Genomic DNA, 140804 nt, shown 5'->3' with positions numbered 1-140804 from the left:
AGAGATAGAGAGAGGCATGCAGAGAAAAACAGATGTGAGAACCAGGGAAGTACCAAGAGGCAGAGACAGAGAGAGCTAGAGAGTGAGAGCGAGCGTGAGTTAGCAAAAGAGAGAGGGAGAGGGACTGATTCAGAGTTGGACACAGAAAGTGGGATGGGGAGAAGGCGGGGAGGGGGAGAGAAGGAAAAATAGCAGAAGTTTGGGGCAAGAGAGAGCTGAGGCTGGAACAGGGCTCTGTAGTCTGGTGAATGCGGGATCTGACCCAGGGGGAGCGGAGATGGGAAGCCCACATCTGAGCCCCGATCTCCCCCAAGTCTGGCCCCTCACCCTGGCTCCCCAATGGTGAGCTCAGCCGAGCCGCCCCCGGGGTGAGGTCATGGCAGATTCGGCAGAATCTGGCTCCTGCCAAGAGGCTGGGTCAGGGGGTCAGTGGGACAGTCTGCTGAGGGGAGGGGGATCAGGCAGGGGCTTTGGGCCCAGGGGAGGACCCCGCCCACCCTTGCCCAGCCATGTGGTTCTACTTAGCACTGGCCAGGCTGCACCGGGTGGGGCTGGTAGGACAGCCTGGGTTAAGATCTGACTGGACCAGTCTCTTCCTTTGCTGGGATGAGAGGGAGAGGGTCAGAGGGAGGAAGTCAGGAGGTTATCAGGGAGAGGTGGTCAGAGGAGAAGGTCGGAGAGGGTGATGAAATGGGGAGGTCATGGGTTGAAAGAGACTGGGATAGGCAGAGGAAAGAGGTCGGGGGTAGTCAGAAGGAGACGGTCAGGGTCAGGCAGAGGAAGGTCAGAGGGCATGGCCAGAAATCAGTGGGGATCAGATAAAGTGTGGTCAGAGGGAAGAGATCCAAAATGGCAGTGGTCAAAGAGAGGAAGTCCTGGGCGATGGTGGTCAGAGGAAGAAGCCAGGAGAGGTGGTGGTCAGAGGGAGGAAGTCATGGGTGAAGGTTGTCAGAGGAAGTCATGGACGAGTGTGGTCAGAGGGAGGATGTCCGAGGGAGTGGAGCCAAGGGAAGAGGTGGGAAGGACATACAGAAGGAGCCCCTCCTCTCTAAGCGGGTTTCCCCTGGCAAGGGGGCTTCAGGCCTGGGAAGCAGCCCCAGGGAGCTGGTGCGGGGGAGTGTGGAGAGGGGGACCGCCTGGCTCTGGGGCTCAGGCCAGGAAGCTTTGATTCATCCCAGAACTAGGTCAGCTTTTTTTTCTTCTCACCAAAAACCAAGGGAAAAAAAACAGGAGTCAACAGGCTGATGAGGCCGGAACAGCTGTGGAGGGGTGAGGGGAGCACGGGTCCCAGGCCTGCTCCTTCCCCCAACCCATAAACACAGTTGGGGATGCTGAGTCCTCCAAACTGGAGCTGCTCACACAGAGTCCTGGGCTTGTTCTAACTGCCCTGCACCCCGCCTTCTTTCTCTAGTAGATCCTGTGGATGTGCTGAAGGCACTGGGCATGCGGGGGGGCCAGGCTGGGATCCCTGAGGGACCCGGCCTCTGCCCCCAGAGGGTCCCGGAGGGCGACCGAGCATTCCGGGTGGGCAAGACTGGCACACTTGGTGTCCCCACGCAGGAGCTCTTCCAAGGTGAGTCAGGGCCAGAGGGGCTGTGGGTCATCCTGGGAGCTGGGGTCACAGCATGAACTGCCCCCTTCCCTCTGCCCTCCCAGATGGGCACTTTCCTGAGAACTTCTCCATCCTGATCACCCTGCGGGGCCAGCCGGCCAACCGTTCTGTCCTTCTGTCCATCTATGATGAGGGCGGCGTCCGGCAGCTCGGCTTGGCCTTGGGGCCAGCTCTGGACCTCCTAGGTGACTCCTTCAGCCCCCTCCCCCAGCAGGTCAACCTCACGGATGGCAGGTGAATATGGGGAGGGTGGGGGATCCCGGGAGGGTGAGTGAGGAGCACCCCTCCACTGAGACTGTGTGCTTGCAGGTGGCACCGTGTGGCAGTCAGTGTGGACGGTGAGATGGTGACCCTGGTGGCTGATTGTGAACCTCAGCTCCCCATGTTGGCTCAGGGACCTCGATTCATCAGTACAGCGGGACTCACTGTGCTGGGGACCCAGGACCTTGGCGAGGAGACTTTTGAGGTAGCTTTTCAGGGATTGGGCTTCCCTGAAAGCTCAGTTGGTAAAGAATCCGCCTACAATGCAGGAGACCCCGGTTCGATTCCTGGGTCAGGAAGATCCACTGGAGAGGGGATAGGCTACCCACTCCACTATTCTTGGGCTTTCCTTGTGACTCAGCTGGTAAAGAATCCGCCTGCAATGTGGGAGACCTGGGTTTGATCCCTGGGTTAGGAAGATCCACTGGAGAAGGGAAAAGGCTGCCCACTCTAGTATTCTGGCCTGGAGAAGTCCATGGACTGTATAGTGCATGGGATTGCAAAGAGTCAGACATGACTGAGTGACTTTCACTTCACTTCACTTCACTTCAGTGATGGGGAAACTGAGGCAGAGGGCTGAAGGAAGGTTTGTCTGCAGCCTGAATCTGGAGAAGAAATGGAAGAAGAGAACTATCCAGCTTCAGTTCAGCACCAGGAAGCTGAGAGAAGGGAGCCCATGTGTTGTAGTGCATCTTTGGTGTCTGTCTGTGAGACTGTAAAACCACGATTCAATCATTTGTGATGGTGCATGCTAGGCTTAGGCTTCACAGGTGGCACTCGTAGTAAAGAACCTGCCCGGCAATGCAGGAGACAAAAGAAACGTGGGTTTGACCCCTGGGTCGAGAAGATCCCCTGGAGGAGGAAATGGCAACCCACTCCAGTATCTTTGCTTGGAGAATCCCATGGACAGAAGAACTTATCGGACTATAGCCCAAGGGGTCACAAAGAGATGGACACGACTGAAGCGACTTAGCATGCACACACGTACTTAGCTTAAGGTGGGAGGATAAGACTGTGATGCGTGACCACACTGGCTGTTGTGATGGTGTGTGTTGCCAGCAAGGCAAGGTGTCATGAGGCTCTGTGACAGACGTGTTTTCAATATGTCATAAAATTGTCATGTGTGTCATAAAAATCCAGGAAACTCATCATCCGGTTTCTTTTTCTAAAAGAAAAAAATGTCTATTGTTATGGCTGTGCTGGGTCTTCGTTGCTGCTGTGGCTACTCTCCAGTTGCAGTGCATGGGCTTTCCCTTGTGGTGGCTTTTCTTGTTGGGGAACATGGGCTCCAGGGCACGTGGGCTTTAGTAGTTGTGATGCATGGATTTAGTTTCACTGTAGCACGTGGCATCTTCCTGGACTAGGGATTGAACCCATGTCTGCATTGGCAGATTTTTAACCACTAGACTACTAGGAAAGTTTTTGTTTCCCTTCTCGTCCCTGGTACCTTGAAGGGCACCTGACTCACAGTAGGTGTCACCATGTGCCTAAGAGAAAAGGAACAAATGTGCCTCTGATGGGACAGACGTTTTGGGGTGTGGCTTGTGGTTTGGCATTACCCTGATAGAATCTTCCTGCTCTCAGTTTTGGGGTGCAGAGGGATTTCTGGGGCTGTGGTGGGGCTATCCCTTCCTTATACTTAGTAGTGGTGATTTGAGTGGAAAAATACGAGACCCTGCTGCTTGGAATGGGGATTGGGGTCAGGCTGTGGACCCCTTCGCCAACCCCCACTCTCTCCTCAGGGAGATGTTCAGGAGCTGGTGATAAGCCCAGATCCCCAGGCTGCCTTCCAGGCATGTGAGCGGTACCTTCCTGGCTGTGATGACCTGGATCCAACAGTCACCACGGTGAGTATGGGGCTTGTCCTGAGGTCACTGGCTCAGACATCCCTGGCTCCAGGTCTCAGGAATAAGTGAATTCTGAGCCCTGTCCATGGGGCTGAGTGACCCCCGCCCTCAAACCATTCCTAGGCATGAATGACTTTGACCTCCAGTCACATAACTGACCCTTGGCCCCAGATCATGTATTGACCTTGACCCCAATTCCCAGGGCTGAGTGAGCCCTGGCTTTAAAACACAGGACCAATGGACCATGTGCCAGCATGACCTCCCGTGATCTGAGTGATGGAGTCTCCACTCAGGGCCTCTGGATCTGATTGGAGTCCTCTCCCCAGGTCCCTCAGGGGGAGCCAGAAACCCCTCCCCCTAGGCGAAAGGGGAAAGGAAAAGGGAAGAAAAAAGGGCGAGGTCGTAAAGGGAAGGGCAGGAAGAAGAAGAACAAGGAAACTGTGGCTGTGAGTCCTCCTCCTGGCTCCCTGGACAACCAGGTAAGGGGTCTGCCCTTTGCCCGCCCTGCTTCTGGACTCTGATCCCCACTGATCCCTTGTGCCTCATCCAGGGTCTCCCCCTCTGGTCTCCAGTCCCTGACCTTTGACTTATCTCGGCTGACCAATCACTGTTGGGGGGGGGCTTATCCTGTCTTAGGAGTCCTCTCATATCTTCCTCCCAACCTCCAGTTCTAGGGGTGGGGGTGCTGGAGGGAGGGGACACACCAGATGAGTACATTATTATTAGTGGGGTTCTTGTGAGGGCTACTGTTTAAGAAGAGCCACTAGCTGGGTTCAATGATGGGTTTGTTGTTGCGTCATTGTTTGGCGTTGACTGGTTGGGGTTATTCAGTGAAGGGTCACTCACTGGGGGGACTCATTGGAAAAGACCCTAATGGTGGGAAAGACTGAAGGCAATAGGAGAAGGGGATGGCAGAGGATGACATGGTTAGATAGCATCACTGACTCAATGGATGTGAATTTGAGCAAACTCCAGGAGATAATGGAGGATGGAGTTGCCTGGTCTAATAACATCCATGGGGTTTCAAAGAGTTGGATGTGACTTGGTGAGTGAACAGCAACAACAGCAATTAGGGGCACACTATTTGGACTCCCTGATAGAGATTACTGGTTGACATGGGTTACTGTAAGGAGATATTTATTAAGGTTGATGTTTGGGGGTTTCTAATTGGAGGTCATTCTTGGAAGCCATTGATGGAGGCCATTGTTGGTGTTATTGGTGTCACTAGCTTAAGGCTCATGGTGGGGGAGTGTCATTGTTGAGGATCACTAATTGGGGAAGTCGCCAGTGGGGGACTATTGATGAGAAAGCACTAGTGGGGTCACCAGTTGGAATCACTCGTTGGGGAGTGATTTTGGGGGGATCATGGATGACATAGTTAATTTGGGAGTCCCTGATGGGTAATTAGTTGGGAAGTCATTGATGGATCATTGGTTAATGAAATTACTGTCTGGGGGGGTCATTGGTTGGAGAGCACTAGTTGAGTTCATTTGTGGGTATTCGTTGTTGGAAGATCACTGGTTAAGAGGATTCATTGGTTGGGGGGTCACTGGTTAGTACTTCTTGTGGGGGTCATTGGTTGGGGAGGTCACTGACTGAAAGAGTAACTTGTTGGGGTCATTGATGGAAGTCGTTAATTGGGGGGCCAGTGATGGGTGACTGGTTATAGGAATACCTGGTGGAAGATCAAGGATACAGATTATTAGGAGGTGTTTTGGTTAGTCATTGGTTAGGATTCTTAATGGGGGTCACTGATCACAGGTTATTAATTGGAGGGTCACTAAATTGGGCTTCCCAGGTGGAGCTAGTGGTAAAGAACCCACCTACAAATGCAGGAGATGCAGATTTGATCCCTGGGTTGGGAAGATCCCCTGGAGGAAGAAATGGCAACCCGTTCCAGTATTCTTGCTTGGAGGATCCCATGGACAGGGGAGCTTGGCAGGCTATAGTCCACGGGGTCAGAAAGAGTCGGATACGACTGAAGTGACTTAGCATGCATGCATGCAATGGTTCATGACTGTAGGAATAATTGGGGGCCATTGATGGTGGTCATCAGTTGGCAGGGCCACTGTTTAGGTGTCCCTGGTAGGTGCCCTTTGTTGGGATCCTTGTTTGGAGGGTCACCGGTTGCATTACATCTGTTCTCAGCATCATGGAGAAAGAGGTTAGCGCTTCAGCCTAGAACAGAGATGCCAGGACTATTCTACCCTTCCTCAGCCCCTTCCTCAGCCCCTTCCTCAGCGCCAACCCTTCACCTGGGCCCCCACCACCCGCTTTGCACCCTGACCCAGTTCCTTTGCAGCTGTCTGGGCCAGCAGGAGCTCAAACTCCCCCTCTGACTGCAGCCTGGCTGGCTGACCGCTGAGCTCTGCCTTGGGAGCGGACACATGAGCTAGGCTTCCGGGAGTCTGGCCCTGAGTGCTGGACATTGACCTTGACCACTGGGCTTTGGATCCAGTCCTGCTGTGACTCCCAGCCCTGGCCAGCCCCGACCATCCTCCATACAAGAGGGCTCCCCCTGCTGGCTGTCCTCATCCAGCCATCACACCTTCGCCTCCACAGGCCTGAGGGTGCCCTATATACCTCTGATGTTTTTTGAGAATCCTCCTCTGTCCCCCTCCCTGGACTGAGTGCTCTGGGAGACAGGGTCTGTCTCTTCCTTCACCTTCCTTTTGCCTTTTTTTTTTTTTAAAGTATCTTCCCTTTTGACCTTAAAAATTATTTATTTATTTATATAGCTGTGCCTTGTCTTAGGCTTCCCTGGTGGCTCAGATGGTAAAGAATATGCCCAGAATGTGGGAGACCCGGGTTTGATCCCTGGGTTGGGACGTTCCCCCTGGAGAAGGAAATGTCAAACCACTCCAGTATTCTTGCCTGGAGAATCCCATGGACAGGGGAGCCTGACAGGCTACAGTCCATGGGGTCGCGGAGAGTTGGACACAATTGAGTGACTAACACTTTCACTGTCTTAGCTGTGGCACGTGGGATCTTTCTTAGTTGCAGCGTGTGGGATCTAGTTCTCTGACCAGGGATTGAATCTGGGCCCCCTGCATTGTGAGCGCAGAATCTTAGCCACTGGACCACGAGGGAAGTTCCCTCTCTTCCGCCTTGATTGACCTGGTACTCTCTCTGTCCTTCCTCCAGACCTCCACTGACATCCCCAAGACAGAGACACCAGAACCAACTCTGTCTCCGACACCCACGCCTTTGGTCATCACCACAACTGTGACCTTTGGTAGCAATGTCACCATCCTAGAGGTTGGTGGGAAGTGGACGGGGCTGGAAGGGAAGGTCCTGGGGTGGTGGTGGCGGCAGACAATGAAGAGCTCGGGGCAAACTTTGGTCTGTTCCAATGTCCTCAGGAGGGCCTGGACCCTGACAATGGAACTGAACTGGAGACCCTGGAGACTGAGTTAGACAGAGAAGATGAAGAAGAAGGTGATCCCACCATGGGCCCCCACTTCCGGGCAGCAGAACAGTCATGGAATACTGAGTTCCAGATCTTTCCTGTGAGTTTGGGTGGCTTAGGTGCAGGGACTCCTTCCTGGAGCCACACATGGCCACATTCTTTTTTTTTTGCTTTCTTTGCTCTTGCCTAGAATGCCTTCCCACCACCCCAGTGCAGTTGACAAATATTTATCTACAGATACTGTGCTAATGTGACAGGCATTGTGCTAATCAATGGCTCTGTGGGTAGGGTGATTCATTTGGCTTTTAGTCTAGGCATGATGAGAAGCCCTCTGGAGAGGGAACATGACTTGGGAGTTTTCAAAGCTCTCTCTGGTGCTGAACAGCCTGTGGACTGTAGGGGGAGCCAGAAGGGCAGCAGGGAAACCAGCGGTCTATGCAAAAGGAGAATCCTGCGGACAGAAGAGCCTGGCCCGCTACAGTCCACGGGGTCGCAAAGAGTAGGACACGTCTGAGTGATTAATACACACATGCATGCAAAATAGAAAGTGGTAACCTGGATGAGAGTGGTGGTGGTTGGGGGAGGGCGGAGGGGGCGGATAGAGACGAGTGGACTGACTTGAACCGTGCCCCATTTTGCTCTTGCTGCTGAAGGTGAAGAAAGATGCTAAGATGACTGGGGAGATGCATGGTGGCACCACTGAGTAAGATGGGGAAGCCTGAAGGAGGAGCAGGTGGAAAGGGTCAATGATCTTATTTCGGATGTGCTAAATTGGCAACTGGGCTTGCCTGGTGGCTCAGTGGTAAAGAACCCGCCTGCCAGTGCAGGAGACGCTGATTCGATCACTGGGTTGGGAAGATCCCCTGGAGAAGAAAATGACAACCCTCTCCCATATTCTTGCCTGGAAAATCCCATGGACAGAGGAGCCTGGTGGGGGCTTCAGTCCATGTGGTCCCAGACTTGACTGAGTGACTGAACAACAGTGACAAATTGGCAACCCTTGTTCGGTTGTCAGTGCAAGTGATTGGTTAGAAAATTCTGGAGCTCAAGGGGTGGTCTAGACTGGAGATAAAGACTTAGAACTCATTAGCAGAGAGATTCTATCTTTAGTCCAGGGATTGGAGGAGCTTGTCTAGAAAAATACTGCAGATAGGGAAGGCATCTAGGTTCTAGCCTTGATGTTGGACAAGGAAGAAGGTGAATAATCCTACCATCTTACCCTGAGTGCTTGTGATGTGCTAAGCATTGTTTTAACTTCTTCATCCTCCCATGGGATATATAGAGCAGGCTTTGACCCATGAACTTTGCACGTGAGTCTGCAGGAGTTAAATAAGTCTGTAGGAGTTGAATAAGTTGAATAAGTGAGAGGCAGTTCCAGGATTAAGATCTCACAGCATGCCCCAGAATTCATGGTCTTCACCTTGCTGCAGCACAGCCAGCTCAAAACTGGAAGCTGAGCTGCTGGAAACATATTGGTTGAAGAAAGAACAACAGAGGCAGCTCAGAGAATGGACTCTGTGTATGCATGTGTGTGTGTGTGTGTGTGTTTAGTGTAAAGTCAGTTAGCTGAGAGTTCTGTGTCTGAGTTCCAGGCTCACATCTGTTTTCTTTCCACCCCCTGCTCCAGGGTGCTGGGGAGAAAGGAGAAAAAGGAGAACCAGCTGTGGTCGAACAGGTAAGGGGTCTGGGGCTGGCAGAGTTGAAGGGGTATGGGCAAGAATGGGGGTCACACTCCTTTCTCCCCCAGGGACAGCAGTTTGAAGGACCCCCAGGAGCCCCGGGACCCCAAGTGAGTCATGACTGCATTCCCCTCTTCTTGCCTTTTACTTCCAGTTGGGGTGTTTGATCTCCCCGGGTGCGGAGTTGGAGTGTAATGTTGCCAGATCATTCAATGACTGTTAGATACTTGAGGCTCAAAAGATGAATAAAAAACGGGATTGAGATGTAAAGTTGGAGGTTTATATGGATCAGCGTAGCATTGAGGGGCCAGGAGTGGCTCAAGGATGGGGTAGGAAGGTCAACACGGGGCCGAGGTCAGTGGTGGGCCACAAGTCCCCTTGGCTCAGACTTTGCACTTCTCATGACCTCTGTACCTCTGTCTGCAACAGGGGGTGGTTGGCCCCTCAGGCCCTCCTGGCCCCCCAGGATTCCCTGGAGACCGTGGTCTACCGGTAAGAGAGTCTCTCTGGCATGTAACCTTTGGGGAGAGGGAGATTTCAAGCTGTGGAGCTGAAGCTGGGAGCATGGCTGGGGCTGGGGACATCACCTTGGGGCTGGCACTGACCCCTCCTGCTCATCTTTCTCCCCATTCGTGAATTGCCATCTGGCTCCTCTTCCATCTTAGGGGTGGGGCTATCCCCTGCTTTTTTCCTTCTGTCTCTATCCTTGAGTGTTTTTTGTCTCTTTCTCTCTATGTCTGTCTCCTCATCTCTCTTTCATCTGTCTCCTTTCTGTTTCTGTCTCTTTCACTTTTCATCACTTTCTCCCTCCCTCCCTCAATTTCTCTGTGTTTGTCTTGTCTTCTGTATCTTCTCTCTCCCTGCCCCCCTCTTTCCATCTCTCTGCCTTCACCTGTCTCTCTCCCTCTCTCCCGCTCTGTTTCTCTCTGTCCCCTCCTTCCCCTATCTTTTGCTCCATCTCTCTATCTCCATCCCTCTGTGTCTCTCTTCCTCTCTCAGGGCCCTGCTGGCCTCCCAGGCATCCCTGGCATGGATGGGATCCGGGGTCTCCCAGGCACTGTGATCATGATGCCGGTAAGAGGGAGACAGGCTGGCCTGGCCTTGGGGAGTGGAGTCCTGACCCAGGAAGTGGGGACCTCTTGTAGAAGTTACCCTCACTACTAGTTGCCCTCTAGTTCCAGTTTGCAAGAGGCTCTCACAAAGGACCCCCAGTATCCTTCCAGCAGGCCCAGGCTCAGGCAGTCCTGCAACAAGCTCAGGTGAGGGGAGGATAATCCGGGGACTGTTGGAGGGTGGGGCTTCCCCATTGGCTCAGCGGTAAAGAATCTGCCTGCAATTCAGGAGATGTAGGTTTGATCCCTGGGTCGGGAAGATCCCCTGGAGAGGGGAATTGCAACCCACTCGGGTATTCTTGCCTGGAGAATTCCATGGACAGAGGAGCCTGGCAGGCTACTGTCTATGAGGTAGCATATAACTGAGCATGCGTGTCAGGAGCTAATGGGAGGACATTGAGAGAATGACAAAGATGGGAGACTCTGAATAGTCAGGAGACAGGTGGATATTTAACTCTTGATGATGATTTTGTGGGGGTGTGGAAGACTTGAGGCTTTGTTCCCCTCTGTCTCTTCAGCTCTCTATGAAAGGCCCTCCTGGCCCGGTGGGGCTCACTGGACGCCCGGGTCCCGTGGTGAGTAAGGAGGCTGCGTGGAAGAGGGAACACATCCGTGGAGATGACTCTAACTCAAACTCCCTCTAAGTGCATCACCCTATTTTTCTTCTCCAAGGGTCTCCCTGGGTATCCAGGTCTGAAAGGAGAGATGGGAGAAATGGGGCCGCAGGTGAGATTGGTGGGGTGAGGGGCAGGGTGGATGGGAAGGTGGATGTCTCCCATGGCCACAGGGTAAAGTGCGAGTTGGGGAAAATAGCAAAAGGGCTGATGATACACTTGCAATTACTGCCTTTTTGATGTTTGAAATTGTGGTGCTGGAGAGTCCCTTGGACAGCCAGGAGAGCAAACTAGTCAATCCTAAAGGAAGTCAACCCTGAATATTTGTTAGAAGGACTGATCCTGAAGCTGAAGCTCCAATAACTTGGCCACCTAATTCGAAGAGCCAGCTCATTAGAAAAGATGCCGATGCTGGGAAAGATTGAAGGCAGGAGGAGAAAGGGGCAACAGAGGATGAGATGGTTGGATAATATCACAAACTTGATGGACATGACTTTGAGTAAACTTCAGAAGATAATGAAGGACAAGGAAGCCTGTCATGCTGCAGTCCATGGGGTCGCAAAGAGTCAGACACGACTTAGTGACTGAACACAACAGGGAATGACCTAAATTAAGTCCTTACTCTTTGTTAGTCTTTTTCTGCCTCCTTTTCTTTCTCTTCTAGGGTCCCCGAGGGCTTCAGGGACCTCATGGGCCCCCTGGCCGAGAGGGAAAGATGGTGAGTGATTCGTATGTCTTCAGGTCATCCCTTAGCCATCTCTCAGCACCCAACACGAGCCTCGGCTCTGTGTTCTCAGGGTCTGCTGGTGTCATTGGTGGGATAAGAGCACTGAGGACAGGGAATGGCAGTCCACTGAGGGTTATGGACTGCCGTTCCCAGTCAAGGGTGACAAAGGAAGCTGGCCAGGTCATGGAATCAGGGAGGACCAGCTGAGGAATGATGCTTGAGTTGAGATTTGAGGTATAACCAGGGAAACAGGAGGGGAAGGGCATTCCAAGCAAAGGAACAGTACATGCAAAAGGAAAGACTGGCACATTGGGGAAAATGATAATTCCAGATAGTATTAATGTTCCATGGGGAACATACAGCAAGGAGATTAATGCAGACTGAAGATGGGGGCTTTTTTTTTTAAGTGTACTCTTCTCTTTTCAAAAAATTTATTTGTAAAAAATTTATTTATTTTTAATTTTTCTGACTGTCCTGGGTCTTCCTTGCTGTGAAGGGCTTTCTGTAGTTGCAGTGAGTGGGGCCACCCTCTCGTTGTGGAGCACAAGCTTCTCATCGTGGTGGCTTCTCTCATTGTGGAGCACAGGCTCTAGGGCCCACGGGCTTCAGTAGTTGTAGCTCATGGGCTCTAGAGCTCAGGCTCGGTAGTTGCGGTGTACAGGCTTAGTTGCAGTGTGGCATGTTGGATCTTCCTGGATCAATTCTCAACCACTGGACCAAAAAGGAAGTCCTCTTTTTATTTTATTTTATTTTTTGGCCATGCGGTATGTGGGAATCTTAGTTCCCCAACCAGAGATGGAACCCTTGCCCCCTTGCAGTGGAAGCATGGAGCCCCAACCACTGGACTGCCAGGGAATTCCCTGAAGACGAGGGTTCTTCATTTTTGTGATGCTGGTAACTCGGATTAGAGAAAGGGCACTAGGGATAAAGAGTAATGGATGGGTTTGAGATATACTTGAGAGGTTCAATTAGTACACAGCGAAACCACCAGCACAAGGGACTGCATGAGGAAGGTACTCCCCACATGGCAGTAGATGTCCTGACTATGTCACCCCTACCCCCCACAGGGCCGCGCTGGAGCAGATGGGGCTCGGGGCCTCCCCGGCGCCACGGGACCTAAGGTAGGTGATGTGGCCAGGACTGGGACTTGGAGGGACTGTCAGGGTAGAGGATTCAAGGCTCAGATGGTATCTTTTTGTGCAGGGTGATCGGGGCTTTGATGGCCTGCCAGGGCTGCCTGGTGAGAAGGGCCAAAGGGTGAGTGTGTGAGGCCCTTCCCCCACATCCACGCCCCTCCCGATATATTCATGACACTCTCCCCACCCCCAATATCAGAGCCTCCATCCCTGTGTCTGAGTGCTCGCCCCTCACACCCCATCTCCCTTTCTTGGGGGTTGATCTCTACCCTCACCTTTTGACTCTGAATGGCCCTCTGTGTTCCCCACTCCAGGGTGACTTTGGTTATGTGGGGAAACCTGGTCCCCCAGGAGAGGATGGACGGAAGGTAAGTTTGGAAGCAAGTTAGGGGGTGGTTTGGAAGCCAGAAAGCCAGAATGAGGGAAATAGAACATTCAGGAGACTGGGGGAGGGGTGAAGGTCTGCATTGGAGACTCAGGAGGCCCCATCAGGGGCTCAAAAAGACAGATGGAGAGTTGGGGGTTAGTACTAGAGTTACTGGGCTTTCCCTATGGCTCAGCGGTAAAGAATCCACCTGCCAATGCAGGAGACATGGGTCCCATCCCTGGGCGGGGAAGATCCCCTGGAGGAGGAAATGGCAACCCACTCCAGTGTTCTTGCCTAGAGAATCCCATGGACAGAGAAGCCTGGAGACCATGGGGTCGCAAAAGAGTCAGACCTGACTTAGAGACTAAACAACAACTAGAGTTCAGAGGTGAGGCCCGGGACTGCAGGTCCAGACTGGGGTCACGGGCCTGAATTTCAAGTCACGTACACCCAGCTGGCTGGATTCTGCCACAAGTTCTGACTCTGTGATGCCCTGGAAGGGGCTGCCCAGATGAGGGAAGGTGATTCTCTAAAGGTCATACCCTTGCCTCCCCAAGTGATGCCACTTTCCCACAGGGAGCAGAGGGACCTCCAGGGCCCACTGGCCAGGCAGGGGAGCCGGTGAGTATGAGGGACCCCTGGACTGCTTGTCTGACACAGAGGAGGGAGGCAGGCCTCCTTGGGCCTCAGAACAGGGATGCTGGAATAACATTAGCTCCCACTTCCTTGCAGGGCCCTCGAGGACTGATTGGCCCTAGAGGCTCCCCCGGACCCCTGGGACGCCCGGTGAGAACATCACTGTCTTTCTACATCCCTGTTTGTCCTTTCCTCACCATTATCTCCTCTGCATGTCCATTCCTTGCCGCCTGGCTTCTCTGCCCACTCACTGTTCCCCCTGTGCCTCTCAGCGTCTCAGACGCAGGCTCCTCCACGTGTGTCTGCCCTGGTCTCACAGCCTCTCCTCCCCCAGGGTGTGATTGGAAGTGATGGTGCTCCAGGTGCCAAAGGAAATGTGGTACGTGTTCCAATACCTGATGCTTTCTTTCTTTGTCTTTGGCTACACTCAGTCTTTGTTGCTGCACGGGCTTTTTTCTAGTTGCAAGTGGGGGTACTCTCTAGTTGCAGTGCACAGACTTCTCACTGTAGTGGCTTCTCTTGTTGCAGAGCACGGAGGGGCTCTAGGCGCATAGGCTCTAGGTCCATGGGCTGCAGTAGTTGCAGCATGGGGACTCCATAGTTGCGGCTCCCAGGCTCTAGAGCACAGGCTCTATAGTTGTGGCGCACGGGCTTAGTTGTTCCTTGCCATTTGGGATCTTCCCAAATCAGGGATCCAACCTGTGTCTCCTGCATTGGCAGGTGGATTCTTTACCACTGAGCCACCAGGGAAGCCCCACCTGATGCTTTCTTTTAAATTAATGAATGAATTAAAGTTTCGTTTGGGCTGGGTTTTCATTGCTGGGCACAGGCTTTCTCTAGATGTGGCAAGCCGGAGCTACTCCTCACTGTGGTGTGCGGGCTTCTCGTTGCGGTGGCTTCTCCTGTTGCAAAGCATGGGCTCTAGGCACACGGGCTTCAGTAGCTGGCAGCTCATGGGCTCTAGAGTTCGGGCTTAGTACTTGTGGTGCATGGACTCAGTTGCCCTGCGGCATGTGGAATCCTCCTGGACCAGGGGTTGAACCCATGCCCCCTGCATTGGTTGGTGGATTCCCATCCACAGTGCCACCGGGGAAGCCCCCCTGATGCTTTCAGACACTCTGACCCTATGACCACCCATATCCTTGTCCACTCCCATGACCCTTTCCCTCATTTCAACTTCACTGACACCTCAACACCACAACCTTTCCAGCTTCACAGAAACCTCACTTTCTCCCCAGGGTCCTCCAGGAGAACCAGGCCCCCCAGGACAGCAGGGAAATCCTGGGTCCCAGGTTTGAGCTATTTTTCCAATAAGGGGGGGAGGGGTGGTCCATGAAGGTCATAGACCATTCTTAGCTTCTCCAACTTCTGCACTCACTGTCCTTTTCTAATGCTTTTCTTGTCTTTTAAAATATCTCCAGGGAATTCCCGGCCCCCAGGGACCCATCGGCACTCCTGGGGAGAAGGTGAGTGACAGCTCTACGTTTCCCTCCTCCCCTATCGTCTTCTTCCTTCAACTCTGCCTGCAGGAAAAACTTCCCATTGGGCCCCTTTTGTAAGCCATGGATAATGATCAATTGCAGCAGTCCCTAAACAAGCCCAGAGTAACCAAGTGTCATTGTTGGAGAAGGGCTGATGGTGAGAAATAGACCTCGACCGAGTTTAGAGAACAAGGGGATATTATCAAGACATGGGGGAACCTCTCAGAAGCCAGAAAGTATTACCAAGATTCATGGGCCAAGAAATCCTTTTCTTTGGGGTCTTGCAGTGTCGTCTTTGTTCCTCTGCATGTCTGTTTCCATCTCCCCTGAAAGACAGGATTCTTTCTATATACATCTTGAAAAAGCAAAAATGTTAGTCTCTCAGTCACGTCTGATTCTTTCTGACCCCATGGACTGTAGCCCACTACGTGCCTCTGTCCACAAGATTCTTCAGGCAAGAATACTGGAGTGGGTTGCCATTCTCTTCTCCAGGGGACCTTCCCAACCCAGAGATCAAACCCATGTCTCGCGCGTTGCTGGTAGATTCTTTACCGTCTGAGTCTGTTCTTACTTCAACCCTGTTTCTACACAATCTTGTACTGCTCTGTCACTATTTCAGTTCCCAGCTCCTTAGGATCTTACAGTTTCTTTACCCAAACCCATCTGATCATAGTTTCAATGAGACAAGGTGTTGCTTCCCTCAAAATTTCAGGAGAGAGTCTGACTGGCTTAGCTGGGCCAGGATCTCCCCTCTGGACTCATCAACTGTGTGCAGGACATAGAGGGGTCACCACATGCCTGTGTAGACCCACCACTCTTCGGTGGAATTGTGGGTTGAAGGGGCTTCTAAAGGAAGGGGTCCCCCTTCCCAGCATGTCTGTCACACTATTTTTATATCCCTTGCCTGAATTCTCCCAGAAGCAGAGGCTTTCTGAGGCATAGAGAGGGGAGGCGGCTTGTCCAGGGTCATACAGCAAGTTCGGAATTGCTGAGAATAGATTGCTTGACCAGTAGGATCTGCTTTTTCTCTAACCTTGAGGTAGCTGCATGTCTGAGCAGGGATTTCCTGGTGGAATGCCAGGCCCTGAGACGCTGTATCTCTCCCTACTTTTCATCTTCTTTCAGGGTCCTCCTGGAAACCCAGGAATTCCAGGCCTCCCAGGATCTGAAGGCCCTCCGGTGAGAACTAGATTCTGGGAGAAAGAGGAAGGAGAAGGGAGAGGCTTGGGAGTTTGGATGGCAAATCAGGTCTTTGACAACTCAGAACGTCTTTCTCCCAGGGTCACCCAGGTCATGAGGGCCCAACAGGAGAGAAAGGGGCCCAGGTAAGGGACCTGAAGAGGGGCTGATTTGGGGATGGGGGTTGGCAGGCAGGGCCAGGAGTCTCATGAGAAGAGAGAGGAGGGCGCTGGGAACATGGAGGGGGAAGAACAGGTTGACGCTGATCTTATCTCCATCTCAGGGTCCAGCAGGGTCAGCAGGCCCTCCGGGCTATCCAGGACCTCGGGGTGTGAAGGTAAGTGATGCTTTGGGCCTGCAGTTAGGGCTGATTCATCAGCACTGACTTCGGGAAGCTGGCTCCATCAGACACTTCTACAAGAGTGTGAGAGAGGAATCAGCCCGCCAGGCAAGGTGCGGTGGAACTGGCCCTATGCAGTAGGGTGTGTTCTACTTTGAAGCTGAACAGCCAAAGGGTAACATTACAGCATAGTTGTCACCTTGCAGTTGGGAATAGTTTAACCCATTACAGGCTGAACCCCACTGTTAAGCACACACATCACATCCCTAGGTCAACACATTATAATCAAGCAGGGTTGTTTTAAAAGCTCAAATAGATAGCCAGTGGGAATGTGCTGTTTGATGCAGAGAGCTTAAATCAGTGCTCTGTGACAACCTAGAGGGGTGGCATGGGGTGGGAGGTGAGAGGGAAGTTTAAGAGGGAGGGGACATATGTATACCTATGGCTGATTCTTGTTGATGTATGGCAGAAACCAATACAACATTATAAAGCATGTATCCTTCAATTAAAAATAAATAAATTAAAACAAACAAAAGCAACAAAAACTCAAGCCAAGAGCCATACAATCTACAAGCCTAGAATTGCTAGGACCACTTGAGAGCTGTACTGAATAGAGACTTACTGTTGACCAGCTGTAGGGACATTGTAATTAAAATATGTGTGGTAGCTAAGTCCAGTTACCTTGTAGCTAAGTACAGGTATCCATCACCTGTAGTCTAAGAACAGAGTTTGGTTAGTCTAAGAACAGTCTAAAAGCCACATTTTCGCATTGTAGACAAGCTTCACCCTATAGCCAAGGAGGTGTAGTTATGTTGTAGCTGGCCATGAAGTCCTGTGGGTGTCCAAACTCAGAGTTCCATTGAAAGTCAGGCATGGTTTTCTATGTACAGTTGAAGGCTATGTTTTGGCTGAGTCTAGTTACACCATAGCCATGGTCAGAGAACAATTGTGGTCAAACTTGGTTACATCGTGGTCAATGAATTGCCCTGTGGCTAGAGACAGTCATGATAGTGTCAAAACACATAGTTACATCGTATCCAAGGGTAACTTCATTGTAGTCACTGAATTCCATTATAGTGTGTCTCCCTGTGGCTGGAAACAGTCATGCTATTGTCAAAACATAGTTATAGTGTATCCAAGTACAATTTCATTTAACTCACTGAGCTCAGTTACACTGTAGCCGAGTGCAGCTTTTCTTATGGCCCAAGCCAAGAATTTGGTGTGAGCAGCATCTGGGCTTGCACTGAGCAGTCTCACTGTAGCCAAGCACAGACTCCCCTTGTTGCCAGGCACAGAGTCGCACTGTATCCAGCACAATGGGAAACATTCCTTCGCCTTTAGAATGAAGCTGGGTTCTGGAATGTTCATCCTTTTCCTCCTGCCAGAAGGAACTGTGGACACAGTGTCCCTAGGAGATGGAAATCAATTACTTGGAAATTTGGCCTTCCCTTCACACCCCCACACAGATGATCTTGGGAGGCTGCCAGTGAGAAGGGGCGGGGGAAATGAACCTCTTGTACACCATACTAGCAGATGATGGGACAAGATAATTTTCTCTGGGGCTGCTGCCCACCCCCTCCCTCTAGTCCTGCATCCTCTTGGGACTGTCCTGGCTGTTTCAGGGCAGAGGACTGAGTTCAGGGCCCTTCTTAAGTGGGGGCAGCATGGGGACTGAGAGCTTCTTTCTTTTCAGGGTACCTCTGGCAACCGGGGCCTCCAGGGGGAGAAAGGAGAGAAGGTAAGAAAGAAGGGGATTCCTTGGGAGAGGGGAACCCTAATATTGGGGCTCTGACTCTGCCCCTTCATGAAAACCTTGACTTCTGATCTCTGTACTGTCTTCCACCCAGGGAGAGGATGGTTTCCCAGGCTTCAAGGGTGATGCGGGGCTTAAAGGAGATCGGGTAAGATGATCTCCAAGGGAGGAGTCTGGTGAATCTGGGGGACTTGGGAAAAACAGTGAGGAGGTGAACTGGGGCAAAGACAGCGGGCAGGGATGACAAAGAAGGACTATTATCAGGGTTTCTCCCTTCTGTTCCAGGGGCAACCCGGACCTCCAGGTCCTCGGGGAGAGGATGGTCCGGAGGGGCTAAAGGGGCAGGAGGGGCTGCTTGGCGAGGAGGGTCCCCCAGGCTCAGCTGGGGAGAAGGTGAGTGGACCTGGTCACCCGCCTCCAGTCTGTCCCCAGCTTCCTGCAGTCAAGGTGTTCCCTGGCCCTTTGCCCTCAGCCTTCTGTCTTTTTATCTCCAACTTTAGGAGGCTCTCCACTTCTTCACTTCTGCAGCTCAGCATGATAGAGCAATGCAATGCACTCTATCTTATTTATATCCCATAACCACTATAGGCAACAGACATTTTTATCCCCATTCTACAGACAAGTAAACTGAGATTTGGAACAGTTGAATGAGCTGTCCAAGGACATGCCCCTAGCAGACAGGGACCAGGAGTTGAACCCATGTTTCCCTGGATCCCACCCTCCTCCCTTTGCCACCGTGCCCCAGCCATCCTGCCCCTCCCCCACTGACCCCCAAATTGCAATCTCTGACTTTTTTCCTACAATCTCTCTGCAGGGCAAGCTTGGCGTGCCGGGTCTCCCAGGTTATCCAGGACGTCCAGGCCCTAAGGTCAGATGCTAGGAGGCAGGTGGTGGGCAAGGGTAGGGTTTAGAGACTGATTAACATCTGGGGTTCTAGGCTGTGGTCTGGGGGGTGTGAACTGGCCACCTCATGGGGCACTGAAAATGTAAGATGTGGGCTTTGGCATCAAACTTAGGCTCAAATACCCAAGCTTATCTGCTAAGTGGCCTTGGGTAAGTCACTCCTCACCTGCTAAGTGACCTTGAGTAAGTCACCCCCTAATACCTGCTAAATGAACTTGAACAAGTCTATTGAGCCATTTTTCTCAGTTGCAAAATGGAGATACCAGCAGTAGCTACCTCATCAATTTGATTATAATAATGTTGATGATTTTGGTGATAATAAATCTGTAGGACCCTCTTACTGGTATGATTGAGGTTGGCTCAAACAAAAAGTCAGTAAAGAGCAGAATCATAAAAAACATGCAGCTTACATATCTCGAATTAATTATAACTTAGAATGTATTTATGTAAAAATGTACATTGGCTGCCAGTGTGTTGATGGATGAGGCTATTGGTAAGACGTGTCTCTCTGCCTCAGCCACACCCGTGTTACATCACTGATGATTTGTAGTTTTTGTTTACATAAAGCGGAGCAGAAAAATCCAAGACATTTGGAAGAAATCTGAGCACAGAATCCTCGAGTTCCATACTTTTGGCGCCTTGTTCTGGCACAGTTATCTTGCGTTTGTGTGTCCTAAGTCTCTTCGGTTGTGTCTGACTCTTTTCAATCCCATGGACTGTGGCCCGCTAGTCTCTGTCCATGGGCTTCTCCAGGCCGAATGCTGGAGTGGGTTGCCACGCCCTCCTGCAAGGGATCTTCCCGCCTCTAACCCGCCCCTTACCCAACCGCCCCCACGTTCTTGACCCCGCCCCTGGCGCTGCCTCTGAGGCTGCCCTTTAACCAGGGCCCTGCATACCCTGGATGCCCTGCCTGCGTGCATGCTAAGTAGCTTCAGTCATGTCCGACTCTTTGCGACCCCATGGACTGTGGCCCGCTAGGCTCCTCTGTCCGTGGGATTCTCCAGGCCAAGAATACTGGAGTGGGTTGCCATGCCCTTCTCCAGGGGATCTCCCAGACCCAGGGATGGAACCCACCTCTCTTACTCCTGAGTTGGCAGATGAGTTCTTTACCACTAGCACCACCTGGGAAGCCCCATAGTTATCTTGCTCATGTCTATCTAATTTGACAGTGATTTTTTAAAAAATTGCTTTCCTTTATGTTAAATCTTTTCCATTTCTCTCTCTCTCTCTCTTTTTTTGGGGTTGAACTCTGCTGTTTGCAGCATCTTAGATCCCAAGACCAGGAATTGAACCCAGGCCCTCAGCAGTGAAAGCGCTGAGTCTTAACCACTGAACTGCCAGGGAATTCTTGTCTTTTCCATGTAACTTTGATCTTAGAGATATCTTTCTTTTCCCTTTCTGCATTTCATCAGTTTTCATAAGCTTTCATTAAATCACATGAGTCCATTGGCAAGGGTAACTGCTATAAACAGGTTTGGGAATTAACTCAAGGCACCAAAATTCAGAGCAGAACTCAGCCTGTTGGAGCAGGAATTCCTGGGAGTTCAAAGAAATTCAAAGGCTCGAAGCCAAGGCTGAGCAGCGTGCCTTGAGCATCAAGCAATGAACACATTACAGGAGGCCTGATGTATCAGTTAAGTTGAAGTCAGTTTTGGGTTGCTAGAATAAAAATGCCTTGGACTGGATGTTTTAAACATAGAAATTTGTTTTGGAGGCCAAAAGTCTGAGATCAGAGCGCCAGCATGGTTGGATTCTATGAGGGCTTTCTTCCTGGTTTGTAGATGAACATTTTCTGTCTTTGTCCTCACATAGTGGAGGAAAAGGCCCTGATGCTGGAAAATATTGAAGGCAAAAGGAGAAGGGGGCAGCAGAGGATGAGATGGTTGGATGGCATCACAGACTCAATGGACATAAATCAGCAAATTTTGGGAGATAGTGAAGGACAGGGAAACCTGGCATGCTACAGTCCATGGGGTCACAAAAAGTCGAACATGATTTAACGACTGAACAACAACAAAGGAGAGAGGGAGGAGCCAGAGAGAGAGACAGACCGAGAGAGAGATAGTCTCCTTTCTTTAAAAAAAAACCTTTTTATTTTGTATTGGGGTATAGCCAATTAACAATGTTGTGATAGTTTCAGGTAAACCAAGAAGGGACTCAGTCATACATATGCATGTATCCATTCTCCCCCAAACTCCCCTCCCATCCAGGCTGCCACATAACATTGAGCAGAGTTCCCTGTGCTCTACAGTAGGTCCTTGTTGGTTACCCATTTTAAATATAGCAGTGTGTACATGTCCATCCCAAACTCCCTAACTATCCCTTCCCCCATCCTTCCCCCTGGCAACCATAGGTTGGTTCTCTAATTCTGTGAGTCTCTTTCTGTTCTGCAAGTAAGTTTGTTTGTATCATTTCTTTTCAGATTCCATATATAAGGGATGTCATACGATATTTCTCCTTCTTTGTCTGATGCTTACTTCACTCAGTATGTCTAGTCTCCTCTTCTTATAAGGACACTAATCCTATTTACGAGGCCCCTACCCTCATGACTTACTTAGTTCCCAAAGGTTCCACCTCCAAATATTATCACACTAGGGATTGAGGACTCAACATGAATTTTTGGAAGACACAAACATTCAGCCCATAGCAGTTACTAATTGCGTGAGTAACAATGACAGTTAACATTCGTTGAATTCATACTATGTACCAAGTACTTTGTAACAAAAATAAAACTAAACAAGACACTTTCTACACATATCCCATCTATCCTAACCAGAACCTTGTTCATATCATCCCAGGCTACAAACAGGGAGTCTGGTGCTCAGAGAGTTTCAGCCATTTGTCTAGGGCCACACAGCTAGTCCAGAGATGGATCTAGGATTCAAAACACAGTGAGGGGTGGGAGGGGATATTGGAGCCTATGATGTCTTCTCCCCAGGTCAAGGGAGGATGCCTCCAAGATGGGCAGGAAAGCAACTACTGGAGTCAGTTAATAAGTATTGAGTAAGTGCCCACCATATGCCAGGCAGTGGGGATTAGGACTAGAGTGTTATGTCCTAGTCATTGAATAACTAAGCAGACAAGCAGGTCATTTCAAGACAAATATTATGGGGGAAACAAAATAGGAAAATGTGTTAGTGCATGATTTGAGGATGAGGTGGTCAGGATGGTGGTGGGAGGCTTCTTGAAGGAGGTGACATCTGAATGAGATCTAGATGAGGAGGGGATCTAAGAAGAGAATTTTAGGCAAAGGCAGACAGTGCAAAGGCCCTGAGGCAGGAATGTACTGGTATGTGAGTAGCATTAAAGGGGCTAGTGTGGCTGGAAAGGAGTGAGCAAGAGGAGAGAGGTGAGGATGCCTGAGGGCTGTCTTGGAGGAGGCAGGGGCTGGAGGGACCAAAGAAGCCTCTGGAATCAGTCACCTGGAAATGCCTGAAAAGATGGGATGACCAAATGGAGGGCTAACATTGCCCACCACCCATTCCTCATCTCCATTTCTTCTCTCTCATTCTCTTGATTCAGGGATCTATTGGCTTTCCGGGACCTCTGGGACCATTAGGAGAAAAAGGGAAGCGGGTGAGTCATGATCTAGGGGTCAGTGGGGAGGGGAAGGGCTCGCATGAGAGGAGGAGTATGTGTGGCTATGCGTGACAGCAGGTGGGACCATAGGCAGGTGTGTCTGTGCCTGGAAGCACTGTGTGCACACACATTGCCACATGCAATGCAGGGCACATGTAGGTGATCCCACCTGGCCCTACAGCACGTGTGCCCATGTGCCATGTGCATCCTACATGCCCTTCAGTGCAAATCAGATGGGACCTGGATGCTGCAGCCTCGGGGCTTGTGACTGGGTGAACAAGGGCACCAGCTGCATGTCTGTTGTGTGACTGTGGGCATAAATGCATGAAAGGGCATGTTGATGTGTGTTAAAGAATAGGGAAACACACATAGGAATATGTATTTCTATGCACCTGAGGGATTGTGTACACATGCGTGCATTGTTTGGCTATGTGTGCACTGCAGCTATGTAAATGGATATTGTGTATATGCACTCATCATGTACACCACTGTGTTTATCAAGACCGTGTCCTCACATGAGCCCATGTACATATGTGTTTACTACATTGGGTAGACACATGGGCAAAGAACATATTACCTGACAAGCTCCATGTGTCATCTCGAAGCTGTGGTCACCCCTTGCATGCCATGGTGGCACACAATCCTGTATGCATACCATGCAGCTGTGATAATTAAACAGGTGTCTGTGTGAGTGAACATGCTTCTAGGGGTGGACCCTCTAGGTACAATCCTAATATAACTGGGTGTCTGTCATCTTTTCATAGTTGGGTGTGTAAGTTGTCTTTATGTATCTGAGTGAGTGAAAGGCTTGCAAATGAATGTGAGACAGACATCTTCCAGGTCTCTGACTGGGTGTATTTGTGTGTTTCTGTCCTGTCTTTGCACCATCACCACCTTCTCCTTCCCCCTCGCCCCAATTTATGTTCCAGGGGAAGGCTGGGCAGCCAGGCCTGGAAGGAGAGCGGGGACCACCAGTAAGAAAATGGGGACAGGGCCAGAAAGATGGGCTACGAGGGGAGAGGTGGGTGGGAAGAGAGTTTGGGGGATGTCGGTGGTCCTTGGGTGGTCACAGAGGGAAGGGACCCTAAGGACTCGGCCTCACTTCCTGGCTCCCGCCCCCCCACCCCTGCCTAATCTTTGCTTCTTTTCACTTCAGGGTGCCCGTGGAGAGAGAGGGCAACCAGGTGCCACAGGGCAGCCGGGCCCCAAGGTATGGAGAGGGTGGGTGGCCAGGTACCCCCATGCAAGCCTTCTGGTTCAGGCCCACCAAGTCCCTCCCAACACATCCCTGTTGAGTTTGTTCTGCAGCCTGAGTCTAATTCATTCTATCCTAGGGTGATGTGGGCCAGGACGGAGCCCCTGGGTTCCCTGGAGAAAAGGTAAGTGAGTGAGTGAGTGAGTTTGTGTGTGTCTGTGTGATTCTGGCGGGGAGACAAGCCCAGAAGGTAGGGAGACATTATAATGCAGAATGCAGAAAGAGCCTCTGATATCCGAGAGCTGTGAGTTCAAGTCTTAACTTTGCTGCTCACCTGCTCTGTGACCTTGGTTGAGTCACCTAACCTCTCTGCCTCGGTTTCTCCCTCCACCAAATGAGAATAACCACAGTCCCCCTCCCAAAGTGCTGCTGTGGCAAATGAAATGACTTCCTGCAGGTAGAATGCTTGACCCCATGCCTGGCCTGCAGGAAGCACCCAGAATGCTTGTTGTCATTAGGTGGGACTCAGAGGGAGGGGGAGGAAAGCAGAAAGGATGCTCTAATGATTCTGCTTCCGTTTCAGGGCCTCCCAGGTCTGCAAGGTCCTCCTGGGTTCTCTGGACCAAAGGGTCCCCCTGTAAGTCAGCATATCCTGCTGGGGAGAGGGGGAACCAGGCAGTGGGGAAACTCCTTATTGTGCTTCAGCTCTCTCATGCTTTGTCCATCAGGGTCCCCAGGGAAAAGATGGGGTACCTGGACACCCTGGACAGAGAGGAGAATTGGTGAGCAACCCTTTGACCTCTGACCCCTGACCCCATTGAGCTCTTCATTTCTTCCACTCCATGATACTTTTTTTCATTTATATTTTATTAAAAAAAAATTTTTTTTTTGGCCACATCTTGTGGCATGTGGGATCTTAGTTCCCTTACCAGGAATGGAGCCTGCACCCCTTGCAGCGGATGCTCAGTCTTAACCACTGGAGCACCAGGGAAGTCCCATGACACCTTCTTTCAATGTTTCTCCTCAGGGTTTCCAAGGTCAGACAGGCCCACCTGGACCAGCTGGTGTCGTGGGTCCTCAGGTCAGAGTGGTCCCCACAGTTCTCCCCAGTTTTGCACCAGTTTGGGGATACCTGGGGGGAGGGGAGATGGTGATCCCAGACAGAACCACTACCCCAGGCCACCTCCATTCAAGATGAGCCTTCTTCCTCTCCAGGGAAAGACAGGAGAAGCAGGGCCTCTGGGTGAGAGGGGGCCCCCAGGGCCCCCTGGACCTCCTGGTGAACAAGGTCTTCCGGGCCTGGAAGGCAGAGAGGGGGCCAAGGTGAGACCACCACCCCATGGGACATCTCGGTTGAGTGACCCCAAAGATCCTGGAATGGCCTTAGCATCAACCCTGTGGGGGAGGGGACCCAGACTCACAGATTGAGGGGAGACGCCCCTGCTCCACAGTCTGACTTCCCTCCCCTGGACTCCTGCAGGGGGACGTGGGACCACTGGGACCCCTTGGGAAGGAAGGGCCACCTGGACCCAGAGGTTTCCCTGGTCCTCATGGAGCCCCCGGGGACCCAGTAAGTATGGTTTACATGTGCCTGGCTGGGCTGTGAAGTGGAGAAAGAAAGGGGGGCTTAGGAGGGACATGGCCATAGCCTCCTGACCATGGAGGAGGAGGGATGGATCCCTGAACCTCAGTGCCAGGAAGGGGGTGGGAACTCTGAGCCCCCCAGAGTAAACACAGGACCTGGGAGCACTTTAGGGGGGTCTCTCTTTCTAGGGAAGCAAGTCATGGGGACTTGTGGATCTTAGTTTCCTGACCAGGGGTCGAGCCCAGACTCTCAGAAATGAGAGCACAGAGTCCCGACTACTGGACTACCAGTGAATTACCTTTGGGGGTCTCTTGACTATGAATCATCTCCTCCTCAGGGACCGACTGGTTTAAAGGGTGACAAGGGCCCCCCAGGTCCTGTCGGTGCCAACGTAAGTGTAAATCCATCTGCTATGGCGGGTGGGCAGGGTGGAGGGGTCTCGAGATATCTGGGAAGCTGGGTATGGTCATGATCATGTTCAGCTATTTTGGGAGCCAAACAGGCTTGAGTCACACTCCTCTCTGCTACTCACTGGCCAGGCAGTCTCTCATTCCATCAGCCTCAGTTGGTTTGTCTGTAAAATAGTCCCATCTCTAGGTTGTAAACCTCAATGAGATGATCTGTCTGACACATACTTACTTGCATACCAGATCTCACTGTTTAAATGTGGGCCCTAGTTCCCTGACCAGGAATCAAACCTGTGCCCTCTCAATTGGAAGGGCAAAGTCTTAACCACTGGACCTCAGGGAAGTTGGACATGAGCCCCTTTAAAAACCTCCTTTCTTCTGGAGCTTACTACTATCTAGTCAAGAAGATAATGGATCAGCGGCGGTGAATGCCACAAAGCCAAATAATGCAAACTAGTGGGGAGCAGGGGAGGGCCCTTAAATAGTCTGGCCACGGGACTTTCCTGGAGGTGCAGCGGTTAAGGCTCCGTGCCTCCAATGCAGGAGGTGCTGGTTCAATCCCTTGTGGGGGAACTAAGATCCCATATGCCACCCTGAGGCACCAAAAAATAAATAAAAAAGCTGACTAGGGAAAGTCTCCTGAGAAGACGACATTTGAGCTGAGACCTGAGGAAAGAGCCATGTGGTTGGCTAGGAGAAGGGAGGAAGAGCATGTGCAAAGTCCTGAGGCTGGAGGAAGCAGTGAGGGGGCCGTGTTGCTGGAGGGAAGTGAGTCGGAGGAGGTGAGGGCAGGGAGGAGATGGGGGCAGGTCGCGTAGGGCCTCCTGAGATGCCCGGAGAGCTTTTTTCCTCCAAATGAGGTGGGAGCCTTGGAGGGCTGCGAGGAGAGGAGTCACGTGCTCTGACTTGGATGTTGATAGCGCCCTCTGGCTGCTGTGTGGGGAACGGCCTGGATTGGTGGTAACCACCTAACTCAGGCTGCTTACAAACCCTCCAATAAATGAGATCTACTGTTATTGCTATCATTCCTGACCCTCCACCCCTGTTTTCAGGGATCCCCTGGGGAGCGTGGTCCTGTAGGCCCAGCAGGGAGCATTGGGCTTCCTGGTCAAAGCGGAGGCCAAGGCCCCGTGGGCCCCACAGGCGAGAAGGGTTCCCCGGTAAGTTCCTGCCCCCTCCATTCATCCCCAAGAACCAGCCCTCCACATACCAGGACTGCATTTCTGCCCTGACTCTTTCTACTTCCCCTAACAGGGTGAACGTGGCGCCCCTGGCCCCACTGGTAAAGATGGGATCCCCGGGCCCCTGGGGCTTCCTGGGCCCCCTGGAGCTGCGGGGCCTTCTGGCGAGGAAGGGGACAAGGTGAGAGAGAGCTGAGGCAGAGGGAGGGGCTGGAGGAGGACAGGGGAAGAGGGAGGCTGGGTCGTCCCTCATCCTGTTTGCTTGCTTTGCAGGGAGAAGTGGGTGCCCCCGGTCACAAAGGCAGCAAAGGTGACAAGGGAGATGCGGTGAGTGGGGGACCCCAGAGAGGGAGCTGGTCTTTGGAGAGGGGTAAAAGGGATATTGAGAGGGTGGCAGGGGGGCGGGTCACAGGGTTTCCTGCCTTCTTGAGCCCCATCTTGACACTCAAGTAACAGAAGTCACTTAAGCTACCCAGAATAAAGGGGCCAACTGCGTTCCCAACTTCCCTCCAGGAATTCAGTCTCAGCACCCATCACCTGGAAGCCAGCTCAGTCCTGGGAAACTGATGGGACTTTGAGGCCAACGTTCTGATGGGCCAAGCTTATGAGAGATGCTGTGTCTGGTCCCAGGAGTTGGTGGCTAGGAAGACAGGGTTGTGGGGAGAGAAATGCAATTTTCTAGTGGGGTGGGGAGTGGACAGGGGTGCAGTGATTGATGTTGCTAGTGTTCCCCCTTCATCTTTTTCCAGTTTTTTAAAAAAATATTTATTTATTTGGCTACACTGGGTCTTAGTTGCTGCTTATGGGATCTTTGATCTTCGTTGTGGCCTGTGGGATCCAGTTCCCTGACCAGGGGTCGAATCCTGACCCCCTTGGGAGTGCAGAGTCTCAGTCACTGGACGACCAGGGAAGTTCCCCACCTGCGACCTTAGTCTTAAACCTGAGGGTTTCTTGACTCTGTTCCCGCCTCCAGGGCCCGCCTGGACCAACAGGGATACGGGGTCTGGTGGGACACCCCGGCTCCCCGGTGAGTACTCCCAGCTTTGTGGTCCTCTGGATCCCTTATGGGAAGGGACAGTGTTCTCCACTGTGACTCAGGCCCCAGTTCAACCCTAACCCCTACCCTTTCGTGTCAATGCTCAATTCAAACTCACCCCAGAATCTGACTCAGTCTTGACCTTAACCCTCAAACTCTATCACAGCCCTAATTTTAATGCCCTAATTTTAATTGTGACCTTAACCTCAATCCCAACTCAGACCTTATCTTCACTATCCAACATTAGCTGAACCTGACCCAGTCCTACCCTTGACCCTAGTCCAGACCCACCCTCCAATACTGACCCCAGACCTGAGCTCCAATTCTGAATTTACCTCGGACCTGAGGTCAAGCTCAACCCTACCTCTCAACCCCACTTGGACCTTAATTGACCTCAGCTTGACCCTGACTCACTTGAGATGACCAAGGCTCATCTCGAAACTTTGCTCAGTCCTGGATTTCATTCCTAAACCCTGACCCTTAACCTGCACCTTTAGACCCAACCCTGACCCTCCCCAAACTTCATTCCAACCTTGAACTTCCATCCTGACTTTGACCTTGAACCTAACTCCAACCCTTGACACAGACCCTAACTGTGTCCTGCCCTGTCCGCCTTCTAGGGAGCAGACGGGGCTCAGGGACGCCGGGGACCCCCAGGCCTCTTTGGGCAGAAAGGAGATGATGGAGTGAGAGGCTTCCCTGGCATGATTGGTCCTCCTGGCCTACAGGTGGGTGTCTGAGTTTGAGGCTATGGCCTCTGATCCTCCCCACTTTGTGCCCCAATTTTGCTTCTTTGCTCCACAGGGAATGCCAGGCCCTGCTGGAGAAAAGGGAGAAGTTGGAGATGTAGGATCCATGGTATGAACTATGGGGGGAATGGGAGGGGTGGTAGGGCAGGGTTGGCCATCAGATCAATTTGGGGGGTCATGGGGCACATGTGGGTCACCAATATCAAGGGTGGTGTTTGTGGTTTGTTGTTCAGTCACTCAGTTGTGTTGGACTCTTTGTGACTCCATGGACTGCAGAACGCCAGGCTTCCCTGTCCTTCCCTGTCTCCCCGAGTTTGCTCAAACTCATGTCCATTGAGTCAGTGATGCCATCCAACCATCTCATCCTCTGTCGCTCCCTTCTCCTCTTGCTTGGAGCTTTTTGAGGGGCCATGAGGTCACTGGATGCTATTCTGACTGTCCCATAGGGTCCCCACGGAGCTCCAGGCCCTCGGGGCCCCCAGGGCCCCAGCGGATCAGAGGTAAGAACTGGGGGAGGGGGAGGGCCTCAGGACATCACTTTCCCAAGAAGGGGCTGTTGGAATCCCTCCATCCCACCTATACCCTTCGTTGTCTCTCCAGGGTCCTCCAGGGTTGCCTGGGGGAGTTGGTCAGCCTGGCGCTGTGGGTGAGAAGGTGAGAGAGAGAACAAGGGGCTGCCCAGGGTCCAGGAGGCTCAATCAGTCCTGCCTGGTTTGGGGGAGTGGTGGTGGCAGTTCTGGCTGCCAGGAGGGGACCCCTCCTCACTTTCACTTTGCCTCCCGCAGGGTGAGCCAGGAGAGCCTGGAGACCCAGGACCCCCCGGGACCCCAGGCACCCCGGTGAGTGACTTTGTTCTGGGCCCCTGCACCCATCTCAGGGAATCCCTGACCCTTGGGCATCTTGGGCCCCCATGACCTCTGGGCAGCCCTAGGTCACTCATGGACCCAGACCTATGGGCATCCCCAGTTATTTTGATGACAGAGACCTGAAAGGTATCAGGGTGGCTACATCAAGTTCTCTAGGTTGTGTACTGCACAAGGGTGCGTGGCTGAGGGGGCAGGTGGGGCTCAGATCTAAAGCACAAGCCTTGGCTTGAGGATGAGCTGCCCAGAGGGGATCCCAAAAATATTGATTCATTCACTTGTTTGTCTGTGTCCAGTGTTAGTTGGGACACATGGGAGCTTCGCTGGGCCATGTGGGATCTTTCCTTGGGGTGCACAGACTCTCTACTTGTGTCGCGAGAGTTCAATAGTTGTGGCATGTGGGCTTAGTTGCTCCACAGCGTGTGGGATCTTAGTTCCCCGACCAGGGATTGAACTTGTGTTCTCTGCATTGCAAGGCAGATTCTTAACTACTGGACCACTAGGGAGGTCCTGGGATCCCTTTTCTGATTCACCCCAGAGTGGCACATGGGCTAGCCCAAACTTGCCCATGACCTCTGGTCAACTGGATCACTGTGACCCCTGATTCCAGTAAATCCTAGATTCCTCTGACCCTTGGGCAGTCTAGGCTACTTTGACCCCTAACCCCAGGAAAGTCCCAAGCCACGCAGATTCCTGAGTTCAGGTATGCTAACCTTGACCCCTGGAGAGTCCAGGCTACTCTGACCTCTGACCTCTGTTTCTGCCAAGGGCCCCAGGGGAGAAGTTGGTGAAAAGGGGGATACAGGTCCATCTGGGGCTGCTGGACCCCCAGGCAAGAAAGGACCCCCTGGAGAGGATGGAGCAAAGGGGAATGTGGTGAGTCCTGGGGCACATGGAGGCCGCAACCCAGGGAGGGGCACATGTGTCAACTCGAACCTGCTCCTCAACTTCCAGCCAGGGGTCCTGTGTGCTGATTCCACAAGCAACCCAGAACGTGGCCAAATGATTGAATGAAAGAATGAATCAGTGTAAACATACAGTGGTAATCGGTCATGGCAGCAGGGGAAACTTGCTTCCACATAGAGTCATTCTAACAGTGCTGGAAAGGTCAAAGTTGAAACTGATGAGGGATCAGGGTTGGCTGATTGGGATTTGCCATCAAGGCAGAGGTTGAGCCCCTCCTGCCATGGTGATGGTCCTCTGGGTGGGGAGGGAGGGCGGTGAGGAGCTTCAGAGTCTGAGGGACCTTGATTTGAATTTCAGCACCCCACCCCTTACCGGGTCCCCTCTCTGATTTTTATCTGTGAGTCCCTAGCTGGGAGGATGCAGTGAAATGATTCATGGAACATTTTTAGCTCCCATTAAACACCAGAATGTTCCTTCTAGCAGGGCTGGGGTTTTGTGTTTTCTTCACCAATGTATCCCCAGCAACCAGAACTGTGTCTGAGGACAGCTGAATGAATGAATAAATGAATGGATGGATGAATGCTCCATCATTCAGAGATATGATTTTTCATCATTATGTGTTCCAGGGCCCCACAGGCCTCCCAGGAGACCTAGGCCCCCCCGGAGACCCTGGAGTTTCGGTGAGTGTGACCCCCTCTTCCTCAAAAGCCCAGCATATTCCCTATTCTGTCCCCAATCTCATCACAAACCTGAGCAAGGTCGATGAAGCAAAAAACCTCCACTTGCCTCCAAGCATCACCCCAACATTCTGCTGTGTCTTCACGACCCCTCCCAACTTCATTTCCCCTACCACAGGGTCAAGATGGCCCCCCAGGGGAGAAGGGAAACCCTGGAGATGTGGGGGGACCGGTGAGTAGGGGAACAGAGGAGGTGGTGCCTAAAGAGGGGTGTTGGGGCAGGTGAGTGGGTGAATTGAGGGCCAGGAGAATGGGTTAATGAGGTCCCCAGGGCCCCCAGGGATGCATCTGCTTTGTACCATGAATGTGAGCAGCTTGAAGGAGGAGGCAGGGGGAGGGAGGGCTGGCTGGTGCTGGGGTGATGTTTGGGGAAGGCTGTTTTCCCATCAAAGGCATCCTGAAACTGTCATCCTTGACTCCCGTGCTGCTTACAATCTCTATAGGGTCCACCTGGCGCTTCTGGGGAGCCTGGCGCCCCTGGGCCTCCTGGTAAAAGGGTGAGTGATGCACACCACCCCCGGCTCTAACTTGGTTCCACTCACTCTCATAGGCCCCCCCTTACCTCCACAAGCCCCCCTCATACCTAGAGGCCCCCACTCATCCCTACAAGCCCTCCACTCACCATCACAAACCCCTACTCAGCTCACAGCCCTCTACTCAGCTCACAGGCCCCTACTCAGCTCACAGCCCTCTACTCAGCTCACAGCCCTCTAGTCACACTTTCTACTCACCCCTCAGGGTCCTTCTGGTCGCATGGGTCAAGAAGGTAGAGAAGGAGAGAAAGGTGCCAAGGTGAGTTCCCCCTGGCCAAGAGAGGGGTTCTTTTATTTTTGGCTGCGTTGGGTCTTCATTGTTGTGTGTGGGCTTTCTCTAAATTGCAGCAAGTGGGGGCTACTCTCTAGCCGTGGTGCTCGGGCTTAGCTGCCCTGCGGCATGTGGGATCTCCCCAGAGCAAGGATCAAACCCGTGTCCCCTGCACTGGTGGAGAAGGCAATGGCAACTCTCTCCAGCACTCTTGCCTGGAAAATCCCATGGACGGAGGAGCCTGGTAGGCTGCAGTCCATGGGGTCGCTAAGAGTCGGACATGACTGAGTGACTTCACTTTCACTTTTCACTTTCATGCATTGGAGAAGGAGGTGGCAACCCCTCCTATGTTCTTGCCTGGAGAATCCCAGGGACAGAGGAGCCTGGTGGGCTCCGTCTATGAGGTCGCACAGAGTCGGACACGACTGAAGCGACTTAGCAGCAGCAGCAGCCCCTGCATTGGCAGGTGGATTCTTAACCACTGGACCACCAGGGAAGTCCCAGGGAGCGGTCCTTGTCCTGACCCATTGGTCAATAGTTGGGCCAGCAGAATGGGGAGGGACCTGTGACCACCACAGTTGCCCCAATTTCTCCCCGCTCCCTGATGGTTCTTGGCTGGAGGGTCAGGAGGCAGGCTCCCCCTGATTCTCTCTGCCTCCTCCCTTCCACCTTGCTCCTTTTCAGGGGGAACCAGGTCCTGATGGACCCCCAGGGAGGACAGGCCCAGTAGGGGCTCAAGGGCCCCCTGGACGTGTTGGACCTGAGGGTCTTCGTGGGATCCCTGGACCTGTGGTGAGTGGACTGAGAATAGGGATGGGGTTGGGGGGTGGGATCAGGCCCTCCCTGTCTGCTCGCTTCTTGTAATTTGTCATCACAGTTGGGAGGAGCTGACCCTGGTTGGGGTGGGAGGGGGGCGCCACACATGAGTTCTGGCAGGGTGCAGCCCCTCATGTTCTATTTTGCCCTAGGGCGAGCCAGGCCTCCTGGGACCTCCTGGACTGTTAGGCCCTCCTGGTCCCCTGGTAAGAGACTTCTTCATCCCTGAGGTCCCCGCACTGAGACTCACACTGGACATCTATCCAGTGACCATCTAGTGACCTTGGGTTCTGATAGTGCGGACTGACCCCTCACTGACTATCCTTCTGATGGTCCACCCTGACCATCTATACTAACCATCTCTTCAGATCACTCATCTTGGCGGTCTACACTGACCAAACCGACCATCTATCTTAACAGTCTTCACTGACTACCCACACCGATGTTGACTACAGATCATTTATCTTGACCATCCTCCAAAAACCCCTCCGTTCATCTCTCATCAGCTCTCTTCTCTCCTGACCACCCCCATGACCACTTCCCTGGTAATTCGATTTGAAATCTAGGTAATTTCCCATTTGACCATCCTCCAGTCACTCACATGAGGCTTTCTGTTTGAGACTTACCAACTGACCCTAGGGCTTCCCGGGTAGCTGAAACAGTGAAGAATCTGCCTGCAATGCAGGAGACCTGGGTCCAGTCCCTGGGTTGGGAAGATCTCCTGGAGGAGGGCATGGCAATCCACTCCAGTATTCTTGCTTAGAGAATCCCATGGACAGAGGAGCCTGGTGGGCTACAGTCCATAGGGTTGCAAAGAGTCAGACACCACTGAGTGACTAACACTTTCTCTTTCAACTGATCCTAACTCTCCTTCCAGGGGCCCTCTGGCCTACCAGGGCTGAAGGGAGATGCTGGCCCCAAGGGAGAAAAGGTAAGGATGCCTCTTTTTATTCTTCTTCTTCCCCAGCTACCTCCCTCTCCTCCACCTTTACTTCTCTCCGTAGCCAGAGGGCTAGGAGATTGGGGTCTCCTCTGCTCCCAAACTCACTACCCCAAGGCTGGAAGGGAACAGTCTGTCAATTCCCCGCCCCCATTCTTCCCCCACATGTGTCTCTCATATCCTCCAGGGCCACATTGGATTAATTGGTCTTGTCGGCCCCCCTGGGGAGGTTGGTGAGAAAGGGGATCAGGGGTTGCCAGGAGTGCAAGGCTCCCCTGGCCTCCAGGGAGAACCGGTGAGTGTTCGTCATGCCCCAAGAGGGAAGATTGTGTTCGAGGGGGATGGGAAAGCAGAAGTGGGGCTTGTTTGGGTGTGGGGGATTAGGAAGCCTGGGTCTTGAACAATAGGGATTGTGTCTGAAGGAAATGGGGGGCTCTATCTGGGGGACTTGAAGGTTGTGACTGGGGTTGAGGGTCTTCTTTTGAGGAGACTTGTCTGGGGGATGTGTCTGGACCATAAGGATGAACCCCATCAGTGATGATTCTGATGCCCTTTCCCCAGGGTTCTCCTGGCCCCATTGGCTCTCTGGGCCACCCTGGGCCCCAAGGCGTGGTGGTGAGTATAAGGGGTTTGCAGGGGTGGGGGAGTCACCCTGTTGGGCCAGCCAGGAGTCCAAGCCCCCCTGTCTCTACCCCACAGGGTCCTCCAGGACAGAAAGGCTCAAAGGGGTCCCCGGTAAGTAGTCACCGCTCCCTTGGGCTCTCACCTCCCAACCCCTCAGCCCCCTTCACTGTACCAGAACCCTCAATGCCTTTGGGTTCATTCGTTTATTTATTCAGTCAGTCAGGCATTTGATTATGTCTTCAACACTTACCATTGTATTTTATAAAATCTAAGATTTCATCTGTTGTAAGATGCACCATTGTTTTATGAACTGCTACAGAAGAAGACAGTTCTGCCAAGTTAATGATGACTTGTCACAGATGTTAAGATGCTGATTTCAGAGATGTTCAAATATGGAAAGAAAATTTGCGTTTTATGCTTGGGGCTGAAAATTGCATGTCCTTCCTCCAGTTGTGTGTGTGTGTGTGTGTTGGCAGGCAGGGGTCTCCATAGACAGAGTTCACACCCAAGTACTTCTCCCTATAGGGATCCCAAGGTCCTCGTGGAGACACTGGCCCCCCAGGTCCTCCTGGTCCCCCGGTAAGTTCCCTATGGGGCTCTGTCCGAGTGTCTCCCCTGGTCCCTCAGTGACTAGAAGTGGGCGGAGCACACACCACGTGTTCGGGGATTGCAGGTGGGAAGGGAGGTGGCTCAAAAGCTGAAGGAGGATCTGGGCTGTGTGTAGAGGGGCTTGGGGGGACCTCCATGGGGGCTCTGATTGGATTTTGTCTGTCCATCTCTCTGGCCTTTCTCTGTCTCTACCTCAAAACGTTGTTTCACTATTTTATCTTTCTTTTTGTCTTCTGGGTCTCTCTCTGTCTCTCTCCTTTGCCTGACTGTGGTTCTGGCTCTTTTTTTTCCTCTCTCCACTTCCCATCTCTGAGCCTTTCTGTCCCTCTCCTTCCTGTGTCGCCCTCCGTCTCTGATTGTCCATGTCCCCGGTTCCTGTCTGTATCTCTCCTTACTCTCCACACCCCTGTGTCTTTCTGCCTCCCACATCTCTCATTTCTGCCTGTCTCTCTCCTTGTCTCTTCCTCTTGCCGTCCTCCTCTCCTCCATCCCCACCTCTGCCCAGGGTCCCTCTGCGGAGCTGCACGGGCTGCGCCGGCGCCGACGTTCCCTGCTAGGCTTGGGAACCCCGGAGGGCGGCCTGGAGGAGGTGCTGGCCTCGATGGCGTCGCTGAGCTTCGAGTTAGAGCAGCTGCGGCGCCCTCCCGGCACGGCTGAGCGCCCGGGCCTCGTGTGCAAAGAGTTGCACCGCAGCCATCCGCATCTGCCAGATGGTGAGGTCTCGTCCCTCCCCCCGGAGGGCGGGGAGACGTGGGATCCAGCCCCCGGTTTATCTTCTCCCACTGGCTCTGCGGCAGGGGAATACTGGATTGATCCCAATCAAGGCTGCGCGCGGGATGCGCTCAGGGTTTTCTGTAACTTCACGGCAGGAGGAGAAACCTGCCTCTACCCAGACAAGAAGTTTGAGACCGTGAGTACCTGAGTAGGGGGCTGGGAGGGGTTGGTGGAAGGAGGGACTCGAAAATATCTCATTCATACCTCACCGCTCCCCAACCCTCCCCGCTCCCCGCCCCACCAGGAGTTGATTGGGATTTTATTTTTCCTTCAACCGACGTCTATTGAGCACCTTCTGTATGCCAAAGTCCTTGAAATGCTGGGGCTACAGCAGATAATCTAAAACAAACAAACCAAACAAACTAAAAAAAACAAACCCTTCTTTGCTTCGTTTTGTTTTATGGAGCTTATTTTCTGTGGGGAAAGACAGATAAGAAAAAATAGTAAGGAAATCAATAATAGTGGTGAACCTTGAAACAATAGGATATATGTGCCAGCCCTAAGAACTCAGCTGCATTAACTTACTGAGTCCCAGCCACCGATGCGGTCATTTTATTATTATCCCTAAAATAGATAACCAACAAGAACCTATTGTAAAGCTCATGGAACTATACTCAATATCTTGTAATAATTTATAAGGGGAGAAAGGGTTTCCCTGGTGGTTCAGTGGCAAAGAATCCACCTGCTAAGCAGGAGATCTGAGTCAGATCCTTGGGTCAGGAAGATCCCCTAGAGAAAGAAATGACAACCCACTCTGGTATTCTTGCCTGGGAAGTCCCACGAACAGAGAAGCCTGGTGGGCTGCAGTCCATAGGGCTGCAAAAGAGTTGGACACAACTGAGAGACTAAACAACACCAACATCAGGGCAAAGAATCTGAAAGAAAAAAAAAGATATATATGTATAATTGAATCACTTTGCTGTACACCTCAACTAACACAACATTGGAAATCAGCTCTGTTTCAATTAAAAAAATAACAATTCTGTTATCATCCCCCAGATAGGGAAACTGAGGCATGGAGAAGGACAAGATTACCCATGACCACCTGGCCCTTGTCTCAGCCCTTAACCACCCATCTATACTGCCTCCTAACCTGCTCTCTTATAGGTCCCATGGGTTAACTGCCCTCCACCTGGTCCCCCAGAAATCCTGGGGTTCTCCATCAGGGAGTCTAACAGTCTCTGACACTAAGAACCAGGCTTAGCTGTAGAGAGCAGTGGGTGAGCAGTGAGCCTCTGGACCCTGGACTGCTTCGGTTGGAATCCAGATCTGTTATCTCAGTTTTTTCATCTGTAAAGTGGGGGCTCAAGAAAGTATCTACCTGATAGGGTAGTTGTGCAGTCATGTTACCAGTACACATATCAGATGACACTGATACACTGACTGTGTGCAGTGCTGGGGTGGCTCAGATGGTAAAGAATCTGCCTGGAATACAGGAGACCCAGGTCTGATCCCTGGTTTGGGAAGATCCCTGCAGAAGGAGATGGCTACCCACTCCAGTATTCTTGCCTGGAGAATTCCATGGACAGTCAGGAGCCTGGCGGGCTACTGTCCATGGAGTTGCAAAGAGTCGGACACAACTGAATCACTTGACTAACACTTTTTGTTAATGTCTCTACTGCCGGTAAACCACTTAGTGAGCACAGGGCCTGCAAAAGTGCACAGTGATGTTCTTCTTTTAATTAATTTATTTTTTGGCTGCACTGGGTCTTCGTTGCTGTGTGTGGGCTTTCTGTAGTTGTAGTGAGCAGGAGCTACTCTTTGCTGTGGTGCACAGGCTTCCCGTTGCAGTGGCTTCTCTTTTTGAGGAGCATGGGCTCTAGGCGCACAGACTCAGTAGTTGTGGCCCACAGGCCCATTAGTTTGGCGCACAGGCTTTGTTGCTCTGCGGCATGTGGCATCTTCCCAGACCAGGGACTGAACCCGTATCCCCTGCATTGGCAGGTGGATTCTTAACCACTAGACCACCAGGGAACTCCCAAGGGGTGTGTTGTTAAAACATCACCATTGGACACCCAAGGCTCCGATCCACAGGGCCTTCGGGGAGACAGTGTAGGGCAGACTCCTGGGAGTTACCTCACCTCAGGGGAGAGGTAGGAGCCGGAGCATTTATCCACCAGCTCTTGTCAATCATCAGTGGAGGCACCCTCAGAAGTCAGAAACCCCCAGCCTCTTGGATCTATCCTGGGTACCAGCCAAGCCCAGTCCCACAGCCAGAGAATAACCTAAGAGTTCCTGATATTTATAGTCAGCAGATTCTTTTTATTCATTTAGCTGCACTGGATCTTAGTTGCAGCATGTGAGATCTAGTTCTCTGACCAGGGATTGAACCCGAGCCTCCTGCATTGGGAGTATGGCCCCTTAGCCTCTGGACCACCGGGGAAGTCCCCTACAGTCCGTAGCTTTCAGTGTGGGGTGGTAAATGCAAAATTGACACGTTGCCAGCCCCCCCACCCCAGGGCACCTGTTACACCCTTCCCTCTGTCCCCCAGGTGAAACTGGCCTCTTGGTCCAAAGAAAAGCCAGGTGGCTGGTATAGCACATTCCGTCGAGGGAAAAAGGTGAGTTACCTGCAAAGCCAGGGTGGGGATGGTATAAAAATTGGTGTAAACCAGCATGGGAATTGGAGGAGGTGAGATGAACAGGATAGCCTCACCTCTGCCTTTATGCTGATCATAGGCTTGTGGGGGAGGGGGCAGCATCATATGTGTGATGTGGGGGGAAACACAGGACATGGTGGTGATCTACAGGCAGTGCTGGAAGGACCTGAAGGCTTCCTGAGGGAAGTCACAGCTCAGCTGAGGTCTAAGGAATTAACTGGTTTGCAAGTTTGGGAGGACATGGAAGGGTGTTCCGAAGAGATGGAACAGCATATACAAAGTCCCAGAGTCAAGAGAAAGCCTGGTAAATTAAAAGAAGAAAATGCGACTTGCTCTGCTGTAGAGAGAGTGAGGGGGAATGTGGTAGAGAAGAGGTTGGGCAGGTAGGTGAGAGCTAAGACCACCTCCTCAGAAAGACCTATGGGCAGTAGGGAGCCATGGAATGTGTTTAAGTGAGAGGGACTGAGATTCAATCTCTATGATAGGAAAATGCCTCTGGGCTGCTGGTGGTGGCTGTGGGGAAACTGGAGGCTGGGAGACCCAGGAGGAGATTGATGTGTTGGTTTAGAAAGGCAAGGAAGGGAAGTGGCTGGAGCTAGGGGAATGGGGGATGAAGAGGAAGGAATGGCTTAGAACGTTATCTAAGAGGGCAAGTCCATAGGACCTAGTTAATTGATGAGATGGCAAGTCAATAGGACCTATCAATAGTAATTGATGAGATGAGTAATTGATGAGATGGAGGGGAGGAAAAGAAAGAGAGATGATGCCCAGGTTCCTGGTTTGAAGAACAGTCTAGTGAGATTCTGAGATATATAAGTGGGAAGAGGATCAGGTTTATGCAGTGGTGGGAGATCTTGGGTCCATTTGGGATTTGTTTATGTAACATATTTATGTATGCTAAGCACTGGGAACATAGCAGCAAAGAAAACACAGTTCCTGACTTCCTGAAGTTAATATTCTATTGGGAATGGGACCAAGGAAGCAGACAGAGAGTAACCAAGGAAACAAAGCTACCATATAATGTCAAGTGGTATATGGGTTTGGGCCCCCCTAAAACAGACCTGAGACTCAATTGCAAGGGGTTTATCTGTGATGTGAGTCCAGAAAACATCAATCAGGAAATGTGAAATGATACAGGGAAGAGAAGGAAGCCAAAAAAGATGTGTTACCGGGCTAGTTATCTCAAGCCAGTGATAACTTAATAATATATTTTATGTAGCCCAATATATCCAAAATATTGTCGTATCAATATAAAGATTACTGAAGCATTTTCAACTTTTTCCCTGTGAGTTCTTCAGAGTCTGGTGCATATTTTATATTTATAGCACATCATAATTTTGATACTAAATTTCCTTGGAAAGAGTTAGACTGCATAAAACCTGCAGTTGAAAAAGCAGATTTGCATCTTCAAGTTGTTCCAAACCTCAGTTTTCTGATAAATGGATTGAGGCTCAGTTGTTCATTATAAATTAAATAAAGTTAGACATTTTTTAATTAAATAATTTAAATAGATGGACCCATAGAGGTTATCATACTATGTGTAGTAAGTCAGAAAAGGCAAATATCGGATGATATTACTTACATGTGGAAGCTAAAATATGACAGGAATGAACTTATTTACAAAACAGAAATAGACTCACAGACATAGAAAACCAACTTATGGTTACCAGAAAGGAAAGGGAGAAAGGGATCTATTAGAAGTTTGGAATTAACATATACACACTATACACTACTATGTATAAAATAAACAATGAGGACCTACTGTATAGCACAGGGAACTATATAGTCAGTATCTTGTAGTAAACTGTAATCGAAAAGAATATGAAAAAGAATATATATATGTAATATCTGTGTGTGTATATCTATATATATATATATACATATAACTAAATCACTTTGCTATAAGCCTGAAACTAACACAGCATTGTAAATCAACTATACTTCAATTTTTTAAGAAATGAGTGCCCAAAAAAATTTAAAATTTAACTGAAATTGTGAAAAGTTTCTCAATCTCACCAGCCACCATTCAAGTGCTCAATGGCCACACAGGCCTAGGGGCTTGCAGGAGAACCAGGGATGATCAGATGGCTGGTGGGGCCTCCAAAGAGGAAGTCATGGCAGCAGGGGCAGGCCGGCAGTGGATACAGATCCTGGGAGGTGGGTACCTCGGAAAGAGTCGAGGCAAGGACACATCCTCAGCTCCTCTTTGTCCCACCTCCAGTTCTCCTACGTGGATGCCGATGGGGCCCCAGTGAGCGTGGTACAGCTGACCTTCCTGAAGTTGCTGAGTGCCACGGCCCGCCAGAGCTTCACATTCACCTGCCAGAACTCGGCCGCCTGGCTGGACGAAGTTGCAGGTGACCACAGCCGCTCTGCCCGTTTCCTCGGGGCCAATGGGGAAGAGGTATCCTTCAACCAGATGGCAGCCGCCACCATCACAGTCCCCTACGATGGCTGCAGGGTAAGGAAGAGGGCAGGGACTGGCCAGATTGGGGAGGGGAGCCTGTGATTACTCCCCTCCCCCTGACTTACCCACCATCCGTGTCTTCCCGTGTCAGCTCCGGAAGGGACAGTCGAAGACCCTCTTTGAGTTCAGCTCCTCCCGAGTGGGATTTCTGCCCCTGTTGGATGTGGCAGCTGCTGACTTTGGCCAGACGAACCAGAAGTTTGGGTTTGAACTGGGCCCTGTCTGCTTTAGCAGCTGAGAGCTTCCGGGGCTGGGAGGGACAATGAGGGAGCCCCCAAGACGGGCCATATTTGGTGCTGAGGCTTTGAAGCCGTCATATTTATCGTCTCCTGTGACTGCGTGGAGCCAGGAAACGGTCTGCTCATCATGGTCAAACAATATTCCTTCTCCGTTCCAGGGGGTCTGGGGGCTGGACTACCCTGGTCCATGGGTCCTGTTTCTCTGCACTGCGCCCCGGCTGGCATAACTGTAGTCTGGCTCTTTCTCCCCTCGGTGCCCACCCATCACTCATCTCCCTCCCCTGAGCTCCCCCACCCCAGCAATGAACTTCTGACTCAGAGCTGATGAATGCCCCCACCCACACCTGCCTCCCACCCCCTCAGTCAGTGCTCTCAACACCCTTTGGTGCTACCTTCCCCATAGTTAAGCACTGGATGTCTCCTGAACCCAGACTGGGATCCCTTTGCTCATTTCTTCTTTTCAGGTGGGTTCGCAGTGAAGGGACTGATGTCAGACTACAGAGGGAAGTGGGACTTCCCTGGACTGAGCTGCGTACTCTTTCTGCTGCCTCAGCCCAGCTCTGAATACTGTCTCCCTCCATGCCTCCCCAAATACACCTTGCCATGCCAGGTGGCGTGGGGACCAAACTGGTGGGGTTGGGGGGAAACTAGGATTCTAATGGTGCTGCCCTATTTATACCTGGGTCTATATTAAAAGGGAGAATCCCCTCTGTTGTATATTTAATCTGCTTCCTCCTTAGGGAAGGCTGGGATATGATGAGAGAAACCCCCATCCCCCCACCCTAACTCCCCCATACCACCACCTGCCCCAGGCCATAGGGCATAATTGGCATCTCAAGTCTGAGAATAAATCAGTGAACTGTGTCCTGTCTGTGTCTTTCTTTCTTTTTACTTTTTTATTTGCTTATTTTTAGTTTTGGCTGCCCTGGGTCTTCATTGCTGTGCTCAGCCTTACTCTAGTTGTAGTGAGCAGGGGCTACTCTCTAGCCGTGGTCCCTGAGCTTCTCATCGCAGTGGCTTCTCTTATTTCAGAGCATGGACTTTAGCGCACACGGGTTCAGTAGTTTCGGCTTCTGGGCTCTAGAGTGTGAGAGCGTGGGCTCAGTGGTTGTGGTGCACGGGCTTAGTTGGCCTGAGTCATATGGAATTTTCCCAGACCAGAGACAGAACCCATGTTCCCTGTATTGCAAGGCAGATTCTTAACCACTGGACCACCAGGGAAGTTCCTTGTCTGTGTCTGTCAATTGATGTTCTCTTAGGGTCTGGCTCTTGTCTCACCCAAGGCATCTTGCCATCACTTGTCTTAATTAATTGTGCCTTTTGGTAGAGGTAGCTTTAGTGATTCACGTGCATGCTGAATTGTGTCTGATTCTTTGTGACCTCATGGACGGTAGCCCATCAGGCTCCTCTGTCTATGGAATTCTCCAGGCAAGAATATTGGAGTGGATTGCCATTTCCTCCTCCAGGGGATCTTCCCAACCCAGACTGAACCCGCACCTCCTGTGTCTCCTGCATTGCAGGTAGATTCTTTATCCCCTGAGCCATTGGGGAGGTGGGTTAAAGATGAATCGGGTTGGAGGGTAGTTTGGAGTGAGTTGAGTCGGTCTGGGGATCTGTTGAGTTGGAGGTTGAAATGATGAGAGGGTTAAGGGTTTGAAATTGGATACTGGATTGAGTTGAATTAGGGTTGACTTAAGAAGGAGATTGAGTTGAGTAGAGGTGAGTAGGGGTTATTATGAATTTGAGGTGGAGGATTACCTATTTGGTGAGTCAAAATGGGATCAGTTAAGATGAGTTGGATGTGGGATGACTTGTGTTGGGGATTAGATGTTGGGTTGAGGATTTTCACTCTGGTTTTGACATGTACACACTGCTTTATCTTATTTATTTTTGGCTGTACTGGGTGTTTGTTGCTGCACGCAGGTTTTCTGTCGTTTCGGAGAGCAGGGGCTACTCCAGTTGCAGCGTGCAGGCCCCTCCTTGCAGTGGCTTCTCTTGTGGAGCAAAGGCTCTGGGGCACACAGTCTTCAGTAGTTGTGGCATTAGTCCTGGCTGTCGGGCCCTAGGGCATTCAGGCTTTTGTATTTGCAGCACGTGGGCTCAGTATTTGGGCCTCACAGGCCTTAGAGAACGGGCTCAGCAGCTGTGGTCCGTGGGCTCGTGGCTCTGCGGCATGTGGAATCTTCCCAGACCAGGGATTGCATCTGTGTCCCCTGCATTAGCAGGCAGATTTTTATCCACTGCGCCACCAGGGAAGTCCCCGGGTTGAGGGTTTTAAAAGACAGACTGATTGGGAATTCCCTGGCGATCAAGTGGTTCGGACTTGGTGTTTTCACTGCTGTGGCCGAGGTTCAATCCCTGGTGGCGGAACTAAGATCCCACAAGCCACCGGCTCGAATTGAGATGTAATTCACGTACCATCTAATCCACCCACTTAAAGTACATAATTAAATGGTTTTTAGGGTATTCACAGACTTGTGCAACCGTCACCACAATAAATTTTGAAACATTTCATCACCTCAGAGAGAAATCCCATATCCATTAACACTCATCATCTCCTCCAAACCTCTGAGTGGCAGAAAAGCACTAATCTTCCTGTCCCTGTGGATTTGCCCATTCTTGACATTTCCCATAAATGGAATCATAAAACATGTGGTCCTTTGTGTCTGGCTTCTTTCATTTAGCATGATTTCACAGTTCAAGTTGCAGCATGTATCAGAACTTCATTCCTTTTTATTGTTGAATAATAATTTACTGCATTTTGTTTATCTATCCATCAGCTGATAGACATTATTGAGTTAGGAGTGATGGAGGGCTGGTGTGATTAAGTTGGATCAGGTGGGATTGGGTGGGCAGAAGTAACAGGTTGGAGTAAGTTGCCTCTTCCAAACTAGGGCTTGCATGCATGCATGCTCAGTCATGTCTGACTCTTTGCCCGTCATGGACTGTAGCCCCCAAGCCTCCTCTGTCCATGGAATTTCCCAGGCAAGAATACTGGAGTAGGTTGCCATTTCCTTCTCTGGGGGATCTTCCTGACCCAGGGATCAAACATGAGTCTTCTGCATCTCCTGTGTTGGCAGGTGGGTTATTTACCACTGAGCCACGTGGGAAGCTCAAACCAGGGCTCACTCTACTATTTCTGTCAGCAGGCTCTCTAAGGCCACCTGGATTTATTTATTCATTCAATAAATGTTACTAAGAGTTGAAATTCTATGAAGAAGATGCCCAGAGGTCATCCATTTAATGGTCACCATTATTATTCATTCATTTGTTTATCTCTGTGGCATGTGTTCTCAGCACTAAGGCATGTTTCCAGATACTGCGGATAAAAGAAAGATGTGTCTGCCCTTAAGATCTTAGTCCCGCGGAAAACAGATTATATACAAATAGCTGTGTAATACGATTTCAGGTGGTAGTGATCGTGGTGAGGGCTTCCCTGGTGGCTCAGATGGTAAAGAGTCCACTGGGAAGATCCCCTGGAGAAGGGCACAGCAGCCCACTCCTGTATTTTTGCCTGGAGAATCCCATGGACTGTAGCCCGCCAGGCTCCTCTGTCCATGGGATAGCAGAGTCGGACACGGCTGAGCCACTAACACTTTCACTTTCAATTGTTGTGAAGGAAAATCAAACAAGTTGCATGGATAAAGACTGATGGAATAATGTCTTGTTTGAAACTGGTTGGTCAGATGAGGCTTTGCTGAGGAGCTGGTGTTTTAGCAGAGATCTGAAAGAGAAGAGCCATAGGGAGGTTGTTTTGGCCACGTGGCTTTTGGGATTTCAGTTCCACAATCAGGGATTGAACCCAGGCCATGGCAGTGAAAGCCCCAAATTCTAACCATTAGGCCACCAGGGAACTCATCTTGTGAAGTCTTAAGGAAGTATCTGACACACAGTGTAAGAACCCGGAAATCATCAAATACCCATGAGGGCTCTTGAGAGGATGGTGTTTCTCCCAGTCACCTCTTTTCTGGATGTGTGGCTTTTGCTGACTTCTTCATCCTGACTTTTATCAATCCAAACGTTGACTTGGCCCTGCCTCCTTTTAGTTCCTCTCTCAAACATCTTTAACTCAAGAATGCATATGATGGGCTTCCCTGGTGGTCCAGTGGTTAAGAATCTGCCTTGCAATGTAGGGGACGCAGGTTCAATTCCTGGTGCAGGGAAATCCCACATGCTGCAGAGCAACTAAGCCCATGCACCACAATTACTGAGCCTGTGCTCTAGAACCCGAGAGCTGCAACTATTGAAGCCCACGAACCTAGGGCCTGTGCTCCACAACAAGGGAAGACACGGCGGAGAAGTGCGTGCCCTGCAACTAGAGAGAGCCTCCGCTTGCTGCGACTAGAGAAAGTCTGCGCGCAGCAACACAGACCCACCACAGCTAAATAAAATAAATAAACAAATGCATCTTTTAAGGGAAAAAAAAAAGCCTATAGTGGGAACTTCCCTGGTGGTCCAGTGGTTAAGACTCCAAGCTCCTAATGGAGGGGGCTCAGGTTCCATCCTTGGTCAGGGAACTAGATTCTACATGTAGCAACCAAAATCCTGCGTGCTGCAGTTAAGACCCATCACAGCCCCCCCCAGAAGAATGCATAATAGTATCACCAATGCTGTATGTTATTTTCCTCTTCCTGGGCACACATAATTGAGATCACATCTCGCAGCTCCCCTTGTAGTCAGGTTGGGGACAATTGGGTCTTGGCCAATAGGATGTGTGTAGCCATAAAATAGCCCACATAGCCCTCCTTGCTCTTTCTCTCCATTCCATGAAGATCTTGGAGATCATGTGTGTCAGATGAGAGTATCAGATGTGGAACTAGAAAGACTGCTTCCATTAGTTATTACAGCTGACCCTTGAACCAAGGCTGGGTTTAGGAAAACCAACCCCTGAATAGTCAAAAATCTGCACATAACTTTATAGTCAGACCTCTGCATCCATGATTACGAATCCATGGGTTCAACCAATCTCAGATCATTATAGTACTATGTGAGCATGCTAAGTCGCTTCAATCGTGTCCAACTCTTTGTGACCCCATGGACTGTAGTCCACCAGGCTCCTCTGTCTATGGGATTCTCCAGGCAAGAATACTCGAGTGGGTTGCCATCCCCTCCTCCAGGGGCGCTTCCTGACCCAGAGATTGAACCCACATCTCCTGTGGCTCCTGCTTTGCAGGTGGATTCTTTACCGCTGAGCCACCAGCGAAGCCCATGGTACTGTATATATTTATTGGAAAAAATCTACATATAAAAGAACCTGTGAGTTCAAATTCATGTTCAAGGGTCAACTGCACTTGGAAGAATGCTGTCAGGGAGAACTCCATTAGATGTGATCAAGAAATTACTTGTTTTAAGCCCTTGAGATTTTTAAGAGTTGCTTGTTTACAGCAGCTATCATTAATTATCCTAACACAGTGAATAAATCCAACTTTTACCGAAGGTCAGCATGTAAGCATGTGTGCAAACCAGGAGGTCTCACTGCAGGAAAATCAAGCTAAAATTTATTGTTGAATATCATTATCTTCAAATGTGTCCACCACTGTGAATCTGTCACTGGAGGTGTGCTTTCCCAAGCCCAGATTTCCTACCATTCTCCCGCCCCTACCATCTTTCCCTCCCTGATAGCTCTCCTTGCCTGCGTCTTCACTCCCTTCCTCTAAGTCTTTCTGCTCTTTTTTTTTTTTTTTTTAATTTTTGGCCACGCAGTGCGGCTTGTAAGATCTTAGTGCCCTGACCAGGGATCGAAACCACACCCCCTGCAGTAGAAGCAGAGAGCCCTAAACGACTGGAGCACCAGGGAATTCCCTGGATCAAACTTATCTTGCTAGATCGAATTTATCTCACTTTCTTATGAAGAGCAATCCCCTCAACCCTTCGTTCAGACCCTGTCTCCATGCCCACATGATCCATGATTAGTTCAACTCAGTATTAATAATGATAATAAAGACCATCGATTGGCTCCATGCCAGACACTGTTCATCAAATGTCTTTCCTGAATGCTTTTATTTATTTCTCATCACCACCTTTGAGGAAGGTTCTGTTGTGCTCAGTCACTCCAGTTGTGTCAGACTCTTTGCAATCCTATGGACTGTAGCCTGCCTGGCTCCTCCGTCCATGAAATTCTCTAGGCAAGAATACTGGAGTGGTTAGCCATTCCCTTCTCCAGAGGATGCCACTTGGTTCTCTTACTACCTCCTTTTTGCAGATAAGTGAGCTAAGAAACAGAGGTAGAGAGTAACTTGCCCAGAGTCTACAGCTAAAGATTTTGCTAAGCAAAAAGCCATCTTCTCCCTAAAAGGAATTATTTCCAACCTAATTTTAAAAATTATACCCAATAACACCCCAGAGTTTGAATGCGGGTCAGCCAGCATCTGCTTTGGCAACTCCAATCCCATGCTGGTACAGGTATTTTGGAGGGGAGGACCAATTAATAGTGTAATGAGGACTCTTTAATTAGGTAAAAGCTCATTAAAGAATTAGAAATCTGCCCTGCTAAATTAAAGGGTAATTGACAAAGATGTAAGGAGGGAATTCTAGGCCTGGCTCGCCTCTGCTCTGTGTATTTACTCAGCATCATCACCAGCACCCAGGCGGCTGCTAGGAAACCCCCAGCTGATTTGCATATTCAGCAGCCATAATTAATCACACCGCTAGTGCTTCTTGAGCAATTACTCTCGAGGTGGTGGTGGCGGGGGGTGGGGGTGGGGGCATGGGACGGCCAGCGGGGAGGCCTGCCTGTGGCTTTAGACAGGGCTGTAGAGGGTGGCTGGAGCAGGGTAATTTACACATACTCCCTGACAACATTGACAGAGATACAAACAATGACATACACAGACCAAGGGCAGGTGGAATCAGACCCGCATCTTGTCACCTCCTCCCCTCCCCCTCTGCCACCAACAGCTGCAAGTCTGGACCCACAAGCAGACTCAGAGAGGCAGACCTGCCTCACACACACCCCTACATCCTTGGCCAGAGGCAGATATGGTGACATGCATAACAGGCCACACACACAGTTGTGTCTGGATGCACACCCAGAACCCCCCAGACAACTGTGTTCACAAACCCACACTCAGAGACGGAGCCACCTCTGGAGGGAGATCCTCTTTGTCACACAGAGAAGTACCACATCCTGGGGCCTGGCAGACGCTAAATACACAGACGGACACACAACCCCACACACAGAGATGTGCCACCAACACAAAAGCCACAGATGTGGATCCAGGTAAACTCCGTCATGGTTGTTTCAGAGACAACCCTTGCTCTGCCTACACATTCATTCACTCAATCAATCCACCAATTTTTTAAAAAATATTTATTTATTTGGCTGCACTAGGTCCTAGCTGCAGCATGCAGGATCTTTCATTGCTGCTGCTGCTGCTAAGTTGCTTCAGTCGTGTCCGACTCTGTGCGACCCCATAGACAGAGCCCACCAGGCTCCTCTGTCCCTGGGATTCTCCAGGCAAGAACATAGGAGGGGTTGCCACCTCCTTCTCCAATGCATGAAAGTGAAAAGTGAAAGTGAAGTCACTCAGTCATGTCCGACTCTTAGCGACCCCATGGACTGCAGCCTACCAGGCTCCTCCGTCCATGGGATTTTCCAGGCAAGAGTACTGGAGTTGGGTGCCATTGCTTTCTCTGTCTTTCTTTGCAGGGACCCACAGTTTCTAGCTGTGGCATGGGCGACTCAGTAGTTGTGATGCACGGGCTTAGTTGCCCTGTGGCATGTGGGATCCTAGTTGCCTGACCAGGGACTGAATCCACGTTGTCCCCTGCCTTGCAAGATGGATTCTTAGCCACTGGACCACCAGGGAAGTCCCAACAAATCTGTATTTAGTACCTATCATGTACCAGGCCATGTTTTAGGCTCCAGGGACCCAGCAGTGAACAAAACAAAGATTCTCTGCCCTCGTGGAGTTAACACTCTAGTGGGGCTGACAGGCAGTAAGCAGATATATATGTATATGATATGTCAGGTGGCACTATGAAAATAAGGCAGGGAGGAGGACTAGAGGGGTGTTCTTTAAGACAGGGTAGTCAGGGAAGTCTTCCTGGAGAAGACATCTTTGAAGTGGAGGCTCATACAGAGAGACAGAGAGGGAGCCAAGCAACACCTCACACAGCCAGGCCCAGAGGCCGTGAACCGCTCAGAACCATGCCGATCCCCACCTGGTCACGCAAAGAGGTCCCGACCCTACAAGAGCAGACGTGTGGCCTCCCATGCTTAGTGTCCCAGACATATCAGAACTTCCTTTCGAGGAGACGGGCGTGGACCCTGAAGATGACTGTGTAGCACAGGAGAGATGGGAGGCTGAGCAGACAAAAGACCAGATTGACATCAAGAGATTATCTTGTCCCTCTGTGATGCTGGTCTCATCTCCCTTATATACGCTTTTCCTCCCTTGCTGTATTTATTTTACAGTATTTTTGTGTTGAAAAACTACATAACATAAAATTTACCATTTACCATTTTTAACTGTACAGATCAGTAGTGTTAAGTATGTTCACACTGCTGGGCAACAACTTTTTCATCTTGCAAAGCCAAAAACCTGTACTCATTAAACGACTCTTCATTCCTCCCCACCTCAAACCCTGGTGCTCCCCTTTAATTTTGTTTGTTTGTTTATGGCTGTGCTGGGTCTTGGTTGCTGTGCATAGGATTTCTCTAGTTGCAGCGATGAGGGGCTACTCTTGAGTTGTGGTGCGAGGGCTTCTTTTGTTGTGGAGCACAGGCCCTAGGATGCCTGGGCTCAGTGGTTGTGGCACACGGGCTGAGTCGCTCCATGGCATGTGGAATCTTCCTGGATTAGGGAACGAACCTGTGTCCTCTGCATTGGCAGGTGAATTCTTAAGCACTGCGTTACCTGGAAAGTCCTGTCCCTAGGAATTTGACTTCTCTAGGGACTTCGTATAAGTAGAATCATGCAATATCTGTCTTTTTGTGACTGGCTTATTTCACTTAGCATAATATCCTCAAGGTTCATCTGTGTCATAGCATGTGTCAGAATTTCCTTGCTTTTTTCAGGGTGAGTAATAAGCCATTGGATGGTTGGCCCACATTTTGTTTATCCATTCATCTGTTGATGGACACTTGCATTGCTTCCAGATCTTGGCTACTGTAAATAATGCTGCTATAAATACAAAAGTGCAAGTATCTCTTTGAGACCCTGCTTTTGATTCTTTTGGATCTATACCCAGAAGTGGAATTGCTGGATCGGGTATTATTTCTTTTTAGAAGTTGTTTTCATTCAGACACACATTATGTACAATAAAATGCATTGATCGTAAGTGTTCTTGTGGAGGAATTTTGACAATTGTCTACACACCCTAAACAACACGTAGACTGTTTCCAGCACCCAGAAAATTCCTCACGTCCTTTCCCATGCCCCTCCAGACACACCCTCTTCTCAGATCCATTCCATGTGTGACAAAACCTGTGAATGAAACATGGAAGTTGTACAGAGGCCGTGTGGCATAATGTTTAGAGCCAAGTCACGTGGTGCAAGTGTCAGATCCTTTGCTATAACAGATGTGACCTTCACCATACCGAGTCTCAGTGTCCAGAGCTGTAAAATGGGGTGAATAATAGCCCTACAGCATCAGATTTGTGCAAGGATTGAATTAGTTAATAGAGATCACACACTTAGAACAATGTCTGCCATGAGGTAAATGCTATACAAATGTTGTATTTAAGTGTTGCATATATAAAAATATGCATATATATGCAACACTTAAATGCAACATATATATCCACATATGGAGAGAGAAAAAGAGAGAAATTTTATAATGAACACTCATATGCCTACCACCCAACCTAAGAATAAAGCATCACAACCACAATTGAGATCCGTGGGTTGGGAAGGAGCAGGGCATGGCATCCCACTCCAATATTCTTGCCTGGAGAATCCTGTGGACAGAGGAGCCTGGAGGGATACAGTCCATAGGGTAGCAAAGAATTAGACATGACTTAGCACGCACGCACACAAGAGTATATTTCCACCATGGCATTTCTCTTCCTTCTCCACCAAGGGTAGATGAATTTCAGTGAAAAATATGGGTTTAATTGTGGTTGAAAGAACATACTATAAAATTTAAACCATTTATCCATTTTAAATGTCCGGTTCAGTGCCCCATCGTTGAGCCATCATCTCCACCATTCGCTTTCAGAACTTTTTCATCTTCCCCAGCTGAAACTCTGTCCCCATAAAACCCTAACTCCCTATTTTTTCCTTTCCCTAGGTTGTGGGAATTTTTGACCTCATTATTTCTCCATGTTTACCTCATACAGGAAGTTGTATCCAGGGGTGATGCACAACATGATTTGGCAAGTTCCTAAACTGTCTCACATGGGTACGATATTGAACACGCTCTTTTGCGACTCACTTTGTTAGCTCAGCCAGAGAATTTTTTTTCCGTCTTCTCCATGTAGACACAAGTATTTCTAATCTTGTCTTTTTAATTGCTTTGAAAAGGTTTACCTCAACAGAGTTAGCTGTTTTCTTACTCATAAACTTTTAGGTGTTTCCCATTTTGTTCCTCTGCAAACATCCGGGCATGTGTGCACATGGCTAAGTGTATCCAGGCCGTGCGTGCTAAGTCGCTTCAGTCGTGTCTGACTCTTTGCAACTCTATGGACCGTTGCCGGCCAGGCTCTTCCATCCATGGGATTCTCCAGGCAAGAATGAATACTGGAGTAGGGTTGCCATGCCCTCCTCCAGGGGATCTTCCTCTTCTAGGGTGTATACACACAGAAGTCGCTCAGTCGTGTCCGACTCTTTGTGACCCCATGGATTGTAGCCCACCAGGCTCCTCGGTCCATGGGACTTTCCAGGCATGAATACTGGAGTGGGTTGCTGTTTCCTATAAATATATAATAAAACAGGAAATTCTGGGTCAGGGAGAAAGTACATGTTCATCTATCCTGAGTATGATCTTCATGCTGGTTGTCCAAACTTCACTGTGTACCTTTCAGCTCACCACCCTCCAGAGGCTCCCTGTTGGCCCTGAGACAAAGTCCAAGTTCTTCTACCTGCCTCTCTGGTCTCATTTGTCACCGTACCTCACCAGAAGACATAGCCTCCTGCACCCCATGGCCTCACGTCCTTTGCACCTGCACTTCTTTCTGCCCAACACACCCTGTCAGCTCTTATTCAACCTTCCGGTTGCAACTCTGGTGTCACTCTCTGATGCTGACACCCCCAGTCAGCAAACCCTGCCCCACTCCTAACTCTCAATTATTTGAAAATGGGGTTGCCTCAAATCCAGTGCAGGCTGGGCCCAGACTGAGCACTCGGTCTCTGCTGCTGGCTAAATGGAGGAGTCCTTGCATCTGCCTTGGGGCTGGGGCGGCAGCTGCAGAGACACCTGGGCTCCAATCCCAGTTCCACTGCTTCCTGGCTGTGTGACCTCAGGCAAGTGTCTTAACTTGCCTGAGCCCCTCACTCTCCTCTTCTGTGAAACCCTTCCCAGGGCTGTTGCAGGGGTTCAAATGAGCCCCAGCCGGACCTGGCTCAGGATAGACCACTCTTGATAGGACCTGCTGTGGTTCAGAGCCAAGTTCCAGCCCCACAACCTTGGACTAGGGCTTCACTCCTTCCTGGCTTGGCAGGGCTGGAAAGCAGTGCTGGGTCTCCTTGTCCCGCCAACTCAACCCTCAATTCCCAAGCCTTTAATGGGAACCATATGCGCTGGACGCCTGCCCACCCACCCGCCTGCCCTTCTCCGCCTCCTCCCCCAGAGAGGCCTCCTGAGTCATCTGGTCCACCTCCCCTCTCCCAGCTTCTCACAGCCTCATTCCCACGCTGCCCTGGCCTGGGGTTCGCGTGTCCAGGATGTCTGTTGTCGTGTCATGGGTCCCTGTGGGTCTGTATGTGTGTCTGAGCTGTCTGTCTGAACTGTTTGTGCGTGTGACTGTGTCTGAATTATGGGTCTGTAGGTTGGCTTTAAACAAACAATGTGCCTCTTTTTGTGTGTCCTTGTCTTGCGTGTAGTCTATCTGTCATGTTTTGTGTGATTGTCTTGTGGGTTTGTGCATGTCACTGTATTTTTAAAAAATGTTTATTTATTTATTTGGCTTAGTTGTGGCATGCAAACTTATAGTTGCAGCATATGGGATCTAGTTCCCTGACTAGGGATCAAACCTAGGCCCCTTGTATTGGGAGTGCACTTAGCCACTGGACCACCAAGAAGTCCCGCATGTTAATGTAGTAACAATCTGTTTTACAAATCTCTATGTGTGTGAATCTGTGTTCTTGAGCTGTGTGCCGGAACTGTGAGGTTTGTGTATTTTTTGTGTTTGGGGTCTGTGTGTGCGTTGGGTCAACTGTGTGAGTGCTGGTTCCTGGGTAACTGGCTGGTTCACCTCTGATGTTCTTCCTCTCCTTGATGGATGTGTGTGTGTGTGTGTGTGTGTGTGTGTGTGTGTCGGCGGGGGTGGGGTGGTTTCTGGGGCCCTTGTGCCTGGAACACGTATCTGGCTGTATGTTGACTGTGGTTGTGTGTACTGGTTCTGGGTGACACTGTTCAGTCTGAGCATGGTGTTGTGCCTGGACCACTTATGGGGGTGTAGTGTCCCTGGGTGACCGTATGCTCATGTTGTGTGCTTCTGTGTCAGTTGACTTGAGGTCAGTCCTATGCAACTGGAGCACAAATTCCTATTTTCATGTGGTCATTCAGTGTGTATGTGTGTGTGTGTGTGTGTGTGATACCTGGAGAGGAGGGATTTCCTGGGGTGGCTACAGTCCCACTCTGAGAAAGGCCCACAAGAAGGAAAGAATGGGGCTGGACGGTGGGGACAGTCTGTGGGGAACCCCAAGGTCAAGGGCTCAACCTTGGAGCCTTTACCAGGACATGGAAAGAGAGCTGGGCTCCATTCTGGGTGAGCAATGGGAGGGGCGGGATTGGGAGCCCTGGACTGGAAGGACCCTGGAATGATCGCCATGGAGATGCAGAAGCTGGGGAAGGGAAGAGATGATGCTCAGCTCACCTGGGATAGATCAGGTCTTTTGGAAGCCACGTGACACCGGAGGAGCTGGCCCAGATATCCCCAGCAACCACAGCATTAAGAGCCTTGTGGATTTCTCTGGTGGTCTAGTGGTTAAGAATCCTTCTGCCAATGCAGGGCACACGGGTTCCATCCCTGGTCTGGGAAGATCCCCTATGCTGTGGGGCAACTCAACTCATGTGCCACAACTATTGAGCCCACACACCCTAGAGCCTGTGCTCTGCAACAAGAGAAGCCACTGCAATGAAGGGCAGCCCACGGTCTCCAAAATTAGAGAAAGACTGCACGCAGCAATGAAGACCCAGTGCAGCTAAAACTAAATAAATAAAATTTAAAAAATAAAGAATCTCGTGTATGGAATTGCACATGAATCAAATTATGGTCTTAAGCTCTGCTATACACCCTCTGTGGCCTTGCTCAAGTGTCTTAAGTTCTCTGAGCCTCAATTTCTCCATCTGAAAAATGGGACCAAGGCAGATGATGTCAGTCCCCTGCCTGTATACCCCTTGCCCTCATGGGTTCCTGTGCACATTTCAGCCTCAGGGATGTCTCAGCTCACATGCTGGCCAGACCATAAATGCTGAGGAGCTGACACTTCTGGGAGCAGCCCTTCCCCAGTGACACATGGGACTTGGAGAATAAAAACCCACCTCCCTCACCCTCCTGTGGGACAATTATGAAGGGCAGCCAGCATCTACATACTCTCCCAGGGGCCTCCAGGAGGACTGACCCTCAGTTGTCTAATCAGAATAACAGGAAAGGAAAGATGCAGAACAAATAACCCAATACAAAAGTACGGAGGTCAGTAGGTTGACTTTGCATCAGACAGAACTAGGTTTGAATCCTGTGTCTGCTATCTATAGCTGGGCAGCCTTGGCCAAGTTACCTAGCCTCTCTGAGCCTCAGACTTTTCAATCTTAAAATGGGGATAATAATTTCTACCTCAAGGGTTGTTGGAGGAATTCAAAGAAGCAATGGAAAAGACTTCACCTGGTGTTGAGTCCTAAGTGGGAGCTCGATGAGTGGGACGGTTGTTATTAAAGAGATGTAGGAAATTCCCTGGTGGTTCAGTGGTTAAAACTCCACACTTCCACAGCAGGGGGAATGGGGTTGTCCCCCTGTGAAGCATGGCCAAAAAAAATAAATAAATAAAAGAGATGTAGACCTGAGTGGATAGTCTCACATAGCCTGGGGTATTAGGGCTTTGTGAATGATGAGGTTTTCTCCATACAAATAAGAGGAATGCATGTTCCAAGCACATGTCAATCAGGGATTAGCTGTGGGAAATAAGGCCCCAAATCAGGGAACTTTGTGCTTCCAGGAGCTTCTGCCTCTATTATTCACAGGAAGGTGGAGAAAAACACACTGGGAACCACTGACTTCAAGAATGCACCATAATGCGTATATAAAATCTAGTCCAGCCATATATTGGAATATTGAGTGCTAAGTTGCTTTGGTTGTGTCCAACTGTTTGTGACCCTATGGACTGTAGCCCTCCAGGCTCCTCTGTCCATGGGGCTTCTCCAGGCAAGAATACTGGAGTGGGTTGCCATGCATTCCCCCAGGGGATCTTCCCCACCAAGGGATCGAACCCACATCTCTTTGTCTCCTGCATTGACAGGCAGGTTCTTTACCACTGTCGCCACCTGGGGAGCCCATGATGAAATATTATTCAGCCATAAAAAGGAATAAAGTTCTCACACTTGCTATACCGTGGATGAACCTCGAAAACATGCTCAGTGAAGAGGCCAGACAAAAAAGGACAAATAATGTATGATTCTACTTATATAGAATATCTAAAATTTTGGGAAGATGAAAAAGTTCTGAAAACAGTTTCATGGGGGAGTGATAAATTGGGAGATTGGGATTAATATATACACACTATTATATATAAAACAGATAACTAATAAGGACCTACTCTATAGCACAGGGAACTTACTCAGTACTCTGTAATGACCGATATGGGGATAGAATACAAAAAAGAGTGGATAAGTGTATATGTATAATTGATTCACTGTGCAGTACACCTGAAACTAATACAACATTGTGAATCAACTATACTCCAATAAAAATGAATTGAAAATAAATAAATAAAAACTAAAAATTGAAAAAAAAGTTGACAGTTTCACAACACTACAGAGGTAATTAATACCACTGAATTGTACCCTTAAAAATGGTTTAAATGGCAAATTCTATGATACATGTATTTTACTACAACTTAAAAAAATTAATACGGCAATATACCAAACCCCACTGAATTGTACATTTTAAAGAGCAAATTATATGGCATGTGAATTATATCTCAATAAAACTTAAATATATATATCTCTCTCTCCCTGGTTTTAACTTAGAGATTTGGAAGCTTCCATCATTGTCACTTGCAACTGCCTCTCAACAAAAGTGAGCAACACTGGTGACTGTAGACAGTAGCATTCCTGAAGGAAAACCTAGTGTCTCTACAACTGTGCTTGCTAGACATCACTGCAACACAATAGAAAGATGACCTCCACCCACCTTCACTCACTTCCCCCACCCACATCTCATGCTTCTAATTGATGGAATCTCATTGCCATACAGAAATCTAGCTGCAAGGGAGTCTGGCAAACATAGTTTTTAGCTTTGCAGCTTCTGTAGTATAGGAAGGGACACTAGGGGCTTGGGATGGTGCTGAGACAGTTCATTGTCTCTTGGTTTTGATACATAGAATTTTTTCCCTCTTTCAATGGTAAAAGTTTCATATCCTCCACCCCTACCCCCTTGTTTTCTATCCAATATAGTTTAAATGAGGCTAACTCCTCTTTCTGGCTCTGGAGGGGTGATCTATGAACCAGGTCTGGTCAAGCTACACAATCAAGTGTAATTGAAATTACACTTGAAATATGATTGGCTCAGAGATAGGCACATAACTTGAGATGGGTCAATGAGAGTCATTATTTTGCAAGCTCTCTTTTTGCTAAAGCTGCTGAGCTTGGAAGATGAAAGGTTCTGGGAAGTATCTATGTCATCTCCTGGCTAAAAGAGATCCCTTATAGAGAATAGGGATTAAAAAGCAGAGACATCACTTTGCTGACAAAGAGCTGTTTAGTTAAAGCCACTCTAGTGCTTTTGCCTGGAGAATCCCAGGGACAAGGGAGCCTGGTGGGCTGCCATCTATGGGGTCACACAGAGTCGGACCCGACTGAAGTGACTTAGCATGGTTCTTCTAGTAGTCATGTATGGATGTGAGAGTTGGACTATAAAGAAAGCTGAGTGCCAAAGAATTGATGCATTCAAACTGTGGTACTGGAGAAGGCTCTTGAGAGTCCCTTGGACAGTGAGGATATCCAACCAGTAAATCCTAAAGGAAATCAGTCCTGAATATTCATTGGAAGGACTGATGCTGAAGGTGAAGTTTCAATACTTTGGCCACCTGATGCAAAGAGCCAACTAATTGAAAAAGACCCTGATGGTGAGAAAGATTGAGGGCAGGAGGAGAAGGGAGCAACAGAGGATGAGATGGTTGGATGGCATCACTGACTCAGTGGACAGGAGTTTGAACAGACTCTGGGAGATAGTGAAGGACAGGGGTGCCTGATGTGCTGCAGTCCAGGGGATCACAAAGAGTCAGACATGACTGAGTGACTGAACAACAACAACAACATAGAGAATAGTAGATGATAAATGGGGAGAGACAGGATTCTGATGATATGACAGAATCCCTGGATCCAGCCATGCTTGCATTCCATTACCTCTGGATTTTTTTTTTTTTTTCAGTTTTGTGAGATAACAGATAGTCTTTACTGTTTAAGACAGTTCAAGTGGCTACTTGCTATCAAAGGAGCACTGAATAATATATGGTGGGATTAGCAAGAGCAAAGACATGGGTAGACATGCATGGCTTAGGTTCATTTACTCGTTAAATTATTCTTGATCATCTTCTTCATGTCAGGCCCTGTGCAGAGTAAAGGAAAACAAAGGCCTGGACTGTTTCTCCCTCTAGCTGGAGACATAGAGGGGTCAAAGATGAGTAAAGCCAATGGATACTCAAGCACCAATTAAGAAAACCCAGTGACACCTGATGAGAGTTGGCAGAGGGATCCACTGCTCTTCTACCCTACCTTTGCACACTGTGGAGAGCCAACTGCCAGTGCCAGACATCAAGCCACCTGGCCCAAGAGTTTTGTTGTACAAGGTCCTTGAGAAGCTGATCTCTTTTCAGTGCTGGTGCTCAGTTCTGACTACGACACTAACCACAGAGGAAGGCAGACACCATGCTCATCATAGCATTGACCATGATGCTGATCTCAAAGCTGACAACAGTACAACCAGGACACTGAGCATGACACTGACCACAGTAAAACCTGATCATGATTTTGATGGTAGCATGGCCAGGGCACTGTCCAAAGCTAGGTCAGAACCCTGACCACAGCATGACCAGGTCAGTGATTGTGACTCTGAGCACAACATGGCCAGGAAGCTGACCACCACACTGACCACAGCACAGTTAAGACCTGTAGAGACCACAGTACTGACTGCAGTGCTGACCCCAGTAGAACCAGGATGCTGATGGAAGCACAGATCACAGTTTAACAGGACACTGACTACAGCATGATCAGGACACTGAACTTAGCCACCGACCACAGCTGTTGAATGTATTGGTCAGGGTCCAGTCAGAAAAACAGAGCTCACACCAGATAGTTCAATAGCAAGAATTTAATATGGGGATTTAGTCATAGAGATGGCAGTTAAGCTTTAAAAGTAAATACGAGGAAGTGAATCTACTCAGGAGTAGCAAGCTACCACTTCCAAGGGCTGAAGCAGCAGAGGGGGGAGGGGGTTACCCTGGTAACGGCCACCTGGCAGGAGCTGAATGAACCATGGTGAGGACTCCCAACGGTGCTGATGTCCAAACTGACAACGTACTATCAGGACACTAAGTATGACCCTGACCGCAGTATGACCTGATCATAATTTTAATATAGCCTTCAATGTAGTAATACCCTCCGGGCATTGATTGCTGGCTAGGTACTCTCTTTATTCATGAGTCACAAAGTCCCCAACAACTCAAGAGGAAACAGTTCTCCCAAGAGAAGGAAAGCTCTTTGCCTGGCATTGCATGGCCGAGAAGGGACAGACCAGGGTGGAACCCAGGCCGTATCATATAACAAGCTCTTTCTCCTTGCTTTGACAAAAACACCCATAACTTGTTATCTGTCCCACACAGTAGGATCAGTAAAATTCCATGCTTCCCCATTCCCAATATTTATGATCGATTCCTCTATAACCTGACTGGCCTGCTTGGTCACTACCCCTCCCCCGCCAAAAAGCCACAGAGGGACTTTGGAGAAAGAAGATGATTGGGGAAGCCGAAGAGGGGGGAGGCAGAGAAAGGATGGAGGCAAGACAAGGACGCTCTTCATCTGCAAATAGCTTTGTGTGGAGGTGGCTGATTCTCTTAGGATTCTGGTCTCCAGTCTTGGGCCATTGAAATGAGAGGGAGAGACTGTCCCAGGTGTGGTGGAAAAAGGGAGACTGAGCCCGAGGACCCCTGGAGAAGGGGAGGAGGTGAAAACAAGGTGCCCACCAGCTGGTCACCCCTTTCGGCCTAGTCTAACGATCTCCCGCCCGCTGTATCTGTCTTCCTTTTTGTCTCCTTCTTCCACCCCACCCCTCGCCCCCCGTGTCATGGCCGTGACCCCTTCCTGCAAAGAAGAGTTTCACACACTCTGCCTCAGTTTCTCTGTTCACTCCTGACTTCCGTAAGCATGAGGCCTCTCAATGTCTCTTCTTTGCTGCCAGGCCTTCCTCCTACGACTCCGTCCCTGGATCCCCCTCCCACCCCTCACTGACAGCGTAGGAAATGTCCAGGGAGGGGAAACTGACAACCACGTGACGGAACCTCACTCCCTCCCCCCATCTCCATGACCACCCCCCCCATGGCCTTGGGGTTCTGGGTCGCGTCCCCAGCTACCCTCCCCTTCTTCCTTCCATCTTCCTTCCCCCTCTTCCCCATCCCCAGACCCAGCAAGATCCGCTCCCGAAAACGAGCTGGGGGTTGGGCGGGGGGGCGGAGCCCGCAACAAAGACTCTGAGCGAGCGCGGGGGGCGGGGGTGGGGCGGGATCCCAGCCGCCGGCGAGGCGGGGGAGGCGGCGGCGGAGGGTCGCCCTGGCCGGCGGGCGGGCGGGGTCGCGCCTGGTGGCGGTCCCCGGGCCGAGGCGCCGCTAGGGCGGGCGGGGGACGGGACGCCGGGCCGGGGGCACGTCATGTGGCCGCTCGCGGTCCCGCCGCCGCCGCCGCTGCTGCTGCTGCTACTGTGTTCAGGCCTCGCCGGACAGGTAGGGGCCCGGCGGGCAGGTGCGGGCGCGGAGGGCTCCAGGAGGGGAGGGGGCTCAGGAGGTCCCGCAGAAACGGGACTGGGGGCTCCATGGCTTCCCCCCCGGGGCGGTGAGGGAAGGGGGGTCGCAGAGGGGGAGGGGCTGGGCCGTCCACCCTGGCTTTGGGAATAAGAAGGGAAGCTTTAAATTCAGCTTCAAAGCATCCTAGGTTTGGGGGACCACCTGACTCCAGCTTCGGGGTTCTCAACCTCTCGGTGACCCGGAGCCCACACCCGCCATCTCGCTCGAGCTTAGTGGGGTTGTGGGAGGGGACTTCAGTGGGGTTTGGGCATTACTTGTCCTTCATGCCCCCCATCACAGCCCCCGACTCCTCGCCAGCATCCCCAGTGTGGGCAGGGGGTGGGACTCGCATGTGTGTGACTGATGGGGATGTGTGCGAGGTGCTGGAGGGGTGCTGGGTAAACGTGGGTGCCTTTGTGTCACGGTTGGGTGTGACTGAGAGTTTGTGTGTGTGGCTGTGCAGGTGTGGGGCCGGCTGTGCGTGAGTTGGGGCGGGATTGGGAGAGGGTGTGTGTACGTGAGGCAGATTCTGAGTGTCACAGCTGGAAGCTGTGACTTGAAGGGCTGTTGTGACAGTGGGAGGCTTGTGAGGCTGCGACCTGGAGTTGTGTATCTGTGTGTGATTGGCAGAGTGACAGCAAGTGAGGTCTGTGTTAATCCCAGTGGTATTTGGGCAGCTGTGACTGTGTGTAAAGGGCTGTGTGTGTCAGTGTCCCCATGACTCTGTCCATCTGCCTGGGTGTTGTACAAAATGTGTGTGACCAGGTGTGTGCCTGGTGTGGGAGCTTTAGGTAATTGTGTGTCATTCTGTGCCCAAGTCATTCTAAAAGGGGGTATGTGGGGCAAAGACTGTGTGTGCGAACGTGTATATCCATGTGTTTGTGTGTGTGCACTGCACACGCCATGCTTTCACAGAAGTGTGTCTCCCTCTCCATGCTACCTCACCTCTTGAGCAGGCTTTGCAAAAGGAGGGGTGGTCCCAGCTTTCTAATGCTATTGGGAAACCTCTTTCCTGCTCCATCTTCAGGGTGGGAGCCCCCTAAGATCTCATCTTTAGAAGCTCAGAAGGAAGCTGGAATCCAAAATAATAAAATAATAATTATGATAACAGCTAACACTTATTAAATGCTCATTATGTGCTGGGCACTGTTTCAAGCACACAGAATGAACTAAGGCATTTAATCAGTAATTAATGGGTGCTCATGTTACCTTCACTTTACAGATGGGGAAACCAAGGCACTGGAAAGTTAGGTCACTTGCTTAAGCTCAGACAGCTAGGGTGTGGCAGAGCTAGGACTGAACCAAGGCTCCTGAACCCACACATTTACTGTCTTGTTAAATAATCCACTCCATGGGTGTGGACAGTGCCTGTGTAGACACTAGAAGGGTTTCTAGGTAGAAACTCAGAGGAAGAACAATCCTGGTACCTTCTCTTTTGTGGTCAAGAGAAGAAAAAGGGACTTCCCTGACAGTCCAGTGGTTAAGACTCTGTACTGTCACTACTGAGGGCCCAGGTTCAATCCCTGGTCAGGGAACTAAGATCCCACAAGATGCGCGGTGTGGCAAAAAAAAAAAAAAGAGAGAGAAGAAAGAAATCAGACCCTTGTGCCCACTCTGGGGGTCTGGGGACATTGGGAGAGATGGAGATAAGACTGTAGGTAGGAGGATTTCCAGGCCACAGAAGACCTCAAGAGGTGCCCTCCCTCACTCTGTTTTCCCATCACAGTATCCAAGTACTGACTGGGGTGGGGAGTGTGCTTAGTGCCAGGCATCAGGCTGCACACTACAGGTGCTCGACTGATACATGAATCCCAAAGAAGTAAAGAAAGTCAGCTGAGTGAGAGACAAGAAACCAAAAGATGTGTACGCTCAAGAGAATGGTGGATAAAAATGCACCAGGAGGGAAGCTGAATTGGGTTTCCCAGAAGGATCCTTGGAACCACCATCTGGGGACTCTTCCCCCATCCCCTGCTAACCTTTAGGAAACTCTACATTTCCTGTCCCGTGCCAAGATTGTCTAGGGGTGCGGGAGAGTGCAGTGAGAGGTGCTGTTGGGTGACCCCAGAGGAGGGTGGGAGATGCTTGGGGGCGGGGCTCACATGAAGATTCATAGGGGAGGAGCTAAATGAGGCTGTTTGGGGGCGGGACTAAACTGAGTCCGTGGAGGCGGGGCCAAATGGTGGATGGGGCGGGACTTAGCTGGGGTGATCAGTTGGGGTTATGCTGGTCGGGTCCTTCCACTAGCTACAGTGGGCGCTACTGTGTTGTGTGTCCCAGCTTGCCCACCCAGCCTAGCGCCCCAGGGAAGAGAGAGGTCTGGAAAATGGACACTCTATCCCCTCTGAGTCTCCTCCATTGTTTCCCAGGACCTCCTTCCCCGTCATTGATGGGCCCTGGGCTCCACCAGGGGTCCTTTCTGGAAATTATGCATTTGTCCATTCAATCAACAGATATGATGAAACACTGGAGATTCAGCCTTGAACCAAGTCATCAAGTCCCTGCCCTCCTGGGGTTGACCTTGTAGTAGGAGAGACAGACAAAAACCGAATAAATATATAATACCGTGTGAACAACTAAATCAATATATAATACAGTGCAAGTGGCATGAAGAATAATTAAACAGGGTAAAGGAGGTTAAGGGCTTCCCTTGTGGCTTAGTGGTAAAGAATCCACCTGCCAAGCAGGAGATGCAGGTTCTATCCCTGGGTAGGGTAGATCCCCTGGAGAAGGAAATGGCAACCCACTCCAGTATTCTTGCCTGGAAAATCCCATGGACTGAGGAGCCTGATGGGCTACAGTCCATGGGGTCACAAAAGAGTCAGACACCACTTAGTGACTAAACAGCAAGGGAGGTTAAAGAATGATGGGTGGGGTGGGGAGCTGTTTTAGCAGGTTTGATAGAGACTGTGTCTCTAAGGAGGTGGTATTTGAGGCTCCCTGAGAGGTGAGAGAGATGCCTTCTGTGTCCAGGGGGAAAGCTTTCAAAGCAGGGACAGCAAATGCAAAGGCCCTGAGGTAGGAACAAGCTTGGAGTGTTTGAGGAGCAGCAAGAAGGCTGGTGTGGCTAGAGAGGAGTGAGGGAAGGAAAAGTCGAGGGGAAGATGAGGCCAGGGAAGCCAAGAAGGACCAGACCAAGTGGAAACTTGTGGGCTGTGGATAGGAGCTTGGATTTTACCCTGAGAACAGGAAAGTAGTACATGTCAGAGGAGTTGTCCATCCATCCAGGGTCTGGAGCTACCAGAGAGCTTGATAGCTTCAAGGCTCACCATCTTTCCTCATGGAAAGATGCTCCCTTCCTGACCACTGGGAAGTCCTCTTTCAGATCTAGCTACATTGGGACTTCCCAGGTATTCTAGTGGTTAAGAATGTACCTGCCAATGCAGGGGACACTGGTTCAATCCCTGGTCTGGGAAGATGCCACATGCCATGGAGGGCTACTAAGCCTCAGTGCACCTCAGTTACTGAGCCTGTGTGCCCCAGAGCCTGTGCTCTACAACAAGAGAAGCCACTGTAATGAGAAGCCATTGCACCAAAACCAGAGAGTAGTCCCCACTCGTAGCAACTAGAGAAAGCCTGAGCAAAGGAATGAAGGCTCAGCAGTCAAAAAAATAAAAAAGATCTAGCTACATCTCTGGTACTGTGTGAGTTTGGGGTCCCCTCTTTCCTGGGGTCCTCACAGGATGGGACAGGAGGAATAGCTCAGTTTATACTGCATGCCTCAGGGCCTTTGCATGTGTCATTCCTTCTGCCTGGGACACTGTTCCCCTAGGTAGCTACTCAACTTCCTCCCTCTCCTTCTGCTTAAGTCACCTCCTCTGAGACCTCTGCCTTTGTGCTGTTTTTCTTGATAGCCTTTGTCACTACATTTCCAGGATTTGTTTATTCACTTATTGGGCTTCCTAGGTGGCTCCGTGGTAAAGAATCTGCCTGCCAGGCAGAAGACATGGGTTCAGTCCCTGGGTTGGGAGGATCCCCTGGAGAAGGAAATGGCAACCCACTCCAGTGTTCTTGCCTGAGGAATCCCAGGCAGAGGAGCAGAGGAGCCTGGGCAGAGGAGCCTGTCGGGCTGCAGTCCATGAGGTCACAAAAGAGTCGGCCATGACTTGAGACTAAACAACAACAAAACAACAAATTATTGTCTCTCTCCCCCTAGAGGGGCAACTTATCGGGGTCCGGTGATCTGTTGTATCAGTGTTTACAGCAGAGCCTGGCACGCAGTAGGATCTCAAAAAATATCTGTCGAATGAATGGATCAGTCCCTCCTCCTCTTCCCCCCACAGAGTCTCTTTCTTTCTCAAACAGTGGGACTCTTGTGCCCAGGGAAGGTCAGGGGAACAACCCTCCCCTTGGGTTATCCCATACCCATTGCAAGTCAACCATCGCTCCTGGATTGCAGGCATTAGGAAAACCCGTCTTCATCTGTGCCTAAAAATTCCAGCACTCCAGGGCACCACTATTTAGGATTAAAACTCTGTTCCCCCAGGGCTCCATTAGAGAATGTAAATGTTTCGGGTGGAGGGAAGTAAAAGGAAATCTCGAGGACTCCCAGATAATTAAGTGAATTGGACGTTTTCTTCCTAAGGGGTTGCTGCTGAGCTCAAGCTGAAGGAGCTGGGGCGACATCTAGTGGTAGAATGAGGTTTGTGCAGAGACTGGTGTGTCCCGTTGACTGGTGAGGAGGTGCAGGCAGTGTGTGTCAATAGTCCTGGCCAGGGTGTGACAGGTGAGGCACTCGTCTTGGGTGCAAAATCGAAGGAGGTGCCAATAGCTTCAGAAACCAATATTTTTTTAAAAAAGATTTATTTTTACTTTTTGGCTGTGATGGGTCTTCACTGCTGCACGCAGGCTTTCTCTAGCTGAGGCGAGAGGGGGTCTACTCTTCGTTGGGGTGCTCGGGCTTCTCACTGTGGTGGCTTCTCTTGTTGCGGAGCACAGGCTCTAGGGTGCTCGGGCTTCAGTAATTGAAGCCTGTGGGTTCAGTAGTTGTGGCTCAAGGGCTCCAGAGCACAGGCTCAGTGGTTGTGGTGCACGGGCTTAGTTGCTCCGTGGCATGTGGGATCTTGGACCAGGGATCGAACCAGTGTCCCTTGCATTGCAAGGCAGATTCTTAACCACTGGGATACCTGGGAAGCCCCCAAGATAAATATTTTTATGCAATATTTTAGGAAAATAAAAATCAATGCAAAAAAAATCCATGATGAACAAAATAACAAAATTTTAAATAAAGGCAGGATCAAACTCTGCTTGTGTATGACTCACTTCACTCTAACCGTGCCCCAATACAATAGTAGTGTGTCTATAGTGTCCATGCGCATATGTGTGTATGTTTAGCAGCCGTGTACTTGGCATTGGTCAAACTGGGCACCGGGACACACGTGTGCCATATTCACACCTATGGGTATATAGGCACAGTGATTCTGTGTCCATACAAGTTGACCACATGGACGTGTGAAGATTTCTTATGATCTCAGCAGCTGGTGTTAGCAATGACTCTGTGTCCCCAGAATTTGGTGGCCAGTGCCTGGGAAGCAGTGACTGGCTGTTTTCATTTATCCATGCATTCATGTATTCATTTAGAAAGCATCCATTGTGAGTCTTCTGTGTTTCGAGCCTTATACCAGACACCGAGGCTGGGTGACTGTTTGAGCTCTCAAGGAGTGAGATGAAGATTTAACTTCTTTCAAGTTGAGCCTGGCTGTGATGGGGAGAAGGGCTTTGTGGCAGGGGCAGGAGACTTTGTTCGTGTTTTTCCAGGAACTCATGTCTGAGCACATTGACTTATCTTCACTTTCAGAACAGAAGCCTGGTCTTTCTCACAACCCCATCCATTCAGAGTGTTAGTTGCTCAGTTGTGTTCAACTCTTTGCGACCCCATAGACTGTAGCTGTATCTCTGGGGTTTCCCAGGCAAGAATACTGGAATGGGTAACCATTCCCTTCTCCAGGGGATCTTCCTGATCCCCGGACCAAACCCAGGCCCCTGCTTTGCAGGCAGATTCTTTACCATCTGAGCCACCAGGGAAGCCCTCATCCATTCAGAGCTCAGCCACAAATCAAGAAGGAGCAGAGAGGAGTCAGAATAGGTTCCATGAAGTCTGTGCAGAGAAACTGACTTGTGTTGCTTCTGGGAAATCCAGTAGGTTCTCAGTGCTGGTTTACTCTTTAAAAAAAAAGAAAGAAAGTGTTACTATTAAAAAAAATTTTTATTTATTTTTAATTAATTTATTTTTGGCTGTGCTGGGTCTTTGTTGCTCATGGGCTTTTATATAGTTGCAATGAACGGGGGCTCCTCTCGAGTTGTGGTGTTCAGGCTTCTCATTGCGGTGGTTTCTCTTGTTGCAGAACACGGGCTCTAGGGCGCTCGGGCATCAGTACTTGTGGCACATCAGCTCAACAGTTGAGGCTCCTGGGCTCTCATTTGAAGGTGTGTAAGGCGGTTCTCCATTGTGGCCTCAATTTGCGTTTCATTAAGTGATGTTGGAAAAAGAAGAGTTAGTGATGTTGAGCATCTTTTCATGTGTTTGTTTGCCATTTGTATATATTCTTTGGAGAAATGTCTAGTCAAGACCTTTGTCCATTTTCAAAATTAGGACGTCTGCTTTTTTTGTTGTTTAAATACAAGGTTTTAAAGCCAGGAATAAGACGTGGTTGGATTTGTAAGAGGGAGAGATCCTCTGGTTGGAACTTGGAAGACAGGTCGGCATAGGGAAAGTAAAGGTATGAAAACAGAATTATTACAAGAGCTAACAAAACCAGAGGCAAGTTGGTGGCAGCCGTGGGTAGAGCAGGACCAACATTTAGGGGGCAGGGGGAATGTGACTCTCATTGTATAGTGGCCAAGGTCCTCAGCCAGGCCTGCTGTCTCCTTTGGAGTCTCCTCTTGGAATTCTGAACCAGGCAGGAAAGCAGAGATGGCAAGACAGAGAATTCCTGGGAGGAAGTGTTTCAACACCATTTCTAAACACTTGCTGTAACCAAGCGAAAACCAAAAAAGCTCAAGGCAGGCACAGGCTAGAAGATTAACACCATGTGTGTTTGTGTGTTCTGAGGGATGCAAAGCTGTGTGTGTGTGGACAGAAATTCATGCCTTTCCTCTGTGTGAATGAAATATCATGGGAGCCAACACGGTCCCTTTGACAGAGGCCACTTGGCTTCTTGCAAAGGACACTGAGTTTTTCTTGGTTTATGTTTTCTAGCTTTTCCACTGGACATTCTAGCATTTTTGCCTGCTGCACATCAAACAGAAATGACACTTATGTTTTATACTTGGGTGTTATTGTTAAGTTGCTACGTCATGACCGACTCTTTTAACTCTGGACTGTAGCCTGCCAGGCTCCTCTGTCTATGGGATTCCCCCAGGCAAGAATACTGGAGGGGGTTGTCTTTTCTTTCTCCAGGCGATCTTTCCGGATCAGGGATTGAACCCAGCTGCCCTGCATTGGCAGGCAGATTCTTTACCACTGAGCCACCTGGGAAGCCTCTTTACGCTTGGTACCTTAGTTCATAATTTTGAATGAACTTCCTTCTTGACATATCTACAAAGAGGTATGCAAATCATAACAGTGCCCTTTAGAAATTGTCTTAAAGTGACATAATGTGACCAGTACCAGGTTGAGAAACAGAACGTTTTAAGAATCCGGAGCCCGCTGATGCCTCTTCTGGTTCCCATCTGCACTTTCACCTTCCCCGTCCACCTAGAGGAACCACTGAGCCAGGCATCTCTCACTATGCACTGGTTTGACCTGCTTTTCAACTTAATGAAGTCACTAAATATATTGTTTTTGGTGCCTAGTTTCTTTTGCTCAGCATGATGCTTGTCAGATTCCTCCATATTATTGTTTTGTGGTAGATTGCTTGTTTCTCTTGCTTTGTGGTGTTCCATTGTGTGAATATATCGAGTGTGATAGATCCATTCCACTGTTTCTTGGCATTTGGGTTGGTGAAGTTTGTGGCTGACACAAACATTCTTAAGTAAACACCCTGATACATGCCTTTAGGGATGCTTGTTTGCATTTCTGTTGGGTGTATATATACAGTAGATTCTCTTTTTTCGAAGTGATTATGTTCTATAAAGAATTAGTGAGGTAAAGACTGAATGCTGTGAATACTGAGTTAGTGAATACTGAGTCATCATGGCATTAGATTCCTGCAAGGCTCTGGTCACATTTTTGTTTACGAAACAATACGCAAACCCCTTTTATGAGTGTTTGTGTTTAAAAATACTTTATCTAATATATGTTGCTGATTCATTGGCATCAAACTCATGGCCAAAGGCATTCTTTTTTAAAAACTTAGTTAAATTAATTTATTGGTTGCATCAGGTCTTAGCTGTGGCTCGCAGGACCTTGTGTCATGTGGGATGTTTCCTTGCGGTGCATGGACTTTCTCTAGTTGTGTCTCTAGGGTTCAGTTGCGGCAAGGGGGCTCTAGTTGTGGCGCACAGGCTCCAGAGCGTACAGGCTTAGCAGCTGCAACACTCAGGCTTAGTAACTCCTCATCATATGGCATCTTCAGTTCAGTTCAGTCGCTCAGTCATGTCTGACTTTTTGCAACCCCATGAATCGCAGCACGCCAGGCCTCCCTGTCCATCACCAATTCCCGGAGTTCACTCAGACTCAGGTCCATCGAGTCAGTGATGCCATCCAGTCATCTCATCCTCTGTTGTCCCCTTCTCCTCCTGCCCCAAATCCCTCCCAGCATCAGAGTCTTTTCCAATGAGTCAACTCTTCTCATGAGGTGGCCAAAGTACTGGAATTTCAGCTTTAGCATCATTCCTTCCAAAGAAATCCCAGGGCTGATCTCCTTCAGAATGGACTGGTTGGATCTCCTTGCAGTCCAAGGGACTCTCAAGAGTCTTCTCCAACACCACAGTTCAAAAGCATCAATTCTTCGGCGCTCACCCTTCTTCACAGTCCAACTCTCACATCCATACGTGACTACTGGAAGTTCCCCCAACCAGGGCCCGAACCTACATCCCCTGCATTGTAAGGCAGATTCGTAACCACTGGACCACCAACTGAGTCCCCCAAAGACAATCTTGAGCAAAGCTTATCAATGAGTCCTATTTTCTCTAGAAGACACTTTACAACCTTCTTTTGCCTAGAACACTAGACAGAACTTAGCACTGTGCACGTGGTCCCTTAAAACAGCAAGATCACCAATAAAATGCATGAGAATGTGAAAGTTTCAGCATCAAGTAGACTGTGAGAAAGAAAGTTATTTGCAGTTATGAGAACTGAAATAAGAGGCCCACAGCATGGCTGCAGTGGATCTCCATTGGGAACCTGTGTGTCAGTGACTCAATATTTTTGCTACCCTGTGAACGTCCATGGATTACCATAAAACTCCAGGAGGATTGATTTGGGGGTTACAAATAAATTGTAGTGAGTAGGTGAGTTTGACAACACGGAACCCACAAATAGTGAGACTCAAGTATATATACCTAGGAGAAGGACTGTTGAGTCATAGGGGAGGAATATGGGCTTCCCAGGTAGCTCAGTGGTAAAGAAGCTGCCTGCCAATACAGGAGATGCAGGAGACACAAGTTTGATCTCTGGATCAGTAAGATCCCCTGGAATAGGAGATGACAACCTACTTCAGTATTTTTGCCTGGAAAATCCCATGGACAGAAGAGCCTGGTGGTCTACAGTCTCTGGGATCACAAAGAGTCAGATATGACTTAGTAACTGAACGCATACACAGGGGAGGGATATATTGAACTTGAGGAGGTAAGTGCCAGTCTTCAAAAGTTTCAAAGACTCTTCAAAGAGTTTACCAATTTACTGTCCCACTAGCAGCATCTGAGCCTTCCGGTTGCTCTGCATCATTACCAACACTTGGTATGGTCTTTGTTTCACTTTAGACATTCTGATGGGTGTGTAGTGGTATCACATTTTGGGTTTAATTTACATTTCATGATGACTAATAGTATTTAAATACCTTTTCACATGTTTATTGACCACTTGAGTATTCCCTTTTGTGAAATGCCTTTTCAAGTCTTTTGCCCATTTTGCTATTAGGCTGTCTGCCTTATTCTTATTACTTTGTAAGAATATGTGTTTTGTATACATCCAAATTTTGTATCTGTATTTCTGTTTCTTATATGAATTAAAATTAGGATATCAGTTCTTTGTTGGACATAGGATTGCAAGTATCTTCTACTATGTGGCTTGTCTTTTCATTCTCTTAATGTCTTTGATAAATAGAATTTAATTTGAATGTAGTTTATTTTTAACTATGGTATGTTCTTTTTTTTTTTAACAAGTGAACTTTAATTATTTTTGGCTGTGCTGGGTTGGGTCTTCATTGTGCTGCTTCTCTAGTTGCAGCCTGCAGGCTTAGTTGCCTCACAGCATGTGGGATCTTAGTTCCTTGACTAAGGATCATACCCATATCCCATGCTTTGGAAGGATAATGCTTAACCACTGGACTAACCAGGGAAGTCCCTGAATGCAGTTTAAATAATAATGTTTTTCCTTCAAGATTAGTGCTCGTTAGTGTCCTGTTTTCGGAGAAGGCAATGGCACCCCACTCCAGTACTCTTGCTTGGAAAATCCCATGGATGGAGGAGCCTGGTGGGCTACAGTCCATGGGGTCGCTAAGAGTTGGACACGACTGAGCGACTTCACTTTCACTTTTCCCTTTCATGCATTGGAGAAGGAAATGGCAACCCACTCCAGTGTTCTTGCCTGGGGAATCCCAGGGACGGGGGAGTCTGGTGGGCTGCCATCTAGGGGGTCGCACAGAGTCGGACACGACTGAAGCAACTTAGCAGCAGCAGCAGCAATGTCCTGTGTTGGAAATCTTTGCCCACCACACAGTAATGAAGATATTCTTCTATATTTACTTAAAATACTCATTGTTTACCTCTCACATTTAGATGTAAAATCTACCTGGAATTGGTTTTTGTATATGATGTGAGATACAGATCAACATTTATTCTTTCCCCTTTGAATAGGGCCGAATGACCCAAGAACAGGCTCCAGAGTCTGGGCTAGATTCCAGGGGATCTTGGAACAATTTCTTAGCATCTCTGTGCCACTATTTCCTCATTTTGGAAATTGACATTATCTACTTCATATTGGTTTTCTGAGGGTAAATGAGTTATTACATGGACATTGCTGCAAATGGTGCCTAGCTCATGTTGTTGTTGCTGTTGTTCAGTTGCTAAGTTGTGTCCAGCTCTTTGCAACTCCATGGACTGCAGCACGCCAGGCTTCCCTGTCCTTCACTGTCTCCCAGAGTTTGCTCAAATTCATGTCCATTGGTTGGTGATGCTATCTAACCGTCTTAGCCTCTTCTGTCCCCATCTCCTTTTGCCTTCAATCTTCCCCAGCATCAGAGTCTTTTCCAATGACTTGGCTATTCGCATCAGGTGGCCAAAGTACTGGAGGTTCAGCATTAGTCCTTCCAATGAATATCCAGAGTTGATTTCCTTTAGGATCAAGTGATTTGATCTCCTTGCTGTCCAAAGGACTCTCACAAGTCTTCTCCAGCACCACAATTTAAAAGCATCAATTCTTCAGTGCTCAGCCTCCTTTATGGTCCAACTCTCACATATGTACATGACTACCTGAAAAACCATAGCTTTGACTATATGAACCTTTGTTGGCAAAATAATGTCTCTGCTTTTTAATACACTGTCTAGGTTTGTCACAGCTTTCCTTCCAAGGAAAGCTCATGATGCTGCTGCTGCTGCTAAGTTGCTTCAGTCGTGTCTGACTCTGTGCGACCCCATAGACGGCAGCCCACCAGGCTCCCCGGTCCCTGGGATTCTCCAGGCAAGAACACTGGAGTGGGCTGCCATTTCCTTCTCCAATGCATGAAAGTGAAGTCACTCAGTCGTGTCCGACTCTTAGCGACCTCATCAACTGCAGCCTACCAGGCTTCTCTGTCCATGGGATTTTCCAGGCAAGAGTACTGGAGTGGAGTGCCCTTGCCTTCTCATAATAAGTACTCAATAAACCTTAGCAATTATTGTTACTGTTTCTGACTGTTACAAACTTTTTTTCCTCCTGATAATTTTTCAGATCAGGGGAAAAAGATTTCTTCTCATGGCTCCTGGTGTGTTCAGGTTGCTGTAATAGAATAACATAGACTAGATGGCTTATAAACAACAGAAATCTATTTCAGTTCTGGAGTTGGGGAAGTCCCGGATCAAAGTGAAAGCGCTGGTAGGTTTGGGGTCTGCTGAGGACCAGTTTCTCGGTGTCTTCTCACTGTGTCCTCACGTGCAAGGGAGAGGGAGCTCCCTGGGGGTCTCTGTATAAGGGCACTAATCCCGTACATGAGGGCTCCACCCTCAGGACCTAGTCACCTCCCAAAGACTTCACCTCCAGACACTATCACATTGAAAGTTAGCTTTCAGTATGTGAAATTGGAAGGAGTAGGGGGAGACTGACATTCAATCTGTAGCACTCCCCAACACAATGTTTAGAGTCGTGATGGTGACAGTGAAAAAGGGACACTTTCTGGAGATATTTCTACATCAATTTCAGCTGGCATTGGTGATAATATGAATGGAGGAGTAGGGACAGAGAAAGAACACAAGAGGGGCATAATTGATAGTTTCTAACTGTGGGTACATCTGGGCCAGGAGCAGGATAGAGCAAGCAAGAAATATAGGATGTAGAAATTTAAGGAAGGGACTTCCTTGGTGGCCCAGTGTAAGACTCCATGCTTCTACTGCAGGGGTTGTGGGTTCAATTCCTGGTCGGGGAACTAAGACCCCACATGCTGCCAAAAAAAAAAAAAAATTAAGGAAGAACTCATTCTCATGTCTGAAGAAGGCAATGGCACCCCACTCCAGTACTCTTGCCTGGAGAATCCCATGGACAGAGGAGCCTGGTGGGCTGCAGTCCATGGGTCGTAAAGAGTTGGACACGACTGAGCGATTTCCCTTTCACTTTTCACTTTCATGCATTGGAGAAGGAAATGGCAACCCACTCCAGTGTTCTTGCCTGGAGAATCCCAGGGACAGGGGAGCCTGGTGGGCTGCTGTCTATGGGGTTGCACAGAGTCGGACACGACTAAAGCAACTTAGCAGCAGCAGCAGCATTCTCATGTCAGTACAGGGTTCCTTGGGGGAGGGGACTTTCAGGGAAAGTTTAGGGATGGTCCCCCTTTACAGTTTTTTTGAGGTATAATTTATATATCATTGGTCTTCTCTGGGCTTGGACAGTAAAGAATCCACCTCCAATGCAGGAGATCTGGGTTCGATCCCTGGGTCGGGAAGATCCCCTGGAGAAGGAAATGGCAACCCACTCCACTATTCTTGCCTGGAGAATCCCATCGACAGAGGAGCCCAGCAGGTTACAGTCTATGGGGTCGCAAAGAATCTGACACGATTGAGCGACTTTCATTTTCACTTCGTATACCATTAAATCCACCTAACTGTGCAACTCAATGACTTTTAGTAAATTTTCAGAGTTGTGCGAACATCATCCCAATCTAGTTTGAGGACATTTATATCACCTGCAAAAGATCCCTCACGCCTGTTTGCAGTTCATTCCCACGCCATCCCATTTCAGACAATCACTACTCTAATTTCTTTGTCTCTATATTCGCCTTTTCTGGACATTTTGTGTAAATAGAAATCGTACAAAATGTGGCCTTTTGTATCTGATTTCTTTCACTTAGCAAAATATGTTTAAGGTTCACCTATGTTGAAGCATATATCAGTTTGTTCCTTATGATTCTTTCTAAAAATTTATTTATTTATTTTTGGTTGTGCTGTGAGGTCTTTTCTCTAGCTGCATTGAACGGGGGCTACCGCTTGTTGCTGTGCTCAGGCTCTCACTGCAGTGGCTTCTCTCATGGAGCGCTGACTCTAGGGTGCTCAGGGCCTGTGGGCTCAGTAGTCGAGGCTCACACGGGCTTAATTGCTCTGCCACATGTGGGAACTTCCTGGATCGAAGGATCGAAGCCACGTCTCTTGCATTGGCAGGCAGATTCTTGACCACTGAGCCACAGTGGTATGGATGTGTTCACCAGCTGTATGGATGTACCACACAGCGTATCATTTCACCAGTTGATGAGCGTTTGAATTGTTTCATTGTGAACAATGCTGTTATGAATATTCATATGCAATATTCATATGTCCATTCCGTGGACATATACTTTCATTTCTCTTGAGTGGATGGAATTGTTGAGTCTTATGGTCAATTTCTGTTTAACATTTTAAAAAACTGGTAAATTGTTTCTCAAAGTAGTTGCAACAGTTTATTTTACTTTTTATATTAATTTTTGGCTCGCTGCACTGGGTCTTCGTTGCTACGCTTGGGTTTTCTCTAGTTGCAGTGAGCAGAAGCTACTCTTGGTTGCGGTACAGGGGCTTCTCACTGTGGTGGCTTCTCTTGTTGAGGAGCAGGGACTCTAGAGTGCAGGTTCAAGTTGTGGCACACGGGTTTAGTTGCTCTGCAGCATATAGGATCTTCCCGGATCAGGGATTGAACCCATGTTCCCTGCAGTGGCAGGTGGATTCTTACCCACTGGACCATCAGAGAAGTCTGCAACATTTTATATTTCCACTAGCAAGAGGTTTTGGTCTCTTCACATCATCACCAGCACCTGCTTCTGCCCGTCTTTTTGATTGAGGTTTGTCTGGTGGATGTCATATGTGATTAGTCCCATGAAAGACACAGGTGGAGATGTGCAAGGAGGAGATGGGCATGGGAATTTGAGCTCTAGGTGGAGATACGGCCTGTAGAAATACCTTTGGGAGTCTCAGTTGTAGATTCAGTCAATTCAATAATTTCTTGAGCACCTGTGCATGCGTGCGTGTGTGCTCAATCGCTTCAGTTGTGTCCAACTTTTTGTGACCCTTTGGATTGTAGCCCACCAGGCTCCTCTGTCCATGGGCTTTCCCAGGCAAGAATACTGGAGTGGGTTGCCGTGCCTTCCTCCAGGGGATCTTCCTGACCCAGGAATTGAACTCGTGGCTCCTGCATTACAGGCAAATTCTTTATCTACTGAGCCACCCAGACAGCCCCTTGAGCACCTACTATTATATGCCAAGCACTATCCTAAGCTGTAAGGATGCAGCTGTGGAAAACACAGGCATGTAGGAGCCCTTGTGAAGCTGAAAGTCTAGTGGAAGAGACAGACCAGAAACAAATAAAAGTACAATACAATGTCACATGGTGATAGATATTGTTCAAAAAAAAAAGTAGAGCAGAGTAAGGGACGGAGAGGTGGTAGTGGTGCTGGAGGTGCTGCTGGAGTGGGGGGGCCAGGGGAGGGCTTCGAGATACAATGGTCAGATCACTCAGAGTCCAGGCAGGGAAGCAAGCCACTCTGGGTGTTTCAAAGAGAGGAAGTGTATTAATAATATGGAGAATTAGTTTGTCTCAAAATGGAAGAGTTGAGAAGCCAAACTGATGGAATGATCAGGGAATCCAGGAATAAGCCACAGCACAAAGCTACTGGAGGGACAAGACAAAAGGAGGGGTGTGATGAGGAAGAGGCTTGTGTGTGGGAGCTGGGATCATGGGGTCATAGAGAAGGTGTGGCCACTGTCAGAATGCACACTGCCACCCTAAGCAGAGAAAGAAGAAATACCCTGGCCCTCTCCCTTCCTCCTCACTCTCCAGTCTCCAGTCTCCCTCCAGGGCCTCTCATTGGGAGGGACTACCAGGAAGCCAGGGTGCCAGAGAACCTGGGAAATGTAGTTTTCTGGAGAAAGGTAGGGTATGGCTCTGACCTACACAATGATAGCCCAGAAATATAAGTGAAATAAAGGAATAAACCACAGGGACTTCCTTGGCCATCCATTGGTTAGGACTCTGCGCTTCCACTGTAGAGGGTGTAGATTCAATCACTGGTCAGGAAACTAAGATCCCTCATGCCAGGTGGCATGGCCAAATAAATTAATAAATATAGTTAGGGACGTCCCTGGCAGTCCAGTGGTGATAAAACTCTGTCTTCCAATGTCGTGAGCCTGGGTTCAATCCCTGGTTGGGGAACTAAGGTCCCACATGCCATTTGTCCCACACGTGTTAGTCGTTCAGTCACGTCCAACTCATTGTGACCCCATGGACTGTAGCCCGCCAGGCACCTCTGTTCATGGTGATTTCCCAGGCAAGAATACTGGAGTGGGTTGCCATTTCCTTTTCCAGGGGATCTTCCCAACCCAGGGATCGAACCTGGGTCTTGAACATTGCAGGCGGACTCTTTACCATCTGAGCCAACAGGGAAGCTTTCACATATCATGGTACAGCCAAAATAAATAAATACAGTAAAAAAAAAAAAAAAGAACAAACATCGTGTATATCTGTGTTAATAGTGAAGACAGCAAGTGCAAAGGTCCTGAGGTGGGAGTGTGCTGAATGGAACCAAAACCCTAGGAGTGAGTGTGATGGATGATTCAGGCACAGAATACAGAATGACAGGGGCTAGGAACCTAGGACAAAGCCTCAGGAGACATTTAGGAAGAAGGCAGGAGACAGTGATGGTGCAGCATTGAATTCAGAGGACAAATGACTTTCAAGAAGGGAATGATCCACAAGGGCTTACTTGTGAGAGTGACTAAATGAGGCTGTGGGATGAACAAATTGTAGGGCCACTGGTCCTTTAGTGAGAGGATTGTGGGAAACATACAGGAAATGGGAGGTGAGGGAGCAGAGACGGCAAGAATAGATGTGAGTGTAGACCACTCCTTGAAGGAGTTTGGCTGGAAGGAGCTAGTGCTGTTTCCTGCATCACCAACAGTTAGTGAATGAGAGTATCATCCTGTTCCAAATTCTTTAAACTGGGAGGGCTTGGAGCCCAGTGGCTCGGGGATCTGAAATCAGACCCACCTAGGTTCCAATCCTGGGCTCAAATTTATCTCCTGGCTCCTCTCTGAGTGGTTTCCCTCTTGTAAATAGGGAAGGTGCTGTACTTTTCATGGGAGATTTCACCCAGTACTCAGCAAGTGTATTTGCAAAGTGTTCAGCACTCCTAAATGCAAGCTGTAGTACAAGTAGGCAAAGAGACATCTCATTTTTCTAAAGCTCATTATCAGTTGCAGATAATAACAATGTCAGCTATTTATGAAACACGATGTCCCAGACAAGCAGCAAAGTGCTTTACAAGCACCATCTCTCCCCAACTTACTCTGCTGCAACCTGCACACTTGGCATCTTTCCTGTTCCTTCAACATTTGCTTCTGTCTCAGGGCCTTTGCACTTGCTATGCTTCCTGCCTGGAGCTCTTCCTTCAGATATCCAAATGGCTCCCTCCACTTTCTTCAGGTCTCTGCTCAAATGTCACTTTTCCCAACCACCTTGATTAAAGTTTTACTCCCCTACTTAGTCCATATGTCCCCTCCTCTCCACCCCCATTTGTTGTCTGTCTGATCCTATTGTTGTTCAGTCACTCAGTCTTGTCCGGCTCCTTGTGACCCCATGGACTGCAGCACACCAGGCCTCCCTGTCCATCACCAACTCCCGGAGCTTGCTCAAACTCATGTCCATTGAGTCGGTGATGCCATCCAACCATCTCATCCTCTGTTGTCCCCTTCTCCTCCTACCTTCAGTCTTTCCCAGCATCAGGGTCTTTTCCAATGAGTCGACTCTTCACATCAGGTGGCCAAAAGTATGGGAGCTTCAGCTTCAACATCAGTCCTTCCAATGAATATTCAGGGTTGATTTCCTTTAGGATTGACTGGTTTGCTCTCCTTGCAGTCCAAGGGACTCAAGAATCTTCTCCAACACCATAGTTCGAAGGCATTAGTTCTTTGGCACTCAGCCTTCTTTATGGTCCAGCTCTCACATATGTACATGACTACTGAAAAAAACCATAGCTTTGACTAGAAGGACCTTTGTCGGCTATAGAATGTTCAGCTCCACAAAGGCAGAGCTTTTAAAATCTGTTGTTCATGGTGCTTGGGACATAGTAGATGCTCAATAAATCTTTTACTTGATTGTCAGGACATGGGAGCCATTTACAGGTGTTAGGTCTGCAGATCCTTAAAACCATCCACTTTGCAGATGAGGAAACTGAGACAGAGAGAGGTCATTGCTTGAGGTCACATAAGGGCAGAACCTGCCTCTCTGGATCGTTAAGCTCAGAAAAAAAGGATTGTCAAGACCCCCACCATCTCTACCCCCCATGCCCAGCGCTTCTCCCGAGGGCGGTGAGCGGCCACTACCCAGGAAAGGCCTGAGTCATCGTCGCCTCCAGACGGCGGCGGCCGCGGGCTGAAGGCGACGGTGGCGGCGGCCACGCGAGGTGATGCGGGGACGCCAGGAGGGGGCGTGAGTGCAGGGAAAACAGAGGAAATTAAAACCGGCAGGGCTCTCCTCCTGGCGGCCTGGCCGCCCCTGCCGCCGGCTGGTGCGTGGGTGGAAAGTCGGGGGGGCACTGCACGCCCCCCTCCTTCGAAGGGGCGGGCCCGGGAGCTGGTCCCTGGGGTCTGGAGGAGGGTCCGAAGCATCAGTTCCCCGCCCTCACCCTAAGTTCAAGTTGTGAGTGGAGACCCGCCTGGGACTGTCTGCAAAAGGCTAGTTCCTGTCTCAGCCGTCGGGGGTAGCCATGCCGCCCCTTGGAGTCATGTGGGCGGCGGGTCCTCCTGCTGCAAAAGTGACCCCATTCCTGAAGTAGTCACATCTATTGGTCTCGGACGCGCCACTCTAGGCTTCCCTCGTCCGAAAACAACCAAGGGGTCCCGAGTGGTCCTGGTACCGGGGTGCCCCTTCCCCAAGGAAAAGGAGACCCTTGGCCTTCCCATTCAAGGAAGCGCACCAGAGTCCCCCCGCCCCATGCCTGGTCTCTCGGTTTTTAGGGAGCCGGTGTCGGTGTCCTAGCAGGAGGTGGATAGGGACTTGTGACTCCGGCCACCCCCCTCTCACCGCCCCCTGCCAGCTTTGGATGGTCGGGGTGGGGCGGGTGCCCATTTAGACGCTGGCCAAGCACTCGGGGGTCTAAGAGAGGGGCTGTGCGTGGAGAGTGGCCAGGGAATACCTCACTGGGGTTGGGGTGGTTGGGGGGTAACTGGGGGCGGGGACACCGCTGGGGGCGGGGCCGGGATGCCGCGGCGGTGGGGGTGGGGCAGGTGGGGAAGGCCGCCGGAGGGGGCCCCTCGCGGGATGGGTGGGTCCCGCATAGAGAGGGGTGGCCAGGCCCGGGGGGGTGTAGTCCGGGCGCCCCCCGCCCCCTGCCGGGCTCTGGGCCGGAGCCGTGACGTCACGGCGGCTGGAAGTGCCCGGCGCGGAGGCGCGGGAGGGGGTGCGGGGGGGCCGAGGCGGCGCTTTATAAGCGGAGCCCCGCCGGGCGCGCAGAGCCGCAGCCCGCGTCCCGGAGCCCCCCGGCCGGCCTGGCCCCGGCCCGGCCCCCAGCTCGCGCTCGCGTCCCCTGGGGCGACTGGGCGGCGAGGGACGGAGCGCCAGGCGGCGGGCGGCCGCGGGGCATGAGGCGGGGGCGCGATGTCGGTACCGCTGCTCAAGATCGGGGCCGTGCTCAGCACCATGGCCATGGTCACTAACTGGATGTCGCAGACGCTGCCCTCGCTCGTGGGGCTCAACGGCACCGTGTCCCGTGCGGGCGCCTCCGAGAAAATCGTGAGTGGCCGCCGCGCAGGGGGCGCTCCCGAGGGGGGGCGTGGTGCCCGAGCCGCCGCCGCAGCCCCCGGGGGCCCCCGCCCCCCTGCTTTCCCCGCGCGCCCGGCCCCGGGGGCGCCCTTCCTGGGCTGGGGGCTGGACGCCGAGGCGGAGGCGCCCTGGGACCCCCGGCCACCTCCGCGGCGCCTTTATTATTGTTATGATTATTTCTTAGGCTTAATGTGCAGTGTCCGAGTGGCGACAAGGTACTAGGCTCGCTCCGGCCCTGGGGCGCAGGCAGCAAGGGCTGCGGAATTGAGCCTGGTCCGGGCTGAATGGGGCGAAGAGGGAGGGTAGATTCGGGGGTCTGGGAGGAACCCAGCCTCTGAATGGGCAAATCTCAGGGTCTCAGAGCATCTCCACTGTCACAATCTCTCCCTGCTTGTGTCTTGATGTCTGAGTAGTCCCGTGTGTCTATCAGTCTGTCTCTCTCCCTCTCTTGTATCTTTGTCTCTCTCTGTGTGTTTCCCTGTCTGTCTCGCTCTGTCTCCTTGATTTCTTTTTCCTCTGGTTTGTTTCTCTGTTTCCCCTCTCTGTGAGTCTCTGTTGAGCTGTCTCTGACTTAGTGCTTCTTTTCTTCTGTGTTTCCTTTCCTCTCCCCTGTGCAGCCCCCGCCCCACCCCCCAGCATCTCCCTTCTAATTACCTGTCTCCCCATGTGCTGAAACCCTAGGAAGCAGATGGGGTCTCAGACTCTGGGGGAGGGGGGTGCAGAGAGCAGGGCTTGGGACTCTGTGCTGCCCGCAGAAACTCCAGGTTTGCTGCCTTCCCCATACCTTCCTATTCTCTTCTATCACCTTCATCCTCTAGCTTCCCAAGTCAGAGAATTTGGCTGGGGGTGAGGGGGCGCAACGAGAGAGGGCAGGATGTGTGTGTGTGTGGGGGGGAGCTCCTTCAGGGTTAATAATGGTGGTCTTGGTGTCCTGGGGAGACATCTTCCTGGACAAATTTCCCTCAGGATCCTCTAGGTATGCCCCATACCCCTCATTCCTTCCCCTTTTCAGTCTGGTTTTGGGACTCCTCCCAATATCTGGATCTGGGATTCATGGGATCTCCCTTTCCTGCTTGACAGTCCCCCAGCTTCATCAGCTCCCCTCTTGAGCCTCCAATGGCCACCACCCTGAAAGGAAAGAGGTCTTTGCTCCCAAGGGTTGCGGGCAAGTAGAGGCAGGGATGCCGTGTCCTGTGCTCAGGCTTCATCAGCCCCTGGAAGGAATTGTCACTGGGCTTGGCCCAGGTGAGGGCTTTCAGTCTGAATTCTCAGAATTGAAGTCAGTGTGTGAAACAATGTCTTTCTGTGTGTCAATCCCATCAAGCGATGTCCTGGTGTATCTATCTATGCGTGGGTTTTGGTGTGTGTATGGGGGCGTGTGTGAGTGGAGGTTAGAGAAAGTTCATGTGCTTTGCTGGCGTGAGGGCATAGATGTGTCTGCCTGTATGTAAGGGTGCATTCCAGACGGAGTGGGTGTGTCCCTGGGTACTCACTGTGTCTGGGTGTGGATGTGTCTAAGTGTGTATCTGCAGTTGTATGTCCCTGACTGTGGGTTTGCATGTATGTAATTGCATGTGTGCATATGTTTGTCTACATGACTCTGAGACAGACTTCTTACTGTTGCCTTTTGGGGGTGGGGAGGAGATGGTGTCTCATTGAAATCAGAAGCTGGATTATTCCACTCCCTTACCATCTAAAAAATATGAGTCAGTGTAAACGTGTGCTCGTATCATGTACAGCATATGGGTAATGTCTGGGGAATGTGTACATAAGTGTGTAACAGCATGTCTCTGAATTATGACTTTGTGTGTGTAAATATGTCATTGCAGATATGTACATGTGCATATAAATGTGAACATGTCTGTCTTTAGAAGTGCATGCTATATGTTCAAGTGTTTATTTAGGAATGGTATGTGTGCCTAGTTTGTATGTGTGGGTGGATTCCTGTGTGTGTCAATTTTTCTGTAAGTGTGAGGGTGTGTGTGGTTGGATGTTGTCTCTGCTCTAGCCTATCTGTAGCTGACAGGACCTTGATCCAATGCTTCCATGAAGTTACCTACTAAAAGCTAATAGTCCTCCCATCCTTGATCCCCATCCCCATTCCTCAGTCTCACTCAGCCTTGCTAGAAGAGCTCTATGGAGTGAGATGCCAAAGAACTCAGGGTAGGACCTAGAAGGAGACTGTGACATGAGAGTGCTCTAGAAAGGGTCTTGGGAGTCTGTAGACATAGATTGAAATGCAGACTTTCCCCCAACTTGCTGTATGACTTGCACTCCGGGCCAGTGACATGACACTGTAGGCAGAAGTTTCCTCATCTATAAAATGGGAATGATAATGTCTACCTCACAGAACTGTTGTGGGTAAGAGGTCTATCATCCAGGTCCTCATCCATCCATCCCTTCATCTACCTATCCATCCAACTATCTTTATACTCATTGTTTCATCTACCCATACATCTGTCCACTCACCTATCCATCCATTCATTCATCCAGTCAACCATCCTCCCACCCATTCATCTCTTCATCCTTCCATTTGTTTCTCCATCCACCTCTCCATCCATCTATCTTCCATTCACCTATTATTCATTATGTGTCTCTTAATCGATTCTTCCATGCATCCATCCTTCCATCTATCCATCTCTCTATCCATCCAACTCTTTTGTTTATTCAATAAAATTATTGAGTACTTTCTTTATGACAAGTGCGTGTATGCCTGAAAATCCCAGTTCAGTGCCTGGGATGTAGATGCTCAGTGGCAGGACTCTGAGTCAGATGAATCTGGGTTTGAATTCTGGTCCTACAAGTTACCAGTCTTATGACCTTGGGGAAAATTATTTAATCTCTCTAAGCTCCAATATCCTCATTCGTCAAGCAGGGTCCCCGCTAAACCACAGGATCCATGAGGACATCTGTGTTTTACTCATTATTGAAACCTAAGACCTGATGTATAGTAAGCCTACAATAAGTATTTGTCAAGTGGCTGAATCAACAATTGCATCTTCATAAAGATTCCACCTTCCAATAAAAACAAATGGTTAGGTTCAGTAAGGAGAGGCTTCTCTGTTTGCCATTACAGCCAAGCAAATAATAGACATGGAATAAATATTTGTCAAGTGTCTAAATCAGTAATCCACCTTCATAAGAATTGAAGAACAAATGGAAGGCACAGAGTAGGTGTTTAATAGGGAAGAGTTGTGGGAAGGTACATAGCAGCAACACGGTTAAGCTGAGGGGTTCAGGAACCCGGGTAGTGAGAATTCCCGGTCCTGAAGCAGACAGTTGGATGCTGGTGCTTGACTTTAAAAAGGGTCTCTTTGAGGACGGGACGAGCCCAGATCCTCTGGCCATTGTTCACCTCCCTGATCTGATCCAGAGAAACAGCTTAGCATGCTAAGAGATTCTGAGAGATGCTGTTACAAACCATCTCTGGAAGACAGGGGGAGGGGGAACTGCCTCTGCTACTACCTTTGGCCAACTCCCAGCCATAAACCATCCCTGTGGGATGGGAGACTTCAGCGGAATGGTTTCTCACCTGGGGGTCATAAATTCAGAGCCAGACCAAGCATTGTCAGCTCCATTGCCAGCGGCTGCCGTCATTCCAGGGCCTGAAGTGAGTTACCTGCATCTTATATGTTATGCCCTTGTCCATCCCCTCCTCCTTGAGGGATGGAGGGAAGGAAGGGGAGATGAAGGAGGAATATTCTGTTTGGGGAGGACCCTTTTCCTCCTGGGAGAAACAGGGATGGTCTGGCAGCTATTTTTGAGGACTTCCCAGTAAGAACCAAAGTTCGGAATCCTTGTCTTTTCTTGACGGTTTTCAGTGGGGAAAGGACCCTAATACACAGTCAGTTGAGGCAAGGAAGGACTGTAGCAAGTGGCCTCACAACTCAGTGATTTAACACTGCACTGGTTTATTTTGTGCTTGCACTATGCGTCCATGTTGGCTGGTGAGCTCTGTCGGTGGTAGTCAGGGACCTGGAATGAGGGAGGCTCTATAGTGACCTGATCATTGAAACAGGGAGAGCAAGGCACGGCATAGCCCCCCTCACTGCTTCCTAAAGCTTTCCCCTGGAAACCCCATGTTACTTCTGCTCACATTTCATTGGCCAGCACAAGTCACATGGTATGCTTAACCCCAAAGAGGGTGAGACAGGAGGTCCTACTATGACCTGGAACAGAGAGAAGTGGCCAAATATTTATGAAGAGCCCTAAACATGGCTGTATACTACTGATGCCTCCTCCTCTTATTCTATAACAAGAATTCTCTTGGACATTCTCTCCATTCATTAATTCATTCAACGAATATTTATTGAGCACCTATTATGTGCCAGGCACTCTTCCAAGTGGCAGGGATATGACCATGAACAAAACAGACAGATATCTTGTCCTGGTGGAACTGATATTCTAGGGCAGGAAGGGGGACAAATAGATAAGTGCACAGATAAATTGATAATATATACATGGTGATACAGGGCTTCCCCCGTAACTCAGTGGTAAAGAATCTGCCTGCAATGCAGGAGATGCAGGGTTCAATCCCTGGGTTGGGAAGATCTCCTGGAGGAGGGCATGGCAACCAGTATTGTTGCCTGGAGAATCTCATGGACAGAAGAGCCTGGTGGGCTACAGTCTGTGGGGTCAAAAAGAGTTGGACACAACTAAAGCGACCAAGCTCACCCCCACCCCCCCCCACACACACAGAGTGATAAATGTGCTGTGAAGAACCATAGAGCAGTATAAGGGGAGTGGAGAGTCTTGGGGAGACTATTTTAGATTGAGTAGATGTCTCTTAGGAGGTGACATTTGAACAGAGATCTGAAGGAAGTAAATGGAGGTAACAGCAAATGCAAAGGCCCTGAGGTGGGACTATGTCGGAAATTTTGGAGCGACGGTGAGGAAATCAGTGTGGCTGAAGGACAGTGAGTGAAGGGGAAAGCTAGAAGGAATGAGGGCAGGGAGGTGGTGGGAGCCACATCATGTTTGGGGGAGAGGGACTTGCAAGGATTTTAGATTTAACTTGCAACTTGTTGCACATTATCTGTCTTTTCATGCTTTCCTTTTCCGCATTGCGCTTTTAAAAAACTATTTATTTATTTATTTTTGGCTGTGCCTGGGTCTCCCTTGCTGCACTTGGGCTTTCTCTAGTTGCAGTGAGAGGGGGCTGCCCTTTGTTGCAGTGCTCGGAATCCTTATTGTGGTGGTTTCTCTCGTTGTGGTGCACAGGCTCTAGGCATACAGGCTTCAGTAGTTGCGGCACAGAGGCTTCGTTGCTCCACTGCATGTGGGATCTTCCCGGACCAGGGATCGAACCCTTGTCCCCTGAATTGGCAGGTGGGCTCTTAACCACTAGACCACCCGGGAAGCTCTCAGCATTGCAGTTTTAACCTTCTGTTGCTCACAGTGTAGTTGATTTATTTATTTTGTTGTCTGATCCTCCCCCTTGAAACGCTAACTCCATGAGGGCAGAGATTTTTTTTAATCCATTTTTGTTGACTGTTGTAGCCCCTGTGCTTTAGCACTGGGGCTGGCACACAGTTGGTGTTCAATGAACAGTTTTTAAATGAATAAATGAGATGCCGGGGGGATGCTGAGCACAAGAGGGATGATGACTCAGGTGTTCACAGTTTTTCTCTGGCCCCTGTAGGATGGACAGACTGTGGGAGGTAAGGGCAGGAGCCAGGAGACTGGGGAAGAGGCCACAGCCCTGGTCCAGGTGAGCGATGATGGGGACTGGACCAGGGTAGGAACCAAGGAGGCGAAGTATTGTGGATTTCACCCGCACCTGCCTATTCACCTGCTCATAATTGTGGACTACAGCTTCTGCTCAAACACCTCAATATGTCAGGAAATATTTGAGTACCTGTTTTGTACTGGGAAGGGTCCTGGACTGTGGAATATAGAGATGAATAAAGCCCTGACTTCAATCAGATTACTGTCTCATCCGCAGTACTTGTGACACGTCATGGTGTGCCTGGAGACAGGGATATTTCTAGAGTGTTGCGGGGACACAGGAGAGGGGCACTGAAATCAGCCGGGGTGTGATGGAGCTTTCCTGGAGGTGGTGATGTCCAACTGAGTCTTAAAGTGGAGAAGGAATTGGCCAGGTGAAAACAGAGCAGGGGGGCTCCAGACAGAAGGAACAGCAGAGACAAAGGCTTGGAGGTGAGGAGCCTCCTGGTGAGGACAGAGAGATGCAAGCAATTCAGAAAAACTGAGCACCTGAGTCACCATCCCTCTGGTGCTCAGCACCCTCCCTGGCATCCCATTTATTCACTTAACAGCTATTTATTAAACACCAATATGTACCAGGATGGGAAGAGTGTGGAAGTGGCCTAAGTGGCCAGGGGGGGACCATGTCATGATGGGATTTGGCCAGAGGTGCCTATACTTCATTCTTTTTAAAATTTTTTTATTTATTTATTTTTATTTTTGGTTACATGGGTCTTCCTTGCTGGTGAGGGCTTTCACTAGTGGCGTTTAGTGGGGGCTACTCTCTTGTTGCGGTGCGAGGGCTTCTCATTGTGATGGCTCCTCTTGTGCAGCACAGGCTCTAGGCTTACGGGCTTCAGTAGATGCAGCGTATGGGCTCGATAGTTGTGGCTTGTGGGCTTTAGAGGTCAAACTCAATACTTGTGGTGCATAGGCTTAGTTGCTCCATGGCATGTGGAATCCTCCCAGACGAGGGATCAAACCCACGTCCTCTGCTTTGGCAGGTGGATTCTTACCCAGTGCACCACCAGGGAAGTCTGCCTTTACTTCATTCTGAGTGTCAAAGAATGGGAGACCTGGAGGACTTTGGAGCAGGAAAGGAATATGAGGCTGCCCGTTGCATTTTTCTAGAGACCTAATTGTTAGCATATCCTTCTAGACTGTAAATGTGAAATTTGTCTCATTTAAAAATCTCCCCATCTCTTGTGCCAAATCTAAACTCCTTACCTGGCCCAATTCAGTAAACCTCAGTTTCTTCATCCATAAAATGGGGACAACAATAAAATACACACACACACACACACACACACACACTGTATAACATTGTGTTTAGCAGTGTGCCTGGCATATGGAAGGAGCCTGTGAAGGTTAGCTATTATTATTATCACAAATCCCTACCTGCCTGAGTTGCAGATCTAGGAAGGACCACTTTTCCATCCCATGCTAGTCTTGTTTCTGCCTCTGGAACTTGTTCCCATCTTCTGGGAACATCCTTTCTCTAGCCAGCTCCTTCTCGCCCCTCTGATTCAGGCTCAAACATTATCTCCTCAGAGAGAGCTCCCCTGGCCTCCCCAGCTAAAATGCCCCCCACTTTATTATTTGAACCTGTTCTGTTCTTTTCCCAGTACTCATATTGATCTGAAATCATGTTGGTAACTGTCTTCCACCAACAGAACGGTAGTGCCATGCAAGCAAAAACTTTCGTCCCTCTTGTTTGTTACTGGAATTGTCTCATTTGGGGCAGTAGGTATTTCTTGAATGGTCTCAGTTCTGCCCCATGACACTACTGCCCCCTCTTTCTGCTAGTGAAACTTCTGAGCCTTAATTGAGTATTTCTGTGACTATATGAGTTTGAGCAAACTCCAGGAGATAGTGAAGGACAGGGGAGCCTGACACACTGCAGTCCATGGGGTTGTAAAGAGTCAGACATGATTTAACAACTGAATAACAACAACTCAATCTTCTCCCATGGCTCAGAAGTGCCTGTTTCTTTCTCTTTTCTATTTAATTAATTAATTAATTTGGCATTGTGGCTTGTAGGATCTGAGTTCCCCAATGGGGGATTGAACCCTCACCCTTAGCAGTGAATGTACAGAGTCCTAACCACTGGACTGCTGGAGAATTCCTCAGAAATGTCTGTTTCTTAAAACATTTTTTCCCCTTGTGTCTTTGTTTCTCAACTTGTCTCTGTTTGAATGGATGTCCAACAAACGGGCACATTGCCAGCAGCCCACATTAAAGTATGAAGTGATCTTGCAACCAGAAAGCAATCATCCCCGACTAGCAACCTCTGAGCTCTTCCGTGCCAAGTCCTGTGCTGGGGGCAGGGGATACAGCAGTGAACAAGGTCTCTTTCCTCACAAAGCTTCGTGGGGAGACAGTGAACCTGGAATTGTGCAAATAGCCATGTGCACACTTCTAGATAATTAAAAATTAGTGGGGCCGTGAAGGAGAAGATGTGGAACTGTGAGGACAGGAAGTTGGGAGGGACTGGCCACCTTCCCTGAGGAGGTGATGTTTGCCCTGAGACATGAAGGATGAGTAAGAGCTGGGTAAAGACGGAGCTGGTAACTTGGAGGGAGAGATGCCAAGAGAACAGGGCATGTAAAGGTGTTGGGATGGAATGGCAGGTGTTCTGTTTGATGATCTGGTGAGATAGGCAGGGACCATAGCTGTCGGGTGCTGCTGACTACCACCTGAGCCTGACGCAGCACATAGAAATGGCTTGAAATGCTGCCTTTTGCCCATCCAATTGGCACCACTAATAGCACCATGGACAGCTACCAAGGGAGGGTAGTCTGAACCTTGGGGCTGCTTGAGTGCAGTTAAAACTGGCTTCCTCCTCTTCCAGAGGGAAGCTCTGGTTTTTGCCTCTTGGCATCTGCATTCCCCCCAGCATCCTTCTCACCTCTGGCCCTGGGTGGCTAACGCCTCTTTGTGAAGCTCCAGTGAGGAGCAGCCGCGAAGCTGGGCGAGGAAGAAAAGCAGCCTTCCGGGGGAGGTTCAGGCGCTTGGAGAGAGTTTGATGTGGGGTTGGGTGTCTTTGTGTGTGGGAGTGAAGAAGTTGCCACTGAGAGATCTGAGGGACCAGGCTGGTTCTCAGTCCTCTCTTGTCTCAGCCTTGATGCTTCTCTATTTTTAAACATTGTCTTTTAAGTCTCTCTCTGTGTCTCTCTCTCTGTCTCTCATATCTTTGTCTCATTAGCTATCTTTGTTCCTCTCTTTGTCTTCACTGTGTATCGCCATCACATAATAGAAAGCGAAAAAGTGAAAGTTGCTCAGTCGTGACGGACTCTTTGCAACCCCATGGACTGTACAGGCCATCGAATTCTCCAGGCCAGAATACTGGAGTGGATAGCCTATCCCTTCTCCAGGGGATCTTCCCAACCCAGGGATCGAACCCAGGTCTCCCACATTGCAGGCAGATTCTTTACCAGCTGAGCCACAAGGGAAGCCCATCACATAATAGGCATTCAATAAATGGAGGCTTTTTTCCTTTGTTTATTATTTGTATTTATTTGGTTGCACCGAGTCTTAGTTGCAGCATGCAGGATCTTTTATTAGCAGTTGCCACCTGTGAACTCTTAGTTGCAGCATGTGGGATCTAGTTCCCTGGCTAGGGATCGAGCCCAGGCCCCTTTGCATTGGGAGTGTGGAATAATAGCCACTAGGCCACCAGGGAAGTCCCCTCAAAAAGTGTTTGTTGAGTGAATATTGATGGTTATCTGTTTGTCTGCCTGTGTCTCATGTCTGCCTCTCTTTGTCTCTGTCCCACTGTCTTCTCTCCATCTCTCTCTTGTCTCTACCTCTGTAAGTCTCCTTCCTCCTTCCTGTGTGTCTCTGTCTTTATGTGTCTCTTTTGTCTCTGGTTCTGTCCTTTCTGCCTCTTGGTGTGTCTGTCACTATCTCTCTTCCACGTCTATCTCTTGTGCCATGCCATGTGTGTGTGTGCTTAGTCATGTCCGACTCTTTGCGACCCCATGGACTCTAGCCCACCAGGCTCCTCTGTCCATGAAATTCTCCAGGCAAGAATACTGAAGTGGGTCGCCATTCCTTTCTCCAGGGGATCTTCCCAACCCAGGGATCGAGCCCTCGTTTCTTGCATCTCCTGCATTGGCAGGTGGATTCTTTACTGCTCTGCCGCGTGGGAAGCCACATCTGTCTCTCAGTCTCTGTCTATCTATGTCTCTCTCCAGGATTCTGTTTCTATTATTGCCATAGTTGCTATATCACAGTCCAGGACCCTGACAGGGGGTAGGGGTGAGGCTCAAATCCTCAGACCTGAGAGGGCTCCTGAGACAGGACAGAGCTGGAACCTATGTTGGGCAGGATTCAGTGACGGGCCAGGCCAGCATCAGCCCTTGAAGGCCCTAGAGGGACAAGTGGGGAGTGTCTGTACCCCTGGTGATGCTGGGGATGGGGGGCATGCTTTAATGGGAGTCTGGGGTGAAGGGTGGGTGGGTGCCCAAGCTCTCGGCGAGCCTGAACCCTCCTCCACCCTCCCCCACCCGCTCTGCTGCCCAGGAGGGTGTCCCTCTAGGACCCAGCCACCAGGACCCAGCATTGGCTCCAAGATGGAACAGCTGTCTGGGCTACAGCTGCGGAAGCTCATTTTGAACAAGGAAGATGATTGCAGGAGTGATTGGGGGAGGGAGAGCAAAAGGGAGGGGAGCAAGGGCCAAAGAGGAATCAGGCTTGATGGTTGCCGCTGCTGCAGTGGGTAGTTTGCCTAAGAGATGGGGAGACCAGGCGAGGCGGGAAAAGGCAGAGGAAGGTCTGTTGGCCCAGCCGTGGTCCATCTGTCCCCACTTCTGGTCTTCCCTGGTGTGAAGTTTCTCCGCCCATCTCTGGCTGTCTCTCCCTCTTCCTGTATTTCAGAGCCTGAATTTCTTGACTCTGCCTGTGTCGCTTGGTCTCCCTATTGCTTGTTGCCGCCTCCTGCCCAGTATATCAGTTTCCCCATCTCTCCCTGCCTGCATCTCTCTGTCTCTCTGCCTGCCACTCCGCCTGGGTCTCTGTGTATCTCTGAGCCTCCTCCCCCAACCCCTCGGTGCTGCTGTCATCATCAGAAGCACGGATAAATCTCCAGCAGTCTTTTGGACTGCTCTTTTCTTTTGTTGTCATTTCTGCGATGCTCAGGGGCTGCGGACAAATAGAGATGGCAAATTCCCAGGAAATAATGGGATCGTGTCCTTCCATACAGGGGTATTTACAAAGATATCTCAATTAGGACTAATTAATTAAGCGAGCCACTTCCCCTGCCCTCTCCCCCACCCTGCAGTCCCGCAGCCTCCTGGGAGAGAACCAGCCAATGAGGCGACGGTAGTCTGGTGCTCAGGTGGCGTCTCAATGTTTAATTTATAACAGCCTTCTCCCCGCTGCCCTATCCATCCATCCAGAAGAGCAAGGTGGCTTCGGGTGCATAGACTCAGGCAGAGGCTGGAGACCTGCTGGTCCCCCCAGAGCTGCACTGGGTCTTAGTTGCAGCATGTGAGATCTAGTACCCTGGCCAGGGATCAAACCCAAGGCCCCTGCATTGGGAGCTTGGAGTCTTAGCCACTGGACCGCCAGGGCAGTCCCTGAGTGCCAAGTCTTGATGCCCTATTTGCTCCTCTGTAGCTTCCCTCCCCCAGGGCGTAGCGCCAGGGTCCCCATTTCTTCCACTGCTCTGGTCCCACCAGGTCCCTTGGGATTACTCCTTACCTCTGCCTGTCCCTTCCCACTGCACACAGTCTGTTGAGGCAGCCCTCAGCATAGCATCCACCAGCGATGCAGCCTTCAGTATAATGACAAAGACGATGATGCCCCCCTTAATGTGATGCCAGGGTAGCATTGGCGTGATAAACATACCTTGAAATGTGACTTCGGTTCTGCAGACAGGCATTGGTTGGGGCATTTGGTGCAGTGAGAAGGAAGAGAAATTTGCTCATTCCGGTGAACGCATTCTCTGGCTATTCTAGGAGACCAGGAATCCCCAGCCCTGCTGGCCGAAGCTGGCTCCATTAGCCCTTGTAAAGTGCCATGTGACCTCAGCAGGACACCAGGCTTATTAGTAAAGCATAAATTCTGCAGGAATATTTCAGGACTGACTGCCATGCTAATGAATTGGTTGAGGACACCTGAGAGTGCAACCGACAGAACATATACAGATGTCAGTTCCTGCTGAGAGGAGCGTGGAAATATTCGCTGTTACAGGCAGCTGGACACAAATGCACATGGAGAGTTGTATTAATACATGGAAGGGCAGGGATCTTCTTGAATGGACACAAATGTGTAACATGTTTGTGGCTCCCGATTAGACATACAGATACGTACATGGCTGTGCAGATTAGCACACACAGGGTCATGGGCGTTTATAAGGGGGCATTCCCTTCTGTGATGGGCACTGTGGCAGTGCAGTTTCTGGATTAAGCAGTGTTCATTTATGTACGTGGCTACACAGTAGCACATGGACTTGAGGACTCAAGGAGAGAGGCATACAGATAAACATGTATGCAGTGTACACCTGATCTATATAAAGATATGTTGTGTTGTTTAGTTGCTAAGTCATGGCAACTCTTTTGTGAGCCTGCTAGGCTCCTCTGTCCATGGGATTCTCCAGGCAAGAATATTAGAGTGGGTTACCATTTCCTTCTCCAGGGAATCTTCCAGACCCAAGGATTGAACTCGAGTCTTCCTGCATTAGCAGGTGGGTTCTTTAGCACTTAGCTACCTGGAAAGCCTACACACACACACACACACACACACACACACACATATGTATGTATAATATGTATACGTATATATTTAAGAGTCCTTATGCAGACTGACTTGTGGGCTCACAAATTGCATATGGGAATAGATGCTTGTGAACACGTCTAAATGAAGGGAATGTTCACACCTATGGACAACAGTGCAAGAGGCATGCATATTTGCACTCGCGCAGTGATGCACACCAGCATTCCCCTCAGTTTATGCTTGTATGCACCCATGCACATGACTCATCACAGATGTGTCCAGATGTTCCATGCGTGTCCAGAATGCAGATGCTCACAGGTGCCTGTGGATGAACACTGATGTCCACAGTCACAGTGCCCCCTGTGGACCCCAGTACCCACATGTCACTATTTGGGATGCAAATGACCACCGCCCGACCAAATTCCCCAGGGTTCCTGGCAAAATGAGATCTCAAAGCCAGCATGAGTGACTTTTTCAGACCCTTTTTGGAGAACCATGGGGGAGGAGACCCGAGTTACACAAGTGCAAATACAGAGCCCCGAGCCAGCCTCACTCAGGCTGTCTTAGCTGAGATTCTCCCCTGTTTGACACCCTGCTCCCATCAGGGCCAGTTATGGCCGCCAATGCTCAGGTATGGCTTAAAGTGGCACCCAGCACAGGTGGAGCTCCGTGTGTGTTAGGGACTATCTCTAACACTGAATAGAACCATCATTATGAATATTCTTTTTTAAAAAATATTATTTATTTATTTAGCTGTACCAGGTCTTAGTGGCAGCACAAGGGGTCTTTAGCTGAAGCATGCCAACTCTTAGCTGTGGCATGTGGGGTCTAGTTCCCTGATCAGGAATGGAACCCAGCCCTCCTGCGTTGGGAGCACAGAGTCTTAGCCACTGGACCACCAGGGAAGTCCCCTATTATGAATATTTTTGAAATGCAAAGAGATTCTTTATCCCCTGCATTTCAGTCCTGGCATTATCATCATAGTGTCCCAGTAGCCTTCCAGCTTCATCTGTTTCTCTCCTGTTCTGAGAGTCAGTCCTTTAAAGCCATGGTTTCCTCTCCCACTGTGCACTCTTCCCTGACATCTCTCTTCATTCTCATTTGCCTCCAAACATCACAGTTCCTGTCTGTCTGCCTGGGGATGGGTGGATGTTGGAGCATCTATTTGGAATAAAAAAAAAAAAACAAAAAACCTAATATGGCCCAGTGAAGTAAGAGTTTTAGATAAAGAATACAGGGAGTCTCAGAAAACCCAATAACAGGGGCTTCAGGGACTTGGGAAGCTGTCATTCACTCACTTTTTTAGCAATTCAGTTGGCAAATATTTATTCTCTACCTACTAGGCACCAGGTAGACAAGAAAAACAGGGTGTTTGCTCTCATGGAGCTGATATTTTAGTGGAAAGAGACCAGTAACAGGGCTTCCATGGTGACTCAGTGGTAAAGAATCTGCCTGCCAATGTAGGAGACATGGGTTTGATCCCTAGTCCGGGAAGATCCCACATGCCATTTAGCAACTAAGTCCATGCATCACAACTGTTGAGCTGGGCTCTGGAGCCTGGGAGCCACAACTAAGGAAGCCTGCGTGCCCTAGAGTCTGTGCTTGGCAACAGGAGAAACCACCACAATGAGAAGCCTGAGCACCACAATTAGAGAGTAGGCCCCCACTTGCTGTAATTAGAGAAAGGCTTGCGCAGCAGCAAAGACCCAGCACAACCAAAAATAAAAATAAGTAAATAAATAAAATTATACATAAGAAAAGAGACTGGTAATAAGTGAGAGATTATCAGCCGGTAACAGCACTGTGCATATGTAAACTAGGGTGAGGGATGTGGTGGAGGTGGGGCTCCTATGGATTCAGGAGGAAACCCTCTTTTCTGTCCACCCCCCTACTCTGAGGCATCTTCATTTCTGCACTCCTCACTCCAGCCTGTCATGGCTCTGGTTTCTGCAGCCCCTGATCCGCCATGCGTCTCCAGCTCCAGGGCCCCACTGGCCCCCAAACCTTTTAATTGCCTTGACCTCCATGTTCCAATTCCATCTCCCTGGACTAGAGAATTTATCTCTTTCAACTTGTATCAGGAATCCATTTACCGTCCAGTTTGTCAGACACCCTGGGTGCCTGGGGACATGTGGTTTGGAGGTCTTCCACTCAGTTGGGATTTACAAGTAGAAGTTTTCTCTTGGAAGGGTCACTGGGAAGGGAGGCAGTGCTAGACATCATCACTCATTCACTCATGAATGCATTCACTCCACAAACTCTGACTGAATGCCTAGTGTCTCAGGCATTGTTGTAGGGGCTGAGATGCAGCTGTGAATATGATGGGTCTACCTCAGTTTTGTGATATGTATATTACATGGAGACGCAACAAACATCTAAGCAGATATATAAACAAGTTCGTTTTGGAGAGATACATGCTGCAATGAAACTAACAAGTAAAAGAAAGTGACCAGAGAACTTCATTTTGTCAAGACACCAGGATAGGGCTCTCTGGGGAAGTGACTCTTTGCCAGCTTTATTGAGATATAGTGGACATATAACATTGTGTAACTTTAAGGTGTACAAGAAGATGATTTGATACACACGTGTATTACAAAATGATTTTCACCAGAGTTAGTTAACACCTCCATCACTTCACATCATTACCATTTTTGTGTGTGTGAGGTGAGAACATTTAAGATTTCTCTCTTAGTGACTTTCAAGTATATAATACAGTGTTGGTAATTATTGTCACCATGCTGTACATTAGATCCCCAGAATTCATTCATCTTAGAAGTTTGAAGAGGTGACATGTCAACAGAGACCTGACAGATGAGAAGGAGCCAGCCATGGAAAGAACTGAGAAAGGGAAGACCATTCTTGGAAAAGGAAGACCATTCTGGCAAAAGAGTGTTCTGAGAAAGGGAAAGAACTGGGAGAAGAGCATTCTGAGAGAAGGAGAGAACTGGGAGAGGAGCATTCTGGGAGAGGGAAAGAACTGGGAGAGGAACATACTGGGAGAGGGAAAGAACTGGGAGAGGAGCATTCTGGGAGAGGGAAAGAACTGGGAGAGGAGCATTCTGGGAGAGGGAAGAGCATTCTGGGAGAAGAGCATTCTAGGAGAGGGAACCACAGTGCAAATGTTCTGACATGGGAATGAGTTTCATGCCTTCTGGAAAGAGGGCTGTGTGACTCAAGAGGAGGAGAGGACTAAGGTCTTACAGGTTGATAGGGGACACTTAATGCAGGGCCTCACGGGCCAAAGTGAGTTGTTGGGTTTTATTCCATTCTAAATACAATGAGAAACTGCTGGATAAGTTGCAGTGGAGAGGGGAGCCATGATCTGATTCACATTGTTTAAAGATCCCTCTAACTTCTGTGATGGGGAAAGGATACCAGTGAGTGAGCGTGGAAGCAGGGAGATCAGGGAGGAGGTGACTGCAATAGTCCAAGCAAAAGCCAGAGGTGGCTGGGCTGGGAAAGAAGCATCTGGAAAAGTGAACAGTGCGCAAATTGGCACGGTTCTTAGGGGAGAGCCATCAGGACTTGCTGATGGATCCGACTGACGTTGGGGAGGAGAAGGTGAGGAACAGAGAAATGGGGTGATGTTTGGAGAGGACCAGAGACCTGGGAACCATTTCTAAAGGTTGGGGTGTGGGGGGTGGTGAATAGAGCAGACCAAATACCAGCTGGGTCTGCTGCTGCTGCTAAGTCACTTCAGTCGTGTCCGACTCTGTGTGACCCCATAGACGGCAGCCCACCAGGCTCCTCCGTCCATGGGATTTTCCAGGCAAGAGTACTGGAGTGGGGTGCCATTCACCCTGCCCATTAATAATCAGGTAGATATAATGGCCTGGATTTCCCTTCTAAGTTCTGTGAAGGGCATTTCATTCCCCAAGATTTACCCGCCATGCTCCTTGGAGGGCCTGTTTTCTCTTGGTCATCCCTGCCTCTGACTTCCCACTTCTACAGAATTATTATTCTCCACTTTGCGTCTTGTGCCTTTTGGTCTCTGTTCTGACCTTTACCTGGACTGAGAGCTCAGTCCTCGAGGTCATGGAGATTCTCAAATGCCAGAGCACATCACTCTAACTTGATCCTGAAAGCAGTGTGGCCGTTTATCCAATTACTATTCAACAAATAACCATTGAGGACCTACTATGTGCCCTTCTTGGGGGATAAGATGGTGAGCCAAGCAGTGCATGGAGCCTCCTTCAAAACAGAAAGACAGGTGATGACCAAATTTCACAAATAAATATAAATGGCAGCTGTGATAACAGCTTGAAGAAAGATTCTTGGTGTCAAAAGAGCATCTAATAAGGGGATTTGATCTAATTTGGAAAGTCAGAGGAAGTAAGAGGTAAGATCTGAAGCAGAGAGCAAAGGGTATTCTAGGCAGAGAGAATTGCTTATGCAAAGGCTCTGGGATGAGGCAAACTATACGGCAGACCAAAGACGGCCCTGGAAGGGAGAGACAATGTAGCATGAAAGCAGAGAAGTAAATACAGGGCAGGCATGCAGGGCCTCGTGGCTGTGTTAAGGGGTTTTATCTGTGTGCTAAGAATAAAAGAAATCTGCCAGTGAGGTTTTGGTTGGGAGAATGATATCATCAGTAAGCATTATAAAAGTTCCCTACCCTCCTACACTGTTGGTGAGAATGTAAGTTGGTACAGCCACTGTGGAAAACAGTATGGAGGTTCTCAAAAAACTAAAAATAGAGTTACCATATGATCCAGCACCTTCACTCCTGGGCATATAAACAGACAAAACTATAATTCAAAAAGATACATGCACCTCTGTGTTCATAGCAGTACTATATACAGTAGCCAAGACATGGAAACAACCTCAATATTCATTGACAGATGAATGCATAAAGAAGATGTGGTCCATATACACAAGGGAATATTATTCAGCCATAAAAAGGAATGAAATAATGCCATTTGCAGCCATGTGGATGGACCTAGAGATTATCATAGTAAGTGAAGTCAGTCATAAAGAGAAAGACAAATACCATATGATATCACTTATATGTGGAATCTAAAAATATGACACAAATGAATTTATCTTCAAAATAAAAACAGACTCGCAGATAAAGAGAACAGACTTCTGGTTGCCAAAGGGGAGGGGCATGGGGAAGGATGGACTGGGAGTTTGGGATTAGCAGATACAAGCTATTTTCTACAGAAGGGATAAACAACAAGGTCCCACTGTATAGCGCAGGAAAACTGTATTCAGCATCCTCTAATAAACCATAACGCAGTAAGGAATATATTAAAAAAAAAAAAGGTTCCTGAGGCTCCCATGTGTGGAGTGAACTGGCAAGAGAAAGCGTAGATCAAGACAGATCAGATGGACTTTCTGAATTGTGAGGGTGGCTTGGACCATTGAGTGATGATACAGCGCGGAGAACGCTGCATGAGTTGTAAAGTATCTAGGAGTTAAGGTCAACTAGACCAAGTGAGCGGAGAAGGCAATGGCACCCCACTCCAGTACTCTTGCCTGGAAAATCCCATGCATGGAGGAGCCTGGTGGGCTACAGTCCATGGGGTCGCAGAGAGTTGGACACGACTGAGCGACTTCACTTTCACTTTTCACTCTTATGCATTGGAGAAGGAAATGGCAACCCACTCCAGTGTTCTTGCCTTGAGAATCCCAGGGACAGGGGAGCCTGGTGGGCTGCCGTCTGTGGGGTCGCACAGAGTCAGACATGACTGAAGCGACTTAGCAGCAGCAGCAGACCAAGTGAGAGAGTAGAAATGTGGGTGGGGATAATGCCTGGGCATCTGAACCACTGGCCGGGGGTAGGGAAGGGGATGGAGAAGTTAACACAGGAATCTGGATCTGAACTAGGTTCAGGAGAGAAGATTTCTTTTCATTTTGAGCATTTTTGGGACTGAGATGCTTTTGAGAGCCAAGGGTCTTGGTGAGGGGGAGGGGATCAAGGAGTCAGATATATATATGTATTTGGAGGTCTGAGGTTGTACACACATGCAAGTGATAGGAGATTTGGTAAGAGTAAATACCCTCAGAGAAAGATCGAGGGAATGAGAGAGCCTAAGACTGAGTCTGGAGCACTAGTTCTCAACTTGGAGGTGATTCTGCACCCAGGGAGATATTTGGTATTGTCTGGGGACATTCTGTTGTCACAGCTGAAAGGGGATATGACTGGTGTCTAGCGGGTAGAAGCCAGACATACTGCTGAATATCCTACAATGCACAGAATTGTTATCTGGCCACAGTATCTGTCATGCTCAGGTTGACTTATCCTGATCTTGAGTAACATTTAATGACCAGGTGGAGGAAGATGAGTCTGCAAAGGAGACTAGGGTGGGAAGGAACCATGCAAACATGTGTGATGGCAGCCAGGGAAGGAAATATATCAAGAAAGAGAGAAAAGTCAACAGAGTTGAACCCTGATGAGAGGTCAAGAGAGATGGCAGGCTGAAAAATGGCCATTGTGTTTGGAAACATGGAAGCCGTGGGTGGACTTGGCAAAATCTGTGTCGGTGGTATGATGGGGTCAGAAACTAGACAGGAGCAGTGGGAGTGCTAGTTCGGGAAGTGAGGAAACGGAGGCAGGTAGTGTAGGCAACGGAGAAGAGGAGGAGAGGAGCTGAAGACAGATGGAAGGAGGAGACAAGTAAGGCGTTTTGTTTTTTCATAGGAGAGACTTGCGTTTATTTAAAAACCAATGAGAAAGTTCTTTTCTTACAAAACAGAAACGGATCCACAGACTTAGAGAATGAACTTATGGTTGCCGGGGGGAAGAATGGGAGGAAGAGATAGTTAGGGAGTTAGGGATCGACATATACACACTGCTATATTTAAAATGGATAACCAACAGGGGCCTACTGTACAGCACAGGGAACTCTGCTCAGTGTTATGTGGCAGCCTGGATGGGAGGGGGGCTTGGGGAGAATGGATGCACGTGTATGTATGGCTGCGTCCCTTCGCTGTTCACCTGAAACCATCACAATATTGTTAATCAGCTATACCCCAATAAAAATAAAAAGTTTAAAATGAATGAGATAAATAGATAAATATAGATAAAAGAGATCGTATAAGAAGGCAGAAGACTCTGGAGAGTCCCTTGGACAGCAAAGAGATCAAACTAGTCAATCCTAAGGGAAATCAACCCTGAATATTCATTGGAAGGACTGATGCTAAAGCTGAAGCTCCAATACTTTGGCCATCTGATGCGAAAAGCTGACTCATTGGAAGAGACCCTGCTGCTGGGAAAGACTGAGGGCAGGAGAAGAAGGGGACGACAGAGGATGAGATGGTTCACCGATTCAATGGACATGAGTTTGAGCAAACTCTGGGAGATAGGGGAGGACAGGGAAGCCTTTGCAAGCCATGGGGTTACAAAGAGTCAGACACAACTTAGCGACTGAACAACAACAACATAAGAAGGCAGAGGAGGACCAAAGCAAGAAGAGCTGCATGATCTTTGAGATAAAGGGCAACTCCTCTATTGTGACAGGAGCGGGGGCCCAGAATGGAGCAAATGATTGTAAAATATGTCAGGGGAGAAGAAAGGTTCCACTTTATGGCTGTTATTCTCCCTGGAAGATCAGGGAACACTGGAGGAAAATGGAGAATAGTTTGAGTCTCCCAGTTTAGCTCAAGTTGCCCCATGACAGTGTGCAGGGGTTCGTTCCCATCGTACACACCCATGAAGAAGGCCCTCTTCAAAGTCTGCTACTGAGCTCCTGGCCTCAGACTGGTCCTCTGAGCCTAGAGACAGATCAGATGGGGAGGGGGTGTCCAACTCCAGTGTTTATGAGTTAAGACTCATGATGGATTCTCGTAAACTCCCCAACTCTTGAAGATTAATGCTGCTTGTAATAGCTTATCAAGAAAGCCTTGCAACAATCCTTGAAAGACCCATAAAATCCACGCTGGTGAATTTTAGATAATGGCATTGGAGAGATAAAATCCCCCTACCCTCATTAATCATGGGACACACCAATCATTTGAAGTGGACATTCATTCAAGAGGCCTAAGCACTTGTTGGGGGAAGTGATCCATGAATAAGGAGATGCTCAGAAAGAGGAAATGTCAGCTGTGGGTTTACCACTGATTGTTGAAAGTTGAGCTTGGGTAAGAGGGGCTCAGATCCTGAGATAGACCTGGGGGAAGCTGGGTTCTGAGTCAGAACAGGCTTAACTCAGGTTCTGAGACTGGAGATTAATTCAAGCCCTGCAGAGCAAAGGTTTACCCATGAGGTCTTAAGATACCCCACAGTTGACTCTGAGACAATCCAGGATCAAGTCCAAACCCTGGATCAGCAAAGACTGAACTTCAGTCTAGGGATAGACCAAAGATAAACGTGGTCCTAGGAGACCTAGGAGCCCAGGAATGAACCCAAGTCCTGGATGAATCGAGGCTACAGTTCAAGCTTGAGATAGGTAAGGTCAAATCCAGGTCCTCAGATGGGCCAGAGTTGAACCTAAGTTTTGAGATGAACTAAGGGCTTCCCTGGTGGCTCAGATGGTAAAGAATCTTCCTGAAATGTAGGAGACTCGTGTTCGATCCTTGGGTCAGGAAGATCCCCTGGAGAAGGAAATGGCAACCCATTCCACTATTCTTGCCTGGAGAATTCCATGGACAGCGGAGCCTAGCAGGGTACAGTCCATGGGGTTGTAAAGAGTCAGACACGACTGAGCAACTTAACACTTTCACTTTCTTTCACTTCCCTGAGATGGACCAGTGCTGACCCCATATCCTGAGACCAGAGAAGAGGTTATGAGGATAGAAAAAGAAAATGTGCTTCTCTTGGGGAAGTTGAGGAGAGCAGGGATCTCCCTACCTGTTGAGCCACTTTGCTCAAACCGTGGAGTACTGCTGATTAATGTCCATTGTAAATGACATAGCATGTCCCAGGACTGATGAGGGGAAGTGTATTTTATTTTCCAATGCCAGGTCATCCTAGGATGTAAGTTGAAGCCAGCTCAGGCCCTTGAGCCCAGAAACATGTTCAGCAGAGCTGACAGCTTGGGAATACCCAAGGTGGCCATGCCCGCCTCCGTGTTGACTGCGACCACTCTGATGGAGACTAGAGCAGTGCTTTCACGTCACACAGACTCATCACACACAGGGGGTCAATTCACACTGCAGCACACACACACGTAGCATCCAAGCCCATACATGTTCCTCAACCCACAGCAACACGCTTTGCACATATATGCACATTGATACAGTAGCCGTGTATAAATCCTTGCACACACACACATGGGCACAGAACGAATCACAAATACACTGCCAGCCAGCCAAGGCAGCGCATTCAGACGCAGCCTCCCACCCTATGATACTTTCATGTTTACAGCAATGCCCCGGCTCTAGGGGATATGTTCTCAGAGAACAGTGCCCCCTGGAGTTGTGCAGTGCAGTGCGGTGCCTGGACATTCACATTCACGTTTTTTTTACCCACCTACAGAGCCTTGCACACTCTTACTCAGTCCCTGTTTTATACACTCATGTGTACAGTTCCATACACTTGCTGATGCTTGCACACTTAGGCCTGTACTTGGCTACACACTCACGTGTGTTCTTGGCCACATGGACACAGATGTGCCACTCATCCATCTCACACACTCAGGCTGTGTGCCAGTCAGAGCAAGCAAGGCTGTACTGCCTAACACACAGTCCCCAAATCTCAGTGGTTTAGCACAACCAAATGAGCAGCTGCTCATGCTACATGCCGGTTGGCAGGGGTCTCTGCTTCATGTGGCCAACTGCTGGAGGCTTCTCATCCACATGCACTTCCACAGTTACTGAGGCAAGAATGTGGCAAATCACGCACTGGCTGTTAGAGCTCTTCCCCGGAGATCACTTCCACCCACACGGCATTGGCTAAAGGAAGTCCCAGGGCCACACTGGGGAAGTAGAGTCTTATCCTGAGCCCAAGAGAGAACTGGAAAATTTTTGAACACTTCTACCAGCTGCCAAATCTTTCACATTTGAAGAGATACTCACAGATGCAGGTACACACACACACACACACACACACACACTTTATTTCTTCCCTTACGGACTAGTCTTTGGGACCTAATCCCCTCCATGGGATGGGACAGGAGGGTTTGCCTCCAGAGCTCCTTTGTCTCATCGTATGTCTGAGGGGTCTCCCACCCACTTCAGAGCCAGGGGGTCCCAGAGTAAGAAGTTTCCAAGCCGGAGCTATCGTCAGAGCTGAGAAAACAGCACACACGCCTTCTCTGCCCCCAGAGTGGGCGGTATTTTTCCACAGACGCTGGGAAAGAATAGTAATAGGCATTGAGAGATCTCCGTATTGGCCGAGAACCTTCCTCATCTCAGCAGCTGCATTGGAAGAGGAGCCCCGAGGGGAGAAGGCAATTCCAGAGAGAGCCCAGTCCTCTCCACCCGTGCATCCTCTTGTTGCCACCAGGACCCTCTCTTTCCCCTCTCATGGCCCACCCCACTCCTCCTCTGACTACTTGAATATTCTGAGGCAGGAAACTCATGAATATTTATAAGGGCCTGGCAGTGAGGGAGATAAAAAAAAAAAAAAAACATTCGGAATTTATGAACCAGGATCCGTCTATAAATAACAGGCCTGTGACTGGCGGGGCTCTTCCCTCACCCACCACATTCCTTTGACTTCAGCTCCAGCCCCATCCAAGCCTCCCAGAGCTGTCCCTCCCCTCTTCACACACATGCACACACACACATGCACACACAGAGCTTGGCTGTGGATGCATGAATCCTCTTCGTCCTGTGCGCTGTCACACACACACTTTCCCACACAGCTGAGCACACACACATTCCCACCTGTCTGGGAGCTGGCCCGCTGCCTCCCTTCCACACACAGACACTCACAGGCAAAATTTGCCTGAACATGTCCAGGCAGCCTCCTCTGGTGTTGGCGTCCAGACAGATCCAGGCATTCGGGCTCAGACCAGCACACACAACTCAGAATCCCATACAGTCACACACACACCCAAAGAGATGCCTCTGGACCACTCTTGGACCCACCAAGCATGGCACGGCCCTTGGCGGGTCTCAGTGTCCTCATCTCTGTGGGGCTGGTGCTGAGAGTCCCTGCCTCATAGGGTGTTGGGCAAATTGTTTTTTGGCCATCTCTTGTGGCATGTGGGGTCTTAGTTCCCTGAGCAGGGATCAAACCCGTGCTCCCTCCATTGGAATCATAGAGTCTTAACCACTGGACCTCCAGAGAAGTCCTGCTTTGCAAAAAAAAATTTTTTTTTTTTTTGGATAGGAAAGTAGGATTTATTGGTGGGCATTAGTAGGTGGCTCAGTGGTAAAGAATCCACCTGCAGTGCAGGAGACCTGGGTTCCAGCCTCAGATGAGGCTGACCCTGCTTAGTCTCCTCTCCCTGACCTGCCACCTGCAGTGGGTGGAAAAAGAAGGTATTAATGCTACCAGTGGGGTTTCCCCAATGGCTCAGCGGTAAAGAACCTGCCTACAGTGTCGGAGACGCAAGAGATGAGGGTTCGATCCCTGGGCTAGGAAGATCCCCTGGAGGAGGGCATGGCAACCCGCTCCAGTATTCTTGCCTGGAGAATGCCATGGACAGAGGAACCTGACAGGCATAGGGTCGCAAAGAGTTGGACGTGACTGAAGCGACTTAGCACACACGCGTAAGTAAGGTGGGGACAGCACCCAGGCTCTCGTGAACACAGGGCCCACCATTTGTCCAGAGGGCAGTGATTAAGGATGGATTTGACCCCGTAGCCACCTGGAATGAGCTGCTTTTCTGCCACCAGGTTTCCAAGTTCATCCACGTTAAACTTAGTAAATCCTCACTTCTTGGAGATGTAGATCTTCTGGCAGCCAGGGAACTTGAACTTGGACCTGCAGAGGTCCTCAATCAAACACTTCCTGTTCTGCAGCTCGGTGCAGATGGACATTTTGACCTGCCCACTGTGCCCTGGGGCTTTCAAAGGCTCTTCACACACCTGTCTGGAGGCTAGACTGGGACTAGCATGCCATTCATGAATGTCCACTGGAAAGGACTGTCTCCAAGGTCCCTTAGGGCAACCTGTATAGACAACAGGCTGCCTACACTACCAAGGGGGTTGCAGTTTGCAGCCATTGAACACTAGGCCCCCATGGGGAAAAGAGAACAGTTGGATTAATTGGCTGCAAATATGCACATTTTTTAAAGTAACCAATGAATACCTGTGGTATGCAAGGTAATATTCTAGGCACTGGTGATACAGCAGTGAACAAAAACAGGTTAAGACCCCTGCCTGACATTCCAGAAAAGAAGAGAGATAACACACAAAATTAATGCATAAATGATGTAGTGTGTTGGAAGCTGATAAAGCAAAGAAGGAAATGGGTGGTGCTGAAACATTCGTTGTTTTGACAGGGGCGAGGTGGGGGGGTGCTGTCAAGGAGGCCTCTTGAAAAAATGATGTTAAATAAAGGAAATGGAAGGACATTTTCCAGGCAGGGGGAATAGTGGATGCAAAACTTGATGTAGAAGAAGTGTGCCTGGGGTGTCGTAGGAACAGTGAGGAGGCCTGTGAGGCTGAAACAGTGAGTGAGGGGGAGCGTAGAGGAGGTGAGGGCAGAGGGGTGACAGGGGCAGATTATGCAAGGCCTTGTGGGCTGTGGGAGAACTTTGCAATTTACAAGTGAGGGTGGGAGTCATAGAGGCTTCTGGTCAGAGGGAGAATAGGATCTGACTTACGCTTGTAGGTGGCCTCTATTTGCTGCAGGGGGGAATGCTCTGTGGGTGGTGAGAGTGGGATCGAGGGGACCAGGGCAGAGGTGACTGCACTAAGATGTCCATCCAGAGAGCAAAAAGTGCATAGATTCTGAGTGTAGAGAGGTAAAAGAAAAAGATGGGTTTTCCAGGTGGCGCCAGTGATAAAGAACCTGCCTGCCAATCCAGGAGATGCAAGAGATGTGGGTTCGATCCTTGGGTTGGGAAGATCCCCTGGAGGAGGGCATGACAACCCACTGCAGTATTCTTGCCTGGAGAATCCCATGGACAGAGGAGCCTGGATGGCTACAGTCCATAAGGTTGCACAGAGTCAGACAACACACACAGGTAAGAGAAAGAGACATTTAAAGTTGTTTCTAAATGAATGCATTTAAGGGATTCATTCTTTAATTCCAGAAATGTTTATTGAGCACCTACTGGGTGCCAGGCCCCATTCTGGCTTGCAGATACAGCAACACAGAAAGCAATAAGCATCCTTTGGATGCTGCCCTTGGAACGCTGACAGCATCACGGGAGACAGACAAGAAACAAGATAAATTTTAATGTAGGGTCAAGGGGCAGTACATCTTATGCAATAAAATGCAGCACAGCAAGCCTTGGAAAGTGATAAGGACTGCACATTGTGGGCTGGGTGGACCGGGCAGAATTGGGGATACATTTTGAAGCAAGAGCTGTTCTCGGGATTAGCTGATGGATGGCCTGTGTAGGTGGAAATGACAGAACCTGGTGCCTGGGTGTGAAGATGAGCTTTGAAGGGACACTCACATAAATGCCCTCTCCTGTTGAATGCTCATTGTTTCTCCTCATCTTAGGTTGGGTTTGTGAGAAGCAGAACCCAAGACGGGGATTTGGAGCACATGACTAATTGTGAGTAGGGGGAGGGGTAAAGAGAAGTGGGACTAGGAAGGGGACTCAGGTACAGTGGCGTGATCCACAAGGATGGAGGAAGCTCTCGAATGTAAATTGCATTGCCTAGGGGTAGGCTTTGGCATCAGTTAACCATTGGCTGCTCCTAGGGGTGGAGGAAGCCTCTGAGGCATCTCAGGCTTGTGGTAGCTCCCGAAAGCCAAGGGCAGGTCTCCAGAGAAGGTCAGCAGTGCTAGCTCTGAGCTTCCACTCTCAGCATCTGTGGGGCGGGTGTGCCCCATTATAAGGAGATCTGGGCAGAGCCCCAAGAACATCTACACCCCCAGGCTCTAACAAAGAGGGTCACGGGAACACCAGGCATTTATGCCAATCACACTGCAGATGTCTGACACCAGAACCCGTTCTCAGCTTTCTTGGGATAAAAATCAGGCCAACTTGGCACTGGGGCTCCCCTGACACAGCTGAGATCCTTTCTGGATTCATTAACTGCCGGAGGCTCAGCCCTCCGCTTCCCAGACTTGCCTAGACATTGCAGAAGGGAGCTGTGAGGAAGAGATACAGCCCAGAAGCAGTTCTGAATAGCTCACCTCATTCTCCCATGGTCCTAGAGGAAGGCACTGCCATCACACCCATTTGGCAGATGCAGAAACGGTGGCACAGAGTAGTTGAATCACTTGCCAAGGTCACATAGCTAGAAACTGGAGGAGCCAGGATCTGAACTCAGGTCTTCATGGTCTGGGATCTTTGTGCTTCTGAGACACATTCAACTGCCTTAGACCCCATGTGTGTTAGTCACTCAGTCTCCAGGCAGGAATACTGGAGTGGATTGCCATCCCCTTCTCCAGAGGATCTTCCTGACCATGGGATCGAACCCAGGTCTCTTGCACTGCAGGCAGATTCTTTACTATCTGAGCCACCAGGAAGCCCACCTTAGAGCCCATGTGTGTGTGCTGTGTGCTAAGTTGCTTCAGTGGTGTCTGACTCTTTGCAATCCCAAGGACTGTAGCCCGCCAGACTCCTCTGTCCATAGGATTAGCCAGACAAGAATACTGGAGTGGGTTGCCATTTCCTTCTCCAGGGGATCTTCCTGACCCAGGGATCGAACTCATGTCTTTGGCATCTCCTGCATTGGCAATGGGTTCTTTACCACTAGCACCACCTGGGAAGCCCTTGGACCCCATGATCCCTTCGAAACCTGAAACCCCTGCCTTCACCTGAGAAGGGATGGGAAGAAGGGAGGAAATCCCTGAGAGAATAGAACAGACAGTGTATGGAGGGTAGGAGAGAAGGAGGTCATCTGGAGGACTCAGAGTACGTAGGAGGCATTCATTTGTCCATTCATTTGTTCATTCATGTCCTGATGATGCCTGCCTATCTGTCCAGCATGTGCTGGTCCTGGGGCCACAGCGGGAAGGAGCACCTAGTTCTGCTCTTTTAGAGCTCACAGCCTGAAAGAGCACGCAGACACTCACCCGGGCAAGAAAAACTATGAGATATAAGAACCTTGTAAGAAGGGAGGGGTGGGGACTTTGGAGACACACACAGAGGGGACCTTGACCCATCTGCAGAGATGGGGAGGCTTTTCGGGGGTGGTAATGTTTCAGAGGTGGCCTTCCCAGGTGGTAAAGAATCTGCCTGCCAATGCAGGGGATTCAGGTTGACCCCTGAGTCAGGAAGATCCCCTGGAGAAGGAAACAGCAACCACTCCAGTATTCTTGCCTGGGAAATCCCATGGACAGAGGAGCCTGGCAGGCTACAGTCCACGGGGCTGAAACAGTCAGACATGACTTAGAGACTAAACACCAGCCATGTTTACTCTGAACCCTGAAGGATGCAGAGATTTTGGACAGTCCTGGGGTAGCTGGTAGATGGCAGAGTAGAAACACCAGCCTCTCTACAATGCCACAGAATTTGGTTCGTAATTCCAGCTCTACTGCTTAATTTACAGAGCAAGCAGCACCACTTCAAGGTCTTAAAAATTATTGTACAAACGTTTATTGAGCACCTGTGAAGTGAAAGTTGCTCAGTCATGTCTGACTCTTTGCGACCCCATAGACTATACAGTCAATGGAATTCTCCTTCACGGGAATGTAAAATACATTATAGTCAATAATATTATAATAACTTTGCATGGGCACAGATGGTAACCAGGTTTCACATGGTGGTCATTTCACAACATATAAAAACATCTAATCATTATGTTGTATATTTGAAATGAGTGTAATATTGTAAGTATATATATTTCAATAAAAAATAATGAAATGAAAAAAAAAAAAAGGAATTCTCCAGGCCAGAATACTGGAGTGGGTAGCCCATTCCTTTCTCCAGGGGATCTTCCCAATCCAGGGACCAAACCCAGGTCTCCCACATTGCAGGTGGGTTCTTTACCAGCTGATTGCCACCAGGGAAGCCCAAGAATACTGGAGTGGGTAGCCTATCCCTTCTCTAGGGGATCTTCCCAACCCAGGAATCAAACCAGGGTCTCCTGCATTGCAGGCAGATTCTTTACTAACTGAGCTATGAGGGTTATTGAGCACCTACTATGTGCCAAGTGCTATTCTAGGCACTGGGAACATGGTCGTGACCAAGACATAAGGTCCTTGTATTTGTACACTTCTTCCCTAGTGCGTCATACACTACACCAGCCAACAAATATAGTTTGATATCCGCTGTCACAAATGCCAGGCAGAGAGTTGGGGATTGAGAAAGTCTCCTTCATAGTTAAGAGTCACCTAAGTTTAATATGGCCGATAAGGGACTAGTCTCCAAAATTTACAAACAGCTTATGATGCTTAACAGCATCAAAACAAAGAGCCCACTCAAAAAATGGGCAGAAGATCTGAATAGACATTTCTCCAAAGAGAACATGCAGATGGCCAACAGGCACATGACAATATGTTCAACATCGCTGGTTATTCGAGAAATGCAAATCAAAACTTCAATGAGACATCATCTCACACCAGCCAGAATGGCTATCATCAAAAAAAATCCATAAAGAACAAATGCTGGAGAGGGTGTGAAGAGAGGGGAGCCCTCCTTCCCTGTTGGTGGGAATGTAAATTGGTACAGCCACTATGGAGAACAGTATGGAGGTTCCTTATAAAACTGAAAATAGAGCTGCCAATGACCCTGCAATCCCATCCTGCACATATTCCAGAGAAAAACATGATCTGAAAGGATACATGCATCCCAGTGTCCACTGCATTGGCTGTTTACAATAGTCAAGACGTAGAAACAACCTAAATGTCCATGGACAGAGGAATGGATAAAGAAGGTGTGGGGTGTGTGTGTGTGTGTGTGTATGTATATATATATATGTATGTATGTATATATATAATGGAATATTACTCAGCCATTAAAAAAATAAAATAATGCCATTTGCAGCAACACGGATGGATCTAGAGAGTGTCATACTAAATGAAGTAACTCAGACAAAGGAGAAATATCATGACATCTCTTATATGTGGAATCTAAAAAGAAATAGTACAAATGAACTTACTTACAAAACAGAAAGAGACTCACAGACTTAAAAAATGAACGTACGGTTGCTGGGGGGAATGGATAGTCAGGGAGTTTGGGAAGGTTATGTACCACTGCTACATTCATAATGGATAACCAACAAGGACTTATTGTATTAGTACATGGAACTCTGCTCAGTGTTACGTGCCAGTCTGGATGGGAGGTTTAGGGGAGAGTGGACACATGTATATATATGCTGAGTCCCTTCACTGTTCACCTGAAACTACCACAACATTGTTAATCAGTTATACCCCAATACAAAATAAAAAATTTAAAGTTTGAAGGAAAAAAGTCACCTCCTTGGGGAATTTCCCAGTGGCCCAGTGCTTAAGACTCCATGCTTTCATTGCCAAGGGCGTGGATTTGATCCCTGATTGGGGAATTAAGAGCTCGCATGCTGCATGGTGTGGCCAATAAAATAAAAGGAAAATTCAACAAGAAAAATTAAAAAAAAAAATTTTTTTTAAATCACCTCCTCAAGGAAGCCTTCCCTGATTACCTCCCTTAAAGAAGAATCACTGTTCCTTCAAAGACTTATTATTGTGAGGCATAAAATGGGACATTTGACTGGAGCAGAATTTAGAAAGAGGTAGCCTGGGCTCTGAGTTAGGTACCCTTACCTTGCTCTTGGTATCTGAGGGAAATTGACCCCTGAAAACTACATTTCCCAGGTTCCCTTGCTCACTGGCTCCCTGTTAGGTTTGGCCAATGGGAAGCCGTGGTAGGAGTTGTAAGTGGGAGGAAAACAGAAGTCAGGGGATTTCTGTCCCTGTTACTTAGCTGCAGTAGTGGTCTTGTGTCCCTTCCCTGGGTCTAGCTCTAGTAACCCCCTTTGCCCTGCCAACCTTGCAGCTTATTACAATTGCTATTCTTCTGATCACTTTCCCTTCCCCACCTCCCTCATCCAGCCCTTCTGGGTCCTTGGCACCACACTCCCCATATTAAATTTTCTCCATGGAACCATCTAGTGTGGCTACTGTCTCCCAACAGACTGATGGCATGTCAGGTTCTGCTACTTTCCTCCCTGACCTTTGACTTAGGACACCCCCTGCACCCCACAACTGTTGTGAGATGAAAGGAGACAACCCTATCAGGGGGTGACCTTCCATAGTTCTGTTTTTTCTTTTAATATTGTTTTGTTTTTGCTGTGATTACTTTTAGGATTATCTTTAATTTATAGCAAGGGATTTGTGTGTGTATGCTTAGTTGTGTCCGACTCTTTGCAACCCCAAGGACTGTAGCCCACCAGGCTCCTCTATCCAGGGAATTTTCCAGGCAAGAATACTGGAGTGGGTTGCTATTTCCTACTTCAGGGGATCTTCCCCACCAAGGGATTGAACCCAAGTCTCTTGTGTCTCCTACATTGACAGGCGGATTCTTTACCACTTCACCACCTGGGAAGGCCCCCGCCTTTTTATTTTATTTTTTTAATTTTATTTTATTTTTAAACTTTACATAATTGTATTAGTTTTGCCAAATATCAAAATGAATCCATCACAGGTATACATGTGCTCCCCATCCTGAACCCTCCTCCCTCCTCCCTCCCCATACCATCCCTCTGGGTCGTCCCAGTGCACTAGCCCCAAGCATCCAGTATTGTGCATTGAACCTGGACTGGCATCTCGTTTCATACATGATATTTTACATGTCTCAATGCCATTCTCCCAAATCTTCCCACCCTCTCCCTCTCCCACAGAGTCCATAAGACTGTTCCATACATCAGTGTCACTTTTGCTGTCTTGTACACAGGGTTATTGTTACCATCTTTCTAAATTCCATATATATGCGTTAGTATACTGTATTGGTGTTTTTCCTTCTGGCTTACTTCACTCTGTATAATAGGCTCCAGTTTCATCCACCTCATTAGAACTGATTCAAATGTATTCTTTTTAATGGCTGAGTAATACTCCATTGTGTATATGTACCACTGCTTTCTTATCCATTCATCTGCTGATGGACATCTAGGTTGCTTCCATGTCCTGGCTATTATAAACAGTGCTGCGATGAACATTGGGGTACACGTGTCTCTTTCCCTTCTGGTTTCCTCAGTGTGTATGCCCAGCAGTGGGATTGCTGGATCATAAGGCAGTTCTATTTCCAGTTTTTTAAGGAATCTCCACACTGTTCTCCATAGTGGCTGTACTAGTTTGCATTCCCACCAACAGTGTAAGAGGGTTCCCTTTCCTCCACACCCTCTCCAACATTTATTATTTGTAGACTTTTGGATCGCAGCCATTCTGACTGGTGTGAAATGGTATCTCATAGTGGTCTTGATTTGCATTTCTCTGATAATGAGTGATGTTGAGCATCTTTTCATGTGTTTGTTAGCCATCTGTATGTCTTCTTTGGAGAAATGTCTATTTAGTTCTTTGGCCCATTTTTTGATTGGGTCATTTATTTTTCTGGAGTTGAGCTGGAGGAGTTGCTTGTATATTTTTGAGATTAGTTGTTTGTCAGTTGCTTCATTTGCTATTATTTTCTCCCATTCTGAAGGCTGTCTTTTCACCTTGCTGATAGTTTCCTTTGATGTGCAGAAGCTTTTAAGGTTAATTAGGTCCCATTTGTTTATTTTTGCTTTTATTTCCGATATTCTGGGAGGTGGGTCATAGAGGATCCTGCTGTTATGTATGTCAGAGGGTGTTTTGCCTATGTTCTCCTCTAGGAGTTTTATAGTTTCTGGTCTTATGTTTAGATCTTTAATCCTTAACAAAATTCTAGCAACCAGAATCCAGCAACACATTAAAAAGATCATACACCATGACCAAGTGGGCTTTATCCCAGGGATGCAAGGATTCTTCAATATCTGCAAATCAATCAATGTAATACACCACATTAACAAACTGAAAAATAAAAACCATATGATTATCTCAATAGATGCAGAGAAAGCCTTTGACAAAATTCAACACCCATTTATGATAAAAACTCTCCAGAAAGCAGGAATAGAAGGAACATACCTCAACATAATAAAAGCTATATATGACAAACCCACAGCAAACATTATCCTCAATGGTGAAAAATTGAAAGCATTTCCTCTAAAGTCAGGAACAAGACAAGGGTGCCCACTTTCACCATTACTATTCAACATAGTTTTGGAAGTTTTGGCCACAGCAATCAGAGCAGAAAAAGAAATAAAAGGAATCCAAATTGGAAAAGAAGAAGTAAAACTCTCACTATTTGCAGATGACATGATCCTCTACATAGAAAACCCTAAAGACTCCACCAGAAAAGTACTAGAACTAATCAATGACTATAGTAAAGTTGCAGGATATAAAATCAACACACAGAAATCCCTTGCATTCCTATACACTAATAATGAGAAAACAGAAAGAGAAATTAAGGAAACAATTCCATTCACCATTGCAACAGAAAGAATAAAATACTTAGTAATATATCTACCTAAAGAAACTAAAGACCTATATATAGAAAACTATAAAACACTGGTGAAAGAAATCAAAGAGGACACTAATAGATGGAGAAATATACCATGTTCATGGATTGGAAGAATCAATATAGTGAAAATGAGTATACTACCCAAAGCAATCTATAGATTCAATGCAATCCCTATCAAGCTACCAACAGTATTCTTCACAGAGCTAGAACAAATAATTTCACAATTTATATGGAAATACAAAAAACCTCGAATAGCCAAAGCGATCTTGAGAAAGAAGAATGGAACTGGAGGAATCAACCTACCTGACTTCAGGCTCTACTACAAAGCCACAGTTATCAAGACAGTATGGTACTGGCACAAAGACAGAAATATAGATCAATGGAACAAAATAGAAAGCCCAGAGATAAATCCATGCACATATGGACACCTTATCTTTGACAAAGGAGGCAAGAATATACAATGGAGAAAAGACAATCTCTTTAACAAGCGGTGCTGGGAAAATTGGTCAACCACTTGTAAAAGAATGAAACTAGAACACTTTCTAACACCATACACAAAAATAAACTCAAAATGGATTAAAGATCTAAACATAAGACCAGAAACTATAAAACTCCTAGAGGAGAACATACGCCTTTTTAAAATTAAGTAATTTGGCTGCATTGGGTTGCAGGATCTTTCATTGTAGCACACGGACTCTCTAGTTGTGATGCGTGCGCTCAGTAATTGCATGGGCTCAATTGCTCTTAGTTCTGAGATCAGGGATCAAACCCATGTTCCCTGCATTGCAATGCAGATTCTTAACCACTGGACCACCAGGGAAGTCTCCTTCCACAGTTCTTATCACTCATGGTTTGAAGCTCTGTGTGCCACTCACCTCCACTACAATCCTAAGAGGTGGGTGCTGCTGTTGGCCCTGTTTTAAAAATGGGAAACTGAGGCACAGTGAGGTTCAAGTTGCTTGCTGAAGGTCATGTGGCTAAGAGGTGACTCTGGGAATTTCCTCAGGCATAGATGTGCATGCATAATGCCTCCCAGGTGGCTCTAGTGGTAAAGAATCTGCCTGCCAATGGAAGAGATGCAAGAGACTCGGGTTCAACTCTGGGTTGGGAAGATGCTATCGGGAAGGAAATGGCCACCCATTCCAGTATTCTTGCCTGGAGAATCCCATGGACAGAGGAGCCTGGCAGGCTACAGTCCATAGGGTAAAAAAGAGGTGGACACAACTGAAGCGACTTAGCATGCACGCACGCACATGGATGGCACTTGGCAAGGCTGATGATAATGTTAACCATTCCATATGAGGCCGGATCTCTGGTGAGTGCAGGTGATGCTGAAACTTCACTTTGGACGGACGTAGGAGCCAGCGGCCACAATGCATGCTGATTGAAGGCCCTTCCGAGACCCGCCACCTGGCAGAACAATCCCCGGGCTCCTGCTGGCTCCTGTCCCAGCCCCGGAGGAGAGGGTGCAAAGGGCCTCTCTGTAGCAGCTTTGGCTGGGAGCAGCTGCTTCGTGCTTAGCCAGGATCGATTTCCCTTCAAGTGGCCCGTTCTCCCTAACAAAGGGCTCCGGTGACCCTGGTGGCCAGCACTGCCTCCTCCCCTTTCTGAGCGGAGGATGTGCCTCGTGGCTGGGGCTGTTTTTTCTGAGATCTATTTCTTTGAAAGCTCTGGAAAACTCCAAAGCAGGGGCTGAGTCAGCCCCCTGATGTGCTCAGTTGAATCTTGCTGGTGGATTTTTTCTGCCTCTCTGTCTCACTCTGGCTGACCCACCCTCAACCATCTTCCTGACCAGACCTTTTCCCTGCTCACACATGGTCATGGGCTGAACAGTTCTCCCCCTCCTCCCTCACTGCAAACAGATTCATATATTTGTTTTGTTTGTGGCTGTGCTGGATCTTCGTGCCTGACGGCTTTCTCTAGTTGCGGTGCTCAGGATTCTCGTTGTGGTGACTTCTCTTGTTGCGGAGTGTGGGCTCAGTAATTGCCCCTTGGCATGTGAAACCTTCCTGGACCAGGGATTGAACCTGTGGCCCCTACATTGGCAGGTAGGTTTTTAATCCCTGGACCACCAAGGAAGTCCTGCATCAGTACTATGCTTAGTGCTGTAGTACAAGTGGGGAAATGGAGGCCCAGAGTGGTTAAGTCATTTGCCCAAGGTCACACAGCAGAGCTGAGTGGAACTCAGGCAACCCGGCTGCAGAGTTGGCACCCTAAATGACCATGCTCTGTTGCCTCACCTTGGCTGGGGGAATTGAATGCCCATCTTTGAAACCCTGGAATATGTATCCAAGGTGTAACCAAATGATCAAAGCTTTGGACCCCAAATTAACTTGCCACCCCCAGAGGCGCCCACGGAGCCTCCAGAAGTCAGTTGCAGACAGTGCTGATGCTTGGCTGTCTCTGTGAGTTATTAGCCAGCAGATCGTCACCTCCTGACTGCACTGTCCAGCCTTCAAGGCCTCCCTCCCTTCATCCCTCGCCCAGGAGCCTCATAGCGAATGCCTCCATTTTGTGCCAGGGCGTCCCTGGCTCCTAGCGTGAAATTCCTGAGGCAGCCACGGAAGATCAATTTCCCCCATGACGACCTTTTTCACGCACTGCTGCATCGATTTCAGGAATCCAACCTCAGCCAATGGGCCCATCCCCCACAGCGGGGACTGTTGGCGGCAAATTTATGCCCAGGCCAGAAATTGAATTCCTGTAAGTCAGGAGAAGTGTCGGAAAAGCTCACCCAGGCTCATTTTTACTTCTGACAAACTTCGGGTGAGAGATTAAACCTGGCTCGGTGTCTTTCAGCTGCAGGGACCATGGTTGCGGGGTTGGTTGGGGGGAGCAAGATGACCTCGACGTGTACATTTTTCTTCCATTCCCTGGCTTCACCTTGGCCTCCCAGAGCTGAGAAATAAAAAAACAGCCAGACTCCCAACTGCTTGGCTTAAGGGCATTCCCATTTCTGACTAACTAATGTTAAAAATGTGCACGCTGTGTATACCCAAAGGCTGGTCTCTTGGTCCCTGTGGCAAATATTGAGCCATTCAGAGGGATGGGAAATAAAACTTCTAATTCATTTCTGGGTTTCCCAGGTGGCTTAGTGGTAACGAATCTACCTGCCAACGCAGGAGACACAGGTTCGATCCTTGGTTTAGGAAGATCCCCTGGAGAAGGAAATGGCAACTCAGTCCAGAATTCTTGCCTGGGAAATCCATGGACAGAGGAGGCTGGTGGGCTGCAGTCCATGGGGTCAAAAAAGAGTTAGACACAATTTAGCGACTAAACAACAACAATAACAATTTATCTCCATCACCAGCCATGCCGCTGTTTACACCGGGTCCTGAGGCTGCTTCAGCCTCGGTAAACTTTGCAAGGTTCTTCTAATTAAGCTTCCTCGGGTGACAGAGAGGACATCAAAATGTGGATAATTCCATAGTTCCCTCACCCCTCCACTCTGCCCCTGCCTGAAAGCTGGGGAGGGAGAAACAGAGAAATCAAATGATGGCACTGGCAAGGAAGAAACCTCCGTCTTGCTAGAAAGATCTCTCTCACATGCCTTTAAAAATGAGACATCTGATGCAGACGTAGTCACTTCCCTTTGGTACAAAAGCCCCTAAATATTAAAGAAATAAATCCTTGATGTCTACAAAGAAAGGATCAAAAACGAACCTTTCTGAAAGGAGAAGAGCTTTTATTTCTCTGTGAACTTTTCTAGATCTAGCCTCTGGCAGGAATGCCTGTGGAACATGGAGTGCGGAAGATAAAGAAATAAATGACTGTCATTCACGTGTTCATTCATTCAGGAAGTGTCTGTGCAGCAGCTACTGCGTGCTAGGCATCAGGCTGGGAGCCAGGGAAACCTCAGGGAGAAATTAGAACCTGGTTCCTGCCCCTTCAAAGCCAGTGGGATCTGCTACAGAATCTCTGATCAGTAGTCGTCAAAACTGCCAAGGTCATGAAAATCGAGGAAAGATGGAGAAACTATGACAGACCAGAGATTAAGGGGGTGCTACAACTAAATGCAGTGTGGGATCCTGGACGGGAGTCTGGACCAGAAAATGGACATGAGTGGAAAAACTGGTGTGTGTGTGCTCAGTCGTGTCCGACTCTTTGTGACCCCATGGACTGTAGCTCGCCAGGCTCCTCTGTCCATGGGATTCTCCAGGCAAGAATATTGGAGTGGGTTGCCACTTCCTTCTCCAGGGGATCTTCCTGACCCAGGGATCAAACCTGGGTTTCCTGCATCATAGGCAGATTCTTTGTTGTCTGAGCCACCAGGGTACCCCTGGAAAAACTGGAGGCATCTGAGTAAAGTCTGGAGTTTAATGAGTGATGCACCTGAACTGGTTTCTTAGTTGTGACAAATGTCCATGAATATGTAATAGGTTAGCAACAAGGGAAATTGGGTGAGGGGTGTATGTAAGCCCTCTCTTTACAACTTTTTTGTAAATCTAAAATCCTTCCAATATAAAAAGTTTATTTTTAAAAAGTCAGCAGGAAGGACTTCCCTGGTGATCCAGTGGTTAAGACTCCACTCTTCCAATGCAGAGGGCAAGGGTTTGATCTCTGGTCGGGGAACTAAGAGCCCACATGCCTCACAGCATGAGTGCGTGCTAAATCGCTTCAGTTGTGTCCGATTCTGCGACCCCATGAACTGTAGCCTGCCAGGCTCCTCTGTCCAAGGAATTCTCCAGGCAAGAACACTGGAGTGGGTGGCCATTCCCTCCTCCAGGGGATCTTCCCAACCCAGGGTTCGAACCCATATCTCTTACATCTCCTGCACTGGCAGGTGGGTTCTTTACCACTTGTGCCACCTGAGAAGCCTGAATAAAATAAAATAATATATAAAAAGTTAAACAGTCAGCAGGGGACCTAAGACAGTTCTAGAACAGTGCTGTTTCAATTTGTTGTTTTTCAATCGCTCACTCGGGCAGGTCCGACTCTTTGTGACCCCATGGACTGCAGCACGCCAGGCTTCCCTGTCGATCACCAACTCCCGGAGCTTGCTCAAACTCATGTCCATTAGGTCAATGATGCCATCCAACCATCTCATCCTCTGTCGCCCCCTTCTCTTCCTGCCCTCAGTCTTGCCCAGCATCAGGGTCTTTTCCATGAACTGATATAAAAACTCCCACTGACTGGACATTCACAATGTACCACACACTGTGACTAACTCTTGACATGTACTAATTCATCATTTTGACAAGAATTTTGAGAAGCCTGGCCATTATGATCCCAACTTTTAGATGAGGAAGCAGAGGGGCGAAGAAAGGCACAGAGGGGTTAAGCTACTTGCCCAAGGTCACACAGGAAGGAGTGGATCAGAATTGGGGCTGAAGCAGCCTGTACTGATGAACTCTATAGCCGCCTGTTCATGCACAGGTATTTAGTGAGCAGCTAAGGTATCTTAGAGGCTGGTAAGAGAAACAGAACTCTTTTAGGGCTTTCAGGGATCTTAATTCAAGCAATTGGTTTAGTTTTATTTGTTTACTTTTTGGCTGCTTGGCATGCAGGATCTTAGTTCCGTGACTAGGGATTGAACCTGTGTCCCCTGCATTGAAAGCTTGGAGTCTTAACCGCTAGCCCACCAGGGATGTCTCTTTCCATCCCATCTCTGCTGAGAGGATGCAAATATGTATCTCCAGCCAAACCCTCTCTCTTCCTCACCCCAACTACCTAACTTGGCATTTCCACGTGGAGGTGGTCAGAGGCCTGTGGACTCTGTCTTTATTTTTTATTTTTATTTTTTGGCTTTGCCGAGCAGCATGCAGGATCTTGGTTCCCAGACCAGGGATCAAACCTGTGCCCCCTCTAGTGGAAGCTCAGAATCTCAACCACTGGGCCACCAGGGAAGTCACAGGCTGTGACTTGTGTAAAACACAAGAATCTGCCCATTTTCTGTCTCCATTCCACATGCCCTGGGGCAAGCCCTCACACCAGAATGACTTTGGAGTAAGCAGCATGTTCAAAGGCCTGGGATGATAAAGAGCTCAGGAGGCGCTTGGGGATCTGAAAGAAAGATGGTAAGGCTCAGGAGACTCAAGTGAAAGTCTGTTTCCTTCCAGAGGGGTCTTCTCAAATGGGGTGTTCTTAAGGGTTGGAGACAGAGAAGAACTTGTCCTCTATCGATGCAAGCTGGTATGAGGACTGGAGTGGCCCTTGTATGGTAGCCTGGATGCAGAGCTCTGCCCATAAACCCTACTCTTGGGGCTATCCATGGGGATTCGAGGTGATTCCAACAGTCTGGGCCACACTCCAAGGGAATGGACTGTGTTTGTAAATTTTTGCACAAGGCAAGCCCTCTCCACACCTTCCCTGGACCCCAAGGAGGGCAGTCAGTCAAACTCAGAGACCTGTGTCTCTTCTCATCCCAAGAAAGTCTGTTCCATTCATTTTTGGCCCCCATTGGCACTGTAATGGCAGAGCCTAGGATCCAGGAATATGTGTGTGGACTGGGGCCCAAGGGGCACTGGGGGGTCTTCTGCCATGGCTTGGGTGGCTTCAAGAGGGGGAGAGGTTGTGTGTGCCAGCCTGAGTAGCCTCTCAGGGTGAGATGGGTAATCTGCATTGGAAGGATATGAAAGAATAAATGAATCAGGGGCTTCCCTGGTGGCTCAGTGGTAAAGAATCCACCTGCCAGTATGGGAGATGCAAGTTCGATCCCTGATCTGGGAAGATCCTACATGCCTCAGAGCAAGTAAGTTCTGTGTGCCATGACTGAGCCTGTGCTCTAGATCCTAGGAGCCACAACCACTGAAGCCTGCATGCCCTAGAGCCCGTGCTCTGCAAGAAGAGGAGCCGCCACAATGAGGAGCCTGCACACCTCAGACAGAGAGCAGCCCGCACACCTCAGATAAAGAGCAGCCTGCACACCTCAGACAGAGAGCAGCCTGCACACCTCAGATAGAGAGCAGCCTGCACACCTCAGATAGAGAGTAGCCCCTGCTTGCTACAACTATAGAAAAGCCCACACAGCAATGAAGACCCAGCACAGCCAAAAATAAATAAATAAGATTATATTTACAAAAAAGAATAAATGAATTGGGAATTCCTGCTGGTCCAGTGGTTGAAACTTGGCACTTTCACTGTTGAGGGCCAGGATTCCATCCCTGGTGGGGGAACTAAGATCCTGAAAGCTAAGTGGTACGGCAAAAAAAAAAAAGTGAATGAATGAATGGATTTATAGCTGCCCCCCTCCCCACATGCCATCCCAGCCCTTCCCTTGGCTGCAGGCTCTCACCAGCCAGGCCCCAGCTGCTCAGACTGAGGGAGATCCTGGTTCTCCATCTCAGCACGGGTGAGCTGATGTCTTCTTTAAAGCCTGTCAAGCTTATCACTCAGGGGGGATTTGCCCAATACCGCTAGGTTTGACAGGGGCAGCCTGCTATTATCTCAAGCCCTCCAGAGGGACTCAGGACCCGTCACGGCTGAGACGAGGCAGACAAGCATGTCCCTGATCATTCATCATGGCCCTGCGCCATCCCCAGAGTCAGAGGGGAGCCGCGGCCGCCTCCGTGACTGCCTCAGCCGATCTACCGTTTGATCTCAGCCAGTCCCTCCCTGGAAGAGATGGAAACCCATTTGGTGGCGGAGGGGAAATGCATGGTGGGTCTGTGAGGACGTTTGCTCTCTGACTCACCAGCCCATCAGCGTCTAGTTACTCAGTATTGATCATGGCAGGGCCGGGGGATTCAGCAGTGACCAAAGCAGACAGAGCTCCCTATCTCCATGATATTTTCTGTCTGAGAACAGAGGTAGGCTTTGAGCCAGTGGTCACACCCAAGAGGTCCCAATGGCCATTTTTTAAAATTGTTATTATTATTTTATTTTGAAAGGATATGATTTTATTTATTTATTTTTTTGCTGTGCTGGGTCTTCATTGCTGCTTGGGTAAGCTCTAGTTGCAGCTTCTCACTGCAGTGACTTCTCTTGTTGCGGAGCATAAGGGCTCGAAGGCTTCAGTAGTAGCAGCTCCTTGACTCTAGAGCACAGGCTCAGTAGTTGTGGCGCAGGAGTTTAGTTGCTCCGTGGCATGTGGGATAAGATCCCTAATCAGGGATGGAATCTGTTTCCCGCATTAGCAGGTGGATTCTTTGCCACTGAGCCACCAGGGAAGCCCTTAATTCCTTTGTTTTTCTTCCCCCGCCCCCATATTTATTTGTTTGGCCTCATTGAGTCTTAGTTGCCCTGTGGTATGTGGGATCTTAGTTCCCTAACCAGGGATCAAAACCAAGTTCCCCGCATTGCAAGATGGATTCTTAACCTCTGGACCATGAGGGAAGTCCCCCCAGTGGCCATTGTGATCAGGGCTTGAAGGAGGACAGGGGAGCTGCAGTGTGGTGATGAGGACCGTGGAGACAAATGGTCGTGTTAGAATCTCAACTCATCAAAGGCGAATAATGACAGTCCTGTCTAAGTGCCGTGGTGAGAACTCCATCAGTTAAAGCATGCAGAGTGCTTAGAACAGTGCTTGACATACACTAAGAAGAAATAGAAGTATAGGGGAAAAAAAGGCACAGGATGCCTGAGAGTTGGCTAGGATGGGGAAGGGACAGTGGAGGCTGCTTTTGGAAGAGACATTTATGCCTGAGCCCTAATGGGGAAGGGTTAGCCTAGCCATGAGATAGGGCAAGGTTAAAAATCGTTTTTTTCTTTTTCAATTTCTTGGCCATGCTGCATGTCATGTGGGTTCTAAGTTCCCTGACCAGTGGTCCAACCCATACCTCCTGCAGTGAAAGCTCAGAGTCCTAACCACTGGAGTGCCAGGGATCTCCCCGGCAAGAGTTCTTTTTTAAAAAAAAAATTAAATTTATTTTTTAATTGAAGGGTAATTGGCTTGCAGAATTGTGTTGGTTTCTGCCAAATATCAACATGAATCAGCCATAGGGCATGATTCCCTCCCTCTTGAAACTCCCTCCCACCTCCCTCCCCATCCCACCCCTCTAGGTTGTTACAGACCTCCGGTTTGAAGCAGATTGTATGGAAAGAGTAACATGGAAACTTACATTACCATATATAACATGATAGCCAGTAGGAATTTGCTGTATGACTCGGGCAAGGCATACAGAGGGTCCAGCCAGTGGACGGGTTGTGGGGAAAAAGTGTGATGTGTTCCAGGAAGAGTAAGATGACTGGCAAGGGTCCCCAACCTCGGAGATCTAATGCCTGATGATCTGAGATGGAGCTGATGTAATGATAGAAATAAAGTGCATAGTAAGTGAAGTGCATTTGAATCATCCTGAAACCATCCTTCCCACCCTGCCTGGTCCATGGAAAAACTGTCTTCCACGAAACCAAAAAGGTTGGGGACCACTGGCCAGAAGATGGGCCACAGAGAACAGGGTCGTGTGAGCCTTGTTGATTGCCTGTTACTCTGAAGCAGGACTCCTTTGCACCAAATTATGTCAAGGAGATGGTCTGGAACCAGAAGCCAGCCAAGTCACATGGCAAGTAAGATGGAGCAGCATCTCTGTCCCTCTTTGGCAGGACTTGATGCTCTCTTTCTTTATCTCTCTGCCATCCGGCTGTCTGTGAGTCTTCCTCATCTTGCATTCTCAGTCCCAAATCAAATGGACTTTCAGTGACTCTTTTTTTTTTTTTGGCTGCACTGGGTCTTTGTTGCTGTAAGAGGGCTTCCTCTAGTTGTGGTGAGCAGGGGCTACCCTCTAGTTGAGATGCTCAGGCTTCCATTGTGGTAGCTTCTCTTACTGTGGCACACGGGCTCTAGGCGCTCCAGCTTCAGTAGTGGCAACATGCAGGCTCAGTAGTTGTGGTGCACGGGCTTAGTTGCTCCTAGTCACGTGGGATCTTCCTGCACCAGGGATTGAACCTTTGTCCCCTGCATCGGCAGGTAGATTCCTATCCACTGTACCACCAGAGAAGTCCCCCTGCTTTTTTTTTAGATTTTTAAAAAGTGGGCCATTTTGAAAAAGTCTTTATTGAATTTGTTACAATATTGCTTCTGTTTTATGTTTGTTTGTTTGTTGTTTGGGCCGAGTGACATGTAGGATCTTAGCTCAACGACCAGGAATAGAACCTGCACCCCCTGCTTTGGAAGGCAAAATCTTAATCACTGGGCCACCATGGAAGTCCCAGCACCAATTCTTCCCAATCATCTCAGCTTCATACCTGCATCAAACTCAAACGATTTTGACTTTAGGAAGTCACCAAATTGGCATTAGAGTGTCACAAGGATTATAATAATAGCAAAAGCAAACCCTTCTGTAGCATTACTGTCAATACATGCTGATGACTCTTCTCCTTGCTCACACATGTAGTCTTACTCATTCAAGCTTCCTGGCAACTCTGTGAGGTAGGTACAGGTATCATGTCCATTTTACAGATGAGAATATGGAGACTTATAGAGGTGATCCCACTCACACCACAGGGGAGGGGCCAAGCCAGTACATAAACCCGGCAGTCTGACTCTCGGACCATCTGACCTTTCCAACATCTGAGTAGGGAGAAGGAACGTCCAGAGAAAACGACTCATTTCTACCGTAAGGATGTTGTCTGGAAAGATCCTGGTGACATCACATGGGCTCCTTTTTTGGGGAGGACCGTGGGAGAGAGCCTTGCCTGTTCTTGGTACTAAAAATAGTTAAGTTTTCTCCTGAGCATCTGGCATGCTTTTGTTTCAGGACATTGGGAGCCGCATAAATGACCAGCTTTCCCTTTTTTGAGTTGGCTGCTAAGGAGCTGGGAGCCAAATTTATGGCCCGACCATATGCTGGTTGTTCAGGTTTTTAAGGGCTGGGTTTTTCTTAGCTTTCCTTTGAGCTCTAGCGTCTCTACTTTTTCTCTTTCTTCCCTTTCTCCCTTGCAAAGACAAAACTTTAAGGGACTGAAAAAAAAATCTTCACGAGAACAGTCCGTGTTTATTGTAGAGAACTTTTGCTTCAAGATACGTTTAAAGATGGCAATAAAAATCCCTGCTTGTTCTCAATTTTAATGGGTGCATAGTGTTTCCCCTGGGCTTCCCTGGTGGCTCAAGTGGTAAAAGAATCTTCCTGCAATGCAGGAGACCCAGGTTTCACCCCTGGGTTGGAAAGATCCCTGGAGAAGGCAATGGCTACCCACTCTAGCACTCTTGCCTGAAAAATTTCATAGACAGAGGAGCCTGGTGGGCTATAGTTCATGGGGTCGCAAAGAGTCGGACACAACTGAGCAACTAACACACACACACACAGTATTCCTCCCTGTAGAGTTTTTAGTTTATTTCATTTACTTTTGGTGCACTGGGTCTTCGTTGCTGCATATGGGCCTCCTCTAGCTGTGGCGAGTGGGGGCTACCCTCTAGCTGCAGCGCTCGGGCTTCTCATTATGGTGGCATCTCTCGTTGCAGAACACAGGCTCTAGGCATGAGGGCTTCGGTAACTGCAGCACATGGACTTAATTGCCCCACAGCATGTGGAATCTTCCCAGACCAGGGATCGAGCCAGTGTCCCCTGCATTGGCAGTGGGATTCTTAACCACTGGATCACCAGGGAAGTTCCGCTGTAGAGTTTTTAAATCAGCCTCCCTATTGGCAAAAGGCCAGAGAGGGGAAAAAATTCCACTTGTCCAATTTTAGACAGCATTTTAATGAGCATTCTTATAGCCATCGAGTGAGTGCTCGTCCACACCATTTCCCTGGGCTACATTCTTAGAGTGGGATTGACTGGGTTAAATACAAAATGCAGAAGCCTGAAGGCTTTGGCTCTGGATTGACAGCCTGCCCTCCAGAAATATCTAATTCCTGCTCTCCTCTTTAATTGGAGCTCTCGTGCATTATTTTACATATCCTTGTAAACCACTTGCGGTCCTCTCCGGAACAAGGCGGGGAACAAATAAATATATGAGCCCCAAGACACTTCTGCTTCCTGATTAAATTATACAGCCTCCACGCAATAATATCTTTGACTCATTAAGAGGCAGCCGCTTGCTCTGTTCCTGTTGGCTGAACCCCTGATAGCCAGCACTTAATGGTTGGCGGCCCCTCCCCCCAGGATTCTGTGGCAATCTCTCTGCTCCCAAAAGAACCAGGAATTGTTTTCTGAACCAAGACGTAGGTGATGGAGCTGTAGGCTGAGCTGATGATCCTGGACCCGACAGCTAGAAAAACTTTCCCTGCGTGTCTCGTCCTTACTCAGTCCTGGACTGGTTACCAAGACTGCTGTTTAATTGGGGTAGTAGCTTGGGTGAAAGCATTTGAAAAATTCTGGGCAGAAAAGACAATTTGAGGAAGAGCTAGTTGAATGCCTGGCTTATGCTCTTAGAGCCCATTAGCAAGAATATTAAGCTTGGAACCAATCGCTCAACCGACAGAGTGGCTGGCTTCCTCCAGTACGTTTGCTACGTTAGAGGTGAGATGGGCTACCAGACCAGAAGTGTCTGTACCAGGAGGGCTCTCACACCTGCTGATACAAACATTTCTGTTAGTGATGTGCTCAGTCGTGTCTGACTCTTTGCAGCCCCATGGACTGTAGCCTGCCAGGCGCCCCGTCCATGGAATTTTGCAGGCAAGAATACTGGAGTGGGTTGCCACTACCTACTCCAGAGGATCTTCCTGACCCAGGGATTGAACCCTCGTCTCTTAAGTCTCCTGCACTGGTAGGCGGGTTCTTTATCACTAGTGCCTCCTGGGAAGCCCCTTCTGTTAGTTATAGGTGTTCTCTATTCCTAGGACTATGACCTCCAAGAATTTGTAGCTTTGGTTCCAACCCCAACCCAGTCTGGGGAACTGGTATTTAGACACTCAGACGCTGAGCCTTCCAGGATGTTTTAGCAATTTCCCGGGACCTGGACTTGACTGTGTTTTTGAACTGGAACCCCACGGGTGAAACTCAGAATCTCTGCCATGCAGAGATTTGGCAGCCAAACCCCAGGCATTTAATTGAGCTGCTGCAGAGAATACCCCAGCAAGGTACGTCCAACGCAGACAATTACTTTAGGCAAGCCATGAAAGCCTTCTCTCCGTGCCACTTAAATCTTGCTTCTCTTTTACAATTCAATATTTCATATGTTGAGAGAAGACGGCTTGTTTGCTTCAAAGGACACGCTACAGAATGTAAGAAAGGGATGTTAATTATGTTGAACCAGGCTGCTTTGTCTCTGCATAAACGAAAATCTTCAGGGGATTCCGTCCAAATTGCTTGGGAACCAGGGCCAGGGGAGCACAGATGGAGGTGTTTGAACTCACATTCATGATTCTGTTTTTGTTTGTTAAGAACTATATTTGCCATGAAAAAAGGTGAAACTAGTTCTGTGTTCTCAGATCCAAGGGGGAAGGCATTCCTGGGTCACTCTTTTCTTTAAAAAATTTTTATTTTATATTGGAGTATAGTTAATTTACAATGTTGTGTAACTTTCGGGTGTACAGCAAAGTGATTCACTTATACAGATTCATATGTGTGCTGCGTGCTTAGTCACTCAGTCGTGTCCAACTCCTTGGGACTCCATGGACTGTAGCTCGCCAGGCTCCTCTGTCCATCGAATTTCCCAGGCAAGAATACTGGAGTGGGGTGCCATATCCTACTCCAGGGGGTCTTCCTGATCCAGGGATCAAATCCCTGTCTCTTGTGTCTCCTGCATTGGCAGGCAGATTCTTTACCATTAGCGCCACCTGGGAAGCCCCACGTATACATATAATCTATTCTTTTTCAGATTCTTCTCTGATGTAGGTTATTGCGGAATACTGAGTAGAGTTCCCTGTGCTATATAGTAGGTCCTTGTTGATTATCTATTTTGTATATGGTAGTGTGTATAGTCCCCACTCCAGTACTCTTGCCTGGAAAATCCCGTGGACGGAGGAGCCTGGTGGGCTGAAGTCCATGAGGTTGCTAAGAGTCGGACACGACTGAGCGACTTCACTTTGACTTTTCACTTTCATGCATTGGAGAAGGAAATGGCAACCCACTGCGACCCCATGGACTGCAGCATGCTTGGCTTCCCTGTCCTTCACCATCTCCCAGAGTTTGCTCAAACACATGTCCGTTGAGTCAGTGATGCCATCCAACCATCTCATCCTCTGTCACCCCCTTCTCCTCCTGCCCTCAGTCTTTCATCAGTGTCTTTTCCAATGAGCCGGCTCTTCACATCAGGTGGCCAAAGTATTGGAGCTTCAGCTTCAGCATCAGTCCTTCCAGTGAATATTCAGGGTTGATTTCCTTTAGGATTGACTGTCCAATGGACCCTTCAAGATTCTTCTCACAGCACCTTGTACAGTGGGGGTTCCCTCAATCTCCAAAATGCGTATTTTAAGGTGCAAGGAATGACTAATTACAATAGTTTCAGTTGGCATTTTATGAATCGTTTGTTTTTCTTATAAATTAGTGGAGGAGTCAAGCTCATCTGTACAATGATACCACTTGCTCACATTCCAATTAGCTTAAAAAAAAAAGACTTTATTGAGTGGGAGAGAAAATAGGTGGGCTAATAGCTGGAATCTCTAGGATTGCTCATAATTCATAGTCTGGCTTTTATCTCTGCTACAGCTCATGGAAACAGCCTCTGCTGTGTGATAAGCAGCCGCTGTGCAAATAGTCCATGGTAGTGGGGCTTTGTTTGTCTGTAAAACACTTGGGGTTTTATTAGACTTTCCTTCCTGTCTGTAGGGATGCATTATGAATAGGATTGGAATCTTCTAGTTTCTTCCCATCTCTTCAGTTTCCACCCATCTGCCCTGGTCTCCCACCATCGACACTCCCAGTCTGTTCCACGCCCCAGCAGCCAGGGGGTGCCTGTGAACACCTGAGTCTGGTCCTGTCTATCCTGTGATCAGAACCCACCATGGCTCCCACTTCCCTCAGACCAAAAATCAGTGTCCTCCCCATGGCACATAAGCACTGCACAGGCTGTCCTGTTCCATCCCTGTCCTCATCTGTCCCCTTCCCACTTTTCTCCTTGTTCGCTCTGTTTTAGCTATAGCCTTCTCCATGTTTCCCAAACACACCAGGCATGTTCCTGCCTCAGAACCTTTGCACTTGCTGTTCTCTTGGCTTGGACCATCTTTCCCTTGATATCACCAAGGCTTCTCCCTCACTTCCTTCATGTCTTTATTCAAATGACACCTTCTCATGAAGACCTTCTTAGGGCCCCTAAAATTGCAAGCTTCCTAGGTGACTCAGTGGTAAAGAATCCTCCTGCCAAAGTGGGAGACAGGGGGTTCAATCCCTGGATAGGGAAGATCCCCTGGAGAAGGAAATGGCAAGCCACTCTATCCAGTATTCTTGCCTGGAAAATTCCATGGACAGAGGAGCCTGGTGGGCTACAGTCCATGGCGTTGCAAGAGTCACACATGACTTAGCAACTAAGCAACAAGAACATTGTCATTAAAATAAAAAAGATTGGGACTTGTGACTGGCTGGAAGTATGTTCTGGGGAAGCTCAAGGCGGCATGATGTATGCTCCATCCAGTGAGGATTTGATGCTTTTTGAGCAGTGTTTCTCCAGTTCCTCCATATATTGATCAGAATTGGAGGGTGGGCTGTGCTGTGTGGTGCAGCATGTGGCATCTTAGTTCCCAACCAGAGTTCGAACCTGAGGCCCTTGCAATGGAAGCACAAAATCTTAACCACTAGACCACCAGGGATGTCCCATTGGTCAGAATTTGTGTGCCCAATGTCCCTTCCTCTCTCCCCTTCTACTGGCTCTTTCATTCCTCCAGTTCAGCTTAAATGCCCGTCCCTGGTATACCTCCTCTGAGACTCTCAGCCTAGGGACACCCCTTGTTATGCTCTGCACTTTATTTGTAGCATCCACTGCAGCATATTGTTCTAGAGGGCTTCTGGGGTGGCTCAGATGGTACAGAATTCACCCGCTATTCAGGAGTCCAAGGTTTGATCCCTGGGTTGGGAAGATCCCCTGGAGGAGGGTGTGGCAACCCACTGCTGTTTTCTTGACTGGGAAATCCCATGGACAAAAGAGCCTGGCAGGCTATAATCCATGGGGTGACAAAGAGCAAATACGACTGAAGCCATTTAGCATGCATGCACATAGTTCTGGAAGCATCAGTGGGATTCCATACTTGAAGTCTGCCTCCTCCACATCCGTGGGGAGCAATAGATACACTTTCTTCATTTCTCCTCTCTTCCTAGTCCCTCTCACAGACCCATGCCTGGCATACAGTAGGCACTCACTAGATATTTTCTAGTAAGTTTGGGAAATTATGGCTGAGTTCCCGGATGCACATGAGTATTTCAAAGGCTCTGATAAGTCCTGCATTAAAAAAAAAAAACAAAACTCATTTCACTCAGCATTACACAAACATATTTGACCACAGAGCACCCCTTTTCCTTGCATGCCTGATAAGATTGCCAGGGTTCCAAGAAGCCAGGTTTGGGAAACAGCCATAATTGATCATTGAATTATCTAAGTGGCATCATCTAACTTGAAACTTAGTGTAGGAGTCTGAAAATGATGCCTTCCAGGCAAAGACTTGAAGGTCTTGGTGAGGACTGTATCACCCTTTGGCCATTACCTTGCTCGGGCTTTTAGGGAGCAGGAGTTGCGGAAGCCGGAATGGCATAGGTGGAGGGTTTTTTTTTTTTGGTATTTATTTGGCTGCATCGGGTCTTGGTTGCTTTCCATTTTGATATACAGACTGTAGTCGTGGCACATAGGCTTAGTTGCTCTGCAGCATGTGGGATCTTAGTTCCCCAACCAGGGATTGAACCTGAAGTCCCTGCATTGCAAAGGTGGATTCTTAACCACGGGACCATCAGGGAAGTCCCCTGGTCTATGTTCTAATGGTGGTTATGGAGGCAGTGGTGTGTACGTGTGCAAATACGTGTGAGAGAATGAACTCTCATTTTGTGGAAGGGCTTGTATCCCACAGTTCCTTGCTGTGTTCCTTCACCCCTTGTACCTCAATCTTGTCACCTGTAAAATGGGGCTTTCCCTGAGGAAGGATTTAGATCACACACCCCTGGCACGCAGAGCACATGGTCTGGGACATCCCAAGCATCCAGGGAAGGGCATCTGTCATCTCCCTGGGATCCCCTTTTTCTCCCAGGGGGTGAGGGGGTGAATCCCTCTTGGGGTTCCCGCTCTCTGACCCTGACTTCCCCGCAGACCCTCTTCCAAAGCCCAGAGGAAGGCTGGCAGCTGTACACCTCAGCCCAGGCCCCCGACGGAAAATGCATCTGCACGGCTGTGATCCCTGCGCAAAGCACCTGCTCCCGAGACGGCCGGAGCCGGGAGCTGCGGCAGCTGATGGAGAAGGTAAGCACCGTCCAGGTTCCCCTGTGAAAATCTCTCACTTCCCCACCCTCTCCTCTGCTTCCCACCAGGTCAGCTGGGACTGGATCTAAGCCATGATTATGCAAAGCTGGTGGATAACCTGGCTGCCCTCCGGGCGGGTGTTTTAGTCAAAATCTCTCTGCTGCTTCTTTGGAGAAGAAGCTGAGCACTGTGTGGGCACAGGGAAGGTGAACTGCAATGGCAGCATCTGCATCTCTGGTGTGTGAGCTCCAACCACACTGTGTATTCAGCCTCAGGACTCAGCTGCTAAGAAGGGTCTCGCCCTCCATCCCAAGACATGTGAAGATTCCTTCCCCTTCTGATTGTGACTGATAGAAACTGGTCCCCATTCAATCCAAGCACTTCCCAGGTGGCTCAGTGGTAAAGAATCCACTTGCCAATGTAGGAGACGCAAGTTCGATCTTTGGTTTGGGGAGATTCCCTGGAGAAGGGAATGGCAACCCACTCTAGTGTGCTTGCCTGGAGAATGCCAGGGACAGAGGAGCCTGGCGGGCTACAGTCCATGGGGTCAGAAAGAGTCAGACACGACTTAGTAATTAAACAACAGCAATTCAATCCAAGGATATTTGGGTGCCCTTTACAGGCTGATTGCTGTTCTTTGCCACTACCCAGATGAACTGCTTATGAGTCAGTTCTGAAGTCAGTGTTGAAAGGGACTAGCTACCTCCCACCATCCTCCTGTAGAGGAGGAAGCTGAGGACAGAGACCCTTGTTGGCACCAAAGTCTTGTCTGCCTGCGACACCAGAACAGTCCAAGATGACCATGTGGTGTCCCCTGATTGTTTTTTTTTTCCTTTCTTTTTTATTTTTAAAGTTATGAAAGTATGATAAAGCATTTACAGGAGACTTGGAAAATACAGAAGTTACATATAATTCTACTATATATTACAATTTTTTTAAGCAGATAAATTTTTTAGTTGGAGTTTTAATATCAAAGTCTCAAAAATAAGTAGAATGCATAGACAAAAAGTAGAAGGATATAGTAGACCTGAAAAGCACTGTGAATCAATTTAGCATAATTAAGATTTATACAGGGATTCCCTGGTGGCTCAGATGGTAAAGAATCTCCTGCAATGCAGGAGACCCAGGTTTGATCCTTGGATCGGGAAGATCCCCTGAAGAAGGCAATATCCAGTATTCTTGCCTGGAGAATCCCATACACTTAGGAGCCTGGTGAGCTACTGGCTATGGGGTCACAGAAGAGTCAGACACGACTGAATGATTTTCACACACAGACACACGCAAGATTCATACAATTTTCACACAACAGCAAAATACAAATTGTATTCAAGTTCCCATAGACTGTAAACCAGGAGACACTAAACACATCCAGGGGGTGTCCCCTGATTGTTGACAATGACTCTTAAAATGTTTTGTGACGTCCAGGATGGCTATCAGGCTGTTTGTTGGCTTTCTCAGAACTTCCAAGTGTCACATGGACAATGGTTCAGGAATGTCTGCGTATTTCAACAAGCATCCAGCATTGTCTCTGAGTTCACCTTGACTGGGAGGAGCTCACCTTAGCCAGGTGGAAGTGGAACCTAGGGAGCCCTCGGGCTGATTCAGAGAGGTCAGGGCAAGGGAGGTTTCATTCCATCATTTACTCGTATTTACTGAGCATCTAGTATTTATTGAGAATTCAGCTGTGGACAAACCAAACACCGGGTCTGCCTCTGAGGACCCCACCTGAAGGAGGCAGATGAATAAGAATGTTCCAGGTAGTATTCACAACTGGAAAAAAATAACCACATAAGGGAGAGAGGGTGAGTGGCCCCTTGAGGGAGGGTGATTGGGGAAGGCCACTCTGAGGAGGTGATGCTGGAGCTAAGACATGAAGGGTGAAGAGGAGCCAGCTGTGGGAAGACGAGAGGAACAGCGCTCCAGATAGAGGGATCAGCAAGTGCAAAGGCCCAGCAGTCGTGGACAGATGTAAGAGTTGGACTATAAAGAAAGCTGAATGCCGAAGAATTGATGCTTTTGAACTGTGGTGTTGGAGAAGACTCTTGAGAGTCTCTTGGACTGCAAGGAGATCAAAACAGTCAATCGTAAAGGAAATCAGTCCTGAATATTCATTGGAAGAAATGATGCTGAAGCTGAAGCTCTAATACTTTGGCCACCTGATGCAAAGAGCCAACTCACGGGAAAAGACCTTGATGCTGGAAAAGATTGAAGGCAGGAGGAGAAGGGGGTGACAGAGGATGAGATGATTGGATGGCATGACCGACTCAATGGACATGAGTTTGAGCAAACTCTGGGAGATGTCGGAGGATAGAGGAGCCTGGGGTGCTACAGTTCGTGGGGTCGCAAAGACTCAGACACGACTTAGCAACTGAACAACAGCAAAGGCCCTGAGAAGGGAAGGAGCTTTGAGCCTATGAGAGTGAAGTTGGGCTGGTCGTTGGAGTAGATGAACATGGAGAGGAGGCAGGCCAAGGGGCAGAAACAGCTCGCAGGGTCTGCAGGAGAAGGTGACTCAATCTTCCTTTTGAAAAACTCCCTCTCCAGACTTTCCCAAGGGTCCAGAGTTTAAGACTCTGCGCTCCCACTGTAGGGGGCATGCATTTGCCCCCTGGCTGGGGAACTAAGATCCCACATGCTTCTCAGAATGGACAAAAGAAAAGAAAAAAGAAAAATTCCCTCTGGCTGCTGTGTGGAAACTTGACTGCTGTGAATGAGGGTGGAGGCGAGGAGAGCAGGGAGGCAGGGAGAGGTGGGAGGTGGTGGTGGCCAGACCAGATGGATAGATTGGGCGTGCTTTGGGAGGTTGCTGGTAAGGTCGGGAGGAGAAGGTTGGTTGGGTGTTTAGCCTCTGGCCCCACCAGGTCTTGTCTGCGGCATCCCCGGGGATGGGGACAGGAGTTGGGCTCGCCCTAACCCTCCCGCTTCCTAGGTTCAGAACGTCTCCCAGTCCATGGAGGTTCTTGAGTTGCGGACGTACCGGGACCTCCAGTATGTGCGCAGCATGGAGACCCTCATGCGGAGCCTGGATGCGCGGCTCCGGGCAGCCGACGGGTCCCTCTCGGCCAAGAGCTTCCAGGTGTGTCCTTCAGGGTTCAGGTCAGAGGTCAAAGGAAGAACTGGGATTGGTGCCCATTACTTCCCGGAAGGACAGAGGGTTGACTGGGATCTGCGGTCCTAATTGGGCTGAATGTCAAGAGTCAGGTGTGCATCAAAGATAAGGGGTGGGATTGCTGGCACCAACTATGTGGACATGAGCAAACTCCAGGAGATAGTGAAGGACAGGGAAGCCTGGCATGCTGCAGTCCATGGGGTTGCAGAGAGTAGGACATGACTGAGCAACTGAACAACAGCAATTGGGGTTGGGTGGGAGGGAGGCTCAAGAGGGAGGGGATATGTGTATACATTTGACTGATTCACTTTGTTGTACAGCAGACACCAACACTACATGGTAAAGTGATTATACTCCCATAAAAATAATACCCCCCCCAAATGAGTGAAGTTGTGGGTTGAAGGTTGGAGCCAGGTCTGGGTCACTGGTTAGGGGTCGGGATCAGCACAGGTTCCCTCTTGGGGGCAGGAGCTGAAGGACAGGATGACAGAGCTGTTGCCGCTGAGCTCGGTCCTGGAGCAGTACAAGGCGGACACACGGACCATCGTGCGCCTGCGAGAGGAGGTGAGGAATCTGTCCGGCAGCCTTGCCACCATCCAGGAAGAGATGGGCGCCTACGGCTACGAGGACCTGCAGCAGCGGGTGATGGCCCTGGAGGCCCGGCTCCATGCCTGCGCCCAAAAGCTGGGTATGCCTTGATGTTTGACCTTGACCCCTGACCTCCACCTCCAACCCCAATACCCTCTGCGTGTTCAGAGCACGGTTTTGACCTCTAACTTCCAAACGTTGATCCTTGACTTTCCTACCCAAGGCCAAAAATAGACCCCCAAAACGGGAAATGGCCCTGACCCTACCCCTCCTCACCCCCAAGCTAACTCCACCTTGGGACCAGATCTCTGGATCTTCCCTCACCCCTGGTCCCAGCGCTTCAGTTTGATCACACCCCCTCAGCCTTGCCCTGTGTCCCTCGGACTCTTCCCATCCTCCACCCTCATTCCCCCTGTTGCTGCCTCCCAGGCTGTGGGAAGCTGACGGGGGTCAGTAACCCCATCACCATTCGGGCCATGGGGTCCCGCTTTGGCTCCTGGATGACGGACACGATGGCCCCCAGCGCGGACAGCCGGGTGAGTGTGCTCATGCCGGGGGTCAGAACTCGGGGGCAGGGAGACATAGCCCGTGGTGCTCCATAGGTGCCCAGTGACTCCACATCAATGATTATCTTGTCCTAGGGTCTCCAGGGCCCTTGACCTGCCCCTGACTGTCTGTCTAGTGACCACCAAGTGACCAAGAACTTTCCAACTCTGTGAATCTGCAAGTCAGCTGACGTCCAGTGACTGTATAGAGACTAATGGTTTCTAGTACCACTGACCAGCTCCCAGTGAGCACTGATCTCAGAATAACCACCAGTGACCAGTGCCTTCCCAAGGACTAGGATCTATGAGCACCACTTGATGACCTTTGAACTTCCAGTGACCCCCATGGTCACAATTGCCTGTCACCTCTGGCCCACAGGAACCATCCATTAACTGCTCAGTGACTATCCTAGTGACAGATATTGGTCACTGGGCAGCCACCATCATAGATCGTTCAATTAGTTATGTCTGATTCTTTTGCAGTCCCATGGACTGTGGCCCACCAGCCTTCTCTTTCCATGAGATTTTCCAGGCAAGAATACTGGAGTAGGTTGTCATTTTGTTCTCCAGGGGATCTTCCCCACCCAAGGATCGAATCCGTGTTTCCTGCATTGGCATTCTTTACCACTAAGCCATCTGGGAAGTCCATAATAGCCACTTCTCCACTGTGATCATTGACCTCCTGAGGCATCATGGTGATTTAACCAAGGGGTTAAGAGCCTGGGTTTGAGGGGAATTCCCTGGCTGCCCAGTGGTTAGGACTTGGTGATTTCACTGCCGGGGCCCAATTTTGATCCCTGGTCAGGGAACTAAGATCCAGCAAGCCACACAGCGTGGCTGAAACCAAAAAACCACCACCACCACCACCAGCAAAACGAACAAAAAGAGCTTAGGTTTGGGAATCAGACTTGGATTTGTATCGCACTTCCACCAGTTCTTAGCTAGGGAATCTCGGGCAGGTTCCTTAATGTCGCTGAGCCTGAGTTCCCTTATCTTCAAAATGGTTATAATAATGTCAGCCTTACAGTTTTTAAGATATTTAACCCAATAACCAGCACTAGTAAGAGCACTCGTAATTGCTAATTACCATGGGACAGTGAGTGATGTTGACGGAGAGGATGATGGTGACATGGCAGTCACCTATCGTTACTGGGATTACCCAAAGCAGTGGGTTCAGGTGACCTCTTGCCACCCCAGGACAGTCTCATGACTGCTAACCGTCCCATATCCAGTGACCAGTCAATTCCTAGGCCCGGCAAGTCTCCAGGGACTGCAGTTTCCCCTGATTCTTGGGGATCAAGCCCTGTCCTCCGAGTGTCTGAGACCAATGGCACTGGCCCAGTGACCCCAGTCACCGGGATGTTGCCTGGTCATGAAGGGTCACCAGACGTCATGTGACTGAGTAATGACCACTAAGTGACTGTTGACCCCTATGACTATGTGATTGATGTGTGACTGTTGGGACCCCTGGTCAGCAGTGGCCCAGCAGTGACCAACAGCTCTCTCGCAGGTCTGGTACATGGATGGCTATTACAAGGGCCGGCGCGTCCTGGAGTTCCGCACTCTGGGAGACTTCATCAAGGGTCAGAACTTTATCCAGCACCTGCTGCCCCAGCCGTGGGCCGGCACCGGCCACGTGGTGTACAACGGCTCCCTGTTCTACAACAAGTACCAGAGCAACGTGGTGGTCAAGTACCACTTCCGCTCTCGCTCCGTGCTGGTGCAGCGGAGCCTCCCCGGGGCCGGCTACAACAACACCTTCCCCTACTCCTGGGGTGGCTTCTCGGACATGGACTTCATGGTGGACGAGAGCGGGCTCTGGGCCGTGTACACCACCAACCAGAATGCGGGCAATATCGTGGTCAGCCGGCTGGACCCGCACACCCTGGAGGTCGTGCGCTCGTGGGACACCGGCTACCCCAAGCGCAGTGCCGGTGAGGCCTTCATGATCTGCGGCGTGCTCTATGTGACCAACTCCCACCTGGCCGGGGCCAAGGTCTACTTCGCCTACTTCACCAACACGTCCAGCTATGAGTACACGGACGTGCCCTTCCACAACCAGTATTCCCACATCTCCATGCTGGATTACAACCCCCGGGAGCGGGCCCTCTACACCTGGAACAACGGCCACCAGGTGCTCTACAACGTCACCCTCTTCCATGTCATCAGCACCGCCGGGGACCCCTAGGGGCTGCCGTCGCCTGCGCTGCCACATGAGGGCCACGGGGGCCCTTTCCACTCCGCTGTGTCCCTTCAAGTTTATGTCTCTGTCCTGCCCTCTCTTTCCCTCCCTCTCTTCCTCCCAGTACTGTTTTTTCTCTCTCCACCTTTGCGCCCAGCTTTCATTCTGTGCCTCTGTATTTCTATTGGTGCGTTTTCTCTGTATTGTCTCTTCTTTATGATCTGATTTTGATACATCTTTTTTTTTCCTGATGCCTCTCTTTCATTTGATCTGACTCTCCAGGTCTCTTTCTCTCTCTCTGCTTATCTGTCTCTCTCTCTCTTCCCTCCTTCCCTTCCCTTTTTGCATCCCACCCAGACCCTCTTCTCCTCTCCCCACATCCCTTCCTCCCAACCCAAGGAGTTGAGTGCATGGATCTGTTTCTTTTTTTAATTTACACTTTTTCTTTCCGGGTTGCCGGAATAAACGGGATCTTTGACATTTGATGCTTTAATTGCTCTGTGTGTCTAGAAGAGGCAGAGGAGGCGAGGTGGAGGGTGAGCCTGGAGGCCCATCCCAGCTGGGTTCCCTTGTCTGAGGACACGAGCTTTGTGAATAGGGGCAGGTAAGCACAAGTCCGGGGCTTCCTAGGTGATGCTAGTGGTAAAGAACCTGCCTGCCAAGGCAGGGGACTTAAGAGATGGCAAGTTTGATCCCTGGGTCTGGAAGATCCCCTGGAGGAGGGCATGGCAACTCACTCCAATAGTCTTGCCTAGAGAATCCCATGGACAGAGGAGCCTGGCGGGTGCTACAGTGCACAGAGTCGAAAAGAGTTGGACATGACTGAAGGGACTTGGCATGCGTGCACGCACAAGCCCAGCCTGAGGGTGGGGGTGAAGGGGGGTTGGGGGTAGAGGGTGGGGTGGGAGGGATGAGGGCAGGGATCATGGTAGGGTGAGCCCTTTGGGAAGCCAGGCGAGGAGACCCAATCCAAAGCTGTTTCAGTTGACCCAAACACCAGGATCCAAACAACCGCAAATTCTATCATGACACTGAAGACTGGCCTCAAGTGAATATTGTCAGTGTTTTTTTAAGACATTTTTTGATGTGGACCATTTTTAAAGTCTTTATTGAATTTGTTACAAGTGTTGCTTCTCTGTTTTTGGGTTTTGGCCAGGAGGTATGTGAGATCTTAGCTGCCCGACCCGACCAGGGATCAAACCTGCCCTCCTGAACTGGAAGGTAAAGTCTTAATCACTGGATTGCCAGGGAAACCCCATTGCCAGTTTTTTTTTTTTTCTTTCACTCACTGATCACACTGGTGCATCACTGGTGACCATCTGGCAACTTTTAACATTTTTTTTTTAACAGTTTGGCTGCTTTTAAGAATATAGGTATGATGGAACTTCCCTGGTGGTCCAGTGGTTAAAACTCCACTCTTTCCACTGCAGGGGCTGTGGGTTCGATCCCTGGTCATCTGGTCGGGGAACTAGGATCTCTCATGCCTCGTGGTGTGGCCAAAAGAGAATATCAAACCAGATAATCCTAAAGGAAATCAACCCTGAATATTCATTGGAAGGACTGTTGCTGAAGCAGAAGCTCCGAAGACCGACTCATTGGAAAAGAACCTGGTGCTGGGAAGGATTGAAGGCAAAAGGAGAAAGGGGCGGAGCAGGGGATGAGATGGTTAGGTGGCATCACCGACTCGATGGACATGAGTTTGAGCAAACTCCAGGAGATAGTGGAGGACAGGGCAGCCTGGCATGCTGCAGTCCACGGGGCTGCAGAGTCAGACATGACTGAGTGACTGAACACCAACACCACCGAGAGAGAGTGGGACACAGCAGAATTTTCCCTTTTTCTTGTTTTGGCTTTGTAATTTCAAAGCCATTTTGTGTAACTTGCACCAGTTTTGAGTGCGCTAGTAACAAAAAGGTAGCAACAGTCTGAAAGTGCGGCGGCGGGGGGGGGGGGGTCTTCCACTGGACACACCCACACCTGATGCCCTGGCTTGGGCAGGGATAGTCCTCAACGGGGACTGACGTGGAGATCGGGGCTCCTGGAGGGAAAGAAATGGGCAAAGCGAGCAAGTCTCAGAGACAGGAAGGGTGTGTTGAACAAGTCGGGAAGAAATTGAAGAAGTCAGCAGAGTCGAGGTCCTCAGAAGCCTTGTTAATGTGACTGAGGTGGGGTGGAAGGGGGTCACAGAATGGGAAGGACACAATGAAGGCTTTATTTTAGCCAGATCCTTGGTGGCCTGGGCGACAGACAGCAAGGTGAGGGGGAAGGACAGTCACCTCTGGAGCTGTGGCCAGGAACAAAGATTGTGCACCCCGTACTCCCACCTTTGCCCCAACGCATGGCCCCCACCCCACTGAAATCTCTAGCAGAAACATCATGCAAACAGCCCCACCCACCCAGGCTCCCCTTCCCTCCAACCCCACCGCCCCCTGCTGAGGCCACAGAGGTGGCCAAACCTGCTCCTGTGGGAGGAACCCTCCCTCCCTGTCTCCCCATCTCTAATTAATGGCCTCTTGATTAAATCATCTCTGCTCTGTGCTGGCATCTCCCGGAACGCGGACACTGGGGCTGTATTGCCAGTGAAACCAATGAATAATAAATGTGACTGCCTGATGCATGCATTTAAAACCAATTTTTAAAGAAATCGTCAAGAAAAGCAATTAATTTCCATTTAAATTAGCAAGTTTGACATGAAAAGAATCAATTCCTGGATAAGCACTTTGCTCTGTACCTGCTTAAAACACACACACACACATACACACACACACACCAAAAACACTCACCTTAGAACATCTGTACCCCATCCCTCCCATCATATTGGGCATCGATGCCCACAGGTCCCTGGCATTAGAATGGTGCCTTCTCTCATACACACAACACAGGGGCAGGCCCCGCCCTCCAATACTTTTGCATTGGTGGCTTTTGTTCCAACAACCCTGAATATTCATTGGAGGGACTGATGCTGAAGCTGAAGCTCCAGTACTTTGGCCATCTGATGTGAAGAGCCAGCTCACTGGAAAAGACCTTGATGCTGGGAAAGATGGAGAGCAAGAGGAAAAGGGGGCAACAGAGGATGAGATGGGTGGACATGAGTTTGAGCAAACTCCAGGAGACAGTGGAGGACAGAGAAGCCTGGCGTGCTGTGGTCCATGGGGTCGCCAAGAGTTGGACACAACTGAGCGACTGAACAACAAAATATGGGCAGGAGAAATAACCCCCCGTCCCTTGACCCTGGCCTGGGTCACATGTCATCCGCCTGTGTCCAAGGTTGCCTGCTGATCCCAACTTCCCCTATGATGGACGTGACTGGCTTCACGGGGGAAGCTCTGCAGACCAGCCAGTGGCAGTACCCACGTCACCATGAACTGAAGTGACCACACTGCCCCTAAGGTAGTTTGAGCAGGGAGGTGCCAGACCAGTGGCGTAGACTATATTCTCATCATCCTGAGGGCTTGGGATCCAGGGCCTGGATTCTGGGCAGGAGCGGGTGGGTGGGAGTGTGGAGCAGGTGACAGAAGCCACAGCTTTTGAATTATGGATGCTGAGAGGGCTCCAGGGCATGTTTATCTAAGAGCAACTTTATGTGTTTGGGATTTGGCTGCTGCTAGACAAAGGAAGAGGGAGGTCCATGGAGGCAGGTGGGGACCGCCAGGACAGACACACACCTAAGGACAACAGGGGGCACATGTTCCATCCCTGGTCAGGAAACTAAGACCCCATAAGCCAGGTGGCAAGGCAAAAAAAAAAAAAAAATTCCCTACCAGCCCCTACCCAGGAAAATGCACCCCTACCCTCTCCCTTCCCCAACAGTATCTTAGATGCCTGGGAGCTCAGGGAGACTTTCCTTGGGCGTTTGGTGTTAAGAAAGGGGCACAGGCCCACTTCTCAGGTGGTACTTTGGAGGAGGACCCTGCAAACCTTTCTGCCCCCAAGTACTCATTTCCAATCCTTCCCAGAGGCTCCACTGGACCAGGAGCGGGGGGCGATGTCTCCCCCAGCCCTAGAGAACGACAGTGGGGCCTCTGCCTGCTTCGTGGCCCCCACAGACGGTGGTAGAAGGGTCTGTCTGGAGGGGCAGCCAAGCAGCCAGAGCTGAGAGGAGGCTCATTAAACCTTCCTAATGACAAGTGTGCTAGCAGGCAGAAAGCAATTGCTCCAGAAACCGGCCAGATGGGAGTCGGCC

General features: G+C 49.3%; 2 protein-coding genes and 2 non-coding genes across 7 annotated transcripts in view; 3 read left to right on the top strand and 1 right to left on the bottom strand.

Annotated features, from left to right (window-relative positions):
* Positions 1-42031, top strand: part of COL5A3 (collagen type V alpha 3 chain) — a 44729-nt gene extending 2698 nt beyond the window's left edge. The window contains exons 2-67 of one of the 3 annotated variants that reach the window (XM_086409206.1): positions 1412-1573; positions 1657-1846; positions 1922-2078; positions 3616-3720; positions 4047-4199; positions 6865-6978; positions 7083-7229; positions 8757-8804; positions 8877-8918; positions 9238-9300; positions 9808-9882; positions 9984-10067; positions 10439-10495; positions 10593-10646; positions 11199-11252; positions 12329-12382; positions 12465-12518; positions 12712-12765; positions 13341-13385; positions 13497-13550; positions 13735-13779; positions 14639-14692; positions 14822-14866; positions 16007-16060; positions 16162-16206; positions 16344-16397; positions 18094-18138; positions 18248-18301; positions 18439-18546; positions 18968-19021; positions 22579-22632; positions 23565-23609; positions 23792-23845; positions 23970-24014; positions 24414-24467; positions 24559-24612; positions 24858-24911; positions 25046-25153; positions 25311-25400; positions 25753-25806; positions 26875-26982; positions 27077-27184; positions 27277-27330; positions 27977-28030; positions 28660-28767; positions 28844-28897; positions 29235-29288; positions 29389-29442; positions 29574-29627; positions 30420-30527; positions 31184-31237; positions 31413-31466; positions 31738-31791; positions 32033-32086; positions 32783-32890; positions 33067-33120; positions 33792-33845; positions 34042-34149; positions 34416-34469; positions 34554-34589; positions 35004-35057; positions 35593-35800; positions 35885-35997; positions 38354-38422; positions 40683-40922; positions 41020-42031. In XM_086409206.1, the coding sequence (XP_086265332.1) occupies positions 1412-1573; positions 1657-1846; positions 1922-2078; positions 3616-3720; positions 4047-4199; positions 6865-6978; positions 7083-7229; positions 8757-8804; positions 8877-8918; positions 9238-9300; positions 9808-9882; positions 9984-10067; positions 10439-10495; positions 10593-10646; positions 11199-11252; positions 12329-12382; positions 12465-12518; positions 12712-12765; positions 13341-13385; positions 13497-13550; positions 13735-13779; positions 14639-14692; positions 14822-14866; positions 16007-16060; positions 16162-16206; positions 16344-16397; positions 18094-18138; positions 18248-18301; positions 18439-18546; positions 18968-19021; positions 22579-22632; positions 23565-23609; positions 23792-23845; positions 23970-24014; positions 24414-24467; positions 24559-24612; positions 24858-24911; positions 25046-25153; positions 25311-25400; positions 25753-25806; positions 26875-26982; positions 27077-27184; positions 27277-27330; positions 27977-28030; positions 28660-28767; positions 28844-28897; positions 29235-29288; positions 29389-29442; positions 29574-29627; positions 30420-30527; positions 31184-31237; positions 31413-31466; positions 31738-31791; positions 32033-32086; positions 32783-32890; positions 33067-33120; positions 33792-33845; positions 34042-34149; positions 34416-34469; positions 34554-34589; positions 35004-35057; positions 35593-35800; positions 35885-35997; positions 38354-38422; positions 40683-40922; positions 41020-41166 (5153 nt within the window). In that variant the 3' untranslated portion in view covers positions 41167-42031. Of the gene's footprint in view, positions 1-1411; positions 1574-1656; positions 1847-1921; positions 2079-3615; positions 3721-4046; positions 4200-6864; positions 6979-7082; positions 7230-8756; positions 8919-9237; positions 9301-9807; positions 9883-9983; positions 10068-10438; positions 10496-10592; positions 10647-11198; positions 11253-12328; positions 12383-12464; positions 12519-12711; positions 12766-13340; positions 13386-13496; positions 13551-13734; positions 13780-14638; positions 14693-14821; positions 14867-16006; positions 16061-16161; positions 16207-16343; positions 16398-18093; positions 18139-18247; positions 18302-18438; positions 18547-18967; positions 19022-22578; positions 22633-23564; positions 23610-23791; positions 23846-23969; positions 24015-24413; positions 24468-24558; positions 24613-24857; positions 24912-25045; positions 25154-25310; positions 25401-25752; positions 25807-26874; positions 26983-27076; positions 27185-27276; positions 27331-27976; positions 28031-28659; positions 28768-28843; positions 28898-29234; positions 29289-29388; positions 29443-29573; positions 29628-30419; positions 30528-31183; positions 31238-31412; positions 31467-31737; positions 31792-32032; positions 32087-32782; positions 32891-33066; positions 33121-33791; positions 33846-34041; positions 34150-34415; positions 34470-34553; positions 34590-35003; positions 35058-35592; positions 35801-35884; positions 35998-38353; positions 38423-40682; positions 40923-41019 lie in introns of all 3 variants that reach the window. The other 2 variants (XM_086409207.1, XM_086409208.1) reach the window with 2 other exon arrangements.
* An 18241-nt stretch (positions 42032-60272) lies between these two features.
* On the top strand, positions 60273-137104 carry OLFM2 (olfactomedin 2). Of its 2 annotated transcripts, none has more exons than XM_086409151.1 (6): positions 60273-60480; positions 130048-130197; positions 133127-133273; positions 133775-133994; positions 134324-134430; positions 135950-137104. In XM_086409151.1, exons 1-6 carry the CDS (start codon positions 60409-60411, stop codon positions 136625-136627), a joined length of 1374 nt encoding a protein of 457 aa, XP_086265277.1. In that variant the 5' UTR covers positions 60273-60408; the 3' UTR covers positions 136628-137104. The 2 variants fall into 2 exon arrangements, with proteins under 2 accessions (XP_086265277.1, XP_086265276.1); XM_086409150.1 differs by lacking the exon at positions 60273-60480 and adding an exon at positions 79609-80077.
* Positions 62003-62075, top strand: TRNAD-GUC (transfer RNA aspartic acid (anticodon GUC)). Its single transcript has one exon. It is a non-coding gene; the product is annotated as a tRNA-Asp (tRNA).
* On the bottom strand, positions 104505-104639 carry LOC147368549 (small nucleolar RNA SNORA70). Its single transcript, XR_015168683.1, has one exon. It is a non-coding gene; the product is annotated as a small nucleolar RNA SNORA70 (small nucleolar RNA).
* Positions 137105-140804: the final 3700 nt, after the last annotated feature.

Source organism: Bos grunniens, chromosome 7 (genome assembly GCF_055505025.1).
Source record: "Bos grunniens cultivar Pamir isolate PY7600 chromosome 7, Bosgru_T2T1.0, whole genome shotgun sequence".
NCBI classification, from domain to species: Eukaryota; Metazoa; Chordata; class Mammalia; order Artiodactyla; family Bovidae; genus Bos; species Bos grunniens.
The sequence above is the reverse complement of the archived record's forward strand: the minus strand, read 5'-3'. Positions and strand labels throughout refer to the sequence as shown.

Coding starts and splice junctions, on each gene's coding strand:
- OLFM2 (XM_086409150.1), top strand. CDS start 79,943: ATGTCGGTACCGCTGCTCAAGATCGGGGCCGTGCTCAGCACCATGGCC. Junction 133,274..133,774: donor TCTCGGCCAAGAGCTTCCAG/GTGTGTCCTTCA, acceptor TCTTGGGGGCAG/GAGCTGAAGGACAGGATGAC. Junction 134,431..135,949: donor CCCCCAGCGCGGACAGCCGG/GTGAGTGTGCTC, acceptor GCTCTCTCGCAG/GTCTGGTACATGGATGGCTA.